The sequence below is a fragment of the Electrona antarctica genome (assembly GCF_951216825.1).
Source record: "Electrona antarctica genome assembly, chromosome: 16".
Taxonomy (NCBI): Eukaryota; Metazoa; Chordata; class Actinopteri; order Myctophiformes; family Myctophidae; genus Electrona; species Electrona antarctica.
This window is the reverse complement of record NC_136797.1, coordinates 10,819,536-10,960,522: the sequence shown is the minus strand read 5'-3', so window position 1 is coordinate 10,960,522 and position 140,987 is coordinate 10,819,536. Positions and strand designations below refer to the sequence as shown.

General features: G+C 44.0%; 1 protein-coding gene across 1 annotated transcript; it reads right to left on the bottom strand.

Moving 5' to 3' along the window:
- Window positions 1-33,249: 33,249 nt before the first annotated feature.
- Window positions 33,250-101,762, bottom strand: strbp (spermatid perinuclear RNA binding protein). Its single transcript, XM_079523706.1, has 17 exons — window positions 101,546-101,762; window positions 81,421-81,911; window positions 80,090-80,258; window positions 71,691-71,949; window positions 61,677-61,810; window positions 60,349-60,444; window positions 59,116-59,227; window positions 57,952-58,049; window positions 55,322-55,427; window positions 53,346-53,429; window positions 46,889-47,097; window positions 42,262-42,420; window positions 41,502-41,636; window positions 39,781-39,924; window positions 37,481-37,616; window positions 36,985-37,038; window positions 33,250-33,887 (listed from the first exon to the last, which is right to left on the bottom strand). Exons 1-17 carry the CDS (start codon window positions 101,546-101,548, stop codon window positions 33,787-33,789), a joined length of 2,490 nt encoding a protein of 829 aa, XP_079379832.1. The 5' UTR covers window positions 101,549-101,762; the 3' UTR covers window positions 33,250-33,786.
- Window positions 101,763-140,987: the final 39,225 nt, after the last annotated feature.

The following is a 140,987-nucleotide window of genomic DNA, read 5'->3' as shown; positions in this document are numbered from 1 at the left end:
GATGGGGAGTGGTATGCAAATGAAGGGGCGTGGTATGCAAATGAAGGTGCGTGGTATGCAAATGAAGGGGAGTGGTATGCAAATGAAGGGCATGTTTCGGCTACTTTGTGGGATTGGTTTATGCAAATGAAGGGGCGTGGCATGCAAATGAAGGGGAGTTGTATGCAAATGAGGTGCGTGGTATGCAAATGAAGGGGCTTGGCATGCAAATGTAGGGGATTGGTTTATGCAGATGAAGGGGTGTGGCATGCAAATGAAGGGGCGTGGTATGCAAATGAAGGGGAGTGGTATGCAAATGAAGGGGAGTGGTATGCAAATGAAGGGCATGTTTCGGCTACTTTGTGGGATTGGTTTATGCAAATGAAGGGGCGTGGCATGCAAATGAAGGGGAGTGGTATGCAAATGAAGGGGAGTGGTATGCAAATGAAGGGCATGTTTCAGCTGCTTTGTGGGATTGGTTTATGCAAATGAAGGGGCGTGGTATGCAAATGAAGGGAGTGGTATGCAAATGAAGGGCATGTTTCCGCTACTTTGCGGGATTGGTTTATGCAAATGAAGGGGCGTGGTATGCAAATGAAGGGGAGTGGTATGCAAATGAGGTGCGTGGTATGCAAATGAAGGGGAGTGGCATGCAAATGAAGGTGCGTGGTATGCAAATGAAGGGGCATGGCTCCGGCTACTTTGTGGGATTAGTTTATGCAAATGAAGGTGCGTGGTATGCAAATGAAGGTGCGTGGTATGCAAATGAAGGGGAGTGGTATGCAAATGAAGGGGAGTGGTATGCAAATGAAGGGCATGTTTCCGTTACTTTGCGGGATTGGTTTATGCAAATGAAGGGGCGTGGCATGCAAATGAAGGGGAGTGGTATGCAAATGAGGTGCGTGGTATGCAAATGAAGGGGAGTGGTATGCAAATGAAGGGCATGTTTCGGCTACTTTGTGGGATTGGTTTATGCAAATGAAGGGGCGTGGCATGCAAATGAAGGTGCGTGGTATGCAAATGAAGGGGAGTGGTATGCAAATGAAGGGCATGTTTCCGCTACTTTGCGGGATTGGTTTATGCAAATGAAGGGGCGTGGTATGCAAATGAAGGGGAGTGGCATGCAAATGAGGGGGATTGGTTTATGCAAATGAAGGGGCGTGGCATGCAAATGAAGGTGCGTGGTATGCAAATGAAGGGGAGTGGTATGCAAATGAAGGGCATGTTTCGGCTACTTTGTGGGATTGGTTTATGCAAATGAAGGGGCGTGGCATGCAAATGAAGGTGCGTGGTATGCAAATGAAGGGGCATGGCTCCGGCTACTTTGTGGGATTAGTTAATGCAAATGAAGGTGCGTGGTATGCAAATGAAGGGGAGTGGAATGCAAATGAAGGGGAGTGGTATGCAAATGAAGGGGAGTGGTATGCAAATGAAGGGCGTGTTTCGGCTACTTTGTGGGATTTGCTTATGCAAATGAAGGGCGTGGTATGCAAATGAAGGGGCGTGGTATGCAAATGAAGGGGCATGGCTCCGGCTACTTTGTGGGATTAGTTTATGCAAATGAAGGTGCGTGGTATGCAAATGAAAGTGCGTGGTATGCAAATGAAGGGGAGTGGTATGCAAATGAAGGGGAGTGGTATGCAAATGAAGGGCGTGTTTCGGCTACTTTGTGGGATTTGCTTATGCAAATGAAGGGGCGTGGTATGCAAATGAAGGGGCGTGGTGTGCAAATTAAGGGGCGTGGTATGCAAATGAAGGTGCGTGGTATGCAAATGAAGGGGACTGGTATGCAAATGAAGGGCGTGTTTCGTTACTATGTGGGATTGGCTTGTGCAAATGAAGGGGTGTGGTATGCAAATGAAAGGGCGTGGTTCCCGCTACTTTGTGGGAGTGGGTTATGAAAATTTTAAGGCCGTTGTTTCGGCTACTTTGTGGGTGAGGGCTATGCAAATTAGTGGGTGTCGCTTATTCAAATTAGTGGGTGTCGCCACGCCCTTCGTTTGCATACCACTCCCCTTCATTTGCATACCATGCCCCTTCATTTGCATATCACGCACCTTCATTTGCATACCACGCACCTTCATTTGCATGCCACGCACCTTCATTTGCATAAGCCAATCCCACAAAGTAGCAGAAACATGCCCTTCATTTGCATACCACTCCCCTTCATTTGCATACCACTCCCCTTCATTTGCATACCACGCACCTTCATTTACATACCACTCCCCTTCATTTGCATACTACGCCCCTTCATTTGCATAAGCCGATCCCACAAAATAGCCGAAACACGCCCTTCATTTGCATACCACTCCCCTTCATTTGCATACCACGCACCTTCATTTGCATAAGCCAATCCCACAAAGTAGCAGAAACATGCCCTTCATTTGCATACCACTCCCCTTCATTTGCATACCGCTCCGCTTCATTTGCATACCACGCACCTTCATTTGCATAAGCCAATCCCACAAAGTAGCAGAAACATGCCCTTCATTTGCATACCACTCCCCTTCATTTGCATACCACTCCCCTTCATTTGCATACTACGCCCCTTCATTTGCATAAGCCGATCCCACAAAGTAGCCGAAACACGCCCTTCATTTGCATACCGCTCCCCTTCATTTGCATACCACGCACCTTCATTTGCATAAGCCAATCCCACAAAGTAGCAGAAACATGCCCTTCATTTGAATACCACTCCCCTTCATTTGCATACCACTCCCCTTCATTTGCATACTACGCCCCTTCATTTGCATAAGCCGATCCCACAAAGTAGCCGAAACACGCCCTTCATTTGCATACCACTCCCCTTCATTTGCATACCACGCACCTTCATTTGCATAAGCCAATCCTACAAAGTAGCCGAAACATGCCCTTCATTTGCATACCACTCCCCTTCATTTGCATACCATGCCCCTTCATTTGCATACCACGCACCTTCATTTGCATACCATGCCCCTTCATTTGCATATCACGCACCTTCATTTGCATACCACGCACCTTCATTTGCATGCCACACACCTTCATTTGCATAAACTAATCCCACAAAGTAGCCGGATGCATGCCCCTTCATTTGCATACCACTCCCCTTCATTTGCATAAACTAATCCCACAAAGTAGCCGGATACATGCCCCTTCATTTGCATACCACTCCCCTTCATTTGCATACTACGCCCCTTCATTTGCATAAGCCGATCCCACAAAGTAGCCGAAACACGCCCTTCATTTGCATACCACTCCCCTTCATTTGCATACCACGCACCTTCATTTGCATAAGCTAATCCCACAAAGTAGCCGGAACCATGCCCCTTCATTTGCCTACCACTCCCCTTCATTTGCATACCACGCCCCTTCATTTGCATACCACACCCCTTAATTTGCATAAGCCACTCCCACAAAGTAGTTGAAACCACGCCCACAAAGTAGGCTGGACACCGCCCACTAATTTTCATAAACCATGCCCACAAAGCAGGTGTGACGACGCCCACTAATTTGCATAAACCACGCCCACATAGTAGTTGAAACTACGCCCATCAAATTTGCATAAACCACTCCCACAAAGTAGCCGGAACCGCCCACAAAGCCGGCGGGACACCGCCCACTCATTTGCATAAACGACGCCCATGAAATTTGCATATGGTTACATAACGAGTAGGCGTGGCCTAATATAATGAGAGGTGTGGCCTAACATTACGAGAGGCGGAGTCATTAACGAGAGGGTGTGTGTGTGTGTGTGTGTAGTAGTAGTAGAAGTAATACATACGAGATGATGCCTGATCTTCTGACAGCCATATTTGGTTGACTGGATGGCGTTGTCCTCACCTGGAGAGAAATGCCCCCGGAAATATGATCCATCCATCCATCCATCCATCCATCCATCCATTTATTTATTTATTTATTTATTTATTCATTCATTCATTCATTCATTCCCCCCGGAAATAAATAAATAAACAAGGATAATCATCCATCCATGTGTGACAATTGTTTGACACACATCATGTCATGTCAAGTCATGTCTGTCTATAGCAAGAGGTGTGTGTGGGGGGGGGGGGGGGGCGCCAAAGCATATTTTAGACTGATTCAGTATTGACCATATTAAGCCAGGTATCACGGCAGACAGCACTAATATAATAAACAAACGTGAACGGAGCACTGCTGCCAACATAGTACACGCATGGCCATACTGGCATACTCACCATAGCCTGGTCAAGGTTTCCCCCTGGTGGACGTGTCATTTCCAACTATTGTCAGCGCATGGAAAACTAAGGGCTAATAATATATACTATTCTCTGCCTATCGGGACGTAACTCGGACGGCGCGTCTTAAATACATTTCAATTGTACATTTAGTTGACAAAAAGGTGAAGAGTGATTTATTTTTGATTTATCCTTAGTCCTTAGTCCTTAGTCCTTGTCTTGACTTTTGACTTGTTGACTAAAAGTAGGCATACCATATTCTGAATTACCAAAAAGAGGACACATGCGCGTGTGCATGTGGATGTGCACGTGCACATGCGTGTGCACGTCGTGCATGTGCATGTCTCGTGCGTGGGCGGTTCTGTTAAATTCAGATGTAAAAATAATCTATAGCCTAACAATAAATTGATCTTATATGCTCTATATTAGTTATGTATTTATTTAAAGCAGTGGCTCTCAAAGGTGTGATCCAGGGACCCTCATTTCCTTGAGGGGGTTCCAAATGGACCCATTATAGGTCTGTAACTCTGAGAGTGTACAAATGGAACCAAATGGACTCTTTTATAACTTTTAACTCTGATACTGTACAAATGGAATCAAATGGGACTCTTATGGGTCCATTTGGTTTTACTCTCAGAGTTATGGGGGTCCTTGAAATTAAAAAGTTTGAGAACCTGTATGCAATGGCTTATCTCTTGTAAAAAGAGAGACCAGCCTATTCTCCAAACCATCATATCGTATGCTTTGCTAGGTTGTACAAAATAATATTGGGTCAATATAATTTGCAGGACTCACCGCGCGCACAGCTGCCTTGTCTGTGTTGACATGACATGGGCTTGCAGGACAGAACTTTTATTTGTGACAGACACATAGTTCCTTTGCAGACAATACAATCTGCTTCTCATTGGTCAGTCACAAAGCTAAGAAAACAGTAGCCTACTTTTTCAGCAGGTCAATGATGAGATAGTTCTCCGCTGTCTGTCTATCTGCAGACAGCGGAGCAGCCAGCGAGCCTTTCTCTGATCTGCGGTCGGGACCAGTGGTAGTGCTGTCAGCGCATGCAGAGTTATGAATAATACACATTCCGGGGTTCGGGCTGAAAGTCCACCTCTCACAGTGTTTTTCCACTACGAAAAGGTAAAGAGTGATTTATTTTGATTTATTTATTCTGGATCCTTAGTCCTTGGTCCGAGGTCCCGAATCTTGACTCGAACCAGCGTCCTCTGGCAGGCACCGTAGGAAGCTGCCCAAACCACTGAGCCATCGTGGAATACTCTTAACCATGGATTTTGGGTAATTTTATCTTTTAGTTTTTTTGGAAGGGAAGGAAAAAAAAGAAAAAGTCTATTTTACCAATGCAAAGGGTGAAATATTGTCATAATGTACGTTGTGTTTGTTTTGGAAAGGAAAAAGTGTTTAATGTACTTTTTAGTGACGTTAGGGTAGAGTCTTTTTTAACAGTACTTGTGAGAACTCTCTCTCTCACACACACACACACACCAGAGACTGGCAGCTGATTGGCTCATTCAGGGTTGCCAGGTTGGTGGCTGTCAGGTTGTCTAATGCCTGCTGCATTGTGTGTGTGTGTGTGTGAACCAGCTACACTGGCATTTAAACACATTCATATTGTAACTGTTGCCACTATAGGTGATAGTTTGCTTTATTCCTAAAAGGTCATAATTAAGTCACATTTACGTTTAAAACATTATTTCATGTATTTGTGTCAAGTTGTTGTAATGCTTTTATTTTGAAGAGTCATGTTCCGTGTCTCGTTTGGTCTGCTCATGTAAATTGGGTACACAGGTTTTTTGTGTAAGCAATCAAGCCACAAGCAGCTAGCAGCAGCAGGGTGCAGCAGCTCCGTTTGCACTGGTCATAAGAAAGGTTATAAGGACCTAATACTGAAGAGATTCCCTTCTTTGTTATTTGCACGCAGCCAACGAGGTATTTGTTGTTTGTTTTATGTCTGTATTTTACTTTGGTAAAATGTTTGCATCTACATGTGCTGTGCATGTCATGTCGTATTTATGTTAATTGTAACGTGCTTGTTTTATTGTATTGTTTATAGTTTTCACGGTGAACAAGTCTTCAAATAAATCAGTTTCAAGGAAACCACTTGTGTCTGTCTGTGCTCGGAGGGAGTTACACATATAATATGACAGCACCACACACACACACAGAGGCATTGCCTAAAACACATTCAAACACTCAAAATGTGACTAAATGAAAACTATTCAAGGGACTGAAATGAGTGGGGGTGAAGAGGCCGGAGGTCAAGAGGTCAACACAATTATACTGTCAGTCTTTTGGGTTTTATTAACCCATTCTGGACGGGAACCCTTTTTGGTGCATTATGTTATACTTTTATATACTTTTATGTTATAAAAATAGCAGACCCGCAAGCGGTGGCGCGCTACGAGCTTGTAGGTCTGCTATTTTTGAAAAATCGTGAAAATGCGGATCAAGTGTGTGTGTGTGTGTGTCTGTGTGTCTGTGTGTGTGTGTGTGTGTGTGTGTGTGTGTGTGTGTGTGCGTGCGCGTAAATGGTGCATTCTTTACATAGATTGTGCATTACATTCACCCATTCATACACCGATTTCGGCGGAAGCCATGCAAGGTACCAACCAGCACATCGGGAGCAATTTGGGGTTCAGTGTCTTGCCCAAGGACACTTCGACATGTAGTGGATCATTGGACGACCTGCTCTACCTCCTGAGCCACAGCCGCCCCGCGTATGTGTGTCAAGACATTTTATTAGCAACTACACACACCTGTTGCAAGGTCCCCTTTTGGTGTTTTACACGTTTACTGGGGACCCCCTGGAAATCCCACAAGGGCCCCTGGTGGTCCACGGACCCTGAATTGAGAAGCACTGGTATACATTCTAAACATTTGTATTCAGTCAGCTTTTATAAATGTCACTTTAAACGTGAAAACAGACTGCGCTGCTGTCTAGTCGTGTTCAAACCATTGTGATGTTGCATTACCTACGTTTACTGGGGACCCCCTGGAAATCCCCCAAGGGGTCCACGGACCCCGAATTGAGAAGCACTGGCATACATTCTAAGCATTTATGCTCGGTTAGCTTTTAGAAATGTCATTTTAAACGTGAAAACAGACTGTGCTGCTGTCTAGTCATGTGCAAACCATTGTGATGTTGCATTACCTACGTTTACTGGGGACCCCCTGGAAATCCCCCAAGGGCCCCGGGGGGTCCACGGACCCCGAATTGAGAAGCACTGGCATACATTCTAAGCATTTATGCTCAGTTAGCTTTTATAAATGTCACTTTAAACGTGAAAACAGACTGCGCTGCTGTCTAGTCGTGTTCAAACCATGATTCTACATTCTCTAATTGTGATGTTAGTTATGTTATTTATACTACTGCCCAAATGAACCATGTTCCTATGGTTGAATGGTCAGAGTTGGCGCCTAGCAAACACAGGGCCTCAGTTCTTGCCCCAGTCGAGTCATAAGTATTTTTCCCAACCAAACAAACAAACATCATACCCATTTGAGCCACTGACCACCATTGTGAGAGTCAAATGGGTGGTCCGTGGCTCAAATGCTGAATAGAATGGACCTTTTGACCAGATGTGAAATGTATTTCGTTTATTTGGTTGGTAAAAAGGAAAAAGACTAATGCCTCGACCAGGGCGAGAACTCAAGCCCTCGTGTTTACAAAGCGGCGACTCTAACCTCTCCACTACACATAGTTTAACATGTGTGTAGAAACATAGTATATACAACATATACAACAAGTAACAACAACAAAAACAGAGTTAAGTATTAAAGTAACATTCATTATTTACCTGCAGACGAAGAGCACGATGGGTGACGTGGCACTTTCAACAAACTGTGATCAAACCCGCGTCTGCGCCTTATTTTAGGGGGGAGTCACTTCATACTCATCTTCCGGTGTGAGGCTCCGCCCATGAGTTTTTCCCGCGAGTGTGTGTAGTCATTTGTAGTCCTACTACGTTACATCCGGGTCCTATAGTCCGCACCAGCTCCCGTCCGTTTCTCATTGTAAACAGCAACGCGTGAATCTTTTTACAATGACGTTATTTTTCAGAAAGCCATTGATGGATAACATGGGTCTTAATGCTTCCAACCCGAGTAGAATTATTAATCTAACTGTACAAGTGTCTATGACAAAGAAAATATATGACGTGGAAGCTTCCTTGAGTAAGACCCAGAGGTGGCTATGGAAGAGCGGGTTACGTCACGGATGAAATAGTCAATACAGAAATCGATCCCCATCCTTTGAGTGTTCTTAGTGGTCTAGCGGTCTAGACACCCGACTGTGAATCAGAACTTTATAACTACATGGGTTCAAACCCCTCTGATGTCTTTCCAACAAACACGGATTACTTGTTTTTGTGAGGTTAGGGCTAGTTTGACATGAATTAGTCCACGGTCCACGGACCCCCTATTTAATGGCATTTATAGCTCTGGGATTTATATTGTAAAAATCAAGGTTAATTTAACTCTGAGGGTGTACAAATGGAACATTCTGGCGGATTCTTCAGCTCAACGGCCCTAGTGCTGATGAACCACTACGGAGGTAATGACATTTCTCAACGCGCTGTGGCTCTGTTCTGCATTTCACTGCCAACTGACTTTTGTGTTTTTTCCTCTGCAGTTCTTCTTCATCACCTTTTAGTTCCTTTATCACAGCGAAAACTCAAACCAAGCAATGACTATAGCTGACTATATATATCTCGCGTTTTTTGGCGACATTAAGACCTGGATTTATATTCATGCCCCAGTGTTTACTCCACATACCTTCAATTAAGACCCGAGCAGCAGCAGCACTGACAGGTGAAATATCTTTTCTTCACCACAGAAACGCCACTAAAGACACGGTGTAACATTGTCTATAGGCTGATAAATTGGCTGATTTCTTTTTTATTTTGCACATATAGATCACTTTCTGACATTCCAAAGGAAACGTTGTAATGCTTTACTGTCTTGGTGATTTGGTGAATATAGTGGATTAGTTTTTAGATCAATCAGGGATTTGTAAATACTGTACTGGGCTGACTGTTACTGTACATGTATGTATAATGGGGCTGGTCTCGGAGTGATTTGTCTTTTTTTCAAATCCTCAAAAATGGCATTCTATATTTTTTTGAGAAAAAATATATAACTTTGGCATGCTACTAGTCCTACATACTTACACCTAGAATCCCCATTCCAACCTATTTAGGTTCATCTTACGGTGGACATGTTTGCCTGAAAAGGAATATTTGAAATGTTTCATAGTTTTAGAAATATAGTGCTTTAAACTTGAGAAATGTATAATGGCAGATAGTGGCACGTCAAAAAATAACTTTCACCTAGAAACTCCATTCACACGTTTTATAATTCAGCTTTCTGTGGAGACACATGCTGGAACTTTTTAAGATTTGAGTTGGGTTTGAACCCACAATCTCCAGATCATGCAGCCAGTGTGCAAAGTCACTGATCTACTTGCTACCTGCCACAATGCAGTCTGCTGTTCCCTTTGAGTACAACATTGATACAAAAATAAAATACAAAAAATAAAATAACAGGAGATTTGTCTATTGTTTCTTTTGCTGTTGTTTATCTCTAGACGTGTGAATGTTTATGAATCACAATGGAAACAAGTCTCTGGCTCTTCTGTCATTATCTATTCGGCCTTTTAAGAACAGCATGCACAGTGGCTCACTGGGTACAGAGCCTGCCTCAGAATCAGGAGGCTGCAGGTTCAAGTCCTGGCTCTGACATAGTATCCTGAAAATATTACATAATATATTATGCCGTCCCAAACCATGGACTATAGTATGTCGTTTTTTCATGATTTTCATCTTTTTTTCAAATCCTCCAAAATCACGAAAAACGACATGCCGTCCGAAACCATGAACTATAGTATGTCGTTTTTTCATGATTTTCATCTTTTTTTCAATTCCTCCAAAATCACGAAAAAAAACGCTATAATATTCCGTCCGAAAAAATGTATAACTTTGGCATGATATTAGTCCTACATACTTGCACCTAGAATCCCCATTCAAACCTATTTAGGTTCATCTTACGGTGGACATGTTTGCCTGAAAAGGAATCTTTGAAATGTTTCATAGTTTTAGAAATATAGTGCTTTAAATTTGAGAAATTCAGAATGGGGGTCAATGGCAGATAGTGGCACATCAAAAAATCACTTTCACCTAGAAACTCCATTCACACTTTGTATAATTCAGTTTACTGTGGAGACACATGCTGGAACTTTTTACTTAATGTAAGTGGTTGCACCACTCAAAAATTGATTATTATATAAATGTTGGATCATGGTCAATTCAGGGGTTGAATGTTGGGGTACCAAAACAATTTTTTTTGAATTATGCTTTAAGTAGCATGTGACATGTCAAATTAGGGGTTATTCATGATTCTGAACCCATTCCAAGCATTAGTTTAGCACGAAAACAGTCCTTGGGCTAAAAACAGCCATAGCCGTCAATGGCTATGGTTAATGTGATGAGGTCATCACATTTGGGCACTGGCCAAGTGGCTATGGCCGAATTTAGCCCAAGGAGTGTTTTGCTTGGAATGGATTCAGAATCATGAAACCCCCTAGTTTGACATGTCACATGCTACTTAAAGTATGATGACATTTTGCCTTATATTGGTTGTCTATGGTGTGGTATACAAAAATGGCCATAACCTTTTTTTCTTTTAATTAAAATGGTTGAGAATCACTGTCTGCCCAGGACCGTAAGAATCTTCTCTTATATGGGGGTCCCTGGCATACCTTTTCAAATGGGGGTCTGTGGGCTAATAAATGTCAATTTGGGGGGGGTCCTTGGCAGCCGGCTCAGGAGGTAGAGAGCAGGTCGTCCAATGATCCCTGGGTCAGCGGTTCGAATCCCGGCTCCTCCTGTCCACTTGTCGAAGTGTCCTTGAGCAAGACACTGAACCCTACATTGCCTCCAATGAGTCGGTCGGTGTGAGCTCGCCACCGTCGGTGTGTGAATGTGGGAAGTGAGGACGCTGGCGTCGACTGTTCGCCGCTTCACCTCCCAAATGTATGAATGAATGAACCGTTGTAAAGCGCTTCTTTGAGCACTTGGAAAAGCGCTATAACAGTAGCCTGGCTAATAAGCCAGACTCAAATCACACTGTCGTGTGGTATTTGAGTCTGGAGATGCTGTGTATGGATCTTGTTTCCCGGGGGGGCGGGTTCAAACATTTTCTCTTTGACGCAATTGGTCAGAGCTACTGTCAGTCAAAGGTCTCAAGCATTGAACGTCACTGTACCAAAGCCCGGCCATATTGCATACCTTGTCCCGATTGGCCACACCAGTTCTCTGGTGTAGGAAATGGGCGTACAATTGAGCCTCTCCAGACCGTAATCCGCCGGCAGGCGATTCTTTTTTGCCAACAGCTGATTCGGTCTGGCTTATTAGCCAGGCTACTATAACAGTGCAATTCATTTTGAAAACGTTTGAGAACCACTGATGTACTCTTCCTATTTGCCACTAGGTGGAAGCAGCGCCTTGTTCATGGCAGGGCTTTAGTATTGTAGGCACACTGGCAGTATAGCGACATTCTATCACTTGAGAAGATCCTCCACTACTTTATCACTGTGCTTGTTGGGAGCTGATGTTCTACTACTACTACAGGCGAGGGTTTAAGATGTAGGCTATGAGGTTTCATATAGTTCACACGCAGACATTTGATGCTGCGAGAATCCAACAAACACTTTAAAGGAGAATTTCTCCCTAAACCTTTTTTTTACAAAAGTAAGTTGATAATTATGTATATTGACAAAAAATATATATATATATATATATATATAGGGGAGCTGGGGCTGGGGCTGGAGCTGGAGCTGCTCCTGGAGGGGTCTAACGTCAGCTCACGTAGACCAGGAAGAGTGCAGTGTCAACAATGCATGGAGTGTTGCTGTCACTTCATCTAGAACAGATGTAAACAAAAAACCAAAACCAATTGCGCGATTGAATATAGGAGTTCTAGCGTTAGACCACTCCAGCCCCAGCTTCATCTCCAGCTGCAGCCCCAGCTCCCCTATATCTTTATTTATTTATTTATTTATTTATTTTTGGTCAATATACATAATTATCAACTTACTTTTGTAAAAAAAGGTTTAGGGAGAAATTCCCCTTTAACGGATGACAATTACAGTGATATGACTCATAATGGAAATGTTAAATGCTTGAGCAGCTATAGAACTATAGGAAGCAAACTTACCAGAATAGTTATTCAGTCAGTCATGAATCAAGTCACTTTTAACAAAGAACTCAATTATAGAGATTCAGCCACTTTCTCCACTTTATTTTCAAGCATGGATTATTATGTCAAGAATAGTGACAACCACAGATCATCACTGCTGTGAATGTTTGCTACTGTTACTAATCATACCGTAATGATTCAGAATAAAAATAATCATAGTAATCTTGTTATCACTGACCCTCCATTCAAATACAGCATTATCAAGTATCACCCCCACCCTGTGATATTAACACATTTCTAGTCTTAGTGATAGCTACACATAGATGACCGCCTGGAGAATATACCAATAAATTGATATTGTTTAATAAGTCCATATAGTCCACACATTCATTTAACAGTTTGAGACATAGGCATAGGCCTACAATTCAGATGTTTGTTTAATTGTTTATACAACAACTTTTTGCCAATAAATAAAAAATACTAAATAAAATTGAGATATTTACATGAAAATGTAATGAAAGGTTCAATACTAAGGGTCCCACTTTTGCAAAAATGTTATAAATCGGGAAAGAGGGAAATAAAATGTAATAAAATGTAAACAAATTCGATGTCTGTGGCCAAACTCACTCTTTCACACACAAACAAGTACTTCAAAGGATATATGTATGTATGTTTCCATATATATATGCTGTATATATGTCTCTACAAAAAAGCAAGGTTACTCTATGAGTCAATACATTCTACTCTACAATCACTAGAACAGTGTACATTCAAAACCAAAATGCTGTGAAGGTTTATCAGGATATAGAAAGATTTTAACAATCAGTGAACCATGATCAATTATCACGTAACATCCCGCCTATAGGGTGAGAATTATTGATATCGCGCGCGTGTGTGTGTGTGTGTGCACGTGCTTGCGAATTTGCATGCCTGTGTCACAGAGAGATTGGTTTCCATCTGAATTATGTGCTAGCAAGCAGAACGCACACACACGCTCGCACACACACACACACGCACACACGCACACACACTACACCACATTACTCCCGCCACCACGCCCCAATTCTAACCCACCACAGACATACAATGATCTGGTCAGCAATTGGCCTCGGCAGCTGAAACGGGATCCCAGTCTATTTCTGCTGGTCTGAGAGGTTAAGAGTGTCTCACAAGTGGACGAACGTCCCCAGCTTGATTACAGTTGGACACTGACTGTGACACCTGCAGCCAACGTACGGGCATCCAGCCAACGTACGGGCCTGTACTTAAGCCTTGAATTTATGCTTTGGCGCAAAAAAGTGTGGCGTGAAACACGTAGCTCGACACCTTTGTATCGACTCAAAGCGTTTCATTAGTATCCTGCTTTATCGTATACAGCCGTGTCACGTGAAGGCGAAAATATACATTTCAATGAGCGATGTATACGTACATGGATGTATACATAGGCTACTGGGCATTGGCCGGAGGCCGGACCGTTCTTCGTTAATTCCTTCATAATAATTGACACGGAAGTGCAGAACACTGATTTAAAAAAAAAAAACATTCTCAAGAGTGAAATTGAATTGAATTAAGATGTCGAATCGATTGTCTTAGAGTGGGAGGATAATGTGGTACGATGAAAAAAGTAAAAGGTCTTTTGTGCAAGTGAAAATCTGACCCCAAAACATCACTGCACTGTCCAGTTGCTCTCATGTCCCATACAACGGGAAGCAGAAGAGCTCGCGATCAAATAATAACTACATTGAATCCATTGGGAACACAGGTTCTTATTTTCCATTTTCTGAGAAGCAGCAGCGTTTGGACATCATGTATACAGTAGTGCAAGGTTTCCGACCCGACAGAAACGATACTGTGGAACAGAACATGGCTCCAGTCCTTTAACCCATTTTGACCTGAGATCAGATTCTAAAAATGTCAGACCTACAAGCTCGTAGCGCGCCACTCGGTGGCGCGCTATGAGCTTGAAGATCTGCTATTTTTCAATAGCTAAAGCATAACATAATGCTAACACCAAAAGGGGTTCCCGCCCAAAATGGGTTAATGTGCCGTGTCCAACCTTAACTCAAACCCCCCTCTGCGACCACACATTAAGGACTCTCAAAGGATACAGTCAGTCATACTGTATACGCGACAACGGCGGTATTAGGGGCCGTTTCTGTCACCATAGATGTACGCTTTGTTGATAAGAAATTGGGGGGCCTGTCTGCTTTGTGGACCATATAATTATTTTCTGAATGGAGTTTCTGGTACAAACTTGTGTAGATATTAGATATACATAGGCTACAGTATATGTGTCAGGTAACCCTGAGTTGGAAGCGTATTGCTATGTTTTGTGCTTTTATACATTTATTTGGGCCTTATGGAACACAGTGCTGCAATAAGTATCGCTACACATCCGAGAGGTGAGGCAGTGCTTTGCAAATATGGAGATGCAGGCTCGCTACACGTCAGTCGTTCTCAAACAGGACTTTTTTTCAAGGACGCCCAGTTTGATAAAAACAAAACAAAATCATGTTGATAATATGTATATTGACTAAAAATATATAAAAATAAAAATAAACATACGTAGGGCGCTGGTCAGAACAGCGTAGGAGGGGTCTAACGTCAGCACACATAGAACAGGAAGAGTGCAGCAACAACACTGCATGGACTAACCTGTCATATCATCTAGAACAGATGTAAGCAAAAACAAAAACAAATCGCGCGATTGAATAAGAGTTCCCACCCGGGTGGTAAATCCACTAATTTGGTATGGAACGCTCGGCATGTTTTTTTTGTTTTTGTTTTTCAATGACAAATGGATACGTGTGTTCATATACGGTAAGAAAACAGCTTGTGCGAAACTCTCCTTTAATTAAACTCTGAGAGTATGCAAAATGGAACCGAAATATGGACCATAAGGGTCCATGTGGTACACTCTCAGAGTTCCAAACCCCCCCTCCAACGCCTCAAGGACCCCCGGGCCCCACTTTGAGAAGCGCCGGGCTATAGATTATGGAATGGAATGGCTACCAACGTATCCGGTTTCAAAGGGTTCTCTTGTCGCCCCCTCCTCCCCCCCCCCCGGGCCATTTGGGGACAACATTTGGAACAAGATGATCATCTATCAGACAAGGTCAGCACGCTACTCAACTCCAGCACAAACAACCATTAGTCCCCGTTTAAGCAGCTCCTGTCCACCATTACTCTCTCTCTCTCCAAGTTAAGCACATGGCCATTACTGTCTCCAGCCCTTCCAAATGAGGCCTTTGGATATTACAGAAGTGTTCCTTCTGCCATGAAGAGCCCATGAAGGGACAGGCTTCTTCATGCTCATTATCCCAGAACACTTCTCATCTTCTTCATTATGGGAAAACAGCTGGGAATTATTAAAGCATATAAGCTTAGTTTCTCAGTGAACCTGGAGGACAAAACTAGTTATTAAACCCATGAAAAGGAGGGACATTGTTGGGGAATTTGGACATACAATACAAGGCTTCTGCCAGACAGCAGAACGATTTATAATTTTTTCAAAAAAAAAAAAATAGGTATAAGCCACAGTATCAGTCAAATACAGTATCTCCCTTCAAAGTTGTGTAACGCCTGAATGGAACCTGGGTTCCACCGCCCTCCCCAGCTACATGTTGCCATTACCAGATGGTAATGCCGGTTTAACATGGGAAATAGCAGACAGGTGGAACCTTGTTTATAATAGCTCTCTCACAAATGAACAAGGGAGGGGCGTTAATGGCTTCCATCTAACGAGGCCATGCAGCACGTGGGCAATTAACAGCCCTCCTCCAGACACCATGCAGTCCCATCCCAACCAGATTGCCTAGCTAAATTCAAACTCGTTTTTTTCCCACTTGTAAAGCTGTTATGTTCCATAAGCGACAGTCTCTATGGCCAGGTAGAAATGAGGCCACTGGTTCTGCAACGTCGGATTTGGGGAACCACCGGGGCTCCCAGCGGAACCTTACAGGTGCTGTAACCCTTCACCGGTCCATTTGGTTCCCTACATTGTCAGAATTAGATGAATGCTGAGGATTTTATAGCCTTGCCGGGGCAGTATGGCCAAGCCTGCAGGCTAAGGACGGTACAGGACAGTAGATTGGGGGTCCCAGAGATACAGTATAGCAAATGGCATCAAATGGGGGTCTGTGCATTAGGCTTATAGGCTGGCTGTGTGTGCTTCCCATGTAAAAAAACGCTTCCAAACTCCCGAGTTGAAAATACTCCAACTCTCGGCAAGTGGATAAAAAAAAACACCAGAAGTGACGCTCGGCACCTTGTCACGGCACCGGTGTTTCCGGGATGGTGTAAATATGCGACACTTCCATTGAAAACTATTAAAAAAATGTGCTCAGGAAAGAAAAAAACAGCTTGGGTGCCGGACACATACAGCCCCCTTAATCCATATTTGGGGCTACTGTGGCTGTCCACTGCGCTCTCTCTCTCTCTCTCTCTCTCTCTCTCTCTCTCTCTCTCTCTCTCTCCCTTATTTCCACTGACGGTGGCTGCTCAGCTTGAGAGACAAACAGGGTCAGCAGACGGCTTGACACCTGCTGTGTGTCGGCTCTGTCTGAGGGGAAATAAGAAGACTGCTCACTGGAGTGTGACCGCCTGTCTTATTAATGTAGGCGGCCATCTGGGAAGGAGAGAGAGAGAGACAGACAGACAGACAGAGAGGGAGAGACAGACAGACAGACAGAGAGGGAGAGACAGACATGGACAGACAGACAGACAAATGCTGAAACAAGGAAAGAGTGAACGTGCTTGTGAGTGCATGACAGATACAGCTAGAGGAAGAGCGAGAATTCCCTAGCCAATCCTTGGGCCGTTTCACTATAACAACCAAAACGTATATGTGATTTATTCAGATCCACAGGAATGCACAGTGGAAATGGCAAAGCATGGAAACCAAAAATAATCTTTGACGAGTTTCCCCCCGCAGCAACAGACCCGTGGGTCAGAACGGACCAGCTGTGTGCTAGCTGTGATATTCTGAGAAGACCTATTATTAAGTTCCTTGGAACTGTTAACACTTAACATGAGAACAATGGTACTTAACAAACCAGACAGACAGAGAGGAAAGAGAGACAGGGTGGAATGTCCCTCACACCCCGTCACAACACTCTGACTGAAACAGCAGATAATGGGGAATGGGGAAGTTATAAGGTCATGTCATCGTAATACCGTATATGTGAACATTCAGCTAACATATAGTCGATTTAGTAGATTTGGTGTATAGACACTGTGGAGGGATTATAAAGGAGGACACCAAGGATCCCCACGAAGAAGTATAAGGTTGTTGCAACACCCGGATATATTTCTACTTGCTCTGTACTACTAGTACTTTGTAGAGGAAATTATGTAAAAAAAAAAAAAAAGAAAACGCAAATTTGTATGTACATTTATAATAATTAAAATAATAATAATAAATTCATAATTTACATTTGGGGGACATCTTTCACAATAATAACACACACACACCAGATAAAATGTATTTGAAGAACCACACGTTAAAGCTGCTATAAGCAATGTCACATTTTGAATGACCTTATTTATTTTTGTTTTTTTTGGACAGCCAGCAATGGATAGAACGCTCCATTTAGTCTCTGACACATCTAGGGGCCGCAATCTGCATTCAAAGATGTTCCTAGAAGCTTTGTCATTGGTCGATTTGACTGTCTGCTTCCTGATTGGTTAGTCATTGCGACCAGGGTTTTTTTTCCGACCAATGACAACGCTTCTAGGAACATCTTTGAATGCAGATTGCGGCCCCTAGATGTGTCAAAGAGACTACATTTCTTTTGGGGGGGCCCAATTGCTGGCTGTCTGAATACCAAACAAATAAAAAATAAAAAGGTCATTCAAATGTTGACATATTATTGCTTATAGCAGCTTTAAGTCCTTAGGGGCTACCAGAATCTCTCTGCATATGGTACGTAGGCACTGTAACATGGATTCAAACCCAACCCTCAAAACACTGCATCTCACATTATTGGGGTGCTCACTTAAGACTTATTACTAGGCCTATACTTCCCTAAACAAAAACCAAAAAGTAATAACACTGCCAGTGACAAACATCAAAGGGACATCATGTACTCTTTGCCTTTCTGAAAAGGCTCCCGCCATGGCATTGGATATTAATCTAACTGGACCGCCTTTAGGCTCTCTTTCAATCTGGGCGTTTAAACTGAGTGGCATCAAACACCCCTTTTGTCCTCAGCCTAGGTTATTCCTGCTCCCTAAAGTAATAAATATACATAATCTGACTTTGAGAAATTGTTGCCTTTGAGGTTCAATGAGGTATTTTTTTCCTCTTCTTTCCAGACATATTTGGTGAGATGAACAGAGGGCATCTTAACCCATTTAGGCCCGACGTCGAAATAAAAAAAACGTTCGCTCTGAAAGAATATAAAAATAGCAGACCTACAAGTTCATAGCGCGCCACTCGGTGGCGCGCTATGAGCTTGTAGATCTGCTATTTTTAGCTAAAGTATAACATAATGCTTAGTTAAAACACCAAAAGGGGTTCCCGCCCAAAATGGGTTAATAGCCAGCACACAAAGGAGATCAAACCAGTTCTAAGATCAAGGGGTGGCGGCGAGGAAGAGGAGAATGATTCACATTGTTATGTATAGCCAGACCCAGATATATCGCTCCTAATTTGACTTCTTTGACGACCGATCGGTATCGACGTAACGATCGATTCAGCCGATGTTTCCCTGATTTATTTGATCACTTTCAACAGGCAGTGCCACTATTTTGGGCATAGGAGAAAACTTTCAAATGTTTTCAGACAGAAATATTCAAAAATACCCCCCAAAAAAGTGGCATCGGTCGAGCTCTAGTTTATATAATATAACCTTGCCAGTTTCAATTAAAGGTTGCTTAAAGAGCGGAACTTCAGAACAGATGAAGAGGCCTGACAGACAGACAGACAGACAGACAGACAGACAGACAGACAGACAGACAGACAGACAGACAGACAGACAGACAGACAGACAGACAGACAGACAGGCATTGACTGTGTCAGTGGTACTGTAAGTACGTTCCGCTGCTTTCCAACAGTAATTAAAAAATATATTTCATTGACAAGTGGAGCTGGAAAACTCCGAGTGGTCCTATCTTTAATCATAAAGGGATTATATAGCCTACACACGAGACATTCTGACAGCTCACGCACAGTCGCACGCCACATTATAGGATACTGTTGCTGGCTTAGTGAAATCTGGCGGCGACTGTACATTGTATACATACAGTACTTCATAGGTGGTTTTGCACTCCACTTGAATATGCTATAAAAACTAAAAAAGATCATTAATAATAAATCCTATAATAAATATGGGACTGTACCAGGATCTCAGGAGGGTGGGGACTAGAGACAGAATACCCTCCGCATCTACAGTACGCTGGTATTTACCCGTACAATACAGCAGTCTCTCTGTACTATATCTATATCACGCTGAAACGATACCTATTGGACATTCTGTGCTGATGAGTCCAGCAAAGAAAATGTCTTATAAATCCTGACAGCTTTTTGAAAAACCCATGTTTCTATGTCAGTGGTGCTCAACCTTTTTCACGTCAAGGACCCCCAGAATTATCTGTATTTGGCCGCCGACCTCCCCCCGCCCCCCTCCATCTAAAATATGTCGTTCCAGGGACCTCCCCAGAAGCAAGGATTTGAGTTAAAAACGTTCGCTTGGCCTGGGCCATGGCTCAGTGGTCCAGGCACCTTGGCTGGTAATCCAGTCTGGCAGTGTGCCGCAGGTTCGACTCCCGATCCCGACGGCCTTTACTGCATGTCTTCCCCGCCCATCTCTGTCCTCATTTCCTGTCAGCCTACTGTCTGTCCCTCCATAAAATATATAAAATAAAGGCGAAAGCCAAAAAAACGTGAAAGAATATATATACATTCAAAGATTTGCACCACATTTTCACGATTCAATAGCTAAAGTGTAACATAATGCTTGAAACACCAAAAGGGGTTCCCCGTCCTGAATGGGTCTAATGACCGTTTTGACAAACGGAGCCCATCTCTGCATCATTGACAGAAACTATACCAGACCAGTAGAAGGTAAGGCCGGAAGGTTGGGAATCAATTGCATGGGTTCTTCCGAAAAGATTTGGGGTGGACGGTGCCTTTGAACAACCCATTGAAAACGGGAAAGCGTCACCTCTGATTTTAGCGCTGGCTGTTCAAAAATAGCACATTTGTGCCGTGCTGCGAGCTTGTACATCTGCTATTTCTTAATTAATTAAAAAAAAAAGTAAGTGTAAGATAATGATTTACAAGGAATTTGTAGAATCAGCCCTATAGGTCTTAATAATTAGTAAGCCATTAGTGTGTCTTTCATAGCAGAGACAAGGAAAGGAAAAACATGGGCGTGACCAGATGGTAACCGCAAGGTTCCCAGTTCGAACCCTGTGGGCTCCCCCAGAGTTAGTGCCCTTGAGCAAGACTCTGAACCATAGAGTATAAAGAAGGATAGAGACTGAACCAGCGCGAAGCCCCCCCCCCCCCCCCCCCCGCAAAATTCATGTCAGTGGAAGTTGCTCAGTGGCGTTTTGAAGCACCCGGAAGAACCGTCTACTTGGCTACCGCCTTTTATTCGATTTGGGCACCAAAATTTTGTGCCCAAAATGCGGAAGTGCAAACGCGCTCAACGTTAAAGCCCAGCTGCACAGGGTTTCCTCGTCATACTTCCATGGGTCCGCCTGCAGTCCCTCCTTTTACCACTAGGGCCCAGTGCTTCAACGTTGGAGAGCCTCACTGGGGCCTTGCTCTGAACCCCTAATTGCTCCTGATGTGCTGGTTGGTGCCTTGCATGGTTTCAGCCGCCATCGGTGTGTGAATGTGTGTGTGAATGGGTGAATGTAATGTACAATCTGTGTAAAGCGCCTTGGATAAAGGCGCTATATAAATGCACCATTTACAAGAATATAGTATAAGTTGACAAATGCAAAACATTGTGAGGACCAATTTCCTTTTAAGACCAATGTACACAGGGTGAAAGTAGGCAAAAACGGGCATTTAAGCCAAATGCATTTTCCCAGTTAATTGCCTGATTGCTGGATGTCATTGGACATCTATGGACATTTAGCGGTTACTGTAGGTTACTGTAGGTTTAGGCTTTGGGAGATATATCTGAATAGTTATGCTTATAGTTATACGCTGGTATCATCCAACCCAAAAGTGTGAGCTTGTAGATTGGCTATTTTCGGCTTTAGGGCTAGGTTGGCAATATAGAAAAAACGTGCGCGCGTGCGTGGATAGGAGGAGGAACAGCAACGAGGGTCACCTTACAAACAGAAAACTGTGCTTTTGGTCCACCTATACATACTGTACATACATGCAGGACAAAGACAATGAGGATTTTATGCAAGTCTGTGTGTGTACATATAGCATTATGGTATGAGAGAATTCAGCACACGCGCCCACACGCACACACACACGCACACACACTCACAACACAACACAACAATATTCCCTGCCAGCATTGAGACTATAGAAAATGTGCTTTCTGCCAGGAGAGGGTGTAAGTTCCATCAGTGGTTCCCAACCTTTTTGTTTTATTTTCTTTTTAGGGGGGGGGGGGTTCCTGGCCCATGCATCTGACCGGGTCGCGCCGCGTGCATTTTCAGAGCACGTTTACTTTAATGATCGATCAATCGATTGTGTTTTCCGACTTGGATCAATGGAAGTTTACAGTAGGCCTATACGTTGACCTCCCATTTATCGGTATCACAAAGACTTTTTTTCCCCCAAGGTTTTAAAGGGTTCTCTCTTTTACATACGCTTTCATTAAAATCTTTGTATTTCGCCAATTAGCCCTTCACTAAATCCCACCCCAAAAAGGGATTGTCCAATGCCAATCCAAATAGTTTAGCAACGGTTGCTATGCAGGTCAAGCTTTCTTCACTGCTAACGTGCCTATTGGACAAGGATGGGTTGGGGAGGGACTTAGTGAAGGGCTAATTACACATGGGGGGCCCCACTTGCATCCTTGCGGCGTCCCCACCCCCCAGATTGGGAATCGCTGAGTTGGATAACGTCTCCGTCGGGTGGAAACCTCATTATGTCCAAGACCGTTAACGTTTCACCAACGATTCCAATTGTCGTTAACGACAAAAATAGCAGAGCGACGAGCTCATTTCGAGCGAGTGGATCCACTACTTTTGATGCTTCCGTGTGATCAATATAGGACGTTGATTTACATAAATTGATTAATTAATACAAAGTTTCAGAGGACCCCAGAAGCAAAGATTTGAGTTAAAAACGTTTGCTATGAAATAATATATATTCAAAGATTTGCGCCACATTTTCACAATTTTTCAAAAATAGAAGATCTACAAGCTCACTCTTGAGCTTGCAGATCTGTTATTTTTCCAACATGAGATAAAGTTTAAAATAATGGATCAAGTGGTTAAAAAGCTATACGGTGACACAGATGCGTTCCAGGTCTTTAATGGGTTGTTAAAGGGATTGTGACATCATTTTTTTAGGTTTTCTGAGCTCAATTGAACCCAAAAAAACTGAACTTTTAACATTCAGTAGATTTTCTGTGGTGTGGGGTTTCCTGGCTCAAACAGGTGTTCGGAGTTTCCTGCTGCTTGTGATGTAAGAGACAGAAAATCCCATATACAGTATGTCAATGGGATTTGCCAGCAGATGTCACCGTTTCCACTGTTTTGCCTGTTTTCATTGCAGCTCAGAAAGACTTCCAAACCCCAGAGAAAGCTCCAGACCACAGAAAATCCACTGAATGTTCAAAGTTCAGGTTTTATTTTTATTTTTTGTAATTGAGGTCATGAAACCTAAAAGAAAAACGAAAAATAAAAATAAATGAAAATTAATGTCATGAAACCTTTAAAACTATGGAGATAAGAGGTTTCTGCCCCGACAGGCAACGATACGATAAGTACAGTAAGTACAGTAAGCACCTCTGGTCCGCGGGTCCAGTTGGTTAGACATGTAGCGGACCGCGGGCAGCAGGCCAGAGGGCTCAAGAAAGGCTCAGAAGAGACGACATCAAAAGATTTAGGAAAAGATCGACGCGCAAGTATAGGAAAGAGGAAAAAGACCCAAAGAGGCAAGGAAGGAAGTAAAAGAAAGAATATAAGCTATAATCACTATTCTAAGCACAGGGTTATACTCATGATGATAATAACAAAGATAATATTGCATCTCCTACACCTATATAGATTCTACCGGCTCAAGTGTATATAAAATTGGAAGAAAAGCTATATATACTGTGATGTTACATTTCACTTTATAATCCTAAAATAATTTATACCAACGATAGTTATATTTTTGTAGCGTATTTACATAAATACATCATATAGTAATAATATTGTCATCAACACGTCGTTATAGAAACATACACCATACGTATATATATATATATATAAATATGCATATAATCATATTATAGCCACACGTACACTCACATACAATGAATATACAATCAAAAAGGAGCTATTGCAATGCTGTAATCCAGTGGTTCCCAAAGTGGGGTCCGGGGACCATCCAGGGGTCCTTGAGGGAGTTCCAAGGGGGTCCCCAGCTAAATGATAGTTTGGAACCAAATGGACCCTTATGGGTCTGTAACTCTGAGAGTGTACAAATGGAACCAAGCGGACCCCGTACGGGGTCCGCTTGGTTCCATTTGTACACTCTCAGAGTTAAATTAACATTGGGTTTTACAATAGTAAATCCCAGAGATAGAAATGCCATTAAAAGGGGGATCCGTAGCCTAGAATTCATGTCAAACTGGGGGTCCTTGAAATGAAATGGGTTGAGAATCACTGTAAAAATATTCTCTTGTGGGGTACCCTGGCATATCTCTTCAAATGGGGGGCTAATTAGTAGGGGTGGGACGATATGGGTTCCTCACGATACGATATATATCACGATATTAGGCCCTCGATAACGATAATATCACGATATTCGATATATTGCGATATTTGCGATATATATCGATATATTGTATGACATTTTATCAACGATATATCACGATATCTGCAACTACAAAATACTTGGAACTGAAAAAATGCAGCATTTTGTATTCCCACAAAGCTGTTTGGAGACTTTGGACAAATCACCATCCAGTAATTCAGTACTTCTGGTTGCTGTGGAATCTGAGTGGGATTTGCTTTATTTTAGCTGTCATTTCCTCCTTTTCTAAACATGTTGTTCATCACTTCATTATGAACAACATTTCAAATAAAAAAAATAAAAAGGGGGGGGGGGGGTTTCTCCGATATCGATATTTTAATAATCAATATCGATTATTTATCGCGGGAGGACGTATCGATATATATCGCCATATCGATATTTCAGCACACCCCTACTAATTAGTGTCAATTTGGGGGTCGTCGACGTGAAAAAAGTTTGGGAACCACTGGTGTAATCGGTTAAAACCCCATGGAAACATTCACATCTTCTCAAGTAGGTAAGCTTTGAAGCCAAGAAGTTGAGGAGGTTGTATTGCTATAATAATAATAATAATAAAGGACCAACGTTCAGCCCAGGCCTTGCAACAGATGCAGCTGAAATTCCGTCGTAAAATCAAAAAAGTATTGCTTTGTGTCGGGCTGGGTCTGCTCCTCTGTCGTGGATATACTGTAGGCCTACTGTACATGTACTGTACGGTCTGCAGGTATATAGAGTGGTTCTCAATGTCCGGTCTGGGGACCATCAGGAGGTCCACATGGATCCCTTATTAACGGGGCCGTATAGGTGGGTGAGTTCGATCAACGAGCGTACAAACGGAACCTATACAGGTATGTATGGGTCCGTTCTGTTCCATTTGTAGTACGCTTCATTTAAACACTTCCTTGTGTAGTTTGGGATCCCAAGAAGAAAAAAAGAAAAGAAAGAAAAAAAAAAAGGTTCCATTTCTACACTCTTGACAGACTGGTATAAAGCGCCCATTTGGACCGTTGGTGGGGCCGCGAACCAGACACTGAGAAATGTCTGCGGTAGGAGGAGGAGGAGGAGCAAGGCTATCCGCCAGACAGACAGACAGAGTCTGTGACTTTCATCTTTGTAGAAAGGTCTGCCAGCAGCCCCGATGACAACAGAGGAGTTTGAGAAATCTGAGAGTAACTCGGTCAGTCAGTCAGTCAGTCAGTCAGTCAGTCAGTCAGTCAGTCAGACAGACAGGCAGGCAGGCAGGCAGGCAGACAAGCCTGCTGAGATGCCCGCAGACAAGCCTGCTGAGATGCCCGCGGACAAGAAAAACCAAGTGGACGTTGAAAGATGTCTGTGCTTTTGGGTAAAGACAGACGTGCAGGCTATATAGGTGCCACACCCCCCGGACAAGACAAGGTTCCATTGTTATAGCGCCGACGTCCAACAACAATCTCCAGGGACTCTCAGAAGTCTGAGAACAGATCTTGGGGTCCCAAATGAATAATGAACGGAGCAAGGGTCCGAGGCTGGTAAAAAGGATTGTCAATGAAAAGCCCACCTGAGAGGGAGAGAGAGAAAGAGAGAGAGAGAGAGAGAGATAGGTTAATACAGTATTATGAACTACTACTAAATGGTAAATGGTACTAGTAACTAAATGGTAAATGGTGCATGTATATAGCACCTTTATCCAAGGCGCTTTACATAAATTGTGCATTACATTCACCCATTCACACACACATTCATACACCGATGGCGGCGGAAACCATGCAAGGCACCAACCAGCACATCAGGAGCAATTAGGGGTTCAGTGTCTTGCTCAAGGACACTTCGACACTAACTCTGGGGGAGCCCGGGTTCAAACTGCATGGCAACCTTGCGGTTCCCATCCAACCACTCTAACCCCTGAGCCACCGCCGCCCCTCAGTATATCTCGGTTTAGAATCAGGCTATCTTAAAGGGGTGATTCTAGGTGGACCTCTAATTTAGCATCTAATCCCGGGAAACTTGATCATGAAATCATGGTCCAATATTCATAATATTCACAAGGGGGCCATGCTACTCTTACTGTACACCAACACAGACCTCACGTAGCACTGTGAGACCATTATGAATTGAGTGGGCAAAACCATACCTATATTACATTGTCTATAGGGTCAATATAAGTAAATGAATATATGATAACCCTTCCACAGTAGTAGCTTTTTCTTTTGCATATTTTCCTACATAATGCCTATAGGCCTATTTCAAATGTTAAAATTTGTAATACAATAAATCATTGTCTTTACTTGTGTAAGTAATCAACTGGGGAAGTTTTACAATCTAATATAGGTATGGTTTTGCACACTCAATTCATAATTAACGTTCCAATTTTGGAGGTCTGGCTCATGGACTAAAAACTGGTTCTGAACTGAAAAAAAAGGGGAGTGAATATGGTCAGCGCCACTTTATTTCCACTTGCAGGATGTTCAAATAGCCAAGTAGCCCTTGGAAGAATTCCAGTGTTAAACACACTTGCTTGGCGACCACAGTGACACTTACAGAACATTACGCCGAGTGTGGCTTGAAGAGGGCTCGACAGTTTGTTAAATCCATGCACGTATTTTCTCCCCCGTCAACAGGTTTGATGGAGAGCAGGCCGCGAGTTCAATTAAACATTTAGAACCATATTCATTCCATTGAAGTTTACACTGTTTATTTCACCGAGAGAAAAGTGGAAGCAAATCATGACCGCCAAATTAGTCAATAGCTGCTGCTGCTGCTACAATGCAGGGAATTAATGACAGGTTATTTTAACCTGATAAAAAAAAAAAGTCATTATGCGGAAGAATGTAAAGTGAGTGGATAATTATACTCTTAAAACACATTAACGGTGTCCACTAGAACTCAACAGTTATTTTGGGGGGGAGGGGGGGGGGTGTCTATTGTAGTTATATAATTGCTGTAGGAATTATTCAAATCAAGTCACAAAGGAGCAATTGATGGAAAGTAAAAAAAACAAAACCAACAACAACTACAACAACCACTACACGACACGAAGACAAACACTAATCTAATAGTCCAGCAGCCGACAGGCGTCTTTTGTTTAAAGCGGGAAATTTGGTATATAGTCTTTTTTATTGGCCTAAAATATTGTCTATATAATACATTCATGAATCCACTTGCTGACCGGCTGTGAGTATTGGGCAATATTTTTTTATAGGGGTTTCAGTGACACTACCATTAACATCGTATGGCAGGCAAAAATGTCCAAGCCCAAGGAGTGTTTTTTGTGCAAAACTAATGCTTGGAATGGATTCAGAATCATGAAAACCCCTATAGGTTGACATGTCACATGCTACTAAAAGCAAAAAGAAAGTTTGACTTTTTTGACTGCCATAGGATGTTAATGGTAGGGTCACAAGAAACCCCTATAAAATAAATTGCCCAATAGCGACAGCCGGTCAGCAAGTGGATTCATGAATGTATGTATATAGACAATATTTTAGGCCAATAAAAAAAGACTATATATCAAATTTCCCACCCGTCCACCTCGGCTGGCGGACTATAGATAACTGGAGTTCAATCCAGAAAGATTGAAGCACAGTTCTGGTGGTGATGAAGCAAATATGACGTCGGGTGAAGGTCTACGTCGATCTAACCACGACTTAAAGTGGCCATCCTTATAGAGCACTGAAGTCTGACGTCAATATCGGTAGAGGGCGCTAAGTCCACTGGTTCACGTACTTTTTATTTGCATTATAATCCCCATAGGGGGATTTTAGACGGCCTCATATAAGAACTGTTTGAAAAATAAACAAATCATCCAGGCCGTTTCTCTCATATGGATATGAAGAATCAACTGACTGTGAGAAAACAATATTGTTACTGCTGCTGAATTAGTTACATTTTCGCTAGAAACAGAAACAGAAACAGCATCGAATATGATAAACGATACAGAGACACCTCCCGTCAAATTTCGCCAAGTTTATTTTTTGACCACAATGCCTTATAGAGCGTCGCAGTACCGCCCCCTACCATGGACCAGGAAATGAATCCCAATGCATTTTTCCCATAGACATTTCAAAAAGTATTTATTTAAAGACGGTTACGCCGCGGACAAAGCCAACTCGAGTCGTGACAACTCATGACAACAAACACAATATTTTGGACCAAACAAATAATTACAAAGAAGAAAAACAACAAAAAAAGTGTTGTAACCTGCCGTTTTTTTTCTTCTTTCTAATTATTTGTTCGGCCCAAAAAATTGTGTTTGTTGTCATGATTTGTCACGACTCGAGTTGGCTTTGTCCGCGGCGTAAATGTCTTTAAATAAATTTTTTATGAAATGTCTATGAGGAAAATGAACGGAGAATCATTTCCTGGTCCATGGTAGGGGGCGGGACTGCGACGCTCTATATGAGATGATTTAAGATGAGCCCATGTCATTCTCCATAGAGAAATGATACTTCCGTGAACCAGGGGATGAGCAAGTGACATCAGGACTTCGGCGCTCTATTTCAGCCATTTAGACAGACATTTTGGAAAATGTTTCTAGAAGGGCAACAATAGAAGATGGAGCTCACAGGGTGTTTGTAGAGCAGCAGCAAGTTTTGGTGCGCGAAGTAAAACAAATAAATATGGCTTATAGCGATGTATACAAGCTCACGACGGCACGAAGAAAAATCTTGAAAGTGTGCAAACTACTGATTTTAGAAGGCATTTTGTATAAGAAGGCCAAATTCTTGTAGAATTTGACCTCATGTCTAAATGGGTCAGCAGCACTCACCTTTAACATTTTAAAGGTGTTGAAAAAGTACTTGTATACTTATAATACTTATATAAATTATTTGTATATCTTACTTGAGTTTATGTGACCATTTCTGGTTCATTCATGGGTCCACTGGATATACAGCGCATGTGGTTATTCTTAACATCTGGCCAGTCAAGAACATGGTGATAAGAGGCAGATGGAGAAAGAACCACTATACCGTGCAGGGCTTGACATTAATGGCTTGTCCTGTTGTCCCGGGACAACGAATACATCTTTACGGACAAGTTGCATTCAAATTGTACTTGTTGTCAGTTGGACAAGTGACTCTTCGGTTTCATGTTTTCTAAGCCAACAATATTTGTCTGACATTATTATGGATATAGGACTGGATCTATGGCTGTGTGTTTGGGACAACCGGACAAGTGAGTTTTGTGTCCGGACTAGGGCTTTCACTTCTAGTTATTTTTACTAGTTGACTAGTTTTTTAATGATATTTGTACATTTAAAAACGGTGTAAATTGGTGACTATAATCTAGCATTCTAGCTGATCTTGAGGCCTACAAAAACGGGAAAAAAACCAAAAAAAAACAACGCTTTATTTTTTTTCTTATCAACTATACAGTAGTCAACTAGTACCAGCAAGGTTGACTAGTGGATTTACTAGTTGACTAGTTGAATAGTCGACTAGTTGCTTAAAGCCCGAGTCCGGACAAGTGAATGGGAAATGTACGTGTCTGAAGGACAAGTGAATGGGAAATGTACGTGTCTGAAGGACAAGTGAATGGGAAATGTACGTGTCTGAAGGACAAGTGAATGGGAAATGTACGTGTCTGAAGGACAAGTGCCTCAAAAAGATTAATGTCAAGCCCTGCCGTGTTGAGGTGAGGTCAAACAATAAGTGGATATGGTTCAATGTTTCAAGCTTGCGTGAATAATAGGGCTGGGCAATATATCGATATCGTGATATGCAGGTTTTTATGCTGTTTTTTTTGTTTCCCCCCTGGTTTTACGAACTTAGACATTTTACCATTGTATCATTCACTTTTCAAATATATTGCTATTTTTTGCCATTTCCGAAAAAAAGAAAATGTGTAGTGTCGTCTCAATACAATTTATCATCACAATATCGATATTAAAAAGAAAAATCAAATACTGTTGATATTTGATTTTATCCATTTTGCCCAGACCTTCTAACAGTACAAAAACAGTGCAAAAACAACATTAAACAAAACAATACTGACAGCATGAGAAGAGCAACAATAATCACATAAAACAAGTTATTTACAGTAACACATTTAAATGCTTATTTGTGCCATAGAACAGATATCATAAAATTGTTGTTTAATTATAATCATATTATCATTAAAATGGTAATGTTTTGTCAATTATTTTGGGGCCCACTTGCAATATCTTGAGAATCAGCGGTGTCGGTCGGACGACATATGACTTAACCCATTTAGGCCCGACGTTGATATTAAGAAAATGTCTTCTATATCCTGACAGTTTTCTGAAATACCTATGTTTCTATATCAGTGGTGCTCAATATTTCATGTCAAGGACCCCCAGAATTATCTGTATATTTGGCCGCGGACCCCCCCCATCTGAAAATATGTTGTTCCAGGGACGCCCCTGGAAGCAACGATTTCAGTAAAAACGTTCGCTCTGAAAGAATATATTTTAAGAGATTTGCGCCACATTTTCACAATTTTTCAAAAATAGCATATATAATATCTGGTATATAGGCTAGTTTCTGTCAATGATGTAGATATGTGCTCTGTTTGTCAAAACGGTCATTAAACCCATTCAGGACGGGAACCCCTTTTGCTGATTCAAGCATTATGTTACACTTTAGCTATTGAAAAATATCAGATCTACAAGCTCGTAGCGCAGCACCGAGTGCTGTGCTACGAGCTTGTAGGTCTGCTATTTTTGAAAAATCGTGAAAATGTGGCGCAAATCTTTGCTTCTGCAGGGGGGTCCCTGGAACAACATATTTTGAGATGGTTATCCGCGGCCAAATACATATCATCATATCAAAAACGTTGTTATTGACGTCCTCTGCGGTTGCTGGTGGTTTCACCAGCACCATTATGTGTCCCCAGACCAAGTAAAAAGGTATTACTTTCTCTTTGGGGGCTCTGAAATGGATGCTGCAACAGATGGGAAGTGTGACAACGAATGAAAGCAAATCAATATGCAGCTGACAGCTCTTGTCGTTGGGCAGAAACCTTGTATCTCCCACATTTCATCCTTTTGTTTCTCCTCCCCCACCATAAAATAATGTCCTGGTTTATACATTGTTGTTGCAGGAACCAGACGGCTTGATGCGAAAGGTGTGAACATGGACGATTTACAAGCTCACATTTAAAGGAGCATTCAGTGATTTGGGTGATTTGGAAAACCACCCAGTCCGCCCCGGTAACAAAATGTGCACATGCACACACACTACAGTGGGGGGGGGGGGAAGTGCAACAGGCCAACAGCATGTGCACCAAGGCCCGCCCCCACTCGATCATGATTGGAGGAAGGCCCCTCTCATCCTGATTGGATGAAGGCTTTGCCACCCGCCACCAAAACTGAAACTAGGGTTGTTTTTACCCCAGGGGCTCACTGGGGACAGGGAGGAACTCCTTATATGGTCAGCACACTCTATAGTAGGGAGGATTATAAAAAAAAATAAAAAAAATAAGTGATATTTGAATGAAGTGAAATCACTGAATATACCTTTAAAAGGTTTCATGACATTAATTTTAATTTATTTTTTCGTTTGTCTTTTAGGTTTTATGACCTCAATTACACCCAAACAACCTGAACTTTGAACATTCAGTGGATTTTTCTGTGGTCTGGGATTTTCTCTGTGTCTGTGAAGCCTTTTGAGCTGCAATGAAAACAGGCAAAACAGTGAAAACAGTGACATCTGCTGGAAAAACCCTTTGACATATATGGGATTTGCTGACTGTGACATCACACTCCACAGGAAAATCATGAGCACTTGTTTGAGCCAGAAAACCCCCAGAGCACAGAAAATCTACTGAATGTTAAAAGTTGCAGGTTTTTTGGGTGCAATTGTACGGAGCCCCTGAGTGGCCATGGTAAGAAAAATGTATTATCTCGTCCGGACAAGATAATTATTATCTCGTCCGGACAAGATAATATCTCATATCTTGTCCGGACGAGATAATTTATTTTTCTTACCATGGCCACTCAGGGGCTCCGTACAATTGAGCTCAGAAAAGCAAAAAATGTTCTCGTCGTGGTTATGTCCGACTAGGTATTAACTACACTGGCTCCATTGGAACACAAGGTTCTCTTTCACATTTCCGAATGTTTTTTCTTTTACATACAAGGTTTCTACCCGACGACCGCGACGGCACGCAGCTGACAGCTCCGTTTGGAAATGCTGCTGCTGGCGCCGCCGAGCCAACGAGGTTGAATGTGACAAGGCTTTTCTAAATGCCTCCCATTTCCCTTCATTCTGTGAACAGGTCAAAGTTGGGGTACTAGAGTGGAATAAAAAAGAAGAAGGTGCTGATGAGGTATCAAGCAAAAGCCTCGACTGACATTCAACCTCTGTGTGCTGCTCGAGTCGAGCCGAGTCGAGCCAGTGCATGAGGGTTGAATACCAAAACGCACAACAAGGAACCCCGAGGGGTGTATGGGGGAAGGTTTGGGTCAAAGCAATCACAAGGTTGAGTGTTTCTGTGGGTAACATAACTTAACCGGTTTAGGCCCGACGTCGAAAATTCTTCTAAATCCAGAAAAACTGTTTTCTGAAATACCTCATGTTTCTATATCAGTGGTGCTCAATATTTTATGTCAAGGACCCCCAGAATTATGTGTGTATTTGGCCGCCGACCCCACATCTGAAAATATGTTGTTCCAGAGACCCCCCCACCCAGAAGCAAATTAAAAACGTTCGTAAGATTTTGCGCCACATTTCCACGATTTTTCTAAAATAGCAGACCTACGTACAAGCTCGTAGCGCGGCACTCGGTGCCGCGCTATCAGCTTGTAGATCTACTATTTTTCGACAGCTAAAGCATAACATAATGCTTAAAACACCAAAAGGGGTTCCCGCCCGGAATGGGTTAACATAACTTTCCTCTCTAAATGAGCAACTCAAATGAGTTCGATAGTGTCTAAATGCTAAGTAGAAGTAAAGGGTACTACTGCCTCCAGAGTCTATTCTAGCAGAATCGGATACTATAACACAAGGCATTTCTGTTTAGCTTTTAGAGACAAGACAGACTTTATTTTTGTGTCCACATTTTGCGTCATCTTTCCTATACATTCTTCAACACGGCTCACATTGATGCGTTTGTCTTTCTTCACAGAGAATGTGTGTCAAATCAATCAGATCTAAACCTCTCCCTAACTTATACAACAAGCACAACAATAACAAAAGGCTGAGTGATAATAGATATAGATATAATTTAGATTCAAAGAATGAGGTAACAATTCACAGTAAGAAATCCTTCAAGTTTTCTTTTTTTTTATCTTAAGAACTTAAACCTGCAGTATGTTTTTCATCTTCAGAAGACTTTTTTTTCCTTTTTCTTTTTTATGGTAAGAACAAAAAAGAAACATAAAAGCACTTTTTGCTCACTCATAAGTCCTTAAATAATCTCTCCTTTAATATTGTAGGAAAACAATAACAATAACAACAATAGCCTCTTTCCCTTCTAGAAAAAAATAAAATAAAAAAATAAAAGGCTAGATGTGTTGATCGATACCCGTGTTCCCCTCGTGTGCTAAAAGAACTGGTAGTGAGACTGGTAGTGAGGGAGAGAGTAGGCGCCGGTATAGGCGGGCATTTTCATGACAGGCAACAGAAGCATTCTCTTGGGCATACCTAGAGTGGGAGACAACGAGAAAGAGGTACAACTCTGAGTGAGTGAGTCAGTGTTGTTTTTGGCAGCAAATTTTAGTTTTAGTCATATTAGTCGTCTGGAATGAAACTTCATTTAGTTTCAGTCCACATTTTTAGTCACCTGGAATGTTTTAGTGTTAAGGCGGTTGCACACTGGACACGTTTTTTCGGAAAACCGATGGAGAAATGCTGCTAAAAATCCGAAAAACGCGCTCTGTTTGCAGGGACCTTTAGTCTAGTTTTAGTCGACTAAAATGTTGTGTGATTTTAGTCGACTAAATCTACGGTTGATTTAGTCGACTAAAGTGTATTTTGGCGGGCCTCGATGCCGTCGTAATGGCTGATTTTACACTTGCTGAAAATAGCCGATCTACAAGCTGACAACGCGTCGCAGCGCGACGCGTTGTCAGCTTGTAGATCGGCTATTTTCAGCATGCAACCAAGTGTAAAATGACTTATACTGGATCTCTTGTCCACTAGTCCCTTCCTAACATTTTAGTCTAGTTTTTATTAGTCAACGAAATTGTCAGTTTATTTAGTCTTAGTTTTAGTCGTCATAGCTTAGTTTTCATTTAGTTTCCATTTAGTTTTCGTCAGTGGGAAAAGGTAGTCGACACCAGTGTTGATTTCAAAATCAACACTGGCGTGAGTCCAGGCCAGGGCAAAACAAAATGTGTCTTTGCTAAACTACGCTAACGTGCTAAACCACTGGTTACGATGGGAGACATTTATAGTAATTCCTGTGCATTCGATGGGTGGATTCATACTACATCGGGTGGGTTACAATTAGCGTGAGGTCAGGGGAACCCCCACAGGGTCCTTGGGGGGGGGGGTTCTACCCAGCTAAATGATTGATAGTTAGAACCCTTATAGAGTCTGTGACTCTAACAGTGTGCAAATAGAGCTTGTACACCGGCGTCACTTGAGGATTACATAGATTGAGGTCCCAGTCGCAGAGATAAAATAATTGCATCAAATGAGGGTTTATGGCCTATAATGCATCAGACTGGGGGTATTTAATTAATCCATTAAGACCTGAGGTAAAAATTCAAATAATGTCTTCTAATCTAAGTCATGAAACCCTATGTTTCTGTTCAGCAACCCGTCCACCAGTGACATCATCGTCAGGCAGATTTTTCTTGAAACAATATTTTTTCACAAACATATTGTTATTATCGTGAGAACAATGGCTTCCATTTTCGCATTGCAACTTTTCAGGACTAGAAAGCCTGCAGTTTCTATTAGCTTGGATTCCCCATCGATGTCACTGGTGGACGGGTTTCTGAACTGCCCACTGCCCTCCTATGAACATAGACAGAGTAGAAAAAACTGGTGCCCATTTTATCATGATTATTACTAGTGAGGACCTAGTATATGAAGATAGGTTGGTGAGGGATGCGCTGCTCCCGTGCTTGCGGTTAGGTTAGGTTAGGGTTTGAGGTAGGTTGTCGTTCGGACCAATGGTATTGTCGGAACTAAAGCATGCACCCAGTTCCGCGACCAGGGTGGTTTTAGCAGGCTACATTTTTGGGTCAAACAGTAAAATGGCAACATAAGGAGTGAAAACGGACGGCAGCAATAGCATGTTGTCATGATGTGGAATGTTCCGTAACAATACATGGAACATTGCAGTCGAAAGATTACAAAACGTCGTCTACAGTCCACAATGTGATGCAGTCGTTTCTGTAGGTTTCTTCAAATATTTTAGCTTTTACTCTCCTTAATGTCAAATACCCGAGATAGAATTTCCCAGTGCTGTGCTGTGCGTGCATCTGAGTGTGCGTGCGTGCGTGTGCACTTGTGTGTGCACACGCGTGTGCCCATCAAGAATTGTCAAAGCAGCAACAGGAGGCAGAACAAAGCAAAGCAGAAAGCACCGCGTCATCAGTGCCCATACCCGAGGCGGGGTTGGCGAAAGGGCCTTTCTGTGTGGAGTTTGCATGTTCTCCCCGTGTCCCCTAGGGTAGGTACCCTCACATGTTCTCCCCGTGTCCCCTAGGGTAGGTACCCTCACATGTTCTCCCCGTGTCCCCTATGGTAGGTACCCTCACATGTTCTCACCGTGTCCCCTAGGGTAGGTACCCTCACAAAAAACATGCAGTAATCCTGGTCTCTAAACTACCTCCCCCTGGCGGAGGAACTGGTCGGAATAACGTGTTCCTTCCACGCGCTACGTCTGGCCGGGGAAACTCTCCCCTGTCAGCATGAGGTCAGCCCTCTGCCCCCCCAGGTTGGCAGAGGAAGTGTAGCGCCCAGGATTACATTAGATAATTGACACTGGGTGAAAAAAAATGGGTTGCAAAATCGTGGGATAAAGATGTAGAAATTAGCAAAGCAGACAGGAAGCAGGGTGAAAGGTCACTGTGGTATTATACAGCTAGAGCAAGGATGGTGTTAGCTGGCGTGGGAAGAGGAATGAGCACCTACAGCCTACAGCGCCACCTACAGCCCCACCTACAGCCTCCCCACCTACAACCGGGAGGGTGGGCAACTTTGATTGATATTTTTTTTTTAATTGGAAATCCTGAAAAGTAACATTTTTATTTAATTTCAGATGCATTTAGTTATTAGCTTATGTTAACTTTATGAACATAAATGCAAATACATTGTAGGACATAACATTTTAATACTAGTCATTAAGCTACTAATATGGACTGGAGTAATTCAAAGCGGGTCATGTTTGCATGTTTGGAATTGTTACAGCTGAAATCAATAATATATCAGTTTTCCAGATATTAATATTTATTGTGGGCCACATTAACACAATACTGCCCAGCCCTGTATAGTACATACCATAATGTACAATACATACCATAATGTACAATACATACCATAATGTACAGTATCATACCATAATGTACAATACATACCATAATGTACAGTATCATACCATAATGTACAATACATACCATAATGTACAGTATAATGTACAGTACATACCATAATGTACAATACATACCATAATGTACAATACATACCATAATGTACAGTATCATACCATAATGTACAATACATACCATAATGTACAGTATAATGTACAGTACATACCATAATGTACAGTATAAAGTACAGTACATACCATAAGCTGGAGCGGCTGCGGCTGCTGGGTTGTATCCATATGGTGAACCGAAGCCTGCAGGGGGCGGAAGAGAGCAGATTGCAGAGAACAAAGTTAGTTTGTTTTCGTACAGTATACGAATCCAGGGTCCAAACCCATTCTGGGCGGGAACCCCTTTTGGTGTTTTAACTAAGCATTATGTTATACTTTAGCTATTGAAAAATAGCAGATCTACACGCTCATATCGCACTCGGTGCCATGCTATGAGCTTGTAGATCTGCTATTTTTCAATAGTAGATCTTGTACAGTAGGTCTGCTATTTTTGAAAAATCCTGAAAATGTGGCGCAAATCTTTGAATATATATTCAGAGTGAACGTTTTTAACTCAAATCTTTGCTTCTGGGGGGGTCCCTGGAACAACATATTTTCAGATAATTCGGGGGGTTGAGTACCACTGACATAGAAACATTAAGTGAGGGAGGGGACACACGTCGTGACACTCTCCGTCGTTGCTAACCTGGCAACGATGAGTATCCGGGAGGCGTGGCGGCGCTGACGAAGGCTCCTCTGGCGAGGGCGGCCCGCCCTCTCCCTCTGGCCACCTGGGCTGCTACCGCCGAGGCTGCTGCTGCCGCGGCCAACGCTGCTTTGGTCTGGACGGACACGGGGACGTGCAGAGAGTGTTAGAGAGGCATGGGGGCTGAAATCCCGTTAAGAGGGCAGTTTTAGACAAAGAAATTGCGAAAATAGCTGATCTACAAGCTCACAACACGTCGGGCTGCGACGCGTTGTGAGCTTGTAGATCAGCTATTTTCACGGGCACAACCCAGAAATCTTTATCTACTGGAGATGCGGTGTGTAACGACATGGATTTAGAAACGACTGACATAGAAACATGAGTCAGGATGATAGAAGGCATTTGTAGAATCGTCCTCAGGTCTATAAATGGGATAAATAGTGAAAATGGTGAAAATAGATCTACAAGCTCACAAGCTTGATCTATGTTCACTGCTTTTGTGCGACACTCAATTGTGTGATTGGAGTGGAGATACGAGGATTCCGCCCGACAACATATATCAAATATCAAACGTTTTAATCGTAAATTAAATTAGTAAAAAGAGTGTTGAGCTAAAGTAGCAAAATTAGCCGATCTACAAGCTATGATCTACAAAAAAATGTGAAAGTGTTTCTTTTTTTTTAATAAATATTGAACCAATGAAAAGTATTGATAAAAGCTTGTGACTAAATATTAGATCCATTTGAGCACAGGCTAATTTCTAGGTTTTGGACATACAGGGTTTCCGGTCGACCGACAGCGATTACACATGTATAAATACATGTACAAACACACACAAAAACCCCTTTCAAATTAACCCAAATGTCTTGAATAATAAATCACTTAAATGGTAAATAATAATGGTAAATGGTGCATTTATATAGCGCCTTTATCCAAGGCGCTTTACATAGATTGTGCATTGCATTCACCCATTCACACACACATTCATACACCGATTGCAGCGGAAGCCATGCAAGGTACCAACCAGCACATCAGGAGCAATTTGGGGTTCAGTGTCTTGCCCAAGGACACTTCGACATGTAGACAGGAGGAGCCGGGATTCGAACCGCCGACCCATGGATCATTGGACGACCTGCTCTACCTCCTGAGCCACAGTCGCCCCTTAATATTGATCTAATCCGATCGCAAAGTACACAGCTTTATCGACAAGGCTAAAAGGTAATCTGATAACTGTCGAGGCCACCACGGATTACTGTGTTGCTGAACACAGAGTTTTATTGATTGCCAATTGGACACGATATTGACAAAGGTGATCTGCCAACATGTGGAGGGACAGTATTGATAAGAAACGTGATGAGGGAACAACTCAATCACTTGTCTAGGATGGTGAAAGGCTTGACATTGACCCAGGGCTATTATAGTTAAAGGGATATTTCACTTTCAAAAAAAGCTTTTGGTCATTTCATCGTCTACTCAGTCTTATGTGAAAACCCCGGACAGCTTTTAACCCATTTTGGGGCGGGAACCCCTTTTGGTGTTATTGAAAAATAGCAGACCTACAAGCTCATAGCGCGCCACCGAGTGGCGCGCTACGAGCTTGTAGGGTCTGCTATTTTTGAAAAATCGAGAACGACTGACATAGAAACATAGCTTTTTCAGAAAACTGTCAGGATGTAGAAGACATTTTTAGAATCTGATCTCAGGTCAAAATGGGTTAAGTTACTTGATTCAGTATTTAGATATTTGATATTCATTTTTGCTGCCCCGCCCCCTTCCTATTACAAACCCATTATAACTTCAAACTCCATTTTAACCATGATAGCATCATTGAAAACACCCAAACGTTTTTCTGGTGACTGATGTTGTCCTTCTAATAGGCTACGTGAGGGGGCCGTGTTTGTTCATATACTGTTTTAATTTATAATTAAATAATTAGAAAGAAGAAAAACAACACAAAAGGTGTTGTACCCTGCCCTTTTTTTCTTCTTTCTAATTATTTGTTTATTTCACTCGGTGGTTCCCAAACGTTTTAGCTCAAGACCCAAAAAAACTATTAGACGTTTTCCCTCCCGGGGCCCAAACTAGTGAAAAAAGGCGATCTACAAGTTCACAACGAGGTGCGAAGCGTTTTACTACTATACCACCACTTCTAATTAATGGATTTTCTTAGTATAGGTTTTTCTTTGGTTTCTTCATGAATTTGCTGGAAAAAAAATCATTGAATTTTGTTTTCAATTCATGTATTTTCTTTTTTTGTCCGCCATGCACCCACACACGGGGAACGTGCAGGGAAACGGTACCTGACTCGGGAGTATCTTCTTCTTCTTGTTGGCCGCTGCGTTGGGTCCAGAGAACAGCTTCTCCAGGGCAGCCAGCGCCGCGCTGGCCTTCGCTACCTTCTTATTGGGGCCTGCCCCGCGGAACTTCTGTCCATCTACCTCCACCTGAGACGCGCGCACACACACACACACACACCATCATAATTTTTCGACCACGGTTGAGATCATGGATTTCACGATGCCACGCCAGACTTCCCGGTCGAGTCAGTGAGTCAGTCAGCCAGTGGGGTGTAGCCTATATCAGTCAGTCAGTCAGCCAGCCAGCATGGGGTAGCCTATATCAGTCAGTCAGTCAGCCAGCCAGCCAGCCAGTGGTATAGCCTATATCAGTCAGTCAGTCAGTGGTATAGTCTATATCAGTCAGTCAGTCAGTGGTGTAGCCTATATCAGTCAGTCAGTCAGTCAGTGGTATAGTCTATATCAGTCAGTCAGTCAGCCAGCCAGTGGGGTGTAGCCTATATCAGTCAGTCAGTCAGCCAGCCAGTGGGGTGTAGCCTATATCAGTCAGTCAGTCAGCCAGTGGGGTGTAGCCTATATCAGTCAGTCAGTCAGCCAGCCAGTGGGGTGTAGCCTATATCAGTCAGTCAGTCAGTCAGCCAGTGGGGTGTAGCCTATATCAGTCAGTCAGTCAGCCAGTGGGGTGTAGCCTATATCAGTCAGTCAGTCAGCCAGCCAGTGGGGTGTAGCCTATATCAGTCAGTCAGTCAGCCAGCCAGTGGGGTGTAGCCTATATCAGTCAGTCAGTCAGTCAGCCAGTGGGGTGTAGCCCATATCAGTCAGTCAGTCAGTCAGTCAGTCAGTGGTATAGCCTATATCAGTCAGTCAGCCAGTGGGGTGTAGCCTATATCAGTCAGTCAGTCAGCCAGCCAGTGGGGTGTAGCCTATATCAGTCAGTCAGTCAGCCAGTGGTATAGCCTATATCAGTCAGTCAGCCAGTGGGGTGTAGCCTATATCAGTCAGTCAGTCAGCCAGCCAGTGGGGTGTAGCCTATATCAGTCAGTCAGTCAGTCAGTCAGTCAGTCAGTCAGTGGGGTGTAGCCTATATCAGTCAGTCAGTCAGTCAGTCAGTCAGTCAGTGGGGTGTAGCCTATATCAGTCAGTCAGCCAGTCAGCCAGTGGGGTGTAGCCTATATCAGTCAGTCAGTCAGTTAGCCAGCCAGTGGGGTGTAGCCTATATCAGTCAGTCAGTCAGTCAGCCAGCCAGTGGGGTGTAGCCTATATCAGTCAGTCAGTCAGCCAGTCAGCCAGTGGGGTGTAGCCTATATCAGTCAGTCAGTCAGTCAGCCAGCCAGTGGGGTGTAGCCTATATCAGTCAGTCAGTCAGTCAGCCAGCCAGTGGGGTGTAGCCTATATCAGTCAGTCAGTCAGCCAGTCAGCCAGTGGGGTGTAGCCTATATCAGTCAGTCAGTCAGTCAGCCAGCCAGTGGGGTGTAGCCTATATCAGTCAATGAGTCAGCCAGCCAGTCACTCTTCTAGTCAATCCGTCTCTAGGAGAACAAGACAGCTTGTTTAGCTCCGTCCTGCTGTCAGGCAGGCCTGCTAATCAGTCAGCGGAGCAACGGAGCGGCCAGGCGGAGCCACGGAACAGAACACACCCTGCAGAGAACAGGCCTGCTGGGGGAGCCAAGCTGACTGATTTACCTTTACCACTGATCAGCTATTTGGTGTGTGTGTGTCCTTACTTCCATGACAAAGCGCTTGTCGTGGCTGCCTCCGCTCTCAGAGATGAGCTCATACTTGAGGCCTCGTCTCTTCTCGTTCAGCTCCATGACGGGATTCTTTCCGCTGGCGGTCAGTATGGGACCCTGAGTTCTCACCTGACGCACGCACGCACGCACACGCACACGCACACACACACACACACACACACACACACACACACACACACACACACACACACACACACACACACACACACACACACACACACACAGTAGGATGAAAAATATGCAACGTGGGCCCTCTGGAGACATAAGTGGCCCTCCTCTACATCCTCAAAGTTGCCCACCCATGCTCTATTGCCCATTTGCAGACCGCGTTTCCATGTTTCCATCAGAGTTCTCAGTAAAGCAACCTCCTGCTGCCTCTTGCATTATGTGCTAATTCAAAACAGGTGGTACGCAGGGCAGTTGAGTGATATCTAACGAGCACTTCCAAACTCCAGCACTTAGAAAAAGAATCACATGCAAGGACACAAAGTAGCTCATAACATGTCTACAGTGGATTTTTATGAAACAAACACTTTGAGGATAGAAAGACAATAATTCAAGCTTTCCATACAGCCGCAATGTTGGTGAGTTTGACACAATCAGTTTAATACAATTAGATAGGACTTTTCTGTTTGGATGAATGGGCCGTCTATGGAAGTTGCACCTAGGTACAGTAGCACCTTGCCATTAACTTATATGGTAAGATGGTAAGATGCATATGGAGAATACCCACCTCCAGTGTGTTGGAGCCGTCTGTGGAGTGTGTGGTGTTATTGGAAGGTTTGGAAGGTGTGGAGGTTTCACTCTTTCCCTCGCCGTCGGACTTCTCGTCTGAACTCATGGGGTCCAGGTCCGAGTCGAAACCCGTAGGGTAGCCCATGGCCTGGAGCACCTGGAGGAGGAGGAGGAGTTTAACCCATTTAGAGATTAACCCATTGTGGGCGGGAACCCCTTTTGGTGTTAGCATTATGTTATGCTTTAGCTATTGAAAAATAGCAGATCTACAAGCTCATAGCGCGCCACCGAGTGGCGCGCTACAAGCTTGTAGGTCTGCTATTTTTGAAAAATCGAAGAACCACTGACATAGAAACATAGCTTTTTCAGAAAACTGTCAGGATGTAGAAGACATTTTTAGAATCTGATCTCTGGTCAAAATGGGTTAAAACAATGTCTTCCAAATCCTAAAAGTGTTCAGAAAAACCTATGTTTCCCACTTTAATTAATGTTCAAAACTAGATTGTGTGTGCTTGTGCTGCTGGGACTATTCTCGCTGTTTTGTTAAATATTTGTAAAAATCCAGATGAGATGAAAGATGAAAAGTATAGATAATGGATATGTGGATATACAAGGTTTCCACTTATTAGTGACGATATACATATACTGTACAGTACCCAATGTACAAACACGCTACCATTCTACAGATAAACTCCCTATAATAGTATTTATTTTGTCAAACATTAGACTGTAAATAGGGATGAGCATCATTAACCCATTTTGGGCGGGAACCCCTTTTGGTTTTTGTTGAAATGAAATGAAATGAAATGATTACTATATTTACCCAGGGTATCTGGGCTAAGCTCAAGAACTTGTTTCCAGCCAGGCCCTGCTCATAGAACACATTTCATCGTAGTGGTTCAATGCCTTGTTCAAGGGCACTTCAGCGGTGGTAATTTTAACGTGTCGGACAGCTGATTCGAACTGGCGACCTTCCGGTATCAAGACCGCTCCGCTATCCGTTCGGCCACCGCTCGGCCACCGCTGCCAATTATACCGCTGCCTGTTATACTTTAGCTATTGAAAAATAGCAGATCTACAAGCTCATAGCGCGGCACCGAGTGCCGCGCTACGAGCTTGTAGGTCTGCTATTTTTGAAAAGTCTTGAAAATGTGGTGCAAGTCTTTGAATATATATTCTTTCAGAGAGAACGTTTTTAACTTAAATCTTTGCTTCTGCTGGGGGGGTCCCTGGAACAACATATTTTCAGATGGGGGTCCGCAGCCAAATACAGATAATTCTGGGGTTCGTTGACATGAAATTGTTGAGCACCACTGACATAGAAACAGAGGGTTTTTTTTTTAGAAAACTTTCAGGATTTAGAAGACATTTTGTAGAATCATCCTCAGGTCTAAATGGGTTAAACGTTTGTTTTTAATCTGGGTAAAAATTAAAACACCAAATTGTCTTCCCAGAGCGGTGGCTGCCCATCTCAGCGGGCACACCACCAGTAGCATCTCTCTGATGATGCTCCAGTTCTCTGCTCTGAGGAGAATGTCCTAGAGGTGTCGGTGTGTGTTGCTGTGCCAGACCCTTGACTTGACTTTGCACAGCTTGCATCTGATCTCCCTTGCATAGATTTTCTTTTGTGATAGATCGCCATGGAACCGTTTCAATATGTGCCAAAGCGTTCCGTGTTTGTACTAGGCTGTCATTAAAATGCTGCAAATCTCTCTCTCATGTTAAAGTGTGGCTCTGTGTCTCTTTGTGTGTGTGCGTGCGTGCGTGCGTGCGTGCGTGCGTGCGTGCGAGAGAGAGAGGAAACACAGGGAGAGCCTTTTATGGTGTTGGAGAGGATAGCGGATTATCCGTGCTCTGAAGAACATCTTTGTTCAAGACCACTTTGGGATTACAAGGTTTTTCCCACCTTCACGTGCACGCACACACGAATGCCCACGCATTCACGCACACACATGCACACACACGCACACATACTAGGGCTGCGCGATTTTGCCTACAAAACACCATTTTCGATTGCAATTTATTTTTAGTAAAAGAAAAAACATTGTCTCAAATAGGTTTTTATTTATTTTTTAAATGCAAACAAATGTGAATTTTCCTATTGGAATAAAGTCCAAACCTTAAACAAAGAAAGATAAATCCCCTTTGGGATTAAACAAGTGAAAACGTTTACAACATCGAACCATTAACATTATCCAAATTAATTCCTTTTTAAATTAATGTTTTTTTACATTTTGGAAAAAATAGCCAATTTAACACTGAGGTGCCCACAATGTTTAGGTGCTGGTGCCCACACTTCCTGCACCCTTTTGCAATGTGAAATGCCACCGTATCTGTAATCCTTTTCCATTTTGCTTCTGTCTCGTCATAATTATGAGCCATGTGAAAAATAAGTATGTCCCATCTTTCTTTTCTTTTTTTTTTTTATATAATTTTTATCCCACGATTTTGCAACCCAGTTCTTTTTCACCCAGTGCCAATTATCTAATGTAATCCTGGGCGCTACACTTCCTCTGCCAACCTGGGGGGGCAGCGGACTGACCTCATGCCTCCTTCTATGCATGAGGAGTCCAAGCTGCTTCTTTTCACCTGACAGGGGGGAATTTCCGTAGCGCGTGGAAGGAACACGTTATTCCGACCAGTTCCTTTCCCCTCCATCAGGCTGGCCAGGGGGAGGTAGATCTTTTTTTTCAACTTGTGACAGGTGATGCTTTTATTGTGAGGGCAAAACGTTTCTGAACGTCTCATCCGGGTGCAGTACTTAGTTTAGACAGTTTTTGGTTTAGACTAGCCATTGGTTAGACCAGTCATTAGTGCTACAACTACAACCTATCTCAAACCCTCACCCTAAACCTAACCTCCCACGGGGCAGCACACCTAAACCTAACCTTAACCCATGTCTAACCAATGACTAGTCTAAACTAAGTATGCACCCCTCTCATCCTCCTTATTTCCGCGTGCTGAAAATAGCCGGTCTACAAGCTCACAACGTGTTGCGGAGGCGCCACGTTGTGAGCTTGCAGATCAGCTATTTTTAGCATGCAACGGCGAAGCATAAGTCAGGCTTCACTTTGTTTTTAGCCAAGGCGACGTTCACAGACACACGCATGGCTCATCGAGGTTGACGAAACTGTCAATATATTTAGTCATAGTTTTAGCTTAGTTTTTATCAGTGGTGGAAAGTAACTTTTACTTAAGTACAATTTTGAGGTATTTGTACTTTACTTGAGTATTTCCAATTTCCACTCCACTACATCTCAGAGCTAAAATTTGTACTTTTACTTCACTACAATTATTTGAAAACTTTAGTTACTAGTTACTTTGGAGATTTTAATTTTGATTAGAAAACAATACATTAACCACTTCAACGCTATACATTTTGGCAATTTGAAAATAGCCGATCTACAAGCTCACAATGCGTCGCAACGCATTGTGTAGATCGGCTATTTTCAATAGATTTTGTACACATTTTGAACTTGTGAAATGGGAAATTCTGCAATACGAGTACTTTTACTTTTAGTACTTTAAGTACATGTTGATGCCGATACTTTTGAAAAGTACATTTTCAATTCCGTACTTTTACTTGTAACAAAGTAGGTACTTCTAAATTGCAGTAATGGTACTTTTACTTAAGTAAAACAATTGAGTACTTTTTCCACCACTGGTTTTGATTTCATTTCGTTTTCGCCCATGAAAAAAAAGGGTATAGTCGACGAACACTTTTCGTCTAACGTTCAGTCGACGAGAGAGATCGACCCTGCATGCTTCAACGTGCTAATGCTAATGCTAATGCTAATGCTAACGTTCAGTCGACGAGAGAGACCGACCCTGCATGCTTTCTTTATCCCATTTAGACCTGAGGACGATTCTACTAAATGTCTTCTAAATCCTTAGGCCTCACTCAGACCTTTACTGCATTGCTGTATGCTTGTTGGATGAATGTTGCGTAGTGTCATGGCACTTCCAATGGAAGTCACATGGTTTGTAGTCCACATTTTGGACTACAAGCTGTTGTATGGCTTTCGGCTGTGTTTCGACTGCGCCCCTCCCCCTCATACAACACAAATGTTGTGTCAAACCATGTGACTCCCATTGGAAATGCATTGGGGCGGCCATGACTACACAACATTCATCCAACAAGCATACAGCAATGCAGTAAAGGTCTGAGTGAGGCCTAACAGTTTTCTCGAAAAACCCATGTTTCTATGTTAGTCATTTTCATGTCAAGGACCCCCAAAAATGATATGTATTTGGCCTCCGACCACCATCTGAAAATATGTTGTTCCAGGGACCACCCCAGAAGCAAAGATTTGACTTAAAACGTTCGCTCTGAAAGAACATATATACCGGTATTCAAAGATTTGCACCACATGTTCAAGACTTTTCAAAAATAGCAGACCTACAAGCTCGTAGCGCGGCACCGAGTGGCGCGCTACGAGCTTGTAGGTCTGCTATTTTTGAAAAATCGTAAAAATGCGGCACACATCTTTGAATATATATTCTTTCAGAGCAAAAGTTGTTTTTATTTCGACGTCAGGCCTAAATGGGTTAAAAAAACACCAAAAGGGGTTCCCTCCTCCCTGTCCAGAATGGGTTCTATACAGTGGGGTTCTCTTGGTTTTTACCTTGACGGCCACGTGGAGCTTGGCGGTCTTCTTGGAGGAGCCGGAGGCCTCGTAGACGCTCCCGTCCAGGTCCACCGACATGGTGAAGACGGGAGCGTGAACCGGGCCCGACTGGGACAGCAGGCGGTACTGCAGCCCCGGCCGGATCTGGTTCAGACGCATCAGGGCGTTCATGGGCTGGTTGGAGTCCACGGCTTTACTGTCCAGGACTGTTGGGGTCAGAAAAAACAGAACTGAGTAGGGCATTCACTTCTAGTCATTTTTACTAGTTGACTAGTTGCCTAGTTTACTGGTCGACTAGTTGTTTAACTACCTATTATGTCAAAATCCTTTTTGTTCTCATCAACTACCAAACTTTGTCATGTCATGGACGCCCAAATTGACATTTATTTGCCCGCGGACCCCCATAAGGGAAGAATTTTATGGCTCTAGCAACCCAGTTTGACGTGCATTAGTCTACGGACCCCCATTTAATTGCATTTCTATCTCTGGGACCCCCAATTTTTATTGTTAAATCAATGTTAATTTAACTCTGAGAGTGTACAAAATGGAACCAAATGGACCCTATTTGTACACTCTCAGAGTTACAGACCCACAAGGGTCCATTTGGTTACAAACTATCATTTAGCTGGGGACGCCCTGGAACTCCCTCAAGGACCCCTGGGGGTCCCCGGACACCACTTTGGGAACCACCGGTTTATACCACTTAGCCTCTGTTTTATACTACTTGGATGGCTTTCTTTCCTTTCTTTTCTGACTATACACCAAAATCTCGTTGCCAAAAATAGCAGATTCTACAAGTTCAAAATGCATGGGTTGTGAGCTTGTAGATCTGCTGTATAGATATGCTAGGGTTCAAGTGGTTTAAGGAGCAGTGGTGGACAGAACCAAGCACATTGACTCAAGTCACTGTACTTAAAAGTTGGCTAAAATAGCAGATCTACAAGCAGGCTTTGTATCGCCTGCTGGGCTGCATGGGCGGTGTCACACAGCAGCGTGGCGCTGCAGGCACAGGGACACATCTTTAAGATATTGGAGAAACACCGGCGAAGCCATCGAGGCACAGCGTGAGAGAAACACAGGCGAAGCCATCGAGGCACAGCGTGAGAGAAACACAGGCGAAGCTATGGAGGCACAGTGTGAGAGAAACACAGGCGAAGCCATCGAGGCACAGCGTGAGAGAAACACAGGCGAAGCCATCGAGGCACAGCGTGAGAGAAACACAGGCGAAGCCATCGAGGCACAGCGTGAGAGAAACACAGGCGAAGCCATCGAGGCACAGCATGAGAGAAACACAGGCGAAGCCATCGAGGCACAGCGTGAGAGAAACACAGACGAAGCCATCGAGGCACAGAGTGAGAGAAACACAGGCGAAGCCATCGAGGCACAGAGTGAGAGAAACACAGGCGAAGCCATCGAGGCACAGAGTGAGAGAAACACAGGCGAAGCCATCGAGGCACAGAGTGAGAGAAACACAGGCGAAGCCATCGAGGCACAGAGTGAGAGAAACACAGGCGAAGCCATCGAGGCACAGCGTGAGAGAAACACAGGCGAAGCCATCGAGGCACAGCGTGAGAGAAACACAGGCGAAGCCATCGAGGCACAGCGTGAGAGAAACACAGGCGATGCCATCGAGGCACAGCGTGAGAGAAACACAGGCGAAGCCATCGAGGCACAGCGTGAGAGAAACACAGGCCTGCTCTAATGAGTAAACAGCCACAACACGGGCTTAAACCACTTAAGCTTTATGTAGCATGTGACGTGTCAAACTAGGGGGTTTTCATGATGCTGAATCCATTCCAAGCATTAGTTTAGCAAAAAAGTTTTTTTTCCCATCATCACAAATGTGATGTCAGCACATTTGGGCAAGTGGCTATGGCATTTTTTAGACCAACTAATGCTTGGAATGGATTCATCATGAAAACCCCCTAAGTCACATGCTACATAAAGCATGATGACATTTTTAATATTTTGCCTTCTATAGGTTGTTAATGGACTGGTATGCATATGGTCACATATTATGCCAATTATGAAAATTGCTCAACATATGCAAGTTAGCATCCGGCAGTTTCTACATGCTGGGGACCCATACTCAACATTTCTAACATAAAACCTTGGTGTACTCAACATGTCTGCATGGGTTCACATTCTGGCAAGTGGACTATCCATTCATTCATCACCTCAAGGCTAGATTATTGTAATGCACTATACTATGGTGTAATGCCTAAAGTCCTATACTTAATGGCACTACTGGTTGCCGACGGCCAGGTGGAAGTTCTTACGTGTGCCAGTACAAACTGATCTCCAAAACATGTCTGTTGAATTTAACTTTGCTTTATTCTCTGCAGTCATTTTCCTATACAACATACAGATACAATAATAAGAAAGAAACAGTAACAAACACAGGCGACCAGACCTCCTGAACAAAACTGTTAGCCTCTGCCGTCTGCCACTGGCAACACCTGTGCCTGATTAGCAGCCTGGTTAAATACCTGGGCTGGCCTTGACATTGACCAAGCTGCAGTGACTGTAGGTGCGTTTCCATAAAGCCGTTTCTTTGCGCATTAAGGCTCTTGCGCAAAATCTCCTGGATGGAAACACATCAACATGCGAATAAGTCTCCATTTTTCGCAAAAACACTTTTTCGCTTGGAGGTTACGGATTTAGGCTTTTTCGAAAAAAGGGAAATGCGCAAATAGTGTATGGAAACACTTGCGGAAAAGGTTTTTAATTAGAAAGCATTGAACTCGCATTATATCGCTTTTGAACAGTTGGGAAATAAAATAAAACAACGATGGGGAGGCAGTGGAGTGAACGGTGCAGTGGAGTGAACCTAAACGTGTAGGCTATAGGCTATATAGCCGATGAAACAAGTTATTCACAACTGTTTGCAGCTGTCAATCAATTTACAGTATAAACGACCAGTATGCTCCAATCGAGTCCCGTGACATAGGCTACATGTGCCCCGAATATATTAAGACAAGCATTACACAACAAATCGTTCTTTGTACGTTCTTTGACTGTAGGTGTCGTCAATACTGTGAAAGCAGCAGACGGTCGGTCAGCCGCTGACCAGGGATCAGATTACAGCGCAGTATATGGGGTCCCGTCCGTTAAACTGAGATACATACAGCATACAGCATACATACAGCGCATCAAATCAATGGTGTGAACATCGATTAGGACTACTTTACATGAGCCTCACTTTACTGGCAAAACAGTGCAACCTACTGCACATTTCATGAACTTATTGCATATGCGCATTTTATCAGTTTAATGGAAACACCGACAATTCGCTTTTCTTTTTTCGACTTAATGAACATACGCTTCCTTTTTTCGCAAAGGCTTAATGGAACCGCACCTAGTGTCAATCAGCAAAACATTAGGTCATAATGGCTCTTACATATGGTATCCCCCAATCCTCCCTCAGACGACTTCAACTAGTCCAAAATGCTGCTGCCCGCCTCCTCACTGGTACCAAAAGATTTGACCACATCACACCTGTTTTAACCTCACCCCACTGGCTCCCCATCAAACAGAGAATTGATTTTAAAATCTCTCAACGGCCTGGCCCCCCCATATATCGTGGGCGGCTGTGGCTCAGGAGGTAGAGCAGGTCGTCCAATGATCCATGGGTCGGCGGTTCGAATCCCGGCTCCTCCTGTCCACATGTCGAAGTGTCCTTGGGCAAGACACTGAACCCTACATTGCCTCCAATGAGTCGGTCGGTGTGAGCTCGCTGTTCGCCTCTTCACCTCCCAATGTATGAATGAATGAACCATTGTAAGCGCTTTGAGTAGGCACGTAGTGCATAGAAAAGCGCCATAAAAATGCAATTCATTATTATTATTATATATGGAAGAACTCATACAGCGTCACAACCCCTCCAGAGCTCTGAGGTCGGCTGACCAGTCACTGCTGACTGTGCCAACAACCCCAACCCTCAGAACAAAAGGTGACCGTGCCTTTGCGGTGGCAGCCCCTGAGCTGTGGAACAACCTCCCCCCATATTAGAGCTGCTCAAACCATTTTAAGTCCCTACTCAAAACGCACCTTTTTTCCTTGGCTTTCAATGTTATTTGAATTTATATGCTATATGTTTTTTCTATGCTCTGCTTGATGTATTTGTATTCTGCTTTAATTTCTGTGTTGTGAAGCACTTTGGTCAACCTTGGTTGTGTTATAATGTGCTATATAAATAAAGGCTTTGATTTGATTTGATATATTGGATGCCAATACTTTTGGCCTCAGAATGAGAGTATGTAGTTCTGAGACTAGTTGTGAGCTTGTAGATCGGTCTTTCCGCCATTTGTCGTACAACAACTGCACAGGGCTTAAGTGGTTTAAGTCCGTGTTGTGGCTGTTTACTCATTAGTGCAGGCGTGTGATTCCCTAAAGCTGTCTTTCCATGGCTCTGCGTGTGTTTTTCCAATAGCTTAACCCATTTAGGTCGAAATTAAATGTCAAGGACCCCAAAAATGATATGTAATTGGCCGACCCCCATCTGAAAATATCTTGTTCCAGGGAACCCCCAGATTCCCAGAAGCAAAGATTTGAGTTAAAAACTGAAACTCTGAAAGAATATATATTTGAGGCACATTTTCACGATTTTTCAAAAATAGCAGACTTACAAGCTCGTAGTGCGGCACTGAGTGCCGTGCTACGAGCTTGTAGATCTCAATAGCTAAAGTATAACAATGCTTTAAAACACCAAAAGGGGTTTCTGCCTTTAATGGATTAAACGTGTCTCTCTGCAACACCGTCCCAGCAGGGACACAAAGCCTGGAGACGCTCTGGTGGCTTTTGATACTATTGATCTGCCTCTGAGCCGAGAGAGAGAGAGAGAGAGAGAGAGAGAGAGAGAGAGAGAGAGAGAGAGAGAGAGAGAGAGAGAGAGAGAGAGAGAGAGAGAGAGAGAGAAATGGTCGAAATGTACACATGAAGTGTGTAATGTAAGTGGTTAATGTATGTTTTGTAATAATCAAAATCTATAAAGTAAGTTTAACTAAAGTTTTCAAATAAATGTAGTGGAGTTAAAGTACACAGTTTTGATCCAAGATGTGTACGTGGAGTAGAGGTACAAGTATTGGAAATTGGAAATGTAAGGGATAATATCTGGCTAGGTGGTCATTGTTGGGAGATAATTCACCGACAGGGAGTTTAATCCATTTTGGGCGGGAACCCCTTTTGGTGTTAGCATTATGATATGCTTTAGCTATTGAAAAATAGCAGATCTACAAGCTCATAGCGCGCCACCGAGTGGCGCGCTATGAACTTGTAGGTCTGCTATTTTTGAAAAATCAAAGAACAACTGACATAGAAACATAGCTTTTTCAGAAAACTGTCAGGATGTAGAAGACATTTTTAGAATCTGATCTCAGGTGAAAAAGGGTTAACCACCGAGATGGCAGTAACTCAGCCGGGCGCAGCAGGTGCTCCGAGGGTCTGATTAGGCGGTCTGTTATAGAGCGGAGTGGTCATTATCCGGAAATAACAGACCGCTGTATTCAGCGATTGACCAATCAGAATCAAGCATTCAACCAAGCCATGTAATATACTTTCAAGTGGACGTGCAGCTCAGAATAGAATAGCACAGTGGTTCTCAACCAGTGGTCCTTGAGGGGGTTCCAGGTGGTCCCCCAGCTAAATGATGGAGAGTTGCTAACCAAATGGACCCTAATATAATTATATATATTTATTTAATTATATAATTAGTTCTTTCACTTTTGAGAGTGTAAAATATGTCATTTTACGCTCTCAGGAGTTAAACGTATTGTTAAACATCTGCATTACTTAATTTGAGTCTGCATAGAATACATAGAATGGAACTGTGGACATAATCCTATCCAACGATAACAAAATTCCTTAGTTTTGGGTCAGCAAGTCTAAATCTCATCAAAATGGTTCTTCTGTGTGGAGTTTGCATGTTCTCCCCATGTCCCCTAGGGTAGGTACCCTCACAAAAACATGCAGTAATCCTGGTCTCTAAACTGCCTCCCCCTGGCCAGCCGGGGCGCCTGATGGAGGGGAAAGGAACTGGTCGGAATAACGTGTTCCTTCCACGCGCTACGGCCAACCAGGGAAACTCCCCTCCTGTCAGCTGTAAAGGAGCAACTTGGACTCCTCATGCATGAAGGAAGCATGAGTTCAAGTCCATTGCTCTCCCCAGGTTGGCGGAGGAGTGTGTACTGTGTAGAGCCCAGGATCAAATCAGATAATAGACACAGGGGGTGAAAAATGGGTTACAAATCGTGGGATAAAAATGTTAAATGAAAAAAAAAAAGTGCTCCGTGGCTCAAATGCTGAAACGATAATGGGCCTTGATATGAAAAAGGTTGAGAACCAGTGGAATAAATAGCAGAATAGTGCCGATAAGCAGGCCTCATCGGGCTGACAACACAGCGCAGCGCAGCACACCCTCCCATTGTACACATACGACTGACGAGCACTGACATACCTTTCCTCAGGTTCCGCTTCATCTTCTTAATGAGATCTTTGTCGTCCATCGCTCCGTCCTCGTACGGTCTCTTCAGACCTGAACCTGGGGGGGGGGGGGGGGAAGAGAGAGAGAGGGAGAGATTACATGGTGTGTTTTATATCGTTACATGTCTGAAATTTCTTTATTAGGAACAATCCCTTGAGATGAACCATCTCGTTTTCAAGGGGGTCCGCGATTCACAAAGTACACTTTATATAAAGACACCTTTTACAGACAATTCAACCAGACAAAAACAAGACAAAACAATACAATTCATAAATAAACAAACAGGAAAAACAAAAAAACAAAAACAAAACAACATTTCACATAACATGGACATAACGTAGACATAACACATGGATCATTGCATCATGGATCTATTACAGTGATGATTAGTGAAAACATGAACAGGTAGTCTCAAGATGAGAGGACAGCATAGTTTTAAACAAATGAAAAGATGTTACATTACATTACATTACAGTCATTTAGCAGACGCTTTTATCCAAAGCGACTTACAATAAGTGTATTCAACATAGGTAGGGAACAAAAACTACTAATCACCAGAAGTCTTTAGTGCATTTTCAAAAACAAGCAACCAAGAGTATACCTAGCGCTAAGGTAAAAGTGCAATATATCAGCTACCTATTTCCTTAAACAGATGAGACAAAATAGCTAAATCAAATGAGCATGAGCTAAAACAATTAAGTGTATCGACTAAACAAGATCCAATAAACAATACAACAATAGAAAACAAGCGTTCGTACAACTAGTTAACAACAAGTAGGTCAGGCAGAGAGGAAGGGTAGTGTTTCCTGAAGAGGTGGGTTTTCAACCTGCGGCGAAATATGGGCAGTGACTCTGCTGTCCTAACATCAGTGGGAAGTTCATTCCACCACTGTGGGGCCAGAACAGAAAAGAGTCGTGACCGTGTGGATCGGCCAGAAGGACCCTTGAGTGACGAGGCAATCAGTCGCCCCGAGGTGGCAGACCGAAGTGGTCGGGCAGGGGTGTAGGCATCGACCATAGCCCGGAGGTAGGAAGGAGCTGTTCCTTTCACTGCCCTATAGGCTAACACCAGGGTTTTGAACTGGATGCGAGCCGCTACGGGGAGCCAGTGTAGAGAACGGAGAAGGATGGTTGTGTGGGAGAACTTGGGGCGGTTGAACACCAGACGAGCCGCAGCATCTGAACAAGCTCCAGAGCTCCATGTTATTGAACGTATATGGACAGGTAGATTGTTCCAGTCACAAGGAGCTTTGAACATGAATGATTTTTTGCCAACTGATGTGGGTATGTTAAAGTAAATCTGTGAGCAATGTCTAAGTTGATATGTAGAAGTGTATGGTATCATAAGCTGTTTTAAATACTGTGGATAATTGAAATTAATGCATTTAAAGATGAACTGCAGCCAGTGCTGGTGTCTTCTTGAGGTGGGAGATGGTAAGTTGAGGTTTTCGTACAAGGTACAGTGGTGGGTCAAATATGGGCAGTCAAGGACAAATCTGCATAAACGGTTATATACTGAGTTCAGGGGAAGAAGGTTTGTTTTAGTGGCAGTCTGATAAACTACATCTGCATAGTCAAGAATTGGTAGTATGAGTTGTTGAACTAGTTTTTTTCTTACTGTAAAAGAAAAACAGTTTCTATTACGATATAGAACACCAGTACTAAAGTTGATTTTATGTTATCTATATGACATTTAAATGATAGATTTGAATCGAGCCAGAGACCAAGATATTTGCATTGTTCAACTCTGTCCAGTTGTGTACCATCAAGACAGGATATATTGAATGAATGATTGTTAGTTTGTGCTTTAATGTTTTGATTAGTCCCGAAGTACATCTTGTGTACAGTCACACACATTGGCTTCCTTCATACAATACAGACAGACAGACAGACAGACAGACAGACAGACAGACAGACAGACAGACAGACAGACAGACAGACAGACAGACCTTCTTTGTCGGACCAAGGGTATTTCTGTGAGGGTTTACTTGAGGGAAGAGGCTCCATCTCCAACACCTTGTAGATCTGTCCGAATGCCATGAGTCTCAGAGCATGCTGTTGAATGCACGCACACACGCACACGCACACGCACACGCACACACGCACGCACGCACGCACGCACGCACGCACGCAGACACGCACACACACAAATCGATGGTATGAAAACGACATCAAGCACAACAATGCGTAGGCCTATATATACAGTATGTACAGTAAACAGTGACACATTTGCTGTTGTTGCTCACTAACTTTGCATTGCAGAAATGATGTTTGTTGCCACAGAGACACAGAGACGAGCGCTCGCATACAGAGCAAGTCAACCACTAGTAGGACATGCTCTCCTGTGAATATTTTTTTTTAAACTCTGAACAATATAGTACTTGGGTTTATAGCGTATTTTCATGCCATTATTATACTTTTGTACTTTTACTCGAGTAAAATGTTGAATACAGGACTTTTACTTTCAGAGTATATATCTCTACGTTGTGGTATTATTGCTACTTTTAAGTAAAAAATAATAATGTGAGCACTTCCTCCAGCACTGCACATTAGGGAGAAGTATCCCAGATATTCATAAGCTCTCTCTCTCTCTCTCCACGCGTGCGTGCGTGTGTGCGTGCGTGTGTGCGTGCGTGCGTGCGTGCGTGCGTGCGTGCGTGCGTGCGTGCGTGCGTGCGTGCCCTATCCCCTAGACTGCGTGAAAAGAGTTAATGGGCAATTATGGGCACTAGATTTGCCCGTAAACCTCAAGTTTCTAAGATCAGATTCTAAAAATGTCTTCTACATCCTGACAGTTTTCTGAAAAAGCTATGTTTCTATGTCAGTCGTTCTTCGATTTTTCAAAAATAGCAGACCTACAAGCTCATAGCGCGCCACTCGGTGGCGCGCTATGAGCTTGTAGATCTGCTATTTTTCAATAGCTAAAGCATGACATGATGCCAACACCAAAAGGGGTTCCCGCCCAAAATGGGTTAATATACGGTAATATACAGGTGTGATGGCACAATTCGGGAGTTTACCGGAGTTTGTTGGAAAGTTTAACGGGAGTTCCCTGTAATATACGCATCCGTATTCCATGCTTTTTTGCGCAGCCCGTTGTATCTGACCCAACCCAATAAGCCCTATTGACATTCCACCCTCGTTCTGCCTGCCTTCAAAGGAACCATGACAGCAGGATGCCAGGATGACAGCAGGATCCTCTATGCCAGGAGGTGACTAAAGCAATAAGCCACAAGAGGTCTCAGGTTACGGTGGATTTTATAATGGGTGAGAGGTGTGGTGAGACACGAGCGCAGCGAGCAAGTGTCTCCAACCCTCTCACCCATTATAAAATCCACGGTAAGCTGGGGCCTCGGGTGGCTTATTGCTTTTCTAAAACGGTTACAAACATATAGAGTGTCGCAGTCCCGCCCCCTACCAGGGCCCAGGAAATGATTCCCTGTTCATTTTCCTCAGACTTTTCAAAAAGTATTTATTTAAAGACCTTTTAAGCCTCGTACAAAGCCAACTCGAGTTGTGACAAATCATGACAACAAACACAATTTTTTGAGAAATAATTAGAAAGAAGAAAAAAAACGTCAGTTTTTTTCTTGTTTTTCTTCTTTGTAATTATTTGTTTGGTCCAAAATATTGTGTTTATTGTCATGATTTTTCACAACTCGAGTTGGCTTTGTGCGCGGCGTAACCGTCTTCAAATAAATACTTTTTGAAATGTCTATGGGAAAAATGCATTGGGAATCATTTCCTGGGCCTGGCGTCGTCATGAAAGGGGGCGGGACTGTAGCAATGAATATTAACCTCAAAACTATTACATTCACAAAAGTAGCTACACTTTGCGCCCACCAGAGCGAGCCACACTTCCTTGTTCTTAGTCAGCCAGTGTGACGTGGGAATAGGAGGCGCTTGATGTCTTTACGAGGCCGCCCGGAGCTACACATTCACAGTCATAATATGAATATGCCCGCGCTCATATTATGAGCGCGGGCGGTGCTTAGACGGCACCGCACAGCATGGGCTTGTAAGGCAATCAAGTGCTCCCCTTCCCCAGTACAGCTACAGAGCTGCGGGATCAGCTGGGAATGATATGAAGGTGGGGATTATCGGTGAGATTTACAATGGTCACGTGACGGTAACCAGCCAATCAGAATCAAGTATTGGGACTGACCGTTTTAGAACGCACTTTTTGGACTTGAGAGCTACTTTCAAAATAACCAGCTCAACAAGATCTACCCAAAAAAAAAAAGAATTGCTGAAAAGACAAACGCACTTGGAACGGGAAATAGGGGGGGGGGGGGGGGGGGGGGGAATTGGTAGTAGTTTTTTGCATATAACTTTGTAAACAAACTGCCGTTTGTGTGCAACACTATTGAAAACAATTAAGTATTGCTTTGTGGTGTTTGAGCTGACAGGACCTTTTTGATGTCAATCAATCAAGTCACCTTAATTCATAAGTGGCAGATGCCAAAAATATATTTGTATTATATTTAAATTTAAATGTGTGTGTGTGTGTGTGTGTGTGTGTGTGTGTGTGTGTGTGTGTGTGTGTGTGTGTGTGTGTGTGTGTGTGCACCTACAGTACCTGTGCTCTGAAGGTAATGGCCTCAGCCTGTTGGTCAGTCATGCTGGCTAACGTGTCTGTTGGCTCCTTCTCACAGGGGTCATGCAGCCCTGGACCGCCTGGACACACACGCACACACACACACACACACACACACACACGCACGCACAAACACACACACACGCACATGAGAAGACAACTTGACAATGGGTGTTTTCCGACGGGGGGCGTGACACGTAAACTATTAGCTCATACCGGGTAGTATCATTTTTACTAATCGACTAGTTTACTCGTCTAATTAGGCCTACCTATTATGTAAAAATAATAATAATAATATTATTAATTTTTAGTACATTTAAAAACTGTGTGTACATTGGTGACTATAGCTGATCTTGAGGCGTACAAAAACGGGACCCCCGTTTATCAACTAGTCAACTAGTACCAACAAAGTCGACTAGTGGATTTACTAGTCGACTAGTTGCAACCTTCCCCGTGTTTCTTCACTAGTCCGATCCAGAAGAACACAGTTTGCCGGCCACTGCTACAGAGCTGACAATGAGTTATATCTTCCCTTCTTCTCTGGAGTCCTGCCTCAAAGCAGACCAGAGGTAGAAAACTGTCGTTCCCCGATGTCATCGCTATAGAGCGTCGCAGTCCCGCCCCTTTCATGACGACGCCAGGCCCAGGAAATGATTCCCAATGCATTTTTCCCCATAGACATTTCTATTAGTATTTATTTAAAGACGGTTACGCCGCGGACAAAGCCAACTCGAGTCGTGACAACTCATGACAACAAACACAATATTTTGGACCAAACAAATACTTGCAAAGAAGAAAAACAACAAAAAAAGTGTTGTAACCTGCCGTTTTTTTCTTCTTTCGAATTATTTGTTCGGCCCAAAAAATGGTGTTTGTTGTCATGAGTTGTCACTACTCGAGTTGGCTTTGTCCGCGGCGTAAACGTCTTTAAATAAGTACTTTTTGAAATGTCTATGAGGAAAATGAACGGAGAATAATTTCCTGGGCCCTGGTAGGGGGCGGGACTGCGACGCTCTATAGGGACACATGCATCAGTAAGCAGGAACTGGGGATGGCAATGAAGAACCGGTAAGTCTGGCGTGGCATTGTGAAATCCATGATCTCGGCCTACGCAGTCGAAAAATGATGATGATGATTAGTTCATACCTGGTAGTACGATGCCCGAGGCCAGACACTCCATGACTCTGCGCAGGGCCTCTCCGGCACCCAGCGGTCTGTTGCAGGTGGCGATGGCTTTCTCACAGATCAACTCCAGGGGCTGAAATGACACAGAAGACAGGGACGTGCACACATAAGACATCAAATGGGGGCTTCAGCCCAGTGCCCTTTTACCCCGTCTGTAAAACAACTGCACTTTCCAGACCACGAATGCAGCATTTACTGCACGGTGAAAGAAATGCAAATGCCCTCCTCTCCTTTCCATGCCATGCCGGAAGGAAGGCAGCATTCAGGAGAATGTTTTTTTTTTTCTTCCAAAGTCTCCTGAACTTGAACACAGTATTTTGCGTTGTACAAATGTGTTTAGAAATCCATGTCGTTACACCGCATCTCCAGTAGATCCAGTAAAGAGTGCTGGGTTGCGCCCCGATAATAGCTGATCTACAAGCTCTCAATTCACAGTTAATATCAGTAATATAAATATATATTGGTCCCTTTGGTTCCATTTGTACATTATGTGTTAAATTAACACCGTGTTGAATTATTGTGTACAACATATTTATTTTATTTTGCACATCTCACATTTACAGATCTGTGGGCGTGCATTTAGACCCCTCGGGTGGTCCCCAGGCCACACATTGAGAAACAGTGCTATAGTGCAGTGGTTTTCAACCAGTGGTCCGGGGACCGGTCCTTGAGGAGGATCCAGGTGGTCCCCTGCAGCTAAATGATGGAGAGTTGGTATAGTAATATAGTAACCAAATGGACCCTTATAGATCTTTAACTCTTGAGAGCGTAAAATGAAACCAAATGGACCTGTACGGGTCCATTTGTTTTCATTTTACATTCTCAAGAGTATAGATTATTGTTCAACATCTGCATTACTTAATTTACAAGAAGTCTACACAATTACAGAATGTAGTATAATTGTTATTTTGCCTTCTCTCTCTCCTATCTTACCGACATCAATACAATACAGCATGGAATTGTGGACAACAACAACAAAATATTCTTTAGTTTTGGGTCTGATGAGCTCAAATGCCCAATACATAATGGGCCTTGATATGAAAAGGGTTGAAAACCCACTGCTATAGTGTGATTGACAACCAGGACCAGAGAGACATGGAAGAGGAGGGGGGGTCTGGGGGGGCTGGGGGGGCCAGCGAACCAATAAAACAAAAGCAGTAGGAAGGCACATGGCTGACAGACTGACAGACTCACCCATCCCTTGAGAGGCTCCCAGACCGGGTGTCTATTGCACATGTCTCTGAGAATCCTGAGAACTATGACACACGACTTGAGCCCATTCACTCTGGCCTGAGAGAGAGACATAGAGACAGAGACAGAGAAAGAGAGAGAGATAGAGAGAGAGAGAGACATAGAGAGAGAGAGAGAGAGAGAGACATAGAGAGAGAGAGAGAGAGGGAGGGAGGGATTGATATCGAAAGGGGAGAAAACAGAGATGGAGAGAAAATAGGATGAGCATGGTTGGAGAGAGAGGGGGAGGGTAGAAGCAAATCAGCCCCGGAGAATTGGATATTTTATCCGTCCACGGTCATAATTAAGTGATGATTTACGACCTTTCCTTTGTCTCTTTATAACCACGTTTGTCTCTCGTTTTCGTTGTTAAAGCATTGCGAGTCTCTATGTAGCTTTCTGTCAAAATGCCCACTATACTATACTGTCCATTGTAGATAAATGCATTGCTCTCAGTAAACGATGAAAGGAAGGTGTGGGGGGAGGGGAGGGGGATAGGGTGGGGTGGGATGGGGCGGGGGGGGGGGGGGGGGGGGGGTTGACATACATAGCAGGCAGGTTCTCATATTAGCCAAAAAAATATATATTAAGAGAAAGTGTCACCATTGCTCTTGTAGCCTTTCGATGCGTTCGGTACTTTTCAACGTATGTGAGCTGCAGGCTAATATAATGTTCTATACAATAGCCTACATTTTAGCAGGTTAAATCTATGCAAGTTAAATGTATGAAATATAAAGTTGTTTCATTCTAGTGCATTCTAATGCAAAACATCCTTCAAATGGACTCGATTCAGCCCAAATATACACTAGCACATGTCAATAATGTCCACAGGCCCTGCGTAATTAACCACTCAAATGTGTTATATACTGTACATTAAAACGCAAAAATAGCCACGCTACAAGCTCAAAACGTGATGCAAACTCAATGCATCGCAAGTTTTTATAGGTCGAATATTTTCCTGCCAAATGCTTGCCTATTTTTGCAGAATGTTCCGCCCTCGTGACAGAATAGGGACGCAAGGTTTTAATGTGGCTAAATTAAAACCTTTGCATGAAATAAAAAGTGGAACATCCCCCTTCACATGATTTAATAGCCACTGGACTATTAAAAGCGACTATAGCACAGAAATTGGGGGTGGCTTTTTTTTTTTTTAAATCACACGCCACAAACACGACATGAGCTGTATAAACGAGTGAGTGCGTTCGTTGGTTGGTTCATGCATGTCGTCAGGCTACAACGAGCATAAGGCGGCGGGCGGGGAAGAGACAGGAAGTGTGTGCGTGAGCGCCGACCTGGAACCACTTGGCGTGTCGCAGCGCTGCCAGGGCCAACAGACATCTGTGTCTGTCCAGCACCTCCCCCTCCTCCTCCTCCTCCTCCTCCTCCACCTCCTCAGACTCCACTCTCTGCGCAGCAGCACCCAACACTGCCACAAAACAACAAACCCAATGTAGAGAACGTAAAACACATACGGTACACACACACACGCACGCACACACACACCCGTCTGTTCCGAGTGTGTGTGTGTGTATGTGTTTGAATAGTGTGCGCGCGTGCGTGTGTGTGCGCTCGCTCGTGTGTGTGAAAGTACGCAAGCACACAGGCATTGGCGTGTGGATTGCACACGTACTTGCACACATACACGCACACACACACACAAATACATACATACATACTGTACATACAAGGTGCTTTTCATGCCATGAAAGCTGTTCTTTCCCTTGTAGAGAGTGGAAACTCTCTACGTTTTCACACATCTTGAGGTGACTGGATTAGACGGGAGGTGACACGCCTCAAGTCTATTGTGTGCTAAGGATGTGGTCGCAACGTAATGAACGTGATAAAAAAACATAATGCCAAACGGCGCACAAGTTAACACAAAGTGACACGAGCTAGAGGCAATAATTATACAGTAGCTAGTCGCTGCCGGGTGGAAGCCTTGTTGATGTCCAAAACTGTTACTTTTCAAGAAATGGAGGGGGGAAAAAATAACCTGTGTTCCAACGTAGGTATTTATTATTTACGTATATTATTTATTTAGTTTTATTATTTCATACTTTTCAATGTTTAAATATTTATAAAAGCCACAGACAAAATGGCAAAGTAGCGGAAATAACCGATCTACAAGCTCACAACGCATCACGATTCCACACGTTTTTTGAGCTTGTAGATGTGTGCGGCTATTTCCGCACACTTTCGCACGACATTGGACATTAATTTACGAGAGCAAAAACAACAACGTACGCTTAAATATGGAGAGACAAGGTTTCTTCCCTGACAGCGACGATAATTATGCGGTAACAGTTGAACACGTTGCCTTGGCATTTAATTTGGAAGCTTAACCAGTCCAGTCACTGTCAAAATGTGTGGAAAAGGGAGAGAGTTTGGGAATCACGAGGGAGGGGACAACCTCATGGGCTTGGAGAGCGCCCTGAGACATACAACAAAGCAAATACTTAAGGAGCGTTTGGTTCGTCTTGTCCAGCACATCATGCAGGCAGGGGTGGAGGAGGAGTGGTAGTAGTTGTTTGGAGAAGAGCTCATTTCATATCGTGCAGGACAAGCTAAACCAAACGCACCCTTATGTATTTGTAAAAAAAAAAGGACATTACAATTTATTTTCTTTTTTATTGGTTTTTATTTTGACCCAGGCCTGCGACAGACGAGAGACAAAATAGGGATAGTTTTTTTTTATAGCATTGTCTTTGGGATTACTTTAGGTGCACTTGATTTCAGGGGATCACACTGACAGGGGCCAAGAAAATGATCCTATAGCATCCTGGCAAGGTACCCCCCTTGTGAGCAAAACAATGTTGAATCAAGCGCTCCTAATGTAGGACTTGAAATGAAAAAAGAAAAACCTTGAGATAGTTTGACCCGGTCGGTTCCCGAGACAAACACAACAAGAAAAGGGTATACAAGGCAGGGGTTCTGTTAGAGAGCCTCGTGGGTTGGTTGATATCAAGAGGACGGCATTCTCATGTTTTTTTTATACAATTAGCGTTTGATTTATTCTCCCCCCCGGCACACCGGTGGGTGGTGGCGATGGGAGTTCACGTCACACACACACACACTGAACCAATCCATTTCTTTCCCCCCTCCTCACATTTCTTTCCTTTCTTTTTTGAGCGTGCAGTCGACCAAACTCTACACCGGGTTTGCGGGGGGGGCAAGATGAATCAAGCGCAGCTGTATATGAATGGTTGGAGTGCGGTTACATGGAGAATTCAGAGAGGGGGGTATAAGGAGCAGGACCTCATAGAACCAGTGTTGTTTTCGTCGACTAAAACTATGACAAAAGAAATGTCCGTCGACTACCTTTTTTCCACTGACGAAAACTAAACGGAAACTAAATGAAAACTAAGCTACGATGACTAAAACTGAGACTAAATATAGTGACAATTTTGTCAACAGATAAAAACTAGACTAAAGTGTTAGGAAGGGACTAGTGGACAAGAGATCCGGTATAAGTCATTTTACACTTGGTTGCATGCTGAAAAAAGCCGATCATACAACCTCACAGTGAGCTTGTAGATCGGCTATTTTCAGCAAGTGTAAAAACAGTCATTACGACGGCATCAAGGCCCGCCAAAATTAATTTTAGTCGACTAAATCAACTGTAGATTTAGTCGACTAAAACTAGACTAAACGCTAAAACATTCCAGGTGACTAAAATGTAACTAAAACTAAATGAAAGCTATTCAAGAGACTCAAACTCAACTCAATCAAAATGTGCCCGCCAAAAACAACACTGCCTAGAACTGACTTTAAAACAGTGATTTGTTTTATTAATCTTTTTATTTCAAGGACCCCCCGGCTTGGGCATGCACCTCGTCTCTAACCTCATGTACATACAGTAACTAACTACTGCTTTTGTTATGCTGCTGTGTATGGATCTACCTTTGATCTTTTTTATTTTTTTGAGGGACATGCTTTCAATTCTGTTTTTATCCTTGCTCTCCCATTCCATGTCCCCCAAACTTTTTTTTTCTTCATTCCTGAAAAAAACAAAAAGAAAAAACTAATAACCTTTACACCTGTAAACCTGCGATTATGACAATAAAAAAATAATTCTCGATTAGGGAAGGGACCCCAGGATACTGTTTAAGTCAAATGTCTTTGAGTTACAGACCTGTAAGAGGTCCATTCGGTTCCTGAGTCCTAACTTAACATGGGACCCCTGAAACCCCCCTGGGGGTCCCTTTGAGAACTCACTGAAGAGACCTCTGCTTCCCTATTATATGAACACACACACACACACAGGTGGAGGTTCCAATACCACAAGTGAGAAAAACTCCCTCTCTCTGTCAGTAGGCATAAAGTGGAGGATGCCCAAATGTGTATGTAATGTGCATCCCTACAGCAGTGGCGGGATGGGGGACATTATTCTATCTCACCGTTACCTCTGAGCTCATCTGCACATTCTAATGATTTAAGTGCTGTTCTCTGCCTGATTATGTCCGCCATGCTGGCACGGAGAGTTATGTTTGGCTAACACGTAAGATTACTATGAATGAGCGCACGCACGCACACGCGCACGCGCACGCACGCGCGCGTGCACACGCACGCACGCACACGCGCACACGCACACACACACACACACAAACGGCTACAGGGAATGAGAGGGGACAGGGTAATGGAGCAGACATTACGGCCTGTTGGCCATAACGGCCTGAATTATTTTTGCGCTAGCAGAGCAGAGCGCTCAGCCTCAGAATTCCGACGTGTAAACTGTTCCTAATACAGTTAGCAGATTATAGGGAAGCTGAATGGCCATATAATTTACCTTAACGTGAATACATGAATGAATCTTTTCTCCTTTATAACCACCATGTTTTGCTTGTGCTTTGCATGTGCTGCTACCGTTATTTAGCCCAAGGAGTGTTTTTTGTGCAAAACTAATGCTTGGAATGGATTCAGACTAATGAAAACCCCCTAGTTTGACACGTCACATGCTACTTAAAGAATGATGACATTTAGAATTGTTTGCCTTATATAGAATAGTTAATGGTATGGTCACATAATTATGCTAATTACTCAAATTGCTCAACGTGCAACTTTTAGCAACCAAGAAGCTTAATCTCATCTGCTAAGCCTATAGATGCCATTTGAATCATAAAAGTTTATACTAACCAACATTTCTGGGTCTAACATGCATGGGACCTTTACCCGTTCTGGCCTGTAAGTCTTGAACATAAGGCATACACACAAAATAACATAGTTTTTGCTGCTGCTCCGACGGATTTTGTCCTAAACTCGTTGCTCTCTGGCTGGGCTGTTTCTGTTGGTTTGGACAGACATGGGGGGGCCTCTGTCATTTCAATTCAAGGCCCTGCACAAATATGATTGACATGGGTCTTTAATGAGCACCATCGTTTATCATAATAAACAAACAATGCCGTTTGTAAGTAATGTCGTCATGTGCACCACACACACACACAACTGCTCAGCGCAGTTTATACTGCTCTGTCTGCAAGTGTGTGCGCACGCTTCCGTTCCTTAATTTGCTAGTGCGCGCGTGTGTGTGATTTATAATGGTGTATCTCATGGTGTGTCAGGGTGGCCCCAGCTGCACTTCAACTGCTTTATTACAGTCTTCCACTCCTCTCCCCCACTTGTCCTCCAACCATTTCTCTCTCTCTCTCTGTGATTCTTTTTTTTCTTCCTCTGTATTGTAGGCCTATTGTTTTTTGCACTTCTACCGGTTAATTTGAAAACATAGTCTTTGCCGTTTATCCAGCATTTGCATTCACTAACAGTGACACACAATCTCTCTCACCACTCGATGCAAGCAGACGCCACACACACCACGCACAGACACAGACGCACACGCACACGCACGGTGTGGAGAAATACATTCAATAATTTATTTCATCTATAGTCTCGCATAAAAAAGGCAACCCTTTCAAACAGATTGGTTAGAGGGAGACAATTAGAAGCCGCTATTGTTAAATCAATATATTGATCAGCTGACATCAAATAAGAGGGGCCGTATTGATCCCAACATTAGAAGGCAAAGCAGCCAGTCCTTATTGAAACGTTGTGCATTCTACAGCATAACTGTACATACATACTGTACATACGTCTGTGCTAGAAATGTTTGATTTGGATCTGACACCGTGTATTACAGTGGTGGAAAAAGTACTCAATTGTTTTACTTAAGTAAAAGTACCAATACTGCAATTTAGAACTACTCCGTTACAAGTAAAAGTACGGAATTGAAAATGTACTTGAGTAAAAGTACAAAAGTATCGGCATCAAAATGTACTTAAAGTACTAAAAGGAAAAGTATTCATATTGCAGTTCAAAATGTGTACAAAGTCTATTGAAAATAGCCGATCTACAAATTGTGAGCTTTTACCGCTTTTGTTGGACTTTGGCGCCCTGCATGCCCTCAAGCGGGGAGCTCGGACCGCCAGGTTGAGAACCACACCGATTGGTTCTTGGGTTTTTGTGTGTCCAATCCATCCACGCGCCTCACTCCGTTCCCCCACTGGTATAGCACATGCATCCTAAGGAGTCTGTGTGAGATATGAGGACCGTTTGTCACTGAGACAGCTACCTTGACCCTGTCAGGGACACAATATGACTCTACATGTGCGCGTGCGTGCGTGCGTGCGTGCGTGCGTGCGTGCGTGCGTGCGTGCGTGTGGAATTATGAGCTATACGCTGCTCTCTGACTTGCTGTGGCACGTGGCCAATGATCTACAACGGACCTCTACGACCGTGCCTCGTCTTCCTCTAAGCTGTGGGGGTGTCCGTCAGGTCAAATGGGCTGCCGGCGGACGGACGGACGGACGGACAGCATGCTAGTTCCTGGTTATTGATTTCTCTGACCTGCTGGTCTTCCCTTCTAACCCCACCCACCCGCGACCAATCAGAAGCAGGCCCCACGCCGCCGCCGCTGTGCGCTTGCAGGTCAACCATGAGAATAGAGAGACAGCCTTATATGTGACCAGATTTGACTGAGAGCCTGCCATCGCAAATTCCAGCTTTTCACCAGAGGAGATGATAAATGAGTTTATACACAGGCACTCTTCACATACTAGAGCATGTCTGAAATAAATGTCAGAGCTGAAATCGACATAAATATGAAATAAATGCTTAAACATGTAGCTAGGTGTAATGTTAGAGTCCACAGAAGTGAAGCCTTTCAAGCCTGTTTTCTCAACTCGCTGTTTTCTGCAAGACATTACTCTATAAGCCATATCTCCAAAACTGGTGGGTCAAACTGAACAACCAATATGTCAATTTGAAGCTATGATTCCCTGCTTTCATATGACATGAAAATAAGAAAATTCAAAAACATCCTATGGCAGTCCCTCAGTCAAATTTGGTCACATATAGTTAACCTGATCGACCAATGACAAAGCTTCCAGCAAAATCTTTGAATGCAGATTGTGGCCCCTAGATGTGTCACAGAGACACATTTTTTTGGGAGCGTTTTACCCATTGCTGGATGTCTGAATACAACAAAAAAAGGTCATTCAAATTTTGACATATTGCTTATAGCAGTACTGTACTTGACATGTCGGGAGTGATGCGAAGAAAAATCACAAGTCACATCCGAACTTCGGATGGATCATCGTCAGCGCGGACAGCGCCTCATTTTCACGTATCCTGGTACTGGGGGGACCCTATGGTGTGTGCAGGCACGTATCCTGGTGCTGGGGGGGTATGCAAGGCATTGCCTATAGCAACCGGGCCAGTGTTTAAAAGCAGATTTTCAGCGAAACCGTTTCACGTTTGATATAATGCTTTATCTACGAGATATCTCGTAGTTGGCATACAACTGGTGTAGAGGGGAAACTACGAGATATCTCGTAGTTGGCATGCAAAGAATGAAGTAAATGTTTCGATACATTTAGAATTCCGGAGTAGTTCTGCATTGCACTTGTGATACTTTTACTAAAGTGAAATATTCGAGTACTTTTTTCCACCACTGGTAAAGAGAGGGACAGTAAGGGTACATAGTGTAGTCCAGTGGTTCCCAAAGTGGGGTCCGGGGACCCCCAGGGGTCCTTGAGGGAGTTCCAGGGGGTCCCCAGCAAAAATGATAGTTTAGAACCAAATGGAGCCTTATGGGTCTGTAACTCTGAGAGTGTACAAATGTTTTTTTTCCATTTGTACCCTCTCAGAGTTGCATTAACATTGATTTAACAATATAAATCGAGGGTCCCAGAGATATAAATGACATTAAATGGGGGGGTCTGTAGACTAATATGCATGTCAAACTGGGGGTCCTTGGAATTAAACGGGTTGAGAATCACTGCTAGAGCCGTCAAAATCTTCTCTTATGGGGGTCCCTGCATGGCATATATTTTTCAAATGGGGGTCCGCGGGCTCATCAGTGTCAATTTGGGGGTCCTTGACACATGAAAAGGTTTGGGAACCACTGGTGTAAGCAACATATACTAGACCTCTGTGTCCTTGTTATGAAGAACGACATTCTTCAAGCAGTGCCATTTTCAGCTCAAAATTAGGCAATTCAGTTCTAGTTCACAGCCATGCAAGATGGATTCAACCTATGGAAGATGTTAAAGGACCACTTCACCACTTTTCAACCTATCTTCATATAATAGGTCCTCACTAATAATCATGAAAAAATGGTGCAATTTTTTTCTACTCGGTCTGTGTCTCATTGGAGGGCTGTGGGCAGTTCAGAAACCGTCTTCCAGTGACATCATCAATGGGGAATACAAGCTAATAGAAACTGCAGGCTTTCTAGTCCTGAAAAGTCGCAATGCGAAAATGGAAGCCATCGTGCTCACGATAATGAAAATCTAAACATTTTTGTACAAAAATCTTGTTTAAAAAATAATCTTCCTAATGATGATGTCACTTTCTGCCCACAGCCCTCCTATGAGACACAGACTGAGTAGAAAAAAATTGTGGCATTTTATCATGATTATTAGTGAGGACCTATTATATGAAGATGGGTTGAAAAGTGGTGAAGTGGTCCTTTAACACTTGAGGAGAAATGGGGGATGTGGTCGGGAAATAATATAAAAGTGGAATATTACTCAATACATATTGGATATTGAGTCATTCTTGACACTGATGTACTTACTAGCAATGTTCCTGCGGTCCCTTATTTTTAGGAAGACATAAAAGCATCCATAATAATCCAACGTTAATATCGGCCAGGGCTGGGCGATACAAAAAAAAAAATCACCATTTCAAACTTTTGTCTTGATCACAAATGAACGATTATAATACATAAATAGTGAAAATAGCCAATGTACAAGCCCACAACACATCAGAGCTAGTTTTCACTATTCCTGTACACCACCATTGTACAAAAAAGTTGAATACAAGCTTAACGGGTCAATCAGACTAAGTCTATTGCATTTTCTTCGGGTCGATTCGTTGATAAAAAAAATTATAAGAAATTGTATTTTTAAAACGATTATTTGATTAACCTACAGTATATGAGCAAGTTTTGCACACACGCACTGGGCCAGAGATGCCCAACGCACTGGGCCAGAGAGGCCCAACGCACTGGGCCAGAGAGGCCCAACGCACTGGGCCAGAGATGAACCAACGCACTGGGCCAGAGATGAACCAACGCACTGGGGCAGAGAGGCCCAACGCACTGGGCCAGAGATGAACCAACACACTGGGCCAGAGATGAACCAACGCACTGGGCCAGATATGAACCAATGCACTGGGCCAGATATGAACCAATGCACTGGGCCAGATATGAACCAATGCACTGGGCCAGATATGAACCAATGCACTGGGCCAGATATGAACCAATGCACTGGGCCAGCTATGAACCAATGCACTGGGCCAGATATGAACCAATGCACTGGGCCAGATATGAACCAATGCACTGGGCCAGAGATGAACCAACGCACTGGGCCAGAGAGGCCCAACGCACTGGGCCAGAGATTAACCAATTCACTGGGCCAGAGATGAACCAATGCACTGGGCCAGATATGAACCAATGCACTGGGCCAGATATGAACCAATGCACTGGGCCAGATATGAACCAATGCACTGGGCCAGATATGAACCAATGCACTGGGCCAGAGATGAACCAACGCACTGGGCCAGAGATGAACCAACGCACTGGGCCAGATATGAACCAATGCACTGGGCCAGATATGAACCAATGCACTGGGCCAGATATGAACCAATGCACTGGGCCAGAGATGAACCAACGCACTGGGCCAGATATGAACCAATGCACTGGGCCAGAGATGAACCAATGCACTGGGCCAGATATGAACCAATGCACTGGGCCAGATATGAACCAATGCACTGGGCCAGAGATGAACCAACGCACTGGGCCAGATATGAACCAATGCACTGGGCCAGATATGAACCAATGCACTGGGCCAGATATGAACCAATGCACTGGGCCAGAGATGAACCAACGCACTGGGCCAGATATGAACCAATGCACTGGGCCAGATATGAACCAATGCACTGGGCCAGATATGAACCAATGCACTGGGCCAGATATGAACCAATGCACTGGGCCAGAGATGAACCAACGCACTGGGCCAGATATGAACCAATGCACTGGGCCAGATATGAACCAATGCACTGGGCCAGAGATGAACCAACGCACTGGGCCAGATATGAACCAATGCACTGGGCCAGAGATGAACCAACGCACTGGGCCAGATATGAACCAATGCACTGGGCCAGAGATGAACCAACGCACTGGGCCAGATATGAACCAATGCACTGGGCCAGATATGAACCAATGCACTGGGCCAGAGATGAACCAACGCACTGGGCCAGATATGAACCAATGCACTGGGCCAGATATGAACCAATGCACTGGGCCAGAGATGAACCAACGCACTGGGCCAGAGAGGCCCAACGCACTGGGCGTTAATTAACACTGTCGTGAAGGGATAGCTTATGCCTTGATAAACTGTCGAAACGTGTTGAATGGCATGATGTCAGACTATGTGTTAGTATAATATAAATAAGGATGTGAATATGGTCTCGTGCTAATAGAGCTTACGTTACGTCATCTTCCCAACCAATCACAGTACAGTACACGCAACTTTGTATGCCCTCGTGACGTCGCTTTTATCCGTGCTCCGCATCGGTCGACACTTCCCGTGCAAAGCATAAATGTAGTTTTAGGAGTAAAAATGTAGTTTTTCTTTATATCATCAACTTTCAACAATCAAATTTAATTGTGTACAATACATTCCGCAGTGTGTGCGTGCGTGCGTGCGTGCGTGCGTGCGTTGTTGACAGAGAGGGAAAAAACTAAGCGGTGTGTAATAGTGGTGCGTTTGTCAGGCCCTCTCTCTCTCTCTATATATATATATTCCTACCTCGCCCGTCTTCCACAACCTTCTCCTCTTTCATCTCTTCCTCCTTCTCCTCTGCCTCCTGTGCCTCCTCCTCCCCCTGCGCCTCCTCCTCTGCCGCCTCCTCCTCTTCCTCCTCCTCCTCCTCCTCATCCTCATCCTCCTTCATGGCTGGTGATGTGAGAGTGATCTTTAGAGTGAGTTTGGGCTCTGTCGACGTCTGTACCAAGATGGCCGCCTCGGGCAGGGAACTTGTCACCTCGTATTTCTCCTCCGTCAGCTTCTGCCGTAAGTCAAACACACACACAGTCCGGACGGTCAAAGCAGAGGTCAGAACACAGACGCCTGGCTTTTAAGAGTGATGGTGGAGGAGCAGGATATTGTTTAATTTATAGTAGAATATTATAACTGTCGGGCATAAACCAGACAGACAGACAGACAGACAGACAGACAGACAGACAGACAGACAGACAGGGTCTGGGTCTGGGTCTGGCCCCTTGCTTTCACCCTTCACACATTCAGTGCCATGTAAATATTTTTTATTTGGTCATTAAGTTTGTGGGCGCTTTGTCAATCAATTGCATCTTTATTCTGGGGGGGGGAAACATTCTGTGAAAATTGCAGGTCTTTAAGCTCACAATGCGTGCGGCACGCTGTGAGCTTGTACTGTGTAGATCAGCCGTTTTCGGGCCAAGAGATTTGGTGTAGAGGGAAGCGACCCCGGGCATCTAAAGCATCAGTTTACTAACCGGAAGTATAGGTTTAAGTGGTTAACCCATTCTGGGCGGGAACCCATTTTGGTGTTTTAAGTATTTGTTACACTTTAGCTATTGAAAAATAGCAGATCTACAAGCTCATAGCGCGGCACCGAGTGCCGCGCTATGAGCTTGTAGGTCTGCTATTTTTGAAAAATCCTGAAAATGTGGCGCAAATCTTTTGAATACATATTCTTTCAGAGCGAACGTTTTGACTCAAATCTTTGCTTCTGAGGGGGTCCCTGGAACAACATATTTTCAGATGGGGGGTCAGTGGCCAAACACAGATAATTTTGGGGTCCTTGACATGAAATATTGAGCACCACTGATACAGAAACATGAGGTATTTCAGAAAACTTCGACGTCAGGCCTAAATGGGTTAAATGATGGCTCAGGGTGTACATATTTACAGTATAGTTTTGTTTTCTTTGGAATAGCCTTCCTGGGCTCAGCCTCTCTCTGAAAACAGGCAAGTTATCCACGTCTGCCCTCCACACTCTGTCATGTAGCAGTCTCATTATAGGGTTAAGTTATCCACGTCTGCCCTCCACACTCTGTCATGTAGCAGTCTCATTATAGGCACAACACAAGAGTAACAACATCCCATATCCTCACATCCTAGGCTAGCAAACATCACACAATGCATTTACTGAACAGATTATTAGGAGGGGGAGGTAGGGGACGAGGAAAGGAGGGGGAGGTAGGGGACGAGGAAAGGGATAAAGAAAAGCAGGAGAATATATATATATATATATATATATATATACATTTCAGACACGTAATGGTGTGTGTGTGTGTGTGTGCGTGCGTGGTGCGTAAATAGATGGTGTAAATGGTAAATGGTGCATTTATATAGCGCCTTTATCCAAGGCACTTTACAGAGATTGTGCATTACATTCACCCATTCACACACACATACATACACCGATGGCAGCGGAAACCATGCAAGGCACCAACTAGCACATCGGGAGCAATTAGGGGTTCAGTGTCTTGCTCAAGGACACTTCGACAGTAACTCTGCGGGAGCCCGGGTTTGAACTGGCAACCTTACGGTTACCATCCAGGCACTCTACCCCTGAGCCACCGCCACTCTACCCCTGAGCCACCGCCGCCCCGTGTCAGAGGTTCTGCTCAAATTGTGTGTCAGCCTGCTTTATGTACAGTACTGAACGGTGTTGGGTGAACAACAATGGTGTTGGGTGAAATTCGGGAAAATTGAGGATCCATAACATATCGCAAAACGTTTGTACTGTTGGATCTGCTATTTTCGTCTCCACCAGGCCAAAGGAATGGGGAGAGAGTATGTTTTGCACTCCGTCCGTGTGTGAGTGTGTGTGTGTGTGTGTGTGTGCGTCTGTCCGTCCGTCTGTTAACAGCTAATCTCCGGCACCGTTAACCCGGTCGATGCCACATTTTGCACACACACGCTCTGGATGCTAAGGATGAACCTCTGCCCCACATTTTCCAGAACGGCCTGTTATAGCACCAGCTGGAGGCCGACTTTCGTAAAACAAATTTTTTGATATTACTCCTCCAAAAATCCAGCAAATCGTTACACAGTATCTCAATAGTCATGTGTTCAAGACGGATCTGTCCAATATTTCATATTCCATCCTAATTGGCTAACATTGGCTTACAAAGTTTGCAGGATTGTGTGTGTGCGTCCGTCCGTCCGTCCGTCTGTTAACAGCTAATATTCGGCACCGTTAACCTGGTCGATGCCAACGATGAACCTCTGCCCCAAATTTTCCAGAACGGCCTGTTATAGCGCCATCGGGAGGCCGACTTTTGTAAAACACATGTATTGATATTACTCCTCCAGATTGCAGCATGCAACTTTTCTACTAGGCTGAGAAATATATCCCACCCTTTTCACATTGGCCTGTTATAGCGCCACCAACTGGTGGATTTTTGCAAAACACATTTTTGGAACAAAATGCCTCAAATCATCCAATTGCCATCCAAGGCGTAAGAAGAAACGGCACCCTTTTCACATTGGCCTATTATAGCGCCACCAGGAGGCCACAACCTGACCTGCCCTGGTGGAGACCTGTGCCCCGAGGGGCACTTTATCTAGTTGCTATTGTAGTTTTTCTAAATCGATTATTTTGTTAAGTTTAGTAATAGATTAAATTGATTAGTTGGACTAACTGTGGTCCGCGGGCCCCCATGGGTCCTTGAGGGAGGAGTTCCAGGGGGTCCCCAGCTAAATGATAGTTTGGAACCAAATGGACCCTTATCGGTCTGTAACCCGTCAGGGTCCATTTGGTTACATTTGTACACTCTCAGAGTTAAACTAACATTGATTTTACAATATAAATTGGAGGTCACAGAGATAGAAATGCCATTAAATGGGGGGTCCGTAGACTAATGCATGTCAAACTGGGGGTCGTTGAAATTAGATTTAGATTTGAGAATCACTGCTAGAGCGGTAAACATCTTCTCTTACGTCCCTGGCATATGTTTTCAAATGGGGGGGTCGGCGGGGCTAATAAGTGTCAATTATGGGGGTCCTTGACATGAAAAGGTCTGGGAGCCACTGGTGTAGTGTATATGCGCGTGTCTGTGTGCATGTGTGAGTGGCCTGTTATTCATTTAGCCCCATCTAGAGAGGGATCAATTACTGGCGACCCTCAGCTGCGGATTAGGACACAATACATTAATTCAAGGGTGTCACCACGGAGAGCGCAGCTCACATTTCTCGCACGCGCGCACACGCACACACACACGAACACACACACACTATTTATAAGACACGCTTAGTGCACACAGGCATAGCCACATGAATGGCACGTGCCTCATATTCAACATCGCAGATCTGCAGTTTTTACATTTTTTGCACGCACGCACGCACGCACTGCATGCAACGCACGCACGCACTGCATGCAACGCACGCAACGCACGCACGCACTGCATGCACGCACGCACGCACGCACGCAACGCACACACAGACGCACGCACCGCACAAGTCTACACCAAATCGCTTCGCCAAAAAATAGGCAGAACTACAAGATGTACGATCAGTTATGTTTGCCCAATCTTCACCCCCAGAATACCGTAGGCACGCTATAGGGTTGTGGTTAACCCATTCTGAGGCGGGAACCCCTTTTTGGTGTTTTAACTAGCATTATGTTATGCTTTAGCTGTTGAAAAATAGCAGATCTACAAGCTCATAGACGAGCTTGTAGGTCTGCTATTTTTTTTTAAATCGTGAAAATGTGGCCCAAATGTTTGAATATATATTCTTTCAGAGCGAACGTTTCTAACTGTAATATTTGCTTCTGGGGGGAGGTCCCTGGAACAACATATTTTCAGATGGGGGTCGGCGGCCAAATACATATCATTTGTGGGGTCCTTGACATGAAATATTGAGCACCACTGATATAGAAACATGAGGCATTTCAGAAAACTGTCAGGATTTAGAAGACATTCTTTTAAAATTTCGACGTCAGGTCTAAATGGGTTGAGTGTGCATGGCGTGATGGTGTCAGCCTAATAGCACTCTTCATGTAGTGAGTGAGTGAATGTGTATGTGACACCGACACTGAGCAGTGAGTCACAGAGGACCCATCCACTCTACATTCCATTTAGCTGGGATGAGAACATTGGGATCCCTCCCTGGCCACTGAGCTGAGACATGAGATTATATATACGCATGCACGCATATGCACACACGCACGCACGCACGCACACGCACGCACGCACGCATGCATGCATATGCACGCACGCACACGCGCGAGCATGCGCACGCACACGCGCGAGCACGCGCACACACACACACGCATGCCTTAACGGCTACAGGGAATGAGAGGGGACAGGGTAAATAGGACAGTCAATCTAAGATTTGTCCCGAAAGAAATTGCAATAGTAATCATTCAAGGTTTTTTTTGGTATGATCCTTAGGGTTCATCCAAATGACATTAAAAAATTGTGAATTATATACATTTTGAATCATGGTAAATTCAGGGTTTGAAAGTTGGATACCATTAACATCCTATTAAGGCAACAATGTCTATAGTTATTCATGATTCTGAATCCATTCCAAGCATTATAGTTTTGCACGAAAAACACTCCTTGGGCTAAAAACGCCATCAAAAAACGCCTTCACAAATGTGATGAGGTCAGCACATTTGGGCACATTGGACACATCAAGGGCAAGTGGCTATGGCATCATAACCCCTAGTTAGACATGCTACAGCAGTTAAATGCTACTTAAAGCACAATTAAAATTAGACATTTTTGCCTTAATAGGATGTTAATGGTACCCAACTTTCAACCCCTGAATTTACCATGATCCAAAATTTACATAATTCACAATTCTTACAGGTTTAATGTTTGTTTTTAGTTCAATGTTTGTTTTAAAAACGCCATCGACAATGAAGGGATGATTTACGACGTCATAGTGTCTCTTTATTGTTAATGGCATTTAATGTTTATGTTGGCACCATTTGTTCACCATTACCTCACCATTATATCACCTAATCAACATGAGTTAGACTTTAATATATGAGCGCCCCTCACTTCACACGGGTGTGATTTTTAACATGTTATTTGGATGACCTGAAGGATCATAAAAAAACCTTGAATGGTTACTATTGCAATTTCTTCTGGGTCACGACCCCTTTTAGCTTAGATTGCCTGTCCTAAGAGGAGCAGATATTACGGCCTGTTGGCCACAACGGGCTGAATTATTTCTGCGCTAGCGGAGCAGAGCGCTCAGCCTCAGGATTCCGACGTGTAAATTGTTCCTAACCCATTTTGAGAACAAATTCTAAAAATGTCTTCTACATCCTGACAGTTTTCTGAAAAAGCTATGTTTCTATGTCAGTCGTTCTTCGATTTTTCAAAAATAGCAGACCTACAAGCTCGTAGCGCGCCACTCGGTGGCGCGCTATGAGCTTGTAGATCTGTTATTTTTCAATAGCTAAAGCATAACATAATGCTAACACCAAAAGGGGTTCCCGCCCAAAATGGGCTAATACAGTTAACAGATTATAGGGAAGCTGAATGGCCATTTAACCCATTTAGACCTGAGGACGATTCTACAAATGCCTTCTAAATCAGTTTTCTGAAAAACCCCCATGTTTCTGTGTGTCAGTGGTTCTCAAACATTTTCATGTCAAGGACCCCCAAAAACTATATGCAATTAGCCCTTCACTATAAGTCCCTCCCCAACCCATCCTTGTCCAATAGCAGAGAAGAAAGCTTGACCTGCATAGCAACCGTTGCTAAACTATTTGGATTGGCATTGGACAATCGCTTTTTGGGGTGGGATTTAGTGAAGGGCTAATTGGCCACTGACCCCTATCTGAAAATATGTTGTTCCAGGGACCCCCCCAGAAGCAAAGATTTGAGTTAAAAACGTTCGCTCTGAAAGAATATATATTCAAAGATCTGCGCCGCATTTAAAAGTTTTTTCAAAAATAGCAGACCTACAAGCTCGTAGCTATGAGCTTGTAGATCTGCTATTTTTCAATAGCTAAAGTGTAACACAATGCTATAAACACCAAAAGGGGTTCCTGACCAAAATGGGTTAACGCAAATACATGAATGAATGTTTTCTCCTTTTTATAACCACCATGTTTTAGAGGAGTCATTGAAGACAGGACCTCATTCGCTGATGAATTTCAACGAGCCATATAATTGCCTCCTCGTATTATTCCACTTTGCTGAATGAAGGCATTCTCTGTGCCTACACACACACACCCACACACACACAGTCTCCTATGAAGTGGATGCTTATGATAAATTATAAAAGCTTATGCAAAATATAGTAGACATTATTGTGTTCAATAATTTATTGCATATACCGTAGGATGAAAATAGGAAAATGAACGTGCACAATATGTAGAAACAGAGAGAGAGAGAGAGAGAGGCATTGATGCCGATCCAATTTTTCGTCCCAGACCGATGTTTTAACCGATAACTGAGATATTTAGTGCACAATGTTCTAATCAATTTGAATAACCATAGATTCGATGAGTAAGTTAATATTACTATTTGAGACTCATCTGTGTCACTGACAGCTAACCGAGGGCAGGTGGAGACAGAGAGTAACCTGCATCTGCTGAGGGCAGGTGGAGACAGAGAGTAACCTGTATCTGCTGAGGGCAGGTGGAGACACAGAGTAACCTGTATCTGCTGAGGGCAGGTGGAGACAGAGAGTAACCTGTATCTGAGGGCAGGTGGAGACAGAGAGTAACCTGCATCTGCTGAGGGCAGGTGGAGACAGAGAGTAACCTGCATCTGCTGAGGGCAGGTGGAGACAGAGAGTAACCTGCATCTGCTGAGGGCAGGTGGAGACAGAGAGTAACCTGCATCTGCTGAGGGCAGGTGGAGACAGAGAGTAACCTGTATCTGCTGAGGGCAGGTGGAGACACAGAGTAACCTGTATCTGCTGAGGGCAGGTGGAGACAGAGAGTAACCTGTATCTGCTGAGGGCAGGTGGAGACAGAGAGTAACCTGTATCTGCTGAGGGCAGGTGGAGACAGAGAGTAACCTGTATCTGCTGAGGGCAGGTGGAGACACAGAGTAACCTGTATCTGCGAGGGCAGGTGGAGACACAGAGTAACCTGTATCTGCTGAGGGCAGGTGGAGACAGAGAGTAACCTGTATCTGCTGAGGGCAGGTGGAGACACAGAGTAACCTGTATCTGCGAGGGCAGGTGGAGACAGAGAGTAACCTGTATCTGCGAGGGCAGGTGGAGACAGAGAGTATGTGTGCTTCATGTGTCTAACCTGTATCTGCAAGGGCAGGTGGAGACAGAGAGTAACCTGTATCTGCGAGGGCAGGTGGAGACAGAGAGTATGTGTGCTTCATGTGTCTAACCTGTATCTGCGAGGGCAGGTGGAGACAGAGAGTAACCTGTATCTGAGGGCAGGTGGAGACAGAGAGTAACCTGTATCTGCTGAGGGCAGGTGGAGACACAGAGTAACCTGTATCTGCTGAGGGCAGGTGGAGACACAGAGTAACCTGTATCTGTGAGGGCAGGTGGAGACACAGAGTAACCTGTATCTGCGAGGCCAGGTGGGGACACAGTAACCTGTATCTGTGAGGGCAGGTGGAGACAGAGAGTAACCTGTATCTGTGAGGGCAGGTGGAGACAGAGAGTAACCTGTATCTGCGAGTGCAGGTGGAGACAGAGAGTGTGTGCTTCATGTGTCTAACCTGTATCTGCTGAGGGCAGGTGGAGACACAGAGTAACCTGTATCTGCGAGTGCAGGTGGAGACAGAGAGTGTGTGCTTCATGTGTCTAACCTGTATCTGCGAGTGCAGGTGGAGACAGAGAGTGTGTGCTTCATGTGTCTAACCTGTATCTGCGAGTGCAGGTGGAGACAGAGAGTGTGTGCTTCATGTGTCTAACCTGTATCTGCTGAGGGCAGGTGGAGACAGAGAGTGTGTGCTTCATGTGTCTAACCTGTATCTGCGAGTGCAGGTGGAGACAGAGAGTGTGTGCTTCATGTGTCTAACCTGTATCTGCTGAGGGCAGGTGGAGACACAGAGTAACCTGTATCTGCGAGTGCAGGTGGAGACAGAGAGTGTGTGCTTCATGTGTCTAACCTGTATCTGCGAGTGCAGGTGGAGACAGAGAGTGTGTGCTTCATGTGTCTAACCTGTATCTGCTGAGGGCAGGTGGAGACAGAGAGTGTGTGCTTCATGTATTCTAACCTGTATCTGCGAGGGCAGGTGGAGACAGACATTGTCCAGCAGTGTCCGCGTGGGCTTGTCTCGACACATCAGCACCAGCTCCAGCTCCATGTCGTCTCTGACCAGGAGGCCTTTAGCCACCAGGCCGACCCGCAGCACGCCGCACAGCGCCCCGCCCACACTGGGCTCCCTGTAAGAGCAATTCAAGGAGTATTCAGTGATTTGGAGGATTTGGAAATCATTATCATAAGCATCCACTTCATGATCTATTATTTAAACTAACGGTAAACAAACGTCATGAGTAACTACTTTTCTCTGGGGAGTATAGACTACTCCGTACTTGCATTTTAATTGTTTCGGTATCACGTTATCCATTCACATGTCTTAATGACAGTTGGTAGGGCGTTCCACATTTTTGTGGTGAAATGAATTCAATTCCATTCAATTCGGATTCAATTCGGAAGAAATAGCAACGTCCCACAGTGCATCAGTGCTAGCACACTGTAGCCGTCATTGGAGTCCTGTGGGACTACATGTCCCACAGTGCATCAGTGCTAGCACACTGTACCTGTAGCCGTCATTGGAGTCCTGTGGGACTACATGTCCCACGGTGCATCAGTGCTAGCACACTGTACCTGTCATTGGAGTCCTGTGGGACTACATGTCCCACAGTGCATCAGTGCTAGCACACTGTACCTGTATCTGTCAGTGGAGTCCTGTGGGACTACATGTCCCACAGTGCATCAGTGCTAGCACACTGTACCTGTATCTGTCAGTGGAGTCCTGTGGGACTACATGTCCCACAGTGCATCAGTGCTAGCACCTTAGAGTATATATTAATAGAGACGGCACCCGGAGGAAACCCTGAGAAAAAATGGACATAGTGGGCAAATTTGGTATTGCAGTTTGGACCCAAACACATGATGACACGTGAACGCTGCTTCATACGTGAACGCACGTGAACGCGTGCAATGATAGTCAACAGCCAGCGCGTTCATGTGTTTGGGTCCAATCCATCCCAGAATGCACTCTGTTCCTACCCGGAAGGAGGAGTGAAATCGCCTCATGCGCTTTTGAGCAACTTAATGCAAGTGGATGTGAGGAGAAATCTGGTGCCGTCTCTAATAATATATACTCTAAGCACTGTACCTGTAGTCGTCAGTGGAGTCCTGTGGGACTACATGTCCCACAGTGCATCAGTGCTAGCACACTGTACCTGTCGCCATCATTGGAGTCCTGTGGGACTACATGTCCCACAGTGCATCAGTGCTAGCACACTGTACCTGTCGCCATCATTGGAGTCCTGTGGGACTACATGTCCCACAGTGCATCAGTGCTAGCACACTGCCTACCTGTAGCCGCCATTGGAGTCCTCTGCTTCTTCGCTCGGGTTGTCCCCGGGGCCGTTGTCCTCTGTGCCGTCTGCTGGTTTGCCGTCTGCTGGTTTGCCGTCTGCTGGTTTGCCGTCTGCTAGTTTGCCGTCTTCTAGTTTGCCGTCTTCTAGTTTGCCGTCTGCTGGTTTGCCGTCTGCTAGTTTGCCGTCTTCTAGTTTGCCGTCTGCTGGTTTGCCGTCTGCTAGTTTGTCGTCTGCTAGTTTGCCGTCTGCTGGTTTTCCGTCTGCCGATTTGCCGTCTTCCGCTTTGCCGTCTGCCGGTTGGCTGTCGGCCCGGCTGTGGGCGGCGGTGCAATTACTCTGATCCAGCCAATCGGCGACGTGTTTGAGGGCACCTTCCACGGTGGAGACCAGCGACTGCACGGCCTCCAGGTCGTGGGAGGAGGGATATATGGTGGAGTGCTTCGCCATGACGTGGCGGTCGTCATTACCGAAGGACCGGAAAGACCTCTGAGGGAGAGGGAGAGAGAGAGGACATCAGTGCAATGCTTGTATTAACTAATTTAGGCCTGATGTCGAAAATTTAAAAAAATGTCTGCAAAATCCTGAGTTTTCTGAAAAACCTTATGTTTCTGTAGTGCTCAATATTTCATGTCAAGGACCCCAAAAAGTATATGTAATATGCGACCTCCCCAGAAGCAAAGATTTGAGTTAAAATGTTTACGCGATTTTTCAAAAAATAGCAGACCTTCATGCTATTCATAGCGCGGCACTCGGTTTTTCAATAGCTAAAGTATAACATAATGCTTTAAAACACCAAAAGGGGTTCCCGCCCAAAATGGGTTAAGCACGGCTAGAAAGCCGTTTCAACCAATCAGATTGCTTCCTCGAAACGACCCGTTGTATAATAGTTCATTTTGATTTAGCTTTTTTCAGAAAACATGGGTTAGAATCTAGACGGCGTTTCTAGAATCGGCTTTTGGTCGTGGCTCAGTGGTCCAGGTGCACCTTGGCTGGTAATCCAGTCTGGCAGTGTGCCGTGGGTTCGACTCCCGTTCCCGACGGCCTTTACTGCATGTCTTCCCCTCATCTCTCTACCCATTTCCTGTCAGCCTACTGTCTGTCCCTCCATAAAAAATATAAAAAATAAAGGCGAAAGCCACAAAAAAAAGAGACGTGTCAAATTACACAAAACTCGTGCTCGCAATACACACACACACACACTGCAAGGTCAGCACTAGAAGAGGTATACACCACCAATATAAGCTTTAATCAATCAAGTTAGGCCATGTCTTCCCACTGGGGTCTAATTTAGCGCGCACGCACACACACACACACACACGCACACACACACACACACACACACACACACACACGCACGCACACACACGATTATTAGAGCACTTTCATTGCGATCTATGTACTCGCTATGACTAACATGGTTCATATGATCTATTTTTATGAGAGAAATCAATTCAGTGGCAATTCTCTACGGTAACCCCACTCATCCAAATGCAAGACCTCGCGTGTGTGAATGTGGGAAGTGAGGACGCTGGCGTCGACTGTTCGCAGCTTCACCTCCCAGTATGAACGAAAGAACCGTTGTAAAGCGCTGAGCACTTGGAAAAATATTAATGAATGCAATTAATTAATATTATTATTAGATAAACCGACAGACAGACAAATTGCCTTCATCTACACAAGAAGGAAAGTAGAAAACAGCATGGACATTATCTCTCACTCACACACACACACACACACACACACACACACACACACACACACACACACACACACACACACACACACACACACACACACACACACACACACACACACACACACACACACACACACACACACACACACAGTGTGTTCAGTTCCTAATTGAGTTGTTCTCCAGTGCCAGTGAGAGCCAGATAGAGCGCATTAAAGGACTCGAGGACATAATGTTAACAAGCATTACACTAATTGTCTTGCCGTATGTATTGTGTACAGAGCGACTGCCAACCAGTGAGCCGATAATGCACTTGTTTCTGCCCATCAGTCAGCATAGTGTCTTATTCCAAACAAACAAACACTGTCAGATTCATTCCTTTTAAAAGATATATTCAGTGATTTAACTTAATTCAAATATCACTTATAATCATAATAAAATATCGTGATAATCCTCCCTACTATAGCGTGTGCTGACCATATAATGAGTGATGGATCTGGTAGATCTGCTACTTTGGTATTTTTTGTGGACTGGTGTCAATATGTTCCCTTTTGGGCCCAGACCGTGTTCTCCTTATCCTATTATGTCATGTCACCCTCCACAGGCCTAATCATCTCAGACCTATATTATTATATCATATTATATTATGGATTGCCTGACGCCAAGCTCAGATTTTATATCTTAATTAGGCTCCATACTGTCTGCCTGTAGCCACAAAAGTTAGCTGGCATATTGAGAGGTCTATTTGGATAAACACTGCATGAATTTGACCTTGATGCCTAGTGAGAAAGTAGATAGCCAGGCATTTCTCTGTTACGAGTTTACAGCTAACAGGGAAAGAATGTTATCAACAGGTTGCCATAGCAACGCCAGCCTCTGTGCTTTCCCGGTCTATGGACCTCAAGGACGGAATTAAGGAAGCTGTCCCGATATCAGTCTCATCAGCCATGTGCTGGTCCAATGAGCGCTCGACACCTATGTGCCAGCGTGGCATAGGGGAAATTAACTGTGTATTGAGCCAATGAAAGTTTATCAACAACTGACGTGTTCTACAGTATTAATGCCTTTGAGATGAATTGTTCGTCAGAGAGAACCCTGTGCCGTTTGTCGCACAGGGTGAGAGTTTTTTGTTATTTGGCTGTGTGTGGATCTGTCCTGTCTCTCTGATCTGAAAATGAATAGACATTAATCATATACTGCTGACTGGACAATCCTTCTTCCTGGTGGTTTCATCTTTTAATTGGGTACAAGGTATTTTTCTAAAAGAGTATTTCCTGCTTAAAGTAATCCTGTTAAAGCTATTGTTAACTTGGTCATAGGCTCTCTGCCTAGTTGTGGTGCTGAGTATTCCTCCGTACTTTTAAATACTTTCTTAGAAGTATTTTTTATAGTTTTAGCCCTGTGTAGCTCAGTAATTCAGTATAATACAGTCCTTTTATATCCTGGGAATCATTAATTGTCCCTATGGCATTTTATATGCAACAAATGGGTTTTATCTTAATTATAAATCCATCAATGAGTTACTCCCTGTCCCCAGTTAACCCCTGGGGGTAAAAAAAACCCTTAGGTTTCGTTTTTGGCTATAGTTGGCCAAGTCTTCATCCAATCAGGATGAGAGGGGCCTTCCGCCAATCATGATCGAGCAGAGGCGGGCCTTGGTGTGCATGCTGTTGGCCTGTCAAGTGCCCCCCCCCCCCCCCCCCCCCAAGTCCAAGTCCAGCAGCGTGGTCAATAGTTCACTGTGCCTGACCATTTCAGGGCTATACATGAATATGTCTTCATTAGGTTGTTAGATTGGCATCCTAGCACATTTTGTCTATAGAATACATTTCCATTTAGTTTTCAGTCATCGGAAATGTTCTCATTTTAGTCTAGTTTTAGTTGACTAAATATAAGATTTTCGTCAAAATATATTTTGTCGACACAAATGTATTTGGTGCCGTAATGACCACCAGTGGTCCTTGAGGGGGTTCCAGGTGGTCCCCATGCAGCTACATGATGAAGAGCTGCTAATTAATTGGACCTTTATAGATCTTTAAATCACATCAGCCATATATTCGAACGGGTAAAGGACTAGTTAAAAACAACTTGGTAACACTTTCTATTACCTGTATAAAACGAAAAATGAAAATAAATGAGTGGTGAGTGTCAGGCTATAGTGGTGGTATTTCTGTGGCAGTGTGCATAGCCTATACCAAGTGTGGCTGTCTGTGTTTGTGTGCGTGCGTGTGTGCGTGCGTGCGTGCGTGCGCTCACAGCAGTTTTAAACAGACACACAGTTGTAACGTTAGGTTTTATGAGCCGTTGCTAATGAGGAGCTTCCTCTGCCATAAAGCACACAGATAAGAGTGTGTGTGTGTGTGTGTGTGTGTGTGTGTGTGTGTGTGTGTGTGTGTGTGTGTGTGTGTGTGTGTGTGTGTGTGTGTGTGTGTGTGTCAGTAAATCACTGTATAGTTACTGCTGATTTAACCACCTGAGCCCTACAGTGTATCATTTGTCATAATGACAAAGAGCTCAACGACACATCGCAATGCATTGAGAGCTTGTAGATCTGCTGTTTTCTGCTATAGGTTTGCAGCTACTATATATATATAATGTCATGCCCAACACAGAGCAGCATCCTTTGGACCATATATACTGCATAATGCATGATGGAAAACTCACATGTAAATAATAAATATCGACCCCCCCCCCCCCAATACATACACATATTCACTTTTGACCTAGTGCACATTGTTGAACAAATACAAAATTGTTGAACAAAAATCCAACCTGAATGTTATCCTTTAACCCTGTAACACCCAACGTTGCAATAATACAACATTGCTGTCTACATGTCGAAGTGTCCTTGGGAAAGAGGGCACTGAACCCCAAATTGCTCCCGATGTGCTGGTTGGTACCTTGCATGGCTTCCGCCGCAATCGGTGTATGAATGTGTGTGTGAATGGGTGAATGTAATGCGCCTTGGATAAAGGCGCTATATAAATGCACCATTTACCATTTATTTAATTAATTAATTTATTTATATGTTCTTTTTTCACCTAAACATCATCATTGATGTTCATTGCAATGCCATTGGTCATGATATTTGCATATAAATACCCGCCACAGAGGCTGAAATTCACACAAATAAAAAAATCTCTGTACTCATCATTTCCTGTGATAAGTCCTAGTAGTGAAAAGTAGTAGTAAGGTTGAAATCTCTTTTTTGCAAGTAGAAATGAATCCGGGTGTTACTGGGTTAACCCATTTTGGGCGGGAACCCCTTTTGGTGCATTATGTTATGCTTTAGCTATTGAAAAATAGCAGATCTACAAGCTCATAGCGCGCCACCGAGTGGCGCACTACGAGCTTGTATGTCTGCTATTTTTGAAAAATCGAAGAACGACTGACATAGAAACATAGCTTTTTCAGAAAACTGTCAGGATCTAGAAGACATTTTTTGAATCTGATCTCAGGTCAAAATGGGTTTAAGACATGTAGTCATGATGTTACCGTGTTGCGCTGGCATCCATTACCACATGTCGCCGTGTTAACTGTAAAGTGCACGCATGCAAAACAGAGTCAAGGTGAAATATGTAGGAGCAACATTCTACATCCACACGACTATCATAAATAAGGACACAAGCAGGCTATAAACGATGTCGGCGGCAGGTTTAGCGGAGCGTTGCGTCAGACGTGCGTGCCCCCGAGGCGGTTGCCAAGGAACTTTATACATTCAGTATGGGGAGTTTAGGAAAATGGAGCCTTCAGATGGTTCAATTCATACGATTACTCCCAGCCCACTTATATGCACCATGTCGGTCATCTGTTCCATTTATTTCCAGGCGACACCTGCACTTTACTCCTGAGAGTACTTCTACTTTAAAACCCCTTTTGGGCGGGAACCCCTTTTGGTGTTTTTAGCATTATGTTGTACTTTAGCTGTTTGAAAAATAGCAGATCTACAAGCTCATAGAGAGCTTGTAGATCTGCTATTTTTTGAAAAATCGTGAAAATGTGGTGCACATCTTTGAATATATATTCTTTCAGAGCGAACCTTTTTTACTTATAACTGGGGGGGGTCCCTGGAACGACATATTTTCAGATGGGGGGGTCAGCGGTCAAATACAGATAATTCTGGGTGGTCCTTGACATGAAAGAGGTTGAGCACAACTGACATAGAAACATGAGGTTTTTACAGAAGACGTTTGTAGAACCTGGTGTCAGATCTAAACGGGTTAACTCTGAGTGTTAACGATTGATCTAAAAATCATTATTTTCCAGTGGGGTCGCGTTTCTAGATCGTGGGACTTGAAAAAAGCAGGGCTAGCCTATAACACAGAGGGAGCCTGTTCTTTTTTTGGCCGAGACTACATCTAAACTCTCTGAAATTGAACTAGTGTCAGAAGTGGCCATTGGCTTGTATTAAGTGGGCAGCTTAAAGCCACCATATCTCTCTCTCTCTCTGGCCTCCTCTTCAAATCCTGATTACTGGGTTCTCCAGAGGAGAGGCAGTGGCACTGTGGCCCTGCGTGGTGTTAATGAGAAAAAGAGAACCTCTCCCTCTCTCTCTCTCTCTCTCCCCCCAATATGTTATTGTCCTTGAGTTCACCCTGACTGCCACATAACCTATAGGTCTCCTTTGTGCGTGCATGCGTGCGTGTGTGCGTGCGTGCGTGCGAGAGAGAGAGCGAGAGGCACACTGAGAGAGGGGGGAGGTTTAGAGAGAGACAGAAGAGAGAAAATAAATCATTCATAAATCACTGACAGTGACAGTGGATCTCTAATCTATGCAGCAAAACCCGCCGACAGAGAACAGACACTATCAGGTTAACCTCAACATCACCACGTTGGCCTCAGAGGCCAAACCCCTCGACAGAGAACCGACACTATCAGGTTAACCTCAACATCACCACGTTGGCCTCAGAGGCCAAACCCCCCGACAGAGAACAGACAATATCAGGTTAACCTCCACATCACCACGTTGGCCTCAGAGGCCAAACCCCTCGACAGAGAACCGACACTATCAGGTTAACCTCAACATCACCACGTTGGCCTCAGAGGCCAAACCCCCCGACAGAGAACAGACACTATCAGGTTAACCTCCACATCACCACGTTGGCCTCAGAGGCCAAACCCCCCGACAGAGAACAGACACTATCAGGTTAACCTCAACATCACCACGTTGGCCTCAGAGGCCAAACCCCCCCCGACAGAGAACAGACACTATCAGGTTAACCTCAACATCACCACGTTGGCCTCAGAGGCCAAACCCCTCGACAGAGAACCGACACTATCAGGTTAACCTCAACATCACCACGTTGGCCTCAGAGGCCAAACCCCCCGACAGAGAACAGACACTATCAGGTTAACCTCCACATCACCACGTTGGCCTCAGAGGCCAAACCCCCCCGACAGAGAACAGACACTATCAGGTTAACCTCAACATCACCACGTTGGCCTCAGAGGCCAAACCCCCCCGACAGAGAACAGACACTATCAGGTTAACCTCCACATCACCACGTTGGCCTCAGAGGCCAAACCCCCCGACAGAGAACAGACACTATCAGGTTAACCTCAACATCACCACGTTGGCCTCAGAGGCCAAACCCCCCGACAGAGAACAGGAGACACTATCAGGTTAACCTCAACATCACCACGTTGGCCTCAGAGGCCAAACCCCCCCCGACATAGAACAGACACTATCAGGTTAACCTCAACATCACCACGTTGGCCTCAGAGGCCAAACCCCCCGACAGAGAACAGACACTATCAGGTTAACCTCAACATCACCACGTTGGCCTCAGAGGCCAAACCCTCCCGACAGAGAACAGACACTATCAGGTTAACCTCAACATCACCACGTTGGCCTCAGAGGCCAAACCCTCCCGACAGAGAACAGACACTATCAGGTTAACCTCAACATCACCACGTTGGCCTCAGAGGCCAAACCCCCCGACAGAGAACAGGAGACACTATCAGGTTAACCTCAACATCACCACGTTGGCCTCAGAGGCCAATACTAGTAAAATAGAGTTAATCGCACGATAAGTCCAAGTATTTTATATCCCTATTCACATAGGAGCGGAAATATCAGCTGGCTTCATGCGAAAGTGAGTTAATTATTATTGGAAATCAACTTAAAAACCTGAAAGAAACCATAATGGTACTCCACGTGCACCATAACAGGCTGCAGCAGAACATCATTGTTACTTTATAAATGTGCAGATACCCTGTACAATAAAAAACAAATCCTAAAATGAGTGTTGGAATGGTACTCTTTACTTTAAAGGTTGGGTCGATGCTTTGAATGCATTATAATTTCACCTATAAGAGACTTGTTATATTGCAAAACAACAAAGTTTCATAAGTATTATAAGAGCTTGTCGTAATGCATTGCAAGCTCAGCGTGACAGTACACAGTAGCCTACCATGCGTAGTCAGTAATAATGAGTACCACAGACGAAAAACAGTCTAAGTCCAGATTTCAGACTGACCCCTCCACGAAAAGGCCTCGTTGTCCTGAACCCTTATCTATCATTTATATATTATAGATAAGACTTAGACTGTTATTCGTCTGTGGTACTCAGTTATATGTTTATGTTTAAGTACGACGTAATGACCAGTCGGGGTTAGATGCCCGGCCGGACTGTAAACCCAGTGCCTCCCTGCTTGGCACTCAGCATCAAAGGGTTGGATTGGGGGGTCAGATCAACTAATCAAATGATTCACCGCTCCTTGGCTGCGGCTCACCGCTCCAAGAGATATGGGTGAAATGCGGAGAAACAGATTTCACTGCGGTAACGTGTGTGACAAATCGTATGACTTTGACTTTATCTCGTGCCTAACCGGTCACAGTTACGGAGTATTTTATACACCCTTTAGTTTAGATGTTGATGCACACATTAAACTGCCACGGCTCGGCTATATCCACAAACCAGCACCACAGACCATGTACTTAACACTTCGCGCAAAAACACACAAATACCTTAAGGGTGTGTGTGTTTAATACCTTTGCGTGCCATTCTTGCGTATAGTGCTTTTAGACCGCACGCACGCCTGCACCAATTACTATCCATTTCACACTCCAATGACTGTGACCAGCAGGCAGGCCAATGTTACATAAACACGTTACACAGCATTCGCCACGTACAAAGTCCACGTGCACACACACACACACACACACACACACACACACACACACACACACACACACACACACACACACACACACACACACACACACACACACACACACACACACACACACACACACACACACACACACACACACACACACACACACAGTAAACAAATGAAAACCGTAAATTCACCAAAAGTACCAACCTCTACATGAACAAAGACAGCTGACCCTCCCCATGCCACCCATTTATCAGTGCGTAGCAACAGTAAAACAAGAGTTTAACTGGGGGGTTTAACTGGGGGGTTTGACAGAGTTTAACTGGGGGGTTTGACAGAGTTTAACTGGGGGGTTTAACTGGGGGGTTTGACAGAGTTTAACTGGGGGGTTTGACAGAGTTTAACTGGGGGGTTTGACAGAGTTTAACTGGGGGGTTTGACAGAGTTTAACTGGGGGGTTTGACAGAGTTTAACTGGGGGGTTTGACAGAGTTTAACTGGGGGGTTTGACAGAGTTTAACTGGGGGGTTTGACAGTGCCTCTATTCACACATGTCCTCCTCGGTGGGCTGCAGTCAAAAGCCTTTCGTTTCGGTCGGAGGACTTCTAGTCAGTCGTGCACGGCTCAGTGTTGATCTTGTCGACTAAGACTAAAGGGCCTGGCAAACGAGGAGCGAGGAACGCAGGCGTTGTTGCCTGGATCAACGACAGGTCTCCTCCAGGTCTGGATCAACGACAGGTCTCCTCCAGGTCTGGATCAACGACAGGTCTCCTCCAGGTCTGGATCAACGACAGGTCTCCTCCAGGTCTGGATCAACGACAGGTCTCCTCCAGGTCTGGATCAACGACAGGTCTCCTCCAGGTCTGGATCAACGACAGGTCTCCTCCAGGTCTGGATCAACGACAGGTCTCCTCCAGGTCTGGATCAACGACAGGTCTCCTCCAGGTCTGCTCAAGAGGGGCGCGGCAACGCAAGCGTAAAAAAAAAAAGCTAAACAGAATCCAGGTCTGGTGGTGAGTCGCGGGGGGCGTGTGCACGAAACGAGCACGCGCCGCAACAAATTCACGGGACCGCGCTCACGTAAATTATGCTTGCGTTGTCGCATCGCGACTTCTCCGCGCAAAAACGCAGGTCTCATTGAGACCTGCGTCTCAATGAGACTTGTAGGTCTGCTATTTTTGAAAAATCATGAAAATGTGGCACAAATCTTTGAATATATATTCTTTCAGAGCGAACGTTTTTTTAATTTCGACGTCAGGCCTAAATGGGTTAAAATAATTCTTAATTTCCTGAAAAAAATATATTTTTAATTTCCTGAAAAATGAACATTTTGGAGTTAAGAGGTTTCCTCCCAGAAGCAGAGATATGCAATATAATGACGTGCTGTTGTCACACAACCCCACCGATGGTGTCACCCACCCACCCACCCACCGTGAACCCACTGCTATAAATAACATGACCCGAAGCCAAGGACATGAAGATTCTCAGAAGAGGCATTGGTCCATTTACAGTATGTGGTGCGTGTGTGTGTGTATACATTTTAGTGTGCGAGTGCAGCGGAGGCGTGCTGTGGTGTGAATGTGATACATCGCCTGGTATTAAATGCACATTCCCGAGTGCGTGCGCGTGTGCACGTGCGTGCATGCGTGCGTGTGTGTGCGTGTACATCCAATCTGCAGACTGCATGCCTGGAGTGCATCTTGAATGCAGAGATATTGTGATGACAGGACAATAAAGAGCAGAGAGAGAGAGAGAGAGAGAGAGACACAGAGAGAGAGAGAGAGAGAAAGAGAAAGAGAAAGAGAGAGAGAAAGAGAAAGAGAAAGAGAAAGAGAAAGAGAGAGAGAGAGAGAGAGAGAGAGAGAGAGAGAGAGAGAGAGAGAGAGAGAGAGAGAGAGAGCGAGAGCGAGAGAGAGAGAGAGCGAGAGCGTTGACAGCAAACAGGAGCACAGAGAAAGAAGGGAGGGAGGGGGGGGAGGGGGGGTAGCGGACAGAGCATTTAGGGCTGTCAGCATCACCAAGTTGACGGAATACATCTTTTCACACAAATCATTGCGATTAACGACGTCATTGCGTTTACAATTTGTATTTCGTTTTTTCCTTGTCGGCTCCGTGATTAGACATTGCACTGGGAGGACATGACAAATAACTTAACCCATCTAGACCCGAGGTTGAAATTTAAGAAATGTCTTCGAAATCATGACAACTTTCTGAAAAACCTCATAAATGGTAAATGGTGCATTTATATAGCGCCTTTATCCAAGGCGCTTTACATAGATTGTGCATTACATTCACCCATTCACACACACATTCATACACCGATTGCAGCGGAAGCCATGCAAGGCACCAACCAGCACATCGGGGGGAATTTGGGGTTCAGTGTCTTGCCCAAGGACACTTCGACATGTAGACAGGAGGAGCCGGGATTCGAACCACCGACCCATGGATCATTGGACGACCTGCTCTACCTCCTGAGCCACAGTGATATGAAATGTAAGCTCACCCTAATCACAGTAAACATCATGTCTTCAGTCATTTTCAAGTTACTGTATTCACTTCAGTTCAAGACTGGAGTAGATTGTGATGAAATCCTATGTATTGAATCGAGAATCATTTTGAATAGAAAATCGTTTTGAATCTGGAAAAGAAATGCTTTTGGATTGAGAATCGAGTTGAATCGAATCGTGACCCCAAGAATCGGAATCGAATCGTGGGACACCCAAAGATTCACAGCCCTACTTTATATTTCTGTGTTGTTGTGCGAGTTGCTTCTCATGCTGATGAGGCCTATTGATCTGGAGTGTTAGACCTCGTTTGTCTGTCTACTCCAAAAGTTCACTCCGTTTTCTTTTCTCTTATTAGTATTAGGGCCTCTAAAAACCACATCGATTCTTAGTACCATCTCTAAATGAGCAACATCAACCATCACTCATTTTCACACCAAGTATGCAGAGGGAAAATAGAACATTACAAATGGGGGGCCGATGGCCTAGTGGTTCGGGTGGCTAGGCTCTCTCTCTCATGCAGCCCGATAGCGAGTCCCTGGTTCAATTCCCGGCCCCCGACAGACCCCCGTCACTCCCTCCCGCCCCAGACTCCTTCCCCATGTCCTGTCTATACGCCACTGCTGTACTAGCGCTTTCCAAGTGCTCAAAGCGCTTTACAATGGTTCATTCATTCATACATTGGGAGGTGAAGCGGCGAAATGTCGACGCCAGTGTCCTCACTTCCCACATTCACACACCGACGGTGGCGAGCTCACACCGACCGACTCATTGGAGGCAATGTAGGGTTCAGTGTCTTGCCCAAGGAAACTTCGACATGTGGACAGACAGGAGGAGCCGGGATTCGAACCGCCGACCCAGGGATCATTGGACGACCTGCTCTACCTCCTGAGCCACAGCCGCTGTCTCAGCATAACATTCTCTAATCTCTCCATATATAAAAAACACTCCTTGGGAGGAAAACGGCCATAGCCGTCATCACAAATATGATGAGGTCAGCAAGTGGATATGGCCGAATTTAGCCCAATGAGTGTTTTTGTGTGCAAAACTAATGCTTGGAATGGATTTAGAATCATGAAAATCCCCTATAGTTTCATATGTCACATGCTACTCAAAGAATGATGACATTTTGACTTTTTTTTGCCTTATATAGGATGTTAACCCATTTTGGTGTTTTAAACATTATGTTGTAAACTTGTAATTTAGCTATTGAAAAATAGCAGATCTACAAGCTACGAGCTTGTAGGTCTGCTATTTTTGAAAAATCGAAGAACGACTGACATAGAAACATGGCTTTTTCAGAAAACTGTCAGGATGTAGAAGACATTTTTAGAATCTGATCTCAGGTCAAAATGGGTTAATAGTATGGTCACACATTATGCTAATAACTCAAATTTCCCACCCGGGAGTTGAATTTCAATCTTTTAGTACATGTTATTAGACACCTTTAGAAACACATTGGTGAAGAAATGTCTTGGTAACGATCTAGTTCCCAGATTGGTCAAATACCTGATAAAATGCCCTCACTAATACCTCTTTCAGCAGTTCCTCTCCTGGAAGTCACAATATAGATGTTATCACACAGCTACTACTACCACCATGTTCACAGACAGATACTTGACTTGGGGACCAGATTGCTATGGTTACCAGGGCCAACGCATCTATTCATTCTTCTTCTCTGTCTGATAGAGGTTATGCGCGTGACATCATCGTACCTGGAAGTTATGCGGGAACGCCCACTGAGTGGCAAAAAACTACTTTCTGGCCTTGACAGCCCCGTTCATCCAAACAGAAAAGTCCTGTCTGATTGCATTAAACAATGTTAAACTCACCAACATTGCAGCTGAACGAAAAACTTGAATTATCCTCTTTATATACTTTGTCAAGAAATGCCCTGCATTTGATTATTTTTCTAAGTGTCAGAGTTTGGAAGTGCTTGTTTTCATATTTTTTACGGATGTTCACTTACATTTGTAGAATATTCACCTAGTATGACATGCCCAGAATAGGGATGATACTAGGGGTTATGGTTAATAGCCTATACTTAACCCATTTTGACCTGAGATCAGATTCTAAAAATGTCTTCTACATTCTGACAGTTTTCTGAAAAAGCTATGTTTCTATGTCAGTGGTTCTTCGATTTTTCAAAAAATAGCAGATCTACAAGCTCGTAGCGCGCCACTCGGTGGCGCGCTATGAGCTTGTAGATCTGCTATTTTTCAATAGCTAAAGCATAACATAATGCTAACACCAAAAAGGGTTCCCGCCCAACATGGGTTAACCAATTTAGACCTGAGGACGATTCTACAAATGGCTTCTAAATCCTGACAGTTTTCTGAAAAACCTGTTTCTATATCAGTGGTTCTCGAAACATTTTCATGTCAAGGACCCCCAAAATAAATATGCAATTGGCCGCGAACCCCATCTGAAAATATAATGTTCCAGGGAACCCCCCCAGAAGCAAGGATTTGAGTTAAAAACGTTGCGGAAAATATTGGGCCGAAAATGGCAAAAAAATCATTTTCGGCCTATTTGGTTTCGGCCCGAATAGGCAGAAAATATATCACCGAATAGTGTATGCAATTAATGCACTCAAAAGAGCTGAATAAATGTTTTATGGACCCATAATAGCGATTATTATTTAAGTTAAGTTTTGCCATAACTATTTATTTTGCCATAAATCAGGTAGCTTTAAGGTACGGCCATGACAGCGATGGTAGGAAAAATATATATTATATTAATCATATTCGGTATTCGGTTTTCGGCCAATTGTTTCCTATATTCGATACTCGGTTTCGGCCAAGAATTTCCCTTTCGGTGCATCCCTAGTATTTTCCAATAGCTAAAGTAGAACATAATGCTTAAAACACCAAAAGGGGGTTCCCGTCCTGAATAAAGAGAGAGTAATGGACCCAAAATTATGGCAAATCCGGAAATCCGGGATATTACTTCATGCATAGGGTTTTCCAGTGTTTGTATTCACTCTGTATGCCCCACACACACACACACACACACACACACACACACACACACACACACACACACACACACACACACACACACACACACACACACACACACACACACACACACACACACACACACACACACACACACACACACACACACACACACACACACACACACACACACAGTCAGATCAACAATCAACCAATCACAACTAAGCAGAACAGAACGATTTAAAACACGCAGATTTAAGATTACGCAGAAATGAAACGTAGATGGGAAACCAACAGCCCTCCCTCTCCTGCAGTGTAACATTCAGCAGCCTAAATGGCACACAGTGTTAAACATTCAGCCTCTGATTTAGCTGCACTCCGCTTGGCCGGCCTCCCACCGCTCATGGCATGGTGCTTTTTTATTGAGCTCTCTCGCCGACTCTCAAATTAACACACGCGCACACTCACACTCACACTCACACACACACACACACACACACACACACACACACACACACACACACACACACACACACACACACACACACACACACACACACACACACACAGGATAGAAGGGACACAGATTTACAGTTACATCCAAATGCGTAAGGAAAAGATGTGTGTGTGCGCGGCCCGCCCACACCCTCACTCAGAACAGAAGGATCTGTTTTATTTGCTTATAGTATCACGCCCAATTTTTACACGCTACTCAGGGGTAATTGAGTGTGGAAAAAAAAGCCGCCCCTATACGCGTAAAGCACTACCAAAAGCAGTGTTGATTTCGTCGACTAGAACCAAGACGAAAAATGTCCGTCGACCACCTTTTTCCACTGACGAAAACTAAATGGAAACTAAATGAAAACTAAGCTATGATGACTAAAACTAAGACTAAATATACTGACAATTTCATCAACAAATAAAAACTAGACTAAAATGTTAGGAAGGGGACTAGTGGACAAGAGATCCAGTATTAGTCATTTTACACTTGGTTGCATGCTGAAAATAGCCGATCTACAAGCCCACAACGCGTCGCGCTGCGACGTGTTGTGGGCTTGTAGATCGGCTATTTTCAACAAGTAAAAAAACAGTCATTACGACGACATCAAGGCCCGCCAAAATACATTGGCGGGCCAGTAGATTTTGTCGACTAAAATCTTATGATATTTAGTCGACTGAAACTAGACACGACACTAAAACATTCCAAGGTGACTAAAATGTGACTAAAACTAAATGAAAATCTATTCAAGAGACTATGACTAAAACTAAAATCAAAATGTGCCGCCTTAAATAACACTGACCCAAAAGACAACAGGACAGGCCGTCCGTCCATCACCAGTTAATTGGACTCGCTCCGCCACACCCCCTCGGGGCCCAAGACCTCACAGAAGGTGACAGATAGGACAAAAAATCACAACTGCACGGCAAAATCAATATGGATAAATGGGGTACAAGGAAGTAAAGATGATAAATAAATGGAAAAAAAACCTGGCCCATTTTGTTTCCCAAGAACAGCAGCCGCCAGGCCGTCTCGCTTCAGAGGACAATGATATTAATCGATACTGTGTTGTTCCCAATTCTGCCGACACGCGAGAGCCCGGGCTGAAACTATACGGTAATAATAATAAATTGCATTTTTATAGCGCTTTTTCCAAGTGCTCAAAGCACTTTACAATGGTTCATTCATTCATACATTTGGGAGGTGAAGCGGCAAACAGTCGACGCCAGCGTCCTCACTTCCCACATTCACACACCGACGGTGGCGAGCTCACACCGACCGACTCATTGGAGGCAATGTAGGGTTCAGTGTCTTGCCCCAAGGACACTTCGACATGTGGACAGGAGGAGGAGCCGGGATTCGAACCGCCGACCCAGGGATCATTGGACGACCTGCTCTACCTCCTGAGCCACAGCCGCCCACGGTATTCAGCTTGCGTATATCTAATGTGCGGCTGAGCATAGACACGGTAACGCCCCGCCTGCCTCCGATTGGCTGAGCATAGACATGGTAACGCCCCGTCTGCCTCTGATTGGCCTACATACACTGCCCGTCTTGACTGTCCCCCGAGATGCGAGGTTACTCCGTGGTGGGAAAATAATACAAGAGAATGACAGCTTGGCACACGCGCGACAGAATGCAGCCTTGTAACTAACTTGTAAGTAATATTTGTGTAGAAGAGCCAAACTAATATCGTTTATGCCATTTGCTTTGATTGAATAATTGATTGAACGCACGTGTACAATGTACGATGATTTAAATAGGTTTTCAATGTAATGAGTCCTGGGATGCAGGGATGGTCTTCTAGATCAGGGGTTCTCAACGTTTTTGGCCGGGGACCCCCGGAAATGCTTTGGCAATGTCTCTGGACCCCCGCCCCGCCCCCTCCCAAATCCCAATATAAATTGACTGCTACAATAACCTTAATAATAGAGACAATACACCATAAATAAATACTGAAAAACCAGATATAATCATTAGGGAAGGTGTATGCATGTACTGTGTGTAATATATGTAAATTCTTCATTTCCATTTTCCAGCCATTCAGTTGCAAAAAACAAAACAAAAAACCTTTCTTTTTTTTAAAATACTTTGGGGACCCCCCAAAATAATTTGGCGACCCCCCAGGGGGTCGCGACCCACAGGTTGAGAACCCCTGTTCTAGATGAGTCCCAGGGACATTTTATGAGTCCCACTTCAACGACGTTAGGAGTCATATTTTGCCATTTTTACAAATTGCAGCATTTAACTCCCATTTGATTTTATATGGTTATAATGTGGTTATATTCATGTAGAAAACAGAAGAAGAAATGATTATTATAACTAAAGCTAGCAAAATAAACTAGAATACAAATCAGTACAGTAGACCTAGTGCATCCCGTGGATGCAGAGGTCGTTGTTTTATTGCGTTACGGTACGCGTATATTGCGTATGCATGGCTTTAAAGCCAAAAAGAATCCCAAGACTGAAAATTACTTTTTACAAATCTGCACGGATCTCATTAAATAACCCCTATGAAATCCTCAGGACTGAAATCCGTCCCCAGGACTGAGAACTTTAAGCCCTGCGTATGTTTTATTTTATAAAACGCAGTTTTATAAAACTGCGTTTTGGGATGCAAAATGCACCCTATTTTAATCTCTGCACTCAGCTTGCTTTGAAAACCCAGAGAAATGATCATTATCAGAATCCTTTGCTCCTGGTAATGCATTGCCTTGTAGGCTACCATAAACACTGTCTAGACCTCTAAAAGCTAGGCGTGCTGACACAGCACTGCTCAGAGCTTTTAAAATATTAACCAGGGACACGTTGTTCACATGCAGGAAACATCACGATAGAATAGAACAACAGAACAGATTAGAAAATAACAAAACAGAACAGAATAGAAGAGACCTGGATATATTAATATAAAAGAGAATGGAACATGGTACAATCTCTTTCCTCACTTATGTGGGCCCTTCTCTCTCATCCTCTCTACCCATCCCCCCTCCCCTGCATGGCTCCAGGTGTGCACTGCAATAAGTCATGCTCTGCACAGTGGAAGTCAGTGTGTAGATGTGTAGATGGTGTGGTGTGTAAAGCCCGTACTATCTACAGTACTGTACAGTATGTACAGTACATATGTATTACTGTCTGTCTGTCTGTCTGTCTGTCCACCTATCTTCTATCCTGTTCTTAAACCCACCTTAAAAAAGGTCTGACAGATCAAAACATATATCTGCCGTTGTTTTTTTTATTGTTTTTTTGCCAAAGCAGGTACTGCAAAATGGTGCAGGAAACAACAAGGGAATATATGGTGTCCCAGAATGGCAAAAGATAACTAAATTAAAAAGCTATAGAATGGTGAGCCTAACCCAGTTAAAACAAAAATACCAAACCAGAGGGTATTATCCAAACCGTAACTAGCCAAATAATGTCCGTCCGTCCGTCCGTCCGTGAGCTAATCTCTGCACTGTTGTCTTGGTCGCAGCATAACTGTGCACACACACTCTCTGGATGCCAGAGCAGAACCTCTGCCGCAGATTATTCACATGGGCCGTTTATAGCGCCACCAGGAGGAAGTTTTTTTGCAAAACACATTTTTTGACAGTACTCCAGTACACTACAGATGTTGTCCAAAACTCGATTGGTCTATAGTCTACAGTCATTAAACGAAACGGGTCTTTCAGAGTTTTCATAGTCCATTCTGATGGACTAAAATCTGCTTCCAAAGTGTGCAGTAGTGACACTGAACAAAATGCCTCAAATCATGAACAAATGAATCAATTTCCGTGACATTTTGCACACACATTCCCACTAGGCCGAGGAAGATATATGGAAATCAACCTCATGGTGCCGCTATAACAGGCCCATTTGTGTTTGTACCTATAACTGCACCGATCTGTGTAAAACTCTGTGTGCACACAGGAAAAACCTTTGTCCTGCATGTTTGCACACCTGCCTTTTATAGCTCCACCAGGAGGCCGACTTATGTAGAACACATGTTTTTATATTAATCCTTCAGATTGTATCCAAATTTCATGCGCATCGATAGACATGATCTCTATAGTCCGAGCACATTCGTACTACATTGCGAAACAACTTTTCCTGTCTTGGTCTACATGATTGATATCTAGAACCAAATGGACCATTACAGGTCTGCGACTTACAGTTAAATGGACACATTGGATGAATATTGGGGTCCTAGAGATTACCACGTTATCAGACGAGGGTCCGTGGTCAGGTGCATATCAAAGTGGGGGTAATTAGTCCGTCATCCCTGCCTCTCTCCTCTCCTCTCCTCTCCTCTCTTCTCCTCTCCTCTCCTCTCCGGAAGCCACACACCTCTCCTCTCCTCTCGCCACACTCCTCTCCTCTCCTCTCCTCCTCTCCTCTCCTCTCCTCACTGGAAGCCACTCCTCTCCTCTCCTCTCCTCTCGCCACACTCCTCTCCTCTCCTCTCCTCTCCTCACTGGAAGCCACTCCTCTCCTCTCCTCTCCTCTCGCCACACTCCTCTCCTCTCCTCCTCTCCTCTCCTCACTGGAAGCCACTCCTCTCCTCTCCTCTCCTCTCGCCACACTCCTCTCCTCTCCTCTCCTCTCCTCACTGGAAGCCACTCCTCTCCTCTCCTCTCCTCTCCTCTCGCCACACTCCTCTCCTCTCCTCTCCTCTCCTCACTGGAAGCCACTCCTCTCCTCTCCTCTCCTCTCCTCTCCTCTCGCCACACTCCTCTCCTCTCCTCTCCTCTCCTCACTGGAAGCCACTCCTCTCCTCTCCTCTCCTCTCCTCTCGCCACACTCCTCTCCTCTCCTCTCCTCTCCTCACTGGAAGCCACTCCTCTCCTCTCCTCTCCTCTCGCCACACTCCTCTCCTCTCCTCTCCTCTCCTCACTGGAAGCCACTCCTCTCCTCTCCTCTCCTCTCCTCTCGCCACACTCCTCTCCTCTCCTCTCCTCTCCTCTCCTCTCCTCTCCTCTCGCCACACTCCTCTCCTCTCCTCTCCTCTCCTCTCCTCTCCTCTCCTCTCCTCTCCTCCACTGACACAGTGATCATGTCTGTCTGCGCTAGTTGTTATCACCCAGCTCTCTTTCACTCTGACACGCACGCACACTCACACCCCCCCCCCCCCCCCCCCCCCTCACTCTGACACGCACGCACACTCACCCCCCGGCAAGAGTTATCAGATTCAACCATCACACCCTGCAGTCAGTGAAGAGTGTTTCCATACTCTGTCGAGGATGATACACTGACTAACACACGCGGGCGCGCACACACACACACACACACACACACACGCACACACGCACACACGCGCACACACGCACACACGCACACACGCACACACGCACACAGAGGTGTTATTACCATGTCTGCCGGAGTGGTGGGTGTTCCTTGTGCCTTTCCCTGTGACACCACCTCTTCCTGAGCTCCCGGGCCGGTGGTGGTGGTGGTGGTGGAGGGGGGTAGGGGATGGGGGGGTGGGGGTGGGGGTGGGGTTCACGAGGTCAGGACGTGAACTTTCGGACCGTCTCCCCAATTCATGTGTCACCGAGTCCAACCGACTGCACGAGCACTTCTTCACCCCTCTGGATGGAGGGAGAGAGAGAGAGAGAGAGAGAGAGAGAGAGAGAGAGAGAGAGAGAGAGAGAGAGAGAGAGAAAGAGGCCATTAATGATTAATTGAATATTGCACAAGGGAAAATATAATAAAAAATGCATTATTTTTTTTATTTTTTTTAACATATCTCTGAATTGTCTCGACCCATATTTCAGCAACAAAGGCTGCTTGATTCTCAGCAGTCTGTTTGTAGCTCAGCAAAGAGTTTAGAGACCGTCGACAGACACAGAGAGAGACAGACAGAGTCCATTCATAATGCATATCCCAGCGGGGGGGCATAGGGAGAGAGCTGACAAACAGGCACTTGTTTTTACACACACACACACACACACACACACACACACACACACACACACACACACACACACACACACACACACACACACACACACACACACACACACACACACACACACACACACACACACACACACACACACACACACACACACACACACACACACACACACACACACACACACACACACACACACACACACACACAGGCCGATTCTAAACTAAATCATTGAATGAATTTGGCCGCGGACCCCCATCTGAAAATATGTTTTTCCAGGGAAAAGCAAAGATTTGAGTTAAAAACGTTCGCTCTGAAAGTATATATATTCAAAGATTTGTGCGACATTTTCACAATAAAAAAATAAATAGCAGATCTACAAGCTAAAGTACAACATAATGCTTAAAACACCAAAAGGGGGTTCCCGTCCTGATTGTGTCAACACTTCATACACACCCACGCAAGCTATTCAGTAAATGTAATAAAGAATGGTTAATGTGTAAAACCCAATTATTACCAATTATTAAAACAAATTAAAATCTTGTTTGAAATGACCCAAAACCTGCCAAACCAATGATGCCACTTGTACTGTATATAGACGGGTTTCTGAACAGTCCACAGTAGGCATGTAACGATTCACTCAACTCACGATACGATTCGTATCACGATATGAGGTTCACGATACGATTTTTCACGATATTAAAAAAATTATATATTTTAAAGAAAAATTACCGTTTTTTAAATGTTATATAATTTATCTTCCCCCTGAGATTTTTTATTTAACTACATTGCAAAAAAGTAGCATTACTTTGACAGTGCAGAAACATAATTGCCTTCCTTGATGAGTATCAACGACCATCATCACCTGGGCACAGTCACGTACACACAGCTCCCCTCTACAGTGCTCTATACTGAAAGTGACTATCATTTCTCTCCAAAAGCATTTGAATATGATGGAATATGACTAAAGCTCACATTTCACATCACACACTAGCCCCCCCCCCAAAAAATGTTTTTAATTTCAATGAATCGATTCATATCGTCGGGATTAATATCGATATATATCGATATACGATATATCGTTACATGCCTAGTCCACAGCCCTCCTCTCTAGCTGCAAGAGACTGCAACATAAACATAGTATATTACAATGAGCATTAGCGAGGAGGACCAATTATACCAAGAAAGGTTGAAAATGTAGTGGAGCAGATTAAGTCAATATATCATAAGAATCGTTCACTTGATGGTACAAGCACCAAAATTGGCACACAAGTGCTTCGGAACCTACTCTCTCAGAAAAGTACGTTGTCCACTTGAAAAAAACAAAATGGACACCATTTTTCAAGATGGCCGCCATTCGAGGTCGTTTTAAACCGTGTTTGAGCTATATTGAGCTATAAAATCCTATTTTGATGGCCTATACATCGAAATATATGTTTCTGAGTATGATAAATCCAATTCTGCATTTAGAACATCAAAACTATTTAATATTATGATGATACAATGGGAATTAAACGATAAAGTGGGGCATATTAAGTCCATATTCCATAATAATCCTTCACTTGGTGGTACAAGCACCAGATTTGGCACAAATGATGTCCAGGATGTACTTTCTAAGAAAAGTACGTTATCCAGCTGAAAATCCAAGATGGCCACCAGTTTTCAAGATGGCCACCTCGTCAAATAAATACGTATAACTTTACTGAACAGAAATGTGTGATCCACACATTGATCCAAACATCAAAATGAATGTATTCTGACTGGAAGAACTCAATGGTGTCAATTATTTAATTCCAATATGGCCGCCAGTTTTCAAGATGGCGGCTATTACGCAACTCAAAATTAGCGTTTTTGGAAGCCTTCTGATCACCGATATTGTTGAAGGGCAACATCATTCATTGAAATGCTGTGATCAAGCTCTATTGGTTTGTAATTTTGTATATAAGAGTTATGTCAAAGCACAACCAGGACACACTGGTGACATCACTGCTGTGAGACTCATGGAGCATGAGCATGGGGTTCAGTGTATGCTTGTAGCGTACTAGAGGTAGTTGTGGTTTACTAACTGTTGTAGTGGTGTACTCACTGTAGTTTGTAGTATACTTTAGTGTCCTAAATGCTATCTAATATGTGTCAGCATGGGAGAGCTGAGACAAGGGTAACAGGGATTCAGTTACCTGGATGGTGTACAGATCGCACAGGACTTGCACTGGATGAATGGTCGGGCTAGGTGTATAGGGCACCAGATGCTTGAACCTAGATGCATCCCATATTTCAATGTGCTTTGTACGGTTGGGTGGTAAAAGGATATATACCCTCAGCCTTTAACCGTATAACACAAGATGTTCGCTACTAAAACTGATTGGAGGAAGTGTGTCAAACAGATACGAAAGAGGAGTTGAAGTCTCCCCGTATTTCCACCCCATTCGACCGTTATCTCTGTATTGGATAGGCGAAATCCTCCGTTATCAGCACCTTTATACGGCCAATATGGCCATACTGGCATACTCACTGTTTCAGTATGTCATTATCACCTATTGTGACGGGTGATAATGGTATTTTTGTGTCACTGATGTCAATGACGGAGGCGTGCTGTGTCTGGTGGCCTTGAGCCACGTGAGACAACGTGCTGAGCGTTGCGACGGCCACCAGACCCGACTCAGCACCGCCCGAGTTACGTCCCGATAGGCAGAGGATAGTATAGTAGCCCCTAGTTTCCATGCGCCGACAATAGAGTTGGAAATGACACGTTCAGCCAAGGGTGAGTATGCCAGTATGGCCATATTGGCCGTATTCCAAGGTGCTGATAACGGTTGATTTTGCCTATCCGATACAGTGATAACGGTCGTGCCCATCATGCTAGACTCATCCAGATTGGATGATGGAGGTGGCAGTGAAGATACATTGAAGCAAAACAGTACAAAGTTAGTTAGTACCAAAAAGTACCAAAATTGTCGGCCAAATGTTTAGCAACGGAAACTCCAGTTTTCCACTAAGAGAGCAGCTGAAATTCAGAATGATCCTGGTGATGGACATGCAAAAATTCAAAGAGTGCAGTGGATGTGATCTCCCCCCATCGAAGCCCTGTATGACGATCGTTGTGTCAGCAAAGCTCGTGGACTTATGAGGGACCCAAGCCATCCCAACCGCAGAGATGCTTGCGGATGCTGCCACATGGAAAACGTTTTCAGTCTCAAAGCCACTGGAAATAGACTGCAAAATAAGCTTCTTTCCCCAAACAATCAGATACATGAACGAACTGATAAGAACCGGGGCGAAAGTTTACCTAACTTTGCTACAACAGGGAAAACATGCACATGTATATGTTACTATTTTTCTAGCACTCTTTATTCTATCCCTTCGTTTGCTGTGCTTGCTGTGTTTTTTGTTGTTTGCCATCTATGCCGCTGCATTGTCTGTAAGGAAGCCAAACTAAAATAAGTTTTACTCTTATGTACCTGTCCTGTACACAAGATGTGTACAGGACAGTAACAATAAAGTAACAATAAAGTCCAACCTTGAACCTTGATCTAGGTTCAAGCATCTGGTGCCCTACACCTAGCACGACCGTTCATCCAGTTCCTTTTAAGTCCTGTACGATCTGTACACCATCCATGTAACTGAAGTTCCGTTACCCTTGTCTCAGCTCTCCCACGGTGGCACATCTTGTCAATTCAGGTGCGGCTATCTAACTACAATACTACAACTAACTAAACTTCTAGTGGAGATATATACAGGGGCTAATTAGCATTAGGACACTAAAGAATACAACAAACTACAGTGAGTACACTACAACAGTTAGTAAACCACAACTACAGCACTGAACCCCATGCTGAGTCTAACAGCAGTGATGTCACCAGTGTGTTCCTGGTTGTGCTTTGACATCACTCTTATATAATAAAGAAAATACAAACCAATAGAGCTTGACCACAGCATTTCAATGCATGATCAATGAATGATGTTGCCCTTCAACAATATCTATGATCAGACAGCTTCCGAAAACGCACATTTTGAGTCACGTAATAGCTGCATCTTGCAAACTGGCGGCCATATTGGAATTCAATTCCAACACTATTGAGTTCTTACAATCAGAATACATTCATGTTGATGTTTGGATCATTAACACAATTTTACTTCGAAAACCTTTTTGTTGTTTTGTTTTTTTGCATTTGATGAGGCGGCCATCTTGAAAACTGGCAGCCATCTTGGATTTTCAGCTGGATAACGTGCTTTTCATAGAAAGTACATCCTGGACATCATGTGTGCCAAATGTGGTGCTTGTACCACCAAGTGAAAGATTCTTATGGAATATTGACTTAATCTGCCCCAGCTTTTTGTTTAATTCCCATTGTATCATCATAATATTCAATAATTTTGATTTGCTAAATGCAGAATTGGATTTATCATACTCAGAAACATACATTTCGATGTATAGGCCATCACAATAGGATTATTCAATCAAACTATAGTTCAAACACTGTTTAAAACCATTTTGAAAGGCGGCCATCTTGAAAAATGGTGCCCATTTAGTTTTTTCAAGTGGACAACGTACTTTTCTGAGAGAGTAGGTTCTGAAGCACTTGTGTGCCAAATTTGGTGCTTGTACCATCAAGTGAACGATCGTTTCAGTAATCTGCTCCACTAATGGGAGAAGCGGTCCTTTAAGGCATGCTTCTTCCACCACTGGCATTTAGTAAGAATGCTAGGAACTTTATAGGTATGTGTGTGGACGCACGCACGCACGCACGCACGCACGCACGCACGCACGCACGCACGCACGCACGCACGCACGCACGCACGCACGCACGCACACACATACTACCTTTGGGTCCTATAGAAAGTGCTGTTCACAGTAAACCGTGGGTGGAGGTGTGGTATGTAAACCCAGGCCAGGTCTATGTCAGTGCAGAGTAAAGTGGGGTGAACAGTCACACAATGGGACCTTTTATTCACAACATGGAATGTCAACAGTATCTCCGGCTGACGGTACACAGACGCATCTGGACACACTCCAGACCAGTGGAGTGACATTTATATAGCGCTGTGTGTGTGTGTGTGTGTGTGTGTGTGTGTAGGTATCTAAGCAGGCAACGGGGGCGTTGCGATTGAATTAATTCCGTAGTCAAACTGCATGTTAAAATTGCCTAATGGGTGGCCAGCCCCGTCAGCACTGATGTCAGACACAACAGAACGTGAACATATTGAATCTTGAACATGGTGGATCGGCTATTTTTGCCGACATTGTCACACGACACAATACACATTTAAATAGGGTATAAATTCATGAGAAAAAAACATAGGCCTAACCAGATCAAATATGCCTGATTAGATTGGGATCTAATCTATTCAGTTCAGTGATTTGATTCACTGCTTCTTTCATTTGAGGACAAAATTGTACTGTGCACTCTCAGAGTGATAGGCACGCCGCGCGCACACACACACACAGCTGTGATTGCGGTCTCTATTAGGGCAGACAGTAGCAGGGGGATTACAGCAGACACTGTTCAGTGGGTTCCTGATAGAGAGCGAGCGAGAGAGAGAGAGAGAGAGAGAGAGAGAGAGAGAGAGAGAGAGAGAACACAGACAGACAGACAGACAGACAGACAGACAGACAGACAGACAGACAGACAGACAGACAGACAGACAGACAGACAGACAGACAGACAGACAGACAGACAGACAGACAGACAGACAGACAGACGTGAGAATGAGGACGATACAGTGGAGTACGAGCAATATGGCAGTGAGAGATACAGTCAAGGGAGCCAGGAGGGGGGGGGGGGGGGTGGGGTAAACAAGAGGGAGAGAGAGAGAGAGAGAGAGAGAGAGAGAGAGAGGGAGAGGGAGAGGGAGAGGGAGAGGGAGAGGGAGAGGGAGAGGGAGAGGGAGAGGGAGAGGGAGAGAGAGAGAGAGAGAGAGAGAGAGAGAGAGCCAGAGCCAGAGCCAAGTGCAGACAGTGAGGGGAGGCTGGCTGCACCACAAGCATCCCCTCTCTCCTTCCCCCCCTCCTGTTCCCTCTCTCACTAAGCCTCAGGCAGCTAGCCTCATGCTGCTATGCTAACAATGACCAGCTCAACACACCTGCCAGGGTGTGTGTGCGTCACGTGTGTGTGAGTGTGTGTGTGTGTGTGTGTGTGTGTGTGTGTCTGTGTGCGTGTGTGTGTGTGTGTGTGTGCGTGCGTGTGTGCGTGTTCTGCCAACTCTCCTCTCCCTCTCCCTGCTGGAGCTGGAGGGCATATCGCCTCTCCTCCTCTAACACGGCTTGGCCACTTTAGACAAGGGTGCACACCTGCGTGCATACATGCACAGACGCACACGCACACGCACACACACACACGTGTGCGCACACACACACACGTGTGCGCACGACACACACACGTGTGCGCACACACACGCACACACACACTCTTCTCATTATGAAAAAGGATTTAATGAGACAACAACAACAACCTCTGTGACACGGCCCATCTTAACCGTTCTCGTTAAACACCCATCAACCGCAAGGACAAATATTTGCGAGTTATTAACGAGTATTTTAAATGACCTTAATGAGGGAATAGAACATTGAGACTGCGGTCCGGATTAAATCAACAAAAACTATGAACAACAACTCAAAGTATAATAGAGATAGTCAGTGCACCCTCCCCCGCCTCCCAGTGAGAGTTTGACGACACTAAAGCTTCATTTTGTATCCGATGTCACGACACATAGAGCGGCCGTGAACAGCAGTCAAGTCCCCAGAGCGGCTGACCAACAAAACGTTGAATCCGCCAAACTCTACTGGCCAAAGCTGGAACTGCAGGCCGGCGGTTTCTATACCTGTGCATGTATAGCACGAGTAAACCCTGCGCAGCTGGGGCTTAACACACTTCGAGCCATACACATACACCGCCCCTCGAGACCCACCTCTTCAATATTGCCTTCGCTAGCTAACCCTTTTCACTGTCTTTGAATGTTTTTTAGATTTGAGTGTTTTTCCTTTTTTTTCCTAATAAATGGAATGGAACACGGATTATCATTGTTTTTGTCCGAAATGCACAGGACTGCACATGGACTGGACTGCACATGGCCGCGGGAAGATATTTACAGTAGGATGCGCCGCAAAATGTGCGTGCCCCGCGCCTCGTGCACGAGGCATTTTCGTGCATTTTCACGCAGAAAAAAGTGTCTTTTACTCTGTCTCCACACGCATGAACAAACTGACACAGGCAATTAACCAGGATAGGGCGCTGATACTGTGATACAGCATATTGATTAGGGCCTAGTAACAGAAATCTGTTTTGATTAAAATTATTATTATTTTCCCCCTCCTGTCCGAGGGGGGGGGGGGGGGGGGGGGTCTGTGCCTGGGGGGAGGGGGTGCTCCAGACCCCCCCCCCCCCCCCCCCCCACCCTGGATTAGACACTCCAGGGTGAACTAATGAAGTACTGTCACCTCATAGACACATGAAAAACTGGAAAAAATACAACAATTGTGGCAGTCCATCTTTAATTTAACATCTTTTCCACCAGGCCAGAAGTGGTTATTTACTGTTCCGGTATTGCAATAATTGGCTCAAATAATTGCAATCAGGCGATTACATAGTATTGTGACAGACATACTGTGCTGTGAGCCTCCAAAAGCCCACACAGAGAGAACTTGTCAACCATAGAACAAATTAAGGGAGGCTGTTATTAAGAGCACCTGACCTCCTCCTATACAACTGCATTATTCATAAACTAGTTCTCAATCTGCTAATCTCTCCCAGCACCGCCTTTTTCCTCGTCTTCCTTATCGTCGCAGTCGGGGCAGAAACCTTGTATCTCTCCGCATTTCAACTTTTAACGTTTATTTGTATTTTATTTTCTGTAATTCAATATCTTAAAAGTGTGTCCGCAAAAAAACAGTGATCTACGCAGGCTCGCCACGCTTTGCGAGCTTATGATCAGCTCTGCCATTTTCACTATTTTAGAAATTATTTTAAAATAAAAATAAAAACATTTTAATGATGTTTAGGACACAATAAACACTTTCTAGCATGAGTTTTTTTTAAATATATATATATATATATTTTAGTAATGACACCATGGCTGAACTGCTGGAGATGGGTCTCTCGTGGGGCATGGCGCAACACGTATCAAAGACTGTGATAGGTGGAGGAACATTATCGATGCCTTATGCCCCATTGGGGGCGAAGAGCACAAGTAAGTAAGTAATGACACCATGTTGTTCGTGACCAAAAACCTGTCGTGAAAATGTGGTCTCACTTCCTTCCTGGACTACAAAGTCACACCTCCATGCAACCTCCCCACCTCTCCACAAGGAGGGGCAGTGCACTAAAGCATTATGGGCATTGTAGGAATTCAGCAATCCAGTCAAACACACAGACTTCATTATATTTCTGGCCACAGGGTGCAAATTTCAAACTGTGCTGCTGTTATCTATACTACAAATACTACCAACATTGAGTTGAAATGTCCCTTTAAACCAATGAACGTATCAACACAAGCTTTGTGCATCCATCGGAACACATGGGGTTCTGGAGCAGTGGTTCCCAAAGTGGGGTCCGGGGACCTCCAGGGGTCCCTGGGGGAGTTCCAGGGGGTCCCCGCAGCTAAATGATATAGTTTGGAACCAAATGGACCCTCATGGGTCTCTAACTCTGAGCGTGCACAAATCAGAGTTAAACCAACTTTGGTTTTACTCTATAAATCGGGGTCTCAGAGATAGACATTCCATTAAACGGGGGGTCCATGTCAAACTGGGCACGTCCTTTTAAAACGGGTTGAGAATCACTGCTAGAGCCGTACAAATCTGCTCTAGTGGGGGTCCCTGGTATACGTTTTTTCAAATGCACTGTTCTGGAGAGTAAGTATTCTGTTCTGGAGAGTAAGTATTCTGTTCTGGAGAGTAAGTATTCTGTTCTGGAGAGTAAGTATTCTGTTCTGGAGAGTAAGTATTCTGTTCTGGAGAGTAAGTATTCTGTTCCGGAGAGTAAGTATTCTGTTCTGGAGAGTAAGTATTCTGTTCTGGAGCGTAAGTATTCTGTTCTGGAGAGTAAGTATTCTGTTCTGGAGAGTAAGTATTCTGTTCTGGAGAGTCAGTATTCTTTGGACATACGAGGTTTCACTGGACAGACAGCGCCGGGATTCATGGCGTCCTGGCGGCTCATTAGTGTGCGATTGTCTGCTTTTCTCCCGAGGAGAAGAGAGAGAGAGAGAGAGAGAGAGAGAGAGAGAGAGAGAGAGAGAGAGAGAGAGAGAGAGAGAGCAGGGCTGGCAGAGCCATCGGCTCATTAACACAGGAGCTGGATGGCTCCAGCGTGCGCACACGCACAGTCGCACACGCACAGTCGCACACGGAAAATAGAAACAAACGCTCAACTCTCACTCGCTCCCGTCGTCTCTCACTCCCCCTGTTCCCCCTTGCGTTGGATCTCTATATTCTGTGAGCAGCTTATGCTGCACGGAAGAGAAAGAAAGCGAGTGCGTTGACAGTTCACTGCATGCCCAGTGATAAGACTTCACTGCATGCCCAGTGATAGGACTTCACTGCATGCTCAGTGATAGGACTTCACTGCATGCTCAGTGATAGGACCTCACTGCATGCCCAGTGATAGGACTTCACTGCATGCCCAGTGATAGGACTTCACTGCATGCTCAGTGATAGGACTTCACTGCATGCCCAGTGATAGGACTTCACTGCATGCTCAGTGATAGGACTTCACTGCATGCCCAGTGATAGGACTTCACCGCATGCCCAGTGATAGGACTTCACCGCATGCCCAGTGATAGGACTTCACTGCATGCCCAGTGATAGGACTTCACTGCATGCCCAGTGATAGGACTTCACTGCATGCTCAGTGATAGGACTTCACTGCATGCTCAGTGATAGGACTTCACTGCATGCCCAGTGATAGGACTTCACTGCATGCTCAGTGATAGGACTTCACTGCATGCCTTGCCCGGCGATACAGCTCTGGTCCATATAGCTCTAATGCTGTTGCATTTACAGCTATATGTTACCGCTGACTTCCGGGGCTCGCATGAATGCAGACCAGCCTCTCGTCTTTAGCCTAAGAAAGTTTTTTGCTACTCACCTAAAACAAAGGCGGGTTGTGTCATTAGAAAGCCTACTTTCCTTATAGTGGAAGCCCTCTGAGCCCCCACCACACGTATAAACGGTACTTTTTGGCCAGAAAGGGATTTCTTTTTCACCGGAGGAAATATATTCTCTATGAGTGTAGAGGGTGCAGTGGGCTTGTAGATCGGCTATTTTCAGCAAGTGAAAAAAAAAGTCATTACGACGGCATCAAGGCCCACCTAAACACATTTTGATCGACAAAATCAACTATAGATTTAGTCGACTAAAATCTTAATGATATTTAGTCGACTAAAACTAGACTAACACTATAACATTCCAGGTGACTGGAAGAGACTATAATTATGACTAAAAACCAAAATCAAAATCTGCTGCCAAAAACAACCCTACTGGGAGTGAGGAGAGAGGCTGACGCGGAGCTGATAGAGATGGAAGGTGGGATCCTATCGGGAGCATCAGGAGTGTTTTGCTGCGGTGGGTTTTTGAGCAGCAATTTGCACCTATCTGTTCTGATAACCATCATATCAGATGGATGTGAACTGAACTGAGGCACCGAGCCGGACGCGGAGCGGAGCGGACGAAGGGACAGAAACCTCAGAGCGTGGAAAATGGACTTTATCCCATTTAGGCCTGAGATCAGATTTTAAAAATGTCTTCTACATCCTGACAGTTTTCTGAAAAAGCTACGTTTCTATGTCAGTCGTTCTTCGATTTTTCAAAAATAGCCGACCTACAAGCTCGTAGCGCGCCACTCAGTGGCGCGCTATGAGCTTGTAGATCTGCTATTTTTCAATAGCTAAAGCATAACATAATGCTAACAGCAAAAAGGGGTTCCCGCCCAAAATGGGTTATAGGAGGACACCGACAGACCGCGTTGGAAAATAGAACACCTTTTTGGACAGCGGAGGAAAGTATTGACCCCGAGTACATTCACACCAAAAGTACTGTACTCAACCCATTTAAGCCTGACGTCGAGATTTAAAAAATGTCTTCTAAATCATGACACGTTTTCTGAAATACCTCATGTTTCTGTATCAGCGCCCGCGGTGCTCAATATTTCATGTCAAGGACCCCCATCTGAAAATATGTTGTTCCAGGAACCCCTCACAAGCAAATATTTGAGTTAAAAACGTTCGCTGTGAAAGAATATATATTCAAAGATTTGTGCGACATTTTCACGATTTTTCAAAAATAGCAGACCTACAAGCTCATAGCGCGTGCCGCGCTATGAGCTTTGTAGATCTGGTATTTTTCAATAGCTAAAGTATAACATAATGCTTTAAAACACCAAAAGGGGTTCCCACCCAAAATGGGTTAACCACTCGTACTCTCGGGGCACTATTGCTGTTGGCTTTATGAAAATAGCAGATCAACAAGCTCACACAAAATGCCTCTAAAATATGGAACGCCCAACCAACATTCTTAAAAAAGGAGTGTAAATCCCTTCTCAACTTTAACCCATTTTGGGCGGGAACCCCTTTTGGTGTTAGCATTATGTTATGCTTTAGCTATTGAAAAATAGCAGATCTACAAGCTCATAGCGCGCCACCGAGTGGCGCGCTACGAACTTGTAGGTCTGCTATTTTTGAAAAATCGAAGAACGACTGACATAGAAACATAGCTTTTTCAGAAAACTGTCAGGATGTAGAAGACATTTGTGACTAAATTTGACTGAGGGACTGCCATTGAATTTTTGTTTTTTCATGTCATATGAAAGCAGGGAATCATAGCTTCAAATTGACATATTGGTTGTTCAGTTTGACCCACCAGTTTTGGAGATATGGCTTATAGAGTAATGTCTTGCAGAAAACAGCGAGTTGAGAAAACAGGCTTGAAAGGTTCACTTCTGTGGTCTCTAACATTACACCTATGTTTGAGCATTTATTTAATATTGACATGTCGATTTCAGCTCTGACATTTATTTCAGACATGCTCTAGTATGTGAAGAAGTATGCCTGTGCTATAAACTCATTTTGAAAAAAAAAAAAAGTTTTTCTCCTCTGGTGAAAAGCTGTAATTTGCGCGATGGCAGTCTCTCATTCAAATCTGGTCCCATTTTTAGAATCTGATCTCAGGTCAAAATGGGTTAAAACCGCTATAAAAGAGCACACTTGTCGCTGCAATTCAAAGCGCACACGCTCACTCACTCACAGTTCTGAAAAAGGATTTAATGAGACACAACATGACACGGCCATCTTAACTGTTCTCGTTAAACACCAATCAACCGCAAGGACAAATATTTAACGAGTATTAACGAGTATTTGAAATACCTTAAAGGGCCACTTCACCCCTTTTGCAACCAGATCTTATTTTAATGATGTTTGATGTGGAGACAAGAAACACTTTCCTGGGGTTCTTATGTGGGTAATATGTGTTTTTATAGATACTTCAGTATTTCAAAGTGTCCATGATGACCATGTCCATGATGTCATGGACACTGGGCTCACTTCCTTCCTGGACTACATCTAGAAACATTAAAGAGGAATGTGCACGGAGGTGTGGCCCGGTCTCCTGCGGGAGGTTTGCACATGCTCAGTGTAAACAGGAACTGCGATGATGGAGTGTTCCAGCAGAGGTGCTAGATAGAAAGCTCATAACTTGTGATGTAAATAATGAGATCCAGAACAGTTGAGAATTCAACAGCAGTCACCCTTTGTGTAATCAACAAAAACCATAAACAACAACTTAAGTCCAGTCCTGACACTTCAAAGAAATAAGATAGTCAGTGCACGTTGGGGGCAGAAACATAGAAGGCCATGTCGGACCCCCCCAGGTGGGGGCATATAGGGTTCGAGGAGGGGGCGGAGGGGGGCATGTAGCGTTGGAGAAGTTGGGAGAGGTAAACAACAGACTGTGGCATTGAGAAGTACAGAGACAACTCAGGTCTGTTTTCTTTCTTCCAAGTATAGGTGATAAGTTTGTCCTGCCGAGCTCTATTCTGAGTTTGAGGTGTTTCTTGGGTGTGTGTGCTTGAGGTGTTTCAATATAGCTGGAGCTATTTAGAACGCATCCTGTTTAAACATCCATTAGCTACAGCTGAAAGGCCACCACTGTGTGGTGTGTGTGTGTGTGTGTGTGTGTGTGTTGTATTCATCCCGGCCGGAGTAGATCCCCCCCCCCCCCCCCCCTCCCCCCCCCCCCCCCCCCCCCCCCCTCCAGAGTGGATCGCCCCCCCTCCGGAGTGGATCGTCTCCCCCCCTCTGCATTATTTGCGGAATAATGTTTTCATCTGGTAAAACATCTGCCACAAATGGCTGGTGATGAGCGGGCGACACACACACACACACACACACACACACACACACACAGACAGAGTGCGAGAGATAGAGTGTGTAAGTGTGTTGTGTAAACAGGTGCTGGCTGACTGCATCTGTTTGCTCTGGCCATTCTCAATTGAGGAACAAATGGATCGTGAAGAAAGACACATGGGAGAGCGGAGCAGACAGACAGACAGACAGACAGGGGTAGCGATCCTGGTCTCTAAAAAATCCTGGTCTCTAAAACTACCTCCCCCTGACCAGCCGTGGCACCTGATGGAGAGGAAAAGGAACTGGTCGGAATAACGTCTTCCTTCCACGCGCTATACGTCCTGCCAGGGGAACCCCCCCCCCGTCAGGTGAAATGAAGCAGCTTGGACTCCTCATGCATAGAAGGAAGCATGAGGTCAGTCCGCTGCCCCCCCAGGTTGGCAGAGGAAGTGTAGCGCCAAGGATTACATTAGATAATTGACACTGGGTGAAAAAATGGGTTGCAAAATCGTGGGATAAAAAAAGACATAGGTATAAGCGAAACTAGAGGACAGAAAGAGAAATGGAGGACAGAGACAGAGGGAACGCGGTAGAGTAAACTACAGAGGACGGAGACAAAGTGACAGTGTCAAGGTGTTCCGACACGTCGTAGATATAAAAGCGCTATAGAGAATATGAGCATGGCCGTCGCTGCTCTCCCGACAGCGTGAGACTTAACACAACATGATGGACGACCAGGGAAGAACAGAGAGATCAGAGAACATGATGGACGACCAGGGCAGAACAGAGAGATCAGAGGGCGGCACGGAGAGCGAGAAAGACACGGACAGAAAACAAGTTAAAGTAGGTTAGAAAGAGAGAGAGAGAGAGAGAGAGAGAGAGAGAGAGAGAGAGAGAGAGAGAGAGAGAGAGGACACAGAGACAGAAGTCCCCAAAAGAAAGGAGAGCAGAACAGCGGTTTTCTGAAAAACCTATGTTTCTATGTAAGTCGTTCTCAAACATTTTCATGTCAAGGACCCCCAAAACTATATGTAATTGCCCGCCAAGCCCCATCTGAAAATATGTTGATCCAGGGACCTCCCAGAAGCAAAGATATGAGTTTAAAACGTTCGCTCTGAAAGAATATATTCAAACATTTGGGCCACATTTTCACGATTTTTCAAAAATAGCAGACCTACAAGACGAGTGCCGCGCTATGAGCTTGTAGATCTGCTATTTTTCAATGGCTAAAGTATAACATAATGCTTAAAACACCAAAAGGGGTTCCCGTTCAGAATGGTTTAAAGTAGGTTAGAAAGTGAGAGAGAGAGAGAGAGAGAGAGAGAGGTAGACAGAAAGAGGACACAGAGACAGAAGTACCTAAAAGAAAGGAGAGCAGAACAGCGGTCCCACTCATATCATTTAACCCATTTTGGGCGGGAACCCCTTTTGGTGTTTTAAACATTATGTTATAATTTAGCTATTGAAAAATAGCAGATCTACAAGTTCTTGTAGGTCTGCTATTTTTGAAAAATCGTTAAAATGTGCCTCAAATCTAGTTTTCTGAAAAACCTCGTGTTTCTATATCAGTGGTGCTCAATATTTCATGTCAAGGACCACAAAAATTATCTGAAAATATGTTGTTCCAGGGACCCCCCAGAAGCAAAGATTTGAGTTAAAAACGTTCGCCCTGAAAGAATATATATTCAAAGATTTGCGCCACACGATTTTTCAAAAATAGCAGACCTACAAGCTCGTAGCGCGGCACTCGGTGCCGAGCTATGAGCTTGTAGATCTGCTATTTTTCAATAGCTAAAGTATAACATAATGCTTTAAAACACCAGCAATTTAGAAGTAACTATTGAACTATTGTGTTGTGGAAGTGGCTCCAGTCACACTCGTAAAAATATAGCCTGTTCTTCTAATATAGGGCTGAGCTTCCTTTCATGGTGTTCTTGGTCCACCCACGTTAACAACAGGCATATGAATGTATTCATGTCCGTGTGTGACATGTTACCAGCTTGTAGATCGGCTAAACGTGCTACTCTTGCCTTCTAATGAGAGCGCAAAATCTGTCTTGGAAGAGCCACCCATCGACTAATCTAATATACGGCTAAGAATAGTGGAGTAAAAGTACAAATTGTGAGATGTGGAGTAGAAGTAAAAGTACTGGAAGATGGAAATACTCAAGTAAAGTACAAATACCTCAAAATTGTACTTACATACAGTACTTAAGTAAAAGTACTTAGTTACTTTACATTACACCACTGCTTCCCACACAAGAACACACACAAGAACCATCCCAGAAATATGCACATAAATGTGCAACTAAACTTATAATTCCCAGAAAAGACATTTTATTTCCACCCCCGGTCTGGCATCAGTATCAACATTTACTTGTTGACCTGCGCGCGCACGCACGCACGCACACGCACACGCACACACACACAGCGTGCAACTAAGTACCCTACATCAAGCACAGTCGAGTCCAGTTACAAGAAAGATGTTATCTCCTTTTTTTTGTCCCCTAGTCAGCAGAAATCTATCCTCAACACTTTTCATGACATCTGTACTTGCAGGGTATTTCTCGCCCACACGCACACGCACCCGCACACACACACACACACACACACACACACCAAATTGACCGTCACAGCAAGGCTCTAGAGTCTAGAGTGATGCAGTGTTTTTTACGGTATGGTGGCAGAAATATTACAAACTGCTTGACATGGACATGAATTAATTGCAAAGGCAGTGCCATTGCAATATTCAGATTCATGTATATGTATATTCATGAAGAGTATTTTGAAAGAGCACACAAGTTTCAAGATTTAACACAGAGAGAGAGTGTGTGCGTGCATGCGTGCGCGCGGTATATATAACACCAGCAACAGTAACATCCTCAGTATATTACCCTAATTTGACTTGTAGAGTCAGGGTAAAAATAGAGTTTACTGTAAAAATAGAGTTTACTGTGTTTACGGTGCACAGGAAGAGTATAACAGGGCGACATCAAGAGCAACTGGGTCGTCATCGTCACAAAAGGGAAACGGACATCTGTTCCGTTCCAACATCACTAGCAGTCTGGACTGAGACACACACACAGGAAACATCTGCAACATGTTTGTTTGGTACAGTGTGGTTCTCAACATTTCTTGATCAGTGACCCACTTGAGAATCGTGAGGGTTGTCCGGCCACGTGTTTACGGGCTGACAAATCTTGCCATTCTCTCTAAATCTACGGCGCTCTCCATAGTTTTGATCAGAACGCTGATGTTCTGTCCTAATTTCCGACTTAATTTTGACATAATAATTATGTTTTTTTTGGTATTCAGACAGCCAGCAATGGGTAGAACGCTCCCAAAAATATTTAGTCTGGAATTAAATTGAAAATTAAATTGGCCGCCCCTTGCTAGAATAATGTTGTTCCAGGGACCCCCCCAGAAGCAAAGATTTGAGTAAAAAAAAGGTTCGCTCTGAAAGAACATTTGCGCCACATTTTTACGATTTTTTCTAAAACAGTAGATCTGCTACTCTTCAATAGCTAACGTAGAACATAATGCTTAACCTATTTTGGGCGGGAACCCCTTTTGGTGTTAGCATTATGTTATGCTTTAGCTATTGAAAAATAGCAGATCTACAAGCTCATAGCGCGCCACCGAGTGGCGCGCTACGAGCTTGTAGGTCTGCTATTTTTGAAAAATCGTGAAAATATTTATTTCAGAAAACTGGAGGATTTAGAAGATTTTTTTTTTAATTTTGAGGTCAGGTCAAAATGGGTTAAAAGTAAAAACAATGGAGTATACGTTGACCACCACGGTGCTTTTCGGCCAAGGTGTCCTCCGGCAGAACAAAGATATGAGCGGCGGTGGTACCACCGTAGCGTACACGTGGCGGTGGTACCACCGTACCGTAGCGTACACGGCGGTGGTACCACCGTAGCGTACACGTGGCAGAATAAAGATATGACCGCGGTGGTACCACCGTAGCGTACACGTGGCGGTGGTACCACCGTAGCGTACACGTGGTGGTACCACCGTAGCGTACACGTGGTGGTGGTACCACCGTAGCGTACACGTGGCGGTGGTACCACCGTAGCGTACACGTGGCGGTGGTACCACCGTAGCGTACACGTGGCGGTGGCACCACCGTAGCGTACACGTGGCGGTGGTACCACCGTAGCGTACACGTGGCGGTGGTACCACCGTACCGTAGCGTACACGTGGCAGACACAGATAGATAACATCTGCATTATGTCTCATTAATGCACAGGAATGCCGCAGCGGGGCTCAACGCATGCCGAGCGAGCAGATTGGAAGCACAAAGAGGACACCGGAGGAGAGAGAGTGTGTGTGTGTGTGTGTGTGTGTGTGTGTGTTCTCACCTCCACCCCCCTTCCTAAGGTGAGGAGTAGAGAACTCAACTTTCAAAGCACTTTCAGATTTACACTGCACATTATATAATTATTATTACCATTATTATTATTATTAAACTGCTGAAAACATTTTCTTGTCTTTTTCGAATTCAAATTCTCCTCATCTTCTGAATGGTAAATGGAGCCTTTATCCAAGGCGCTTTACATAGATGCATTACATCCACACACCTTTACATAGATGTAAAGGATTACATAGATGTAAAGCATCACACACACACACACACACACACACACACACACACACACACACACACACACACACACACACACACACACACACACACACACACACACACACACACACACACACACACACACACACACACACACACACACAGTATTGTGTAACCCCGCTTCCTGTGTGCTTTGTGTACCTTCCTCCTCTCTTCCTCCTCTCCTCCTCCCTCCTCTCTGCATTGTGCTCCACACCCTCATTAGGGGAATAAAAGAAAGAAGCCTTTTTCTTGTCTGCAGAACATTGCAGTGATAAATCACAGTGCTAATGTTGCGTTGACACTTTTTCCTGAACAGTAATTAACACAAGCAACAGCCGCTAGAGGACGGTAAACCAACTGTTGGGTCAGTTGATTAAATCAGTGGGGGGAGGGGTCCCTGAGGACCCCCAAGGGGTCCCCACTGAGACCCCCAGGGGTCCCTGATATGGCTTATAGAGTAATGTCTTGCAGAGAAACAGCGAGTTGAGAAAACAGGCTTGAAAGGTTTCACTTCTGTGGTCTCTAACATTACACCTAGCTACATGTTTAAGCATTTATTTCATATTGACATGCCGATTTAAGCTCCGACATTTATTCGGTAAATGGTGAATGGTAAATGGTGCATTTATATTTTCATATTTACATTTACATATGTACATTGCTCTAGTATGTGAAGAGTCTGCCTGTGCTATAAACTCTTTTTGAAAAAAAAGGGGAAAAAAATGTTTGTCTCCTCTGGTGAAAAGGTGGAATTTGCGCGATGGCAGTCTTTCAGTCAAATCTGGTCACAAATGATCCCGGCGGTTTGAGTCATATGTGACCAGATTTGACTGAGGGACTGCCATCGCGCAAATTCCAGCTTTTCACCAGAGGAGAAAAACATTTTTTTTCCTTTTTTTTCCAAAATGAGTTTATAGCACAGGCAGACTCTTCACATACTAGAGCATGTCTGAAATAAGAGCTGAAATCGACATGTAAATATGAAATAAATGCTTAAACATGTAGCTAGGTGTAATGTTCGAGACCACAGAAGTGAACCTTTCAAGCCTGTTTTCTCAACTCGCTGTTTCTCTGCAAGACATTACTCTATAAGCCACATCTCCAAAACTGGTGGGTCAAACTGAACAACCAATGTCAATTTGAAGCTATGATTCCATGCTTTCATATGACATGAAAAAAACGAAAATTAAAAAAAAAATCCAATGGCAGTCCCTCAGTCAAATCTGGTAACATATGGATGGAATAGAAACAGACTGTATCAAATATGAGCGACTCACTATCGTAAAAATGATACACAGAGCCCTCTCCACGACAATATCGTCGAGGGGCATAGCACAAATAAACTGGTTAAACTGCAAAGTGAGCGCCACTGATGCACGTTTCTATTTGCATACAGCAGTGAGTGTATACCCACACCCTCAGAGGAATAACCAAGCGGCTCCATAGCTAATCCCCTCGCTGAAGGAACACCGTGTCTCCCAGGCCAATCTGTGCAGCGTAATGGCCATGCAGTGGAAAGTATAAACTATACACACATCAACGTCAAAGAAGGCCCCATGCACGGTGCCCCGAACGAGACGTTTGAAGAGGGCTTTATGAGGGCCCGGTTCTGTGTGATTTCCTGCTTGAAAAGGGCTTTGGAAGCAGTGGTCCAAAGTAATCAGGTGCATTAGAGGTCTATTCGAAAAGCGGCTGATCTACGAGCTTACAAAGTGTCGCATTGTAGGTTGTATGTTTCTCTTTTTTTTTTTAAGATGGAGTGCCGTGATTTTTGTGTATATATATATATATATATATATATATATATATATATATATATATATATATATATATATATAGGCCTATATATATATATATATATATATATTTTTTTTTTGTGTCTATCGAGTGTCGTGTCTGTGTGCATGTTTTTGTTTCTTCCTGAAAGACTTCGAGTCAATTAAAGGCCCGATCGAAAATACACCACTTAAGTGACAATAGCAAAAGTATAACATAATGCTTAAAACAGTTTAGCTGCATAGTCCGTTTTCCAAGCTATTTAATCCATGTTTCTCCCCCTGCGTAATACTCTAAACCCGCAATTTGTTTTATGTGTTGAACTCACCGTTTTGTAATAATTTAAAAGAAATTGCGGACCTGGTGACGAGGCGGACGCGTTATGACGACGTAACCGGAAATCACCCAACCGCCGGCTTGCAAGGGCTTCTGGGAAACCGAGTCCAATGCAAAGTGAACGAGGGTGTCGCTTTGCTCTTTGACTATGACTCGGATCAAGGAAGTGGCTTTTTTAGTCGGCTCAATAACAAATAATTGGAGTGTTTTCAAGCGGATTTTCATTGATCAAAGCCGCAAATACTTCGGCGTTATGCTCCATAAGGTAATTAAACAATCCCGGCAGACTCGGTATATGTCACATATTAATATAAAGCCCTCAAAGTTAGTTAATACTTTTGGATTGTGGTGCCAATCAGAGTACAGCACCTCACAGATCCACCGCTGCTACATCACCAACGATTAAATGGCTGCCACCACAGCCGGTCTGTTTGCTAATATCCATTAGCACACATTAAATGCTCTGATTCATTACAGAGCCTGTGATCAGGGGGAACAGAACGCGTCACTAATGAACACAGTACACAGTAATTAACACAACAACGGCGGCTCTGTCGGACGGAAAACCTTGCACGTCCAAAACCATTACTTTTCAGGGAAAGAATTACTTATTTCGCCGCATCCAATGTAGGTATTATTTAGTCATCTATGCGCTCGATTTCCACAGGCAATAGCATCTCCATTTTTGAGCATCTTATTACAAGGTGAAAATGTTCACGTTTCCTAAAATTGCAAAAAAATAAATAGCAAATCTATAATAGCTAAATACTGTACTGTATAGAGCGTCGCAGTCCCGCCCCCTTTAATGACGACGCCAGGCCCAGGAAATTTCCCCATAGACATTTCAAAAAGTATTTATTTAAAGACCTTATAAGCGCCGTACAAAGCCAACTCGAGTTGTGACAAATCATGACAACAAACAATATTTTGGACAAAGAAGAAAAACAACAAAAAAGTGTTTTTCTTCTTTTTAATTATTTGTTTGGCCCGAGAAATTGCGGTTGCTGTTGTCATGATGTCACAACTCGAGTTGGCTTTGTACGAAGCTTAAATGGTCTTTAAATAAATACTTACTGAAATGTCTATGAGGAAAATGAACGGGGGATCATTTCCTGGGCCCTGGTAGGGGGCTCTATAGCATCCCCATTTTGAGTAAAAGTACCAATACTGCAATTTAGTACTTTATTGTCAGTTCAAACTGAAATTTGTCTTGCGACCCAGCAGCCAAGTATGCAGAACACATATACACACATTTGACATAAAACAAAGAACAAGACAATTTACATACATAAAGACATGAAGACAACAGCAATATCCACCGCCTAGATTACCCCGTGGCTACTACAACTCCTGATTAAGCCTCAATGTCGACAAAGGACCTCTTTAGTCTGACCTTATTGTATGCTGGTACACCATATCTCCTTCCTGAAGGCAGCAACCTATATTCTCCATACAACACAGTATTAGAGGTGAAATTCCTTGCTAACCTTAAAGAGTTAAAGATCTATAAGGGTCCATTTGGTTATCAACTCTTCCATCATTTAGCTGGCGACCACCTGGAACCCCCTCAGGGACCACTGGTGGTCCCCGGACCACCTGGAACCCCCTCAAGGAACACTGGTGGTCCCCGGACCACCTGGAACCCCGTCAGGGACCACTGGTGGTCCCCGGACCACCTGGAACCCCGTCAGGGACCACTGGTGGTCCCCAGACCACCTGGAACCCCGTCAGGGACCACTGGTGGTCCCCAGACCACCTGGAACCCCGTCAGGGACCACTGGTGGTCCCCGGACTACCTGGAACCCCGTCAGGGACCACTGGACGAAGACCACTGGAGTAGGCCATTAATCAGACTAATCATTTTTTGTTCATTAAAAAAATCTATTATTTGTTGTGAGATAGATAGATAGATACTATAGATAGATACTATAGATATAGATAGATACTATAGATAGATACTATAGATAGATAGATACTATAGATAGATAGATACTATAGATAGATACTATAGATAGATACTATAGATAGATAGATACTATAGATAGATACTATAGATATAGATAGATACTATAGATAGATACTATAGATAGATAGATACTATAGATAGATAGATACTATAGATAGATACTATAGATAGATACTATAGATAGATACTATAGATAGATAGATACTATAGATAGATACTATAGATAGATACTATAGATAGATAGATACTATAGATAGATACTATAGATAGATAGATACTATAGATAGATACTATAGATATAGATAGATACTATAGATAGATACTATAGATAGATAGATACTATAGATAGATACTATAGATATAGATAGATACTATAGATATAGATAGATACTATAGATAGATAGATACTATAGATAGATACTATAGATATAGATAGATACTATAGATATAGATAGATACTATAGATAGATAGATACTATAGATAGATACTATAGATATAGATAGATACTATAGATATAGATAGATACTATAGATAGATACTATAGATATAGATAGATACTATAGATATAGATAGATACTATAGATAGATAGATACTATAGATAGATAGATACTATAGATAGATACTATAGATATAGATAGATACTATAGATAGATAGATACTATAGATAGATACTATAGATAGATAGATACTATAGATAGATACTATAGATATAGATAGATACTATAGATAGATACTATAGATAGATACTATAGATATAGATAGATACTATAGATAGATACTATAGATAGATACTATAGATATAGATAGATACTATAGATAGATAGATACTATAGATAGATACTATAGATATAGATAGATACTATAGATAGATACTATAGATAGATAGATACTATAGATAGATACTATAGATATAGATAGATACTATAGATATAGATAGATACTATAGATAGATAGATACTATAGATAGATACTATAGATATAGATAGATACTATAGATAGATAGATACTATAGATAGATACTATAGATATAGATAGATACTATAGATAGATACTATAGATATAGATAGATACTATAGATAGATACTATAGATATAGATAGATACTATAGATAGATACTATAGATATAGATAGATACTATAGATAGATACTATAGATAGATACTATAGATGGATAGATACTATAGATGGATAGATACTATAGATGGATAGATACTATAGATGGATAGATACTATAGATGGATAGATACTATAGATGGATAGATACTATAGATGGATAGATACTATAGATAGATACTATAGATGGATAGATACTATAGATGGATAGATACTATAGATGGATAGATACTATAGATGGATAGATACTATAGATAGATACTATAGATAGATAGATACTATAGATAGATACTATAGATAGATACTATAGATGGATAGATACTATAGATAGATAGATACTATAGATAGATAGATACTATAGATAGATAGATACTATAGATACTATAGATAGATACTATCGATAGATAGATAGATAGATAGATACTATACTATATATACTATATATACTATAGATGTATAGATAGATGTATAGATAGATAGATAGATAGATAGATAGATAGATACTATAGATAGATAGATAGATAGATAGATAGATAGATAGATAGATAGATAGATAGATAGATAGATAGATGGATAGATAGATAGATAGCGTTGTAGCTACAGGACAGGCAGGTCAGAGCAGTATTGATGAGCTAAGCACAGAGGAGAGGAAAACGCTGACATCGCCTTTGAGAGGGAAATAGATGACATGGACAAGGCACTGTAACCCCTACGGTCAATTATTAAAATGGAGGAGCTGTGCGTGCGTGCGTGTGTGTGTGTGCGTGCGTGCGTGCGTGCGTGCGTGCGTGCGTGCGTCTGTGGTTTCTGCTGACAGCAGGTCAAACCTGAGAGGTTTGGGGTCACAAAATAACAAGGATGGATGAATGCATTGGTGCGCTTGTGCGTGTGCTTGTGTGTGTGCGTGTGTGCGTGTGCTTGTGTGTGTGCGTGTGTGCGTGTGCTTGTGTGTGTGCGTATGTGCGCGTGTGTGTGTGTGTGTGTGTGCGTGCGTGCGTGCGTGCGTGCGTGCGTGCGTGCGTGCGTGCGTGCGTGCGTGCGTGCGGATTACAGACGCACACACACACACACACACAGGGAGACGGAGATATATATATAGTTAATATGTCTGTGTTATTTCAGTCAGTCATCATCGTGTCATATATCCTTGCGTGTGCGCGTCTGAGACCATCTGTGAAGATTCTCCTCATGGCCGCATGATGCGTCCACACATGGTGATGCGTCCAAAAAAAATCACCCGGCATTTCTGTCTCTCCTGCAGTGTTGATTTCGTCGACTAAAACTAAGACAAAAAATGTTCGTCGACTACCTTTTTTCACTGACAAAAACTACAAGAAACTACAGAAACTAAATGAAAACTAAGCTATGATGACTAAAACTAAGACTAGATGTTATTTGTTGACAATTTTGTCAACAAATAAAAACTAGACTAAAATGTTAGGAAGTGACTAGTGGACAAGAGATCCAGTATAAGTCACTTTACACTTGGTTGCATGCTGAAAATAGCAGATCTACAAGCTCACAATGCGTCACAACGCGTTGTGAGCTTGTAGATCGGCTATTTTCAGCAAGTGTAAAATCAGCCATTACGACGGCATCAAGGCCCGCCAAAATACATTTTAGTCGACTAAATCAACTGTATGATTTAGTCGACAAAAATCTTATGATATTTTGTCGACTATAAAACTAGACATTCCAGGTGACTAAAATGTGACTCAAACCAAATGTGAACTATTGAAAAGACTATGACTACAACTAAAATAAAAATGTGCTGCCAAAAACAACCCTATCTCTCCTGTGGTGGCGTGAGCGTGAGCCCTGCAGCGTTAAGCGTCCTAATCCAGTCTGAAAGGCTCTCCACAGCTAGAAGCTGACTGTATGTTTGCTAACACACTGCTACATCTCCATGTCCAGGGGTTACTCTCTGTGTGTGTGTGTGTGTGTGTGTGTGTGTGTGTGTGTGTGTGTGTGTGTGTGTGTGTGTGTGCGTGCACACGGAATACGGATGTGTATATTACAGGAAACTCCCGTTAAACTTTCCAACAAACTCCGGTAAACCCCCGAATTACCGTATAGTACTGTACAGTATATGCTGCTAAACTTGAGGTTTACGGGTAAATCTAGTGTCCGTAATTGCCCGTTAACTCCTCTTTTCACGCAGTGGAAGTGCCGTGATGTGAACTTGTATTTCTGCTATATAACCGCCAATGTTAAACTACCTTCAGAGCAGGGCTGGTGCCTTGGATGGTTTTCTGTTGTGAATGTCCCTGGTGTTTTGAATGTGTGTTTGAATCAAGCCCCCAGTGAAGCTCTCCCAACGTTGAGGCACTGGGCCCTAGTGGTAAGAGGTGGGTACTGCAGGCGGACCCGTGGAGTTATGACGAGGAAACCCTGTGCAGCTGGGCTTTAACGTTGAGCGCCCGTAATTGCACTTCCGCATTTTGCGGCACCAAATGTTGGTGCCAAAATCGAAAAGAAATGCGGAAGTAGACGGTTCTTCCGGGTGCTTCAAAACGCCACTGAGCAACTTCCACTGAAATGAATAGCGAGGGGGGCGGGGCTATCGCTCTGGTTCAGTCTGTATCCTTTTAATACTTTATGGTTTGAATAGGTGACTGTGGAATACATTGTAAAAGCGATTCGAGAAAATAGCTGTCTATTTACCATGTACAGTAAAGGTGGTTGTACACCGGCCGGGTTTTTTAGGAAAACCGATGGAGAAACTCCGCTTAAAAATCCGAATTCGCGCTCGGTGTGTGGAGACCTTAAGTGTGTGTTTTTTAGAGATGCAAGCCACATTTTCTGCAGGACATCGATATTACAGTGATATTATTACCCAAAGCAAAACCAGACACCACCAGGAATTCAATATCTGCAATGATGTCACCATGTTAAGCATGATTTTATTGATTTGTACTTTTGTTGGATCAATTCAAGTTTGGATTTTGACAACTCTTCACACACAGTACATACGTACACCTGCACCACACTTTTAACCCCATGCCTAAGCCATTCTGTACGGGAATCCCTTTTGGTGTTTTAAGCATTATGTTATGCTTTAGCATAACATAAAGCAGATCTACAAGCTCATAGCGCGGCACCGAGTGCCGCGCTATGAGCTTGTAGGTCCACTAAACAGGGCAGTGAATGGCAGTGCGCATTTTCACGCGGCTGCACTCAGTGCCGCGCTGAGCTTGTAGGTCTGCTATTTTTGAAATATCGTGAAAATGCACGCTGCCATTCACTTCCCTGTTTAGCGATCAGAAAGAAAGGCTCGCCGCACGTAATCTAGGGAGCTCTCCGTGGTTTTGACCAGACGGCTATACTTCCGTCTTCATTCCTGACCTCAACCGGAATATTAAAACTTCTAGAGAGACTTTATCGTAATGACCGTAAGGCAAGCAAGCAACATTATGCCTTCCGGTTTTTGTACGGAACGGAAGCCCCCGAGTAAAAGCTGCCATATCTGCCCGGCACCCCCGAGCTGCTATTTTGAAAGAAATACCGGCGCTGATTGTGTTAAGCATGCAGGGGCCGCATGTGGCCCACGGGCCGCGGGTTATAGCACTGGGTTAACTTATGGTTTTAGAATTACCCTTATTTCGTTGACTGCATGGAGAACAAGCCGAAACGTTGGTTATTTAGTCAACATAATTTGTTCACAGCAACACAGCCCTATTTAACAAACAGCTCACCCGGAAAAAAGGGGCCTTTTTTAATTATTCACAGAAGCAGCCAGCAGTTGGCCCTCTGTCAGCATTCAGCACATTATTTTGGCGAGAACGAACCATCTATTTTGCATTTTAAAATTCAAGGGTTGATTTACTAAACAAGCCGACACAATGCGCCTCGGGTTCAAGGGAGCCGAGTCTCTTCTATCGTGGGCGAGGTTTTCATGGTGGGAGCCTCTCTGAGCAGGTGGAGGAACTAGCCATGAGTCCCAGGAGTACACTTAAGGCCAGGGAGACTCCATGGCCAGCTGTGAAACCAATTCCCTACCGGGATGCTGCTCCACAACACAGACAATCTGCACGCACGCACGCACGCACGCACGCACGCACGCACGCACGCACGCACGCACGCACGCACGCACGCACAGCATCACAGAACAGTGTCTGCTATCACATTAATACCCCCCCTTCCCCCACCACGGCCACCGACACAAAACATCAGCGACATCGATACTGTGGCTACCAAGTTAATATGACTCTGTTCTCATTTAATGCAGGGAGACAGTGGTGTGAATGCTACTAGGAACAGCTTAGTAAGCAGGGGTGCAACAGTAAATTGTAAACTAATCCAATGAATCGACAGGGAAGGAAGAAAAGAAAAGAAAATAATCGATAAATTAAAATAGCAAGTGGACGACACAATGTATCACAATGCGTTGATGTGCGCATGTAGATCTCCTATTTGGGCATGACATGATACATTTCAATTTTCCCGGTTCAAAATGTAGCTTATGGGGATATTTCTCAAGTATTTAATACACAATCGACATGGGAGTGGACAAATAATGCTCGCTTTATGCAAATGAAAATTCCACTGTTACGTAGGATTCATGATGACTTTGTTTTTTTTTGTTCTTGCTTATTGTAAATCTCTCTGGATTAAGTGCCTAAATTGTGAAATTGTAAAATTGTAAATGTAGCTTTATGTTACGCATTATGGTAAATCAATTAACGACCCAAACCAATGACAAATTTTGTTCAGAAAAGGTGCTGTATTTGCATAAAGATGTTGCTCCAAACATAACAGATGAGCATACTGACCTGCTAAATGTAACTTTGCTTAATATACAGAGAATCAGCAGCAGCCCACGACAGCGCCCAGGGCCGGATCTACCATATGGGCACTTTGGGCACGTGCCCAGGGGCCCTTGGGCCCCCCTTTTTTTTTAGCTCCACAGAAAATGTCCCTGCTAATCCGAATTAAATAAATGGTGTCTAAAAAGATTAGTGTTTTATTGTTGGTGAGAAGGGCAGCTGAAAAGTGCAATTGTGTGTAAAGCAGCAACAATGCGCTAGATTGGCTGTCACTCTGGTGGGGGTAGGCGACCGGAAATAGGCCAATATAACGGCATAAAACTGGCCCAAAACGGCTCCAAAACAGCAAAAAAATTGCGCGCGCGTGAAGGGGGGCCCTTCAAGCTTCAGTGCCCAGGGGCCCTCAGAGGTGTTAATCCGGCCCTGACAGCGCCCGGTCACCCACAACTCTCGGGTGAGCGATATGGAATTCAGGAAAACAGGAGTGCCGGTACCCAATCTGCACACATGTACTGTATGCTCAGTGACATTCGTCTTCCAGGCAAAGCATTTACAGTAGCTGCCTTTCAGTGAGTGAAGAAATATGATGGAGTAAATATTAGTCCCAATTAGTTGGGTAACTAAACTAATACATGTAATATCTACATCCTCACATAGACGCCCATAACTCACAGTGTACAATATGGTATCTCACACTGTTCCATTTGGTCCCCATTTGTACACTCTGAGTAACAGGCCTGTAAGGGTCCATTTGGTCATATTTGTACACTCTGAGTTACAGGCTTGTATAAGGGTCCATTTGGTCACATTTGTACACTTTCTGAGTTACAGGCCTGTAAGGGGTCCATTTGGTCACATTTGTACACTCTCTGAGTTACAGGCCTGTATAAGGGTCCATTTTGGTCCCATTTGTACACTCTCTGAGTAACAGGCCTGTAAGGGTCCATTTGGTCACATTTTGTACACTCTGAGTTACAGGTCCATTTGGTTACCTAACTGTAAATCCTAACTGTAAATAATTTCGCTGGGTTAGTCCTGGAACCTCATTACAGCTTTAGCTGTACAAGTCCCAAAGGGAAGAGGACAAAGTTGCACACCCCATGTGAAAAGGGATTAGTGCGTGCGTGCGTGCGTGCGTGCGTCAAGCACTGAACATAGAGACGCTTATGAGAGAGAGAGACGGATGTCCAAATCAGCGATCTATGTTGCAGCATGTTGCGTGCAAATCATATTCATAGTGTGTCCGCCGTGTCCCACATGAAGCCAGCTGCTCCAAATGCCCCCCTCCCCCCGCCCCTCCCTCCTCAAAGCAAAGCAAAGCAGTGGATCAGTGACTCCATTCATTCCAGGTCAATTTGGGTAGTGTGCTGCTCCACACAGACATTACATTACACTGTGTGCTGCTCCACACAGACATTACATTACACACTGTGTGCTGCTCCACACAGACATTACATTACACTGTGTGCTGCTCCACACAGACATTACATTACACTGTGTGCTGCTCCACACAGACATTACACACTGTGTGCTGCTCCACACAGACATTACACACTGTGTGCTGCTCCACACAGACATTACACACTGTGTGCTGCTCCACACAGACCTTTCATTACACACTTTGTGCTGCTCCACACAGACCTTTCATTACACACTGTGTGCTGCTCCACACAGACATTACACACTTTGTGCTGCTCCACACAGACATTACACACTTTGTGCTGCTCCACACAGACCTTTCATTACACACTTTGTGCTGCTCCACACAGACATTACACACTTTGTGCTGCTCCACACAGACATTACACACTTTGTGCTGCTCCACACAGACATTACACACTTTGTGCTGCTCCACACAGACATTACACACTGTGTGCTGCTCCACACAGACATTACATTACACACTTTATGCTGCTCCACACAGACATTACACACTTTGTGCTGCTCCACACAGACATTACATTACACACTGTGTGCTGCTCCACACAGACATTACACACTTTGTGCTGCTCCACACAGACATTACATTACACACTTTGTGCTGCTCCACACAGACATTACATTACACACTGTGTGCTGCTCCACACAGACATTACACACTTTGTGCTGCTCCACACAGACATTACACACTTTGTGCTGCTCCACACAGACATTACACACTTTATGCTGCTCCACACAGACATTACACACTTTGTGCTGCTCCACACAGACATTACACACTGTGTGCTGCTCCACACAGACATTACACACTGTGTGCTGCTCCACACAGACATTACATTACACACTTTGTGCTGCTCCACACAGACATTACATTACACACTTTGTGCTGCTCCACACAGACATTACATTACACACTTTGTGCTGCTCCACACAGACATTACACACTATGTGCTGCTCCACACAGACATTACACACTATGTGCTGCTCCACACAGACATTACATTACACACTTTGTGCTGCTCCACACAGACATTACATTACACACTTTGTGCTGCTCCACACAGACATTACACACTTTGTGCTGCTCCACACAGACATTACACACTTTGTGCTGCTCCACACAGACATTACACACTTTGTGCTGCTCCACACAGACATTACACACTTTATGCTGCTCCACACAGACATTACACACTTTGTGCTGCTCCACACAGACATTACACACTTTGTGCTGCTCCACACAGACATTACACACTGTGTGCTGCTCCACACAGACATTACATTACACACTTTATGCTGCTCCACACAGACATTACACACTTTGTGCTGCTCCACACAGACATTACACACTTTGTGCTGCTCCACACAGACATTACACACTGTGTGCTGCTCCACACAGACATTACACACTGTGTGCTGCTCCACACAGACATTACACACTGTGTGCTGCTCCACACAGACATTACATTACACACTTTGTGCTGCTCCACACAGACATTACACACTTTGTGCTGCTCCACACAGACATTACACACTTTGTGCTGCTCCACACAGACATTACATTACACACTTTGTGCTGCTCCACACAGACATTACACACTATGTGCTGCTCCACACAGACATTACACACTATGTGCTGCTCCACACAGACATTACATTACACACTTTGTGCTGCTCCACACAGACATTACATTACACACTTTGTGCTGCTCCACACAGACATTACACACTTTGTGCTGCTCCACACAGACATTACACACTTTGTGCTGCTCCACACAGACATTACACACTTTGTGCTGCTCCACACAGACATTACACACTGTGTGCTGCTCCACACAGACATTACATTACACACTTTATGCTGCTCCACACAGACATTACACACTTTGTGCTGCTCCACACAGACATTACACACTTTGTCCCCATTTGTACACTCTGAGTAACAGGCCTGTAAGGGTCCATTTGGTCATATTTGTACACTCTGAGTTACAGGCTTGTATAAGGGTCCATTTGGTCACATTTGTACACTTTCTGAGTTACAGGCCTGTAAGGGGTCCATTTGGTCACATTTGTACACTCTCTGAGTTACAGGCCTGTATAAGGGTCCATTTTGGTCCCATTTGTACACTCTCTGAGTAACAGGCCTGTAAGGGTCCATTTGGTCACATTTTGTACACTCTGAGTTACAGGTCCATTTGGTTACCTAACTGTAAATCCTAACTGTAAATAATTTCGCTGGGTTAGTCCTGGAACCTCATTACAGCTTTAGCTGTACAAGTCCCAAAGGGAAGAGGACAAAGTTGCACACCCCATGTGAAAAGGGATTAGTGCGTGCGTGCGTGCGTGCGTGCGTCAAGCACTGAACATAGAGACGCTTATGAGAGAGAGAGACGGATGTCCAAATCAGCGATCTATGTTGCAGCATGTTGCGTGCAAATCATATTCATAGTGTGTCCGCCGTGTCCCACATGAAGCCAGCTGCTCCAAATGCCCCCCTCCCCCCCGCCCCTCCCTCCTCAAAGCAAAGCAAAGCAGTGGATCAGTGACTCCATTCATTCCAGGTCAATTTGGGTAGTGTGCTGCTCCACACAGACATTACATTACACTGTGTGCTGCTCCACACAGACATTACATTACACTGTGTGCTGCTCCACACAGACATTACATTACACTGTGTGCTGCTCCACACAGACATTACACACTGTGTGCTGCTCCACACAGACCTTTCATTACACACTTTGTGCTGCTCCACACAGACCTTTCATTACACACTGTGTGCTGCTCCACACAGACATTACACACTTTATGCTGCTCCACACAGACATTACACACTTTGTGCTGCTCCACACAGACATTACATTACACACTGTGTGCTGCTCCACACAGACATTACACACTTTGTGCTGCTCCACACAGACATTACACACTGTGTGCTGCTCCACACAGACATTACACACTTTGTGCTGCTCCACACAGACATTACACACTGTGTGCTGCTCCACACAGACATTACATTACACACTTTATGCTGCTCCACACAGACATTACACACTTTGTGCTGCTCCACACAGACATTACATTACACACTGTGTGCTGCTCCACACAGACATTACACACTTTGTGCTGCTCCACACAGACATTACATTACACACTGTGTGCTGCTCCACACAGACATTACACACTTTGTGCTGCTCCACACAGACATTACATTACACACTTTGTGCTGCTCCACACAGACATTACACACTGTGTGCTGCTCCACACAGACATTACATTACACACTTTGTGCTGCTCCACACAGACATTACATTACACACTGTGTGCTGCTCCACACAGACATTACATTACACACTGTGTGCTGCTCCACACAGACATTACACACTTTGTGCTGCTCCACACAGACATTACACACTGTGTGCTGCTCCACACAGACATTACATTACACACTTTGTGCTGCTCCACACAGACATTACACACTGTGTGCTGCTCCACACAGACATTACACACTTTGTGCTGCTCCACACAGACATTACACACTGTGTGCTGCTCCACACAGACATTACATTACACACTTTATGCTGCTCCACACAGACATTACACACTGTGTGCTGCTCCACACAGACATTACACACTGTGTGCTGCTCCACACAGACATTACATTACACACTTTGTGCTGCTCCACACAGACATTACATTACACACTTTGTGCTGCTCCACACAGACATTGCATTACACACTTCCTCTCTCCGTCCGTCCGTCTGTCTATCTATCCATCTCTCGTGCTTAAAAGGGATAGTTCAGATTTTTTTAACTTAAGTTGTATGAAATACTTGCCATTAATATAGTGGTTGCAACTGTATTAATTGATTGCCCGATTCCCATGGGGGGAGTTCTGCTCTGGTTTTGGTCAATATTAAGTAGTTCCGGTCATTTTGTGGGGGGCACTGGGGCCACGCAGTAAAAGTAAATGAATCCACAAAACGAACGTAATTTGTATTGTTGACCTATTTCTGAAATATTAGTGCGACTTTCGTTCAACTTTGACCCCTCTATCACATGGAACTATTTTTTGGGCGTAGTGATATGGACACAAAACACATAGTTCTGTGTGATAGAGGGGTAAAAAAAGAACGGAAGTTGCACTAATATTTTAGAAATAGGTCAACAATACAAATTACGTTAGTTTTGTGGATTAATTTACTTTTACTGCGTGGCCCCCAGTGCCCCCCACAAAATGACCGGAACTACTTGATATTTCACCAAAACCAGAGCAGAACTCCCACCACAGGACTCGGGCAATCAATTAATACAGTTGCAACCACTATATTAATGGCAAGTATTTCATACAACTTAAGTTAAAAAAATCTGAACTATCCCTTTAATTCATCCTCTGTCGTATAATAGGACGGCGTCGTGGGTTTGAAAATAACAGATCTACTACAAGCTGACAATGTGCCATGGTGGTCGGCTCATTGTAAATAACAGATCTACAAGTGTGACACCGGCGTGCGACCGAATCAGGACAGACAGAGAGGGAGGGAGGAAGGAGAGCACGACAGAGAGAGAGAGAGAGAGAGAGAGAGAGAGAGAATGAGAGAAAAGTTTGGAAAGTAGGAATGCACATTATCAATGAATTAATAATTGACAACCTTATCGATACATTCACCGGTTAGTTGATAAGCAGTGCTTTAAAAAGAAATAATCAGATTTTCCCTCAATAACGTCCAACATAAAAAAAAAAGAGAAGGGGAAGTAACTTCATTGTCATCTAGTGTCCAGGGTTCAAGTGGAAGGCAAAAAAACAACCGATGCAGACATTAAGGAAACTGACTTAAAAGGAGAGAATTGAATGCGAGTGGAAAAATGGGTATTTTTAGTCCTTTTCCCCCCATTAGGATGACATGCCCGAAATAGGGCCCGTCCTAAAGGGCTGTCCCACACCAAGCATCTTAAATACAGTATTACACACTGGTGGCATCAACTTTCAACTTTTATCAAGTTATAGAAGAAGCAGACTGCATGGTGACCGCCAGTCACTGCAGGCCACCCTGCCAGCCACACTGGGACACTTTGTAGTTTGTTGTCTGTTTTTCTTTTTGTCCCCACACGTCTCATATTCGACAATGAAAGGAGAAATTAGGCCTACCACTGGCCTACTGCACGTACCGTAGGTATCTTTTTCTTTGACGGGTTTCTTCTTCCGTTTCTCTCATTGCTCAACAACAAACAACAAAATCTTGTTTTAAAAAAATCTGCCTAACGATATCACTGGTGGACGGTTTTATGAACTGCCCACTATGAGACACAGACTGGTTTCTGAACTGACCACAGCCCTCCTGTGAGAAAGACTGGTTTCTGAACTGCCCACAGCCCTCCTATGAGACACAGACTGGTTTCTGAACTGCCCACAGCCCTCCTATGAGACAGACTGGTTTCTGAACTGCTCACTGCCCTCCTATGAGACACAGACTGGTTTCTGAACTGCCCACAGCCCTCCCTATGAGACACAGACTGGTTTCTGAACTGCCCACTGCCCTCCTATGAGACACAGACTGGTTTCTGAACTGCCCACAGCCCTCCCTATGAGACACAGACTGGTTTCTGAACTGCCCACAGCCCTCCTATGAGACACAGACTGGTTTCTGAACTGCCCACAGCCCTCCTATGAGACAGACTGGTTTCTGAACTTCCCACAGCCCTCCTATGAGACACAGACTGGTTTCTGAACCGCCCACAGCCCTCCTATGAGACACAGACACAGTAGGGAAAGAATTGTGCTATTTTATCATGAACATTAGTGAGGAGTGAGGACCAATAACCAATTATATGAAGTGGTCCTTCAACAATGGAACATGAAAAGGATGTAAATGTGAATAACAGAGAGCACTATAGAGTCTCTAGTACCCACTAGAGATTGGTCATTTTGGCTCATTATGTCAAATGGTATTATATTAATGCCTAATTGAACTTTCAACACGAGAACTGCAAGAATGAAGACCTAATTCCGCTATACGCCGTATACTGTACGGCGGTATCTACTGTATCGAGGTCGAATGAGGCGAGACACAAAGGAGGCAACGGAGAGAAAGAAACGGAGAGAAGGAAACTGAACTTCAACTTTCCCCTAGGGATTCGGTCGCCATGACTACGGAGGCATTCCCAACAGAGCTTGGGACGAAAACAGGAGGGGGGGGGGGGCGGGGGGGGAGAGAGAGAGAGAGAGAGAGAGCGAGAGAGAGAGAGAGAGAGAGAGAGAGAGGGAGAGGGAGAGGGAGAGGGAGAGGGAGAGGGAGAGGGAGAGGGAGAGAGAGAGAGAGAGACAGACACAGAGAGAGACAGACACAGAGAGAGAGACAAAGAGAGGGAGAGAGAGACAGAGACAGAGAGAGAGACAGAGAGTGTGAGAGGGAGAGAGAGAGAGAGAGAGAGACTGAGAGAGAGAGACAGAGAGAGAGAGAGACAGAGACAGAGAGAGAGAGAGAGACAGAGAGACAGAGAGAGAGAGACAGAGCGAGAGACTGAGAGACAGAGACAGAGAGACAGAGCGAGAGAGAGAGAGAGGGGGGGGGGTATTGAACGTCATCAGTATGGAACACAGAAGCGTAGCATAGCATCCTGTTAATTCCAGAATCAGGACAGGTGTGTTCCATTAACCTCCTCAGAATCAGGACAGGTGTGTTCCATTAACCTCCTCAGAATCAGGACAGGTGTGTTCCATTAACCTCCTCAGAATCAGGACAGGTGTGTTCCATTAACCTCCTCAGAATCAGGACAGGTGTGTTCCATTAACCTCCTCAGAATCAGGACAGGTGTGTTCCATTAACCTCCTCAGAATCAGGACAGGTGTGTTCCATTAACCTCCTCAGAATCAGGACAGGTGTGTTCCATTAACCTCCTCAGAATCAGGACAGGTGTGTTCCATTAACCTCCTCAGAATCAGGACAGGTGTGTTCCATTAACCTCCTCAGAATCAGGACAGGTGTGTTCCATGCAAACCTCCTCAGAATCAGGACAGGTGTGTTCCATTAACCTCCTCAGAATTAGGACAGGTGTGTTCCATTAACCTCCTCAGAATTAGGACAGGTGTGTTCCATTAACCTCCTCAGAATCAGGACAGTTGTGTTCCATTAACCTCCTCAGAATCAGGACAGGTGTGTTCCATTAACCTCCTCAGAATCAGGACAGGTGTGTTCCATGCAAACCTCCTCAGAATCAGGACAGGTGTGTTCCATTAACCTCCTCAGAATCAGGACAGGTGTGTTCCATTAACCTCCTCAGAATTAGGACAGGTGTGTTTCATGCAAACCTCCTCAGAATTAGGACAGGTGTGTTCCATTAACCTCCTCAGAATCAGGACAGGTGTGTTCCATTAACCTCCTCAGAATTAGGACAGGTGTGTTCCATTAACCTCCTCAGAATTAGACCAGGTGTGTTCCATTAACCTCCTCAGAATCAGGACAGGTGTGTTCCATGCAAACCTCCTCAGAATCAGGACAGGTGTGTTCCATTAACCTCCTCAGAATCAGGACAGGTGTGTTCCATTAACCTCCTCAGAATCAGGACAGGTGTGTTCCATTAACCTCCTCAGAATCAGGACAGGTGTGTTCCATTAACCTCCTCGGAATTAGGACAGGTGTGTTCCATTAACCTCCTCAGAATCAGGACAGGTGTGTTCCATTAACCTCCTCAGAATCAGGACAGGTGTGTGTTCCATGCCTATAACAAAATAATACATTGCATGGATGCACCTGGGACGTATCTTCAGTGATGTTTCCTGAGGTCAACAGGGTTTCGGGTCTTCCAACATCATACCCCTCACTCAGGCAACCCAGCCGGGGTTGATCAAATCCCGACTTACTTCCCAGTAGCTACCCTTGATCAGTCCATCAGGGAATGAGCATGGCCACACAATACGTTGCTCCAGAACTACTCTGCCGGTACTGGGAGAACCAAAATCTGGCACGTGGAAGGACTAGGCTCTGTGGGTTGACTCTTGTCCGGGCCCCTCCTACGTCTCGTCAGGTCCACTCCTGCTCTCACCAGGACCAGGACCTGTGCGTTGCACCAGACTCCCTGTACCAGGCACTCCATTCAGGAGTGGTGGATTATAATGGCCCTCCTAAAGGCCTCACCAAGGTTTGTTGGGCTTCCTCCTCACGGAGGACACAGGCTGGGGCGCTAGCCCATACTGCTCACCCGGGTGCCGTCTACATTCCGGCTGTCACCCGTCTCTCTGCAAACCTCCTCAGTCGGAGTCAAATTGATTCAAGTCACGCATCGATAACCTGCCAAAGTTCTTCCTTTGGTTCATTATGTTTTTGTCCAAAATGAAGAAGTAAACCGTCTTATTATTTATAAGTGGTGAAAGATGAATGAAGGTGAAAGGATGGTGCTGTGAGCTGGACACGCTCTGAGGCTTGACCCATTTAGACCTGAGGACAGATTCTACATGTCTTCTAAATCCTGACAGTTTTCTGAGAAACCCTATGTTTCTATGTCAGTGGTTCTCAAACATTTTCATGTCAAGGACCCCCAAAAATATATGTAATTGGCCACCGACCCTCATCTGAAAATATGTTGTTCCAGTGACCACCCCAAGAAGCAAAGATTTGAGTTAAAAACGTTCGCTCTGAAAGAATATATATTAAAAGTTTTGCACCACATTTTCACGCTTTTTCGAAAATAGCAGATCTACAAGCTCATAGCGCGGCACTCAGTGCCGCGCTATGAGCTTGTAGATCTGCTATTTTTCAATAGCTAAAAGCATAGCATATAATGCTTAAAACACCATTGGGTTAACAATGGGACTGCCATTGTTACTACTGAGGAAAGCACTTGCCTGGAGAGCTCTTAATGGTATGACCAGTGTGTGGAAATCCAACCTCCCCCGACATATCAAGATCAGTTTCTTCGCTGCGACTGTGGAGTCTGTTCTCCTCTATGGCTGTGAATGCTGGACACTAACACAAGCCCTACAGAAATCCATGGATGGATGCTACACCAGAATGTTGCGTGTGGTTCTGAACATCAACCAGGACGAGCACATCACCAACAAGCGTCTGTATGGAGCATTACCAAGTGTATCAGAGAAGATAGCAGTAAGGAGGATGAGACTAGCTGGCCACTGCCACCGACACCAAGAACTCCCGGCCAAAAAGCTTGTACTGTGGGAACCAACACACGGGCATCGATCGAGAGGACGCCCCACACCTACCTATGTGGACGTACTAAAGAAAGATGCTGGTGCAGAAAGCACAAATGAGCTGGCCAGATGTATGGAGAACCGAGATGACTGGAGACGCCGATGGAGGGCTCGTCTGAGGACGACGTAGAGAGAGAACCCGAGTTACTTGACTATAGAACATAGTATAGTTGCCCGAGTTATGTTGGGGGCAGCGCTGGCCTAAGGGTTAGAGGAGCGCCCCTTGTTGCCGAAAGGTTGCCGGTTCGATTCCCCGGACGGGCAGGAAAAATATGGGTTGGGAAGTGATTGGTCAATCACTCACCCAACACCGCTGAAGTGCCCTTGAGCAAGGCAC

What these genes read in the sequence shown, in the direction of transcription:
- strbp (XM_079523706.1), bottom strand. An exon ending in CCCTTGGTCCGACAAAGAAG is followed by an intron (nt 53,430 to 55,321) that starts GTCTGTCTGTCT and finishes CCCCCCCCCCAG; the next exon opens with GTTCAGGTCTGAAGAGACCG. An exon ending in ACAAGCGCTTTGTCATGGAA is followed by an intron (nt 39,925 to 41,501) that starts GTAAGGACACAC and finishes CGCGCGTCTCAG; the next exon opens with GTGGAGGTAGATGGACAGAA.